General features: G+C 43.7%; 5 protein-coding genes, 1 long non-coding RNA gene and 4 other non-coding genes across 15 annotated transcripts; 7 read left to right on the forward strand and 3 right to left on the reverse strand.

The window, feature by feature from the left end:
• Positions 1 to 932: 932 nt before the first annotated feature.
• Positions 933 to 14,755, reverse strand: LOC115197480 (plexin domain-containing protein 1). The gene is made up of 13 exons (XM_029759054.1): positions 14,583 to 14,755; positions 4,206 to 4,357; positions 3,513 to 3,656; positions 3,353 to 3,422; positions 3,044 to 3,166; positions 2,834 to 2,952; positions 2,596 to 2,695; positions 2,395 to 2,487; positions 2,155 to 2,236; positions 2,013 to 2,073; positions 1,768 to 1,894; positions 1,209 to 1,366; positions 933 to 1,090 (listed from the first exon to the last, which is right to left on the reverse strand). Exons 1-13 carry the CDS (start codon positions 14,656 to 14,658, stop codon positions 971 to 973), a joined length of 1,425 nt encoding a protein of 474 aa, XP_029614914.1. The 5' UTR covers positions 14,659 to 14,755; the 3' UTR covers positions 933 to 970.
• A 1,950-nt stretch (positions 14,756 to 16,705) lies between these two features.
• Positions 16,706 to 16,777, forward strand: trnac-gca (transfer RNA cysteine (anticodon GCA)). Its single transcript has one exon. It is a non-coding gene; the product is annotated as a tRNA-Cys (tRNA).
• Positions 16,778 to 21,987: 5,210 nt separating this feature from the next.
• On the forward strand, positions 21,988 to 22,059 carry trnac-gca (transfer RNA cysteine (anticodon GCA)). The gene has a single exon. It is a non-coding gene; the product is annotated as a tRNA-Cys (tRNA).
• A 2,023-nt stretch (positions 22,060 to 24,082) lies between these two features.
• Positions 24,083 to 29,238, reverse strand: LOC115197486 (ADP-ribosylation factor-like protein 5B). The gene is made up of 6 exons (XM_029759068.1): positions 28,819 to 29,238; positions 27,852 to 27,912; positions 27,596 to 27,743; positions 27,036 to 27,119; positions 25,119 to 25,270; positions 24,083 to 24,959 (listed from the first exon to the last, which is right to left on the reverse strand). The coding sequence occupies exons 1-6, from the start codon at positions 28,862 to 28,864 to the stop codon at positions 24,911 to 24,913; spliced, it is 540 nt and encodes a 179-aa protein (XP_029614928.1). The 5' UTR covers positions 28,865 to 29,238; the 3' UTR covers positions 24,083 to 24,910.
• Positions 29,239 to 34,789: 5,551 nt separating this feature from the next.
• LOC115197491 (voltage-dependent L-type calcium channel subunit beta-1) lies at positions 34,790 to 65,275 on the reverse strand. 5 transcript variants are annotated; one of them, XM_029759102.1, is made up of 15 exons: positions 64,977 to 65,275; positions 61,490 to 61,576; positions 47,331 to 47,450; positions 46,845 to 46,967; positions 46,398 to 46,534; positions 45,813 to 45,880; positions 43,648 to 43,676; positions 40,948 to 41,028; positions 40,789 to 40,847; positions 40,533 to 40,642; positions 39,753 to 39,761; positions 38,184 to 38,335; positions 37,944 to 38,039; positions 37,550 to 37,735; positions 34,790 to 35,407 (listed from the first exon to the last, which is right to left on the reverse strand). In XM_029759102.1, the coding sequence occupies exons 1-15, from the start codon at positions 65,064 to 65,066 to the stop codon at positions 34,853 to 34,855; spliced, it is 1,902 nt and encodes a 633-aa protein (XP_029614962.1). In that variant the 5' UTR covers positions 65,067 to 65,275; the 3' UTR covers positions 34,790 to 34,852. The 5 variants fall into 5 exon arrangements, with proteins under 5 accessions (XP_029614962.1, XP_029614941.1, XP_029614979.1 ...); XM_029759081.1 differs by lacking the exon at positions 43,648 to 43,676 and adding an exon at positions 44,263 to 44,423; XM_029759119.1 differs by lacking the exon at positions 39,753 to 39,761.
• Positions 65,276 to 72,357: 7,082 nt separating this feature from the next.
• On the forward strand, positions 72,358 to 74,836 carry LOC115197512 (60S ribosomal protein L19). Its single transcript, XM_029759131.1, has 6 exons — positions 72,358 to 72,377; positions 73,235 to 73,341; positions 73,504 to 73,626; positions 73,803 to 73,923; positions 74,326 to 74,436; positions 74,632 to 74,836. The coding sequence occupies exons 1-6, from the start codon at positions 72,373 to 72,375 to the stop codon at positions 74,756 to 74,758; spliced, it is 594 nt and encodes a 197-aa protein (XP_029614991.1). The 5' UTR covers positions 72,358 to 72,372; the 3' UTR covers positions 74,759 to 74,836.
• On the forward strand, positions 73,053 to 73,132 carry LOC115147510 (small nucleolar RNA SNORD53/SNORD92). Its single transcript, XR_003866377.1, has one exon. It is a non-coding gene; the product is annotated as a small nucleolar RNA SNORD53/SNORD92 (small nucleolar RNA).
• On the forward strand, positions 74,095 to 74,176 carry LOC115147517 (small nucleolar RNA SNORD53/SNORD92). The gene has a single exon (XR_003866378.1). It is a non-coding gene; the product is annotated as a small nucleolar RNA SNORD53/SNORD92 (small nucleolar RNA).
• Positions 74,837 to 80,149: 5,313 nt separating the features above from the next.
• Positions 80,150 to 83,191, forward strand: LOC115203031 (uncharacterized). The gene is made up of 2 exons (XR_003880110.1): positions 80,150 to 80,273; positions 83,005 to 83,191. It is a non-coding gene; the product is annotated as an uncharacterized LOC115203031 (long non-coding RNA).
• Positions 83,192 to 106,471: 23,280 nt separating this feature from the next.
• On the forward strand, positions 106,472 to 114,307 carry LOC115197519 (alpha-2,8-sialyltransferase 8E). Of its 2 annotated transcripts, XM_029759143.1 has the most exons (8): positions 106,473 to 107,225; positions 108,934 to 109,017; positions 109,172 to 109,249; positions 109,942 to 110,086; positions 110,185 to 110,297; positions 110,399 to 110,491; positions 110,653 to 111,126; positions 113,142 to 114,307. In XM_029759143.1, the coding sequence occupies exons 1-8, from the start codon at positions 107,140 to 107,142 to the stop codon at positions 113,404 to 113,406; spliced, it is 1,338 nt and encodes a 445-aa protein (XP_029615003.1). In that variant the 5' UTR covers positions 106,473 to 107,139; the 3' UTR covers positions 113,407 to 114,307. The 2 variants fall into 2 exon arrangements, with proteins under 2 accessions (XP_029615013.1, XP_029615003.1); XM_029759153.1 differs by lacking the exons at positions 108,934 to 109,017; positions 109,172 to 109,249 and having other exon boundaries at positions 106,472 to 107,225.
• The last annotated feature ends 11,519 nt before the right edge of the window (positions 114,308 to 125,826 follow it).

Consider the following 125,826-nt stretch of genomic DNA (forward strand, 5'->3'; position numbering starts at 1 on the left):
CTGCATTTTATCTTCTTGAAATGTGATTTTAAATCTAAATCTAACCCCAACCTTAACCCTCAACTTAACCACACTGCCAAACTTATGTCTAACCCTAATATTAAATTAAGACCAAAAAGCAAATGTGTGTTTTTATGAGTTTCTTCGATAGAACCAATTTTTACTTTGTGGCTGTGCTATCTAGTGGAAACCACCATTACCGTGGAACAAGCGCACGACAAAATCGTGTACATGACATATAGAAAAGGTATCTAGAATACACGGCAACGCTTTTTATTCCATATGATGATCATGACATCTACTACAATCTGTATGTAGGCTACTGTGAAGGCTACTGTGAAGGCTACTGTGAAGTTACAAATAAATTTGGTTTGGGTGACATCTGCTGTCGTAAATCAGAATTGGTTTCACTGGTCAGGGTGCAGAAATTATAGGCCCACTATAATTTTCTACTTTTCTGGTTGACATTACAACTAAACAGTATTCATTCAAATGCCTTTATTCTTTGAAAGTACTGTATTTCAAAACATGATCCTCAATCTGGGTTTAATTTATAAGGTCAAAGTCTTCTTTGAAGAGCACTCTGCTGTTTTGAAGGCATTGAATTGCCTATGATCAATTTATGAAATACATTCTTGGCATATACAGTACCAGTCAAAAGTTTGGACACACCAACTCATTCAACAGTTTTTCTTTACATTTGCTATTTTCTACATTGTAGAATAATAGTGAAGACATCAAAACTATGAAATAACACATATGGAATCATGTGGTAACCAAAAAAGTGTTAAACAAATCAAAATATATTTTATATTTGAGATTCTTCAAAGTAGCCACCCTTTGCCTTGATGGCAGTTTTGCACACTCTTGGCATTCTCTCAACCAGCTGTGTGTGTAGCTCTAAGCTCACTCCTTCCTCTCCTACAAACTCATTTTTATCTGTTCATCATCCAGTTGCTCTTCAGTCCGGTCAGCACTGGCCAGCTTCCATGATTCCCTCCTTCTCATGACCTTCGACCTCCACCTCTGCATAGCCGGAGTGGAATTCCTGCTTCCTGAACTTCATGGATGGCCAGTAGCTGTTGCGTCGCTATTGAAATAAGATCATACAGTTCATTGTTTTTAAAAGGTTAAAGAGAATTGGAGGAGAAGTCTACATTTAACAGGACAGAGCTTGGTTGAATGTGAGCCCTGATTGTGTTACTAACCTGTAAGAAGTAGGGGGGTGAAGCAGCAGAAGGATGAGAGTTGATGTAAAGAGTCAGAAGTGTCAGAGCCAGCAGTAGCACCAATGCAGCTACTACACCTGCTATAACTCCTGTGTGAGCTGACCCGTCGAGGTGTCTCGGGGGGGCTGTCTTCACGTCTAACCAGCAAAGAGAGACAATGTACAATCAAAATCCTGTAACATGGCTCCATACACACAATTCAAAGTGAATCAAGATCCACCCACCTTCACCATTGTATAGAATCACACGTTTGGTGTCATCTGGAGGAAGCTCAAATGTAGGATCAGTTTGAATATTGAGCAATTAGGACTCAAACTGCTTCCATTGTTATTTTCCTGAACTTAATTTCTGTGCAATTTCTTTGCATGTTCTAAGAATACTCAGATTACTGTAGGCACTGGCTAAAGACAGACACTGAGCACTAGAGCATTACTATGCAGGTTCTTCTAGCTCTGTTTAACGCTGCTGCATGCACAGTTGAACTCTGATACTCCGATATAAACCCTCCCAGGCACACTCATTTACAGACTTGACTTACTCTCCGTGGCAGGGCCTTCTAGTAGGGGCTCCAGGGGAGTGGTGACCTCAGAGTCTGAGGGAACTGAAGGGTCAATGGAGCTGTCTGGTCTCCCCATGGAATAATCCTCACATGTGACATCTTTGGCCTGTCCATATAATGGATGGGAATTGTGGTTTTAACAGAGGAAGCTGAGACTGTGATTTACATTTGATGTACAGTGCATGTAAAGTATGTGAACGTTCATTGACATTGTCCAATTCTACCTCTTCTGAACAGGCGTAGTCCAGCCACTCCTGCCTGTGTCTGTCCATTCCGTCTGAGCACCTGAAACAGACACAGATGTCAAACACAAAGAAACAAGGACTCCTTTATTCAGATAGTGACCTACACTCCTCTCCTGCTCACCTCTGGAGGATGTTGCACCAGGTACAGCCAGAGGTTAGGTTGGACGAGAGGCAGAGTTCACAGCTGTCATGCTGCAGACAGGCTGGACAGAGGGAGGGAGAGACAGAGAGACCTGGGTTTTGATTCTGCAGCGACACGATTGGCGTCGGCATTAACATTATACTAAGCTGTGCCTGTGACTGGTTATTGAGGATGAAATGTCTGAGAGGCCTGTATGAGGGATAGAGATTAGCTGCTTACTAGGCAATGCAGTGAACTCAAAGGCAGAGTTGTTGGTGATCTTAGTTGTATCGATGTCCACCCGATGGTACTCGTAGAGCCGACGTTGGGCATCTATGTGAGAGATATCATTTCAGATCATTTTAGCAAAAGCCTTTGACATCAAAGATTTGCCAACCTGGATAACTGTGGGTTAGGGTTAGGGAACCCTTTGGTGCTAACCTGAGGATTGAGGGGATGGCAGGTTTACCATGAATGCATCTGACAACCCTGCCTTCACTTGGTGCTCAGCAGAACTTATCACCTCCACTGGCAAAGGTATCTGAAAGAGCAAGATTGACAGGTAGAGAAAAAATGGACAGAGAAACAGAAAAGTGTGACTGTTTTAAGATGGAATACATTAAAATCAAAGACGTGTTGAACAAGGTTCATTAGTGTGCATGTTGTAAGTCTCTCTCACATCTCTGTAGCTGAAGGTGATGGTCCCTGTGAGGTGCAGGGCAGCCTGGAAGGTGTATGCCCCCTCTGCTTCCCTCCCGTGGAGTCTCACCCGCTCCCACTGCACCACAAACACCTCACCTGTGGTCAGTACAGGACAGGTCACACAGAGGTCAACCAAGGGTCAAAAGTCAAATAACAAGCGTTGTCTGAATGTTACTCTATGGCTCACCATTGTCCAGGTACTGCACAATAGACTCCTTGGAGAAGCTGGGGTCAAAGTTGGCCATGAGGGGGGCGATGTACTGTGTTGCTGTCAGCATGCGGTGTGTGACCTCTCCCATGAAAATAAACCCTGGGGAAGGTCAGAGGTCAGGGTTCTATAGAGATGCATGGCAAGTGGCAACTGGTAGTTACAATAGTTCGTTCCTTCTAGGCTTAACGTAAGTAACAAGCAGGGAGTAGAAAGGAAGCATTATGATAAGTGGCTCCATCTGAGTTTGAACAACTTGCCATGTGTCGGAAGAATAATGAAATGTACCTCCTGTTGCTATGGTAATCTGCCTCAAATAATGTCCGTAGAAGGGGAAGTCAAATGAGAGGGCGACCTTCTGGAATACGAGGAAGAGAGGGAGGGAGGGAAATGAAATGTGCGTGCACGTGCGTGCGCGTGTGTGTGTGTGTCTGTGTGTATGACTCACCGCAGCTTGTCTGTGTGTGTTGGACAAAATGCCATGCATTCTGACTTGGCCATGCTCTAGGTCGTTTAGATCTACCCAGAGTTCATCTGTGCGCTGATCATCAGGGCCAAAACTACGCCATGAGTAATACCTACCAGCGTTCTCCTGTTATAAAAACAGTAGAGGTGAGTGCAAGAGGAGAAGTTGAGGGAGAGATAGAATAATGGTGTGAGAAAGGGTGGAGAGGAGATGTTATAATGAACAACAGGGTTAACAGGGAAAGCAACATTTGAATGCAGGCCCACATAAACAAAGAAACACACACTCTACATTGAGTGCCAGTCTCCAGTTTATTACATAGTAGTATAACAAGAGAGGGATACTAAATATAAAGAATGCAGGGTGCATACTAAATAAGTTAAGGGGATACGCTTTTAGAAACCTTAGGATATCCTTGAATGTCTTGGACTGTAAATTTCAGCCCCAAGGTTGAAATGATTCACTGCAATTTGATTTGATCTACATTGTTCAACTCTTTTCAATATACCCTCTGCAGTCTAATGCGGTTCAACATTGATTTGTTTTGTCTAAGGCCAGCAGGGAGCAGTATTCTACCACCACAACTGGAACAAGCGAATCTCGCGTTGACATACTGTATGTACATATCTTGCCCACACTAGTGTGTTGTTGGACCACTGCCCCAGCGCCACTCACCACTAAGTGTGTCATGTTGTCTGGTAGGGTGTCAATGGTCAGTCCTCCTCCCAGTACTTCCCTGGCCACCCTGGCGTAACCCAGCCACGGCTCTCTGGGGGTTCTGTGTGATGGCTTCTCATGCTGCTGTCCATTCACATGATACCGCATCTCTGTCCAAAACACAGTGAGCCAGTGACACAGATCAAGTCAGTGTCAGTCAGAAGATTCCACTCGGTCAAATTATAAACAAATCAAGCATTTGCTTTAGGCAGTGTTGGGGAAGTTTCTCTGAAAATATTTAACCAAGCAACCAATTACTTCTCACTGGTAGAAGTTAAGCTACACTCAAACTAGCCTTAAGAAAAATATACTTTGTGAAAAATCGCTCTGGAGTCAGAGGTCAACAGAATGTGTAATTTAGCCCATTAACACAAATCAGTTTAAAGTGAGAATTAGGCAGGTCTAATGCTGAAAAAAGAAAGGACATTCTTGCCTACATCACCCAGATTTTCTTTTTGCAAAAAAGTAGTGTGTATTTCAGTAGTTAGCTACACCCATGGCAGAAAAAAAGTAATTAACTTCTGAAAACACGACCAAGATTAGAATTAGGTTCAACTACCACAAAGCTACTGCAAAATGTAGTTAAATTACTAGTTGAACTACATGTAGTTCACTACTCCCCAACACTGGCTTTAGGTCACTGCATAGCCCTGAAGCAAGTGTGTATTTCTCAATGCAATGGTTTGGATATTGCTTCCCCCCCCCACTGGACATTTTGTTTAGTTGCATCTGGTTGGTTTTCTGCTAAAGTACTTTGAGCAGGGGGCGGGAAGCAGGGAGTGTTTTTGTTCGGTTTGGGACATTTCTCAGTGCAGTACAGATGCTGTCATTTTTGTTTTTGTTTGTTTATTCTGGCCCTGCATGGCAATTGCTTGTGAGTTATTGAGATGGTTAGTTGCCAGTTCATCTAGATAAGTCAGGAGGTGTTTGAGATGAGTGGTGCTGGAGATGTTGTTGTCTGTGCTAGCTACATTCCATTACTAATTCTGCTGGCCTTTCGCCATCCAGTGTCATAAGATGCTGGCTAGCAACGTTTGCAACATCCAAGCCTTCTCGTTTATGTCAGCAGTGTTGTGTTTTATGTGCACAGAACATTGTACGTGCATTCTATCTTTTATAATGCACTTCTGTATAGAATACAGTTGCGAGATAAAGTTGTATATCAAGCTTTATCTTGAAAACTTGACTGCTGACATGCACGTTTTTGGGGGATTGTATTCATTGCACTAATGATCAAAATACTAAAATATACGTTTTGAGTGAACTATACCTTTACAGCTAGAATCCTTAGTTGCTACATCAATTTTTGGACAAATTAATCATATATAGCCATTACATCCTGAAGAATATAACTTATAAATACCTCATGAGTATAGTTCAACTGTTGTACCCCTTCAGAACCTAACATACAAGCTTGTTTTACTCCAATGTTTGTACATAATGGAAATGTAAACCATCAACACTGTATAGCCTCAAAACATAGTTACAACTATACTTTTGATATAATGGATTGTCAGTCCTTGCATCCATAGCTCTGACTACGCATTTGAGAGTGGTTACATTTCTCTAGGCCCATTCCTCAGCCTTCAGAATATAAAACATGTGGTAAGGTCAACTTTAAATAAGCTCGGCAAAAAAAGAAACGCCCTCTCACTGTCAACAGAGTTTATTTTCAGCAAACTTAACATGTGTAAATATTTGTGTGAACATAACAAGATTCAACAACTGACACATAAACTGAAAAAGTTCCACAGACATGTGACTAACAGAAATGGAATAATGTGTCCCTGAACAAAGGGGGGGGGGTCAAAATCAAAATGAACAGTCAGTATCTGGTGTGGCCACCAGCTATATTAAGTAATGCAGTGCATCTCCTCCTCATGGACTGCACCAGATTTGCCAGTTCTTGCTGTGAGGTGTTACCCCACTCTTCCACCTGCACCTGCAAGATCCCAGACATTTCTGGGGGGAATGGACTTAGCCCTCACCCTCCGATCCAACAGGTCCCAGACGTGCTCAATGGGATTGAGATCCGGGCTCTTCGCTGGCCATGGCAGAACACTGACATTCCTGTCTTGCAGGAAATCACACACAGAATGAGCAGTATGGCTGGTGGCATTGTCATGCTGGAGGGTCATGTCAGGATGAGCCTGCAGGAAGGGTACCACATGATGGAGGAGGAAGTCTTCCCTGTAACGCACAGCGTTGAGATTGCCTGCAATGACAACAAGCTCAATCCGATGATGCTGTGACCCACCGCCCCAGACCATGACGGACCCTCCACCTCCAAATCGATCCCGCTCCAGAGTACAGGCCTCGGTGTAACGCTCATTCCTTCGACTATAAACGCAAATCCGACCATCACCCCTGGTGAGACAAAACTGCGACTCGTCAGTGAAGAGCACTTTTTGCCAGTCCTGTTTTGTCCAGCGACGGTGGGTTTATGCCCATGGGCGACGGTGATGTCTGGTGAGGACCTGCCTTACAACAGGCCTACCAGCCCTCAGTCCAGCCTCTCTCAGCCTATTGTGGACAGTCTGAGCACTGATGGAGGGATTGTCCGTTCCTGGTGTAACTCGGGCAGTTGTTGTTGCCATCCAGTACCTGTCCCGCGGGTGTGATGTTCGGATGTACCAATCCTGTGCAAGTGTTGTTACATGTGGTCTGCCTGTCTGTCCTTTCTCCCTGTAGTGCTGTTTTAGGCGTCTCACAGTACGGACATTGCAATGTATTGTCCTGGCCACATCTGCAGTCCCCATGCCTCTTTGCAGCATGCCTAATGCACTTTCACGCAGATGAGCAGGGACCCTGAGCATCTTTCTTTTGGTGTTTTTCAGAGTCAGTAGAAAGGCCTCTTTAGTGTCCTAAGTTATCATAACTGTTACCTTAATTGCCTACCGTCTGGATTTGTATTTTTACGAATTATCTTTGAAAGACAGGGTCTTGAAAAATGGACGTTTCTTTTTTTGCTGAGTTTACTAACAATTTTTTATTTTTTGTTATCTGCATTGGACTATTTTGTCTATTATCATACAGTACATCTCAGTTATTATCAGCGTCATCATTATATTAATCGTTTTTTTCTGGTGAACTTGCCTGCCTGATCCAGACAGCTTCAATGTTGCGCAACTTTTAGGAATATTTCGTCCTGCTCTGAAAGATGGGGTGTGTTCATGACGTCACATGTACTATATAAATCTCACCGCACGTGTTTTTTTTCTTCAAACGGAGTGTCTCTTCTAACCCTAAATTTGTGCCCCTTCCTGTACGATACGTTTACTGTTTTGTTTCTTGCTTTCAGTAGACGACAGGAAGTTTTCGAATATCGGTAGGCATATGGCAAACAAAAAAGCAAAGAAATTCACTCTGTGACGCTCACTCTTCCCGGTGGAATCACCATGAACATGCCGTGGTCAGCATGGCTGCCGCGAAGGGTTCGTCTCTGCTGCTCTGGTGATTTTTCTCTGGAAAGAACTTGTTGAGCAGATCAAACTGAGCTGGGTAACAGGCGGATATAAATGATGATTCTGGTCGAAAGCCCGTGCTCAAACATTTTCAATCGTTTACCGGTTATAAAATGTGCAGTCTGTTCACGTTTGAATTTGCTTGCTAGATTAGGGAGAGCGATGTTCGTTATTTTTCGGATACCGTGTGTGATAGAACTCCGACTCAGAACACGGCATTTTTTGTTACCAGATTTTGTTGCACTAACTGGGTGGAATCAATTCTGACTGGCACAGGCATGAATTGTATATTACCAGTGCCCTTACTGAATCAAATCACTTAATTCATGTTACCTCTTCAGAACGTTTAGGTATAGTTGAAGAAGGTTGTGTCATACATCCGGCCCAGGGTAGGCCGTCATTTGTAAATAAGAATTGTTTCTTTACTGACTTGCCTGATTAAGTAAAAATTATCTGGTGCTTGACACTAGGCCACAATTTGTGTACACGTGGCTTGTTTCTGACAAATCTGAAAAGAAGCCTATGTTTAGCATATAAACAGAAACCTAAAACCAAACACTGAAATAACCTGCAAGTGGAATGTGTAGAGGGAGCTAGGGGTTGTAGGGAGGAGCAGGGCTGTAGTTGGCCAGCTCTGATCAGTTAAGTGGTCTAGAGTAAAACCCTCAAGGCCATCGGTACTTAAATCACTGGCTAATCACCAAGACAACAAGAGGAGCCTGCCTGTCTACGGGACTGAGAGGGGGGCAGGAGGTGGAGGAAGCGATGTCACACATGCAAAAAACAGTCTGGATGGAAGCGTGACTCTTTACCACAACAGTCCATTACTATTAAGATGTCACTTCCTAATAGTAAAGGGCTGTTGTAAAGAGTCACACTTCCATCCAGACTGTGTTTTGCATGTGCTTTGTCACGCTAGTAGGATGATTGCTGGTAGAAGGGAGTGAAGAGGGTTTAAGTGCAGCTAAGGTTCATCCACCCCCCCCCCTCAAATAGACTCAGAAAACCAGGGCTTTATCACTCCATCATATTTGTAAATCATAAATGTCTTATTTTATCGCCATTATCATTTGACATTCTTACCTGGTACTCTGAATGGTTCTAGCAGATATTTATTTCAAAGGAAATGTTAAGTTATTTATTTATATGTATATATAATCACTAAAACATAATGACCACCATGTATGTACTACACTGTCCAACTGGATGTATATAACTGATATAGATCCTATAAATCACTGTTAAATTCCTATGCGTTCTATAGCCTGGTCCCAGATCTGTTTGTGCTTTTGCCCTGCTCCATTGTCAAGACAAACATGTTTGGTAGTCAGCTCGAGTATTTGAAACAGCAACCTTTTAGTTACTGTCCCAACACTCTTAACCGGTAGACAACCTACTGCCTGCTTGGCAAGTGAGCAGAAACAAACTGACTAGCACCAAGGCCAGTAATTATATGGCATAACCCTACAGACTATTATACCCAGAGCAGGGGGAGACCAATTAAATACATCAAGAGGCTTCAAGTCGAGATCAGGAGTATATAGAGAGCTGTGAAGGGGGAGATAGGAAATGGAGGGGACTAAAGGACAATTAAAATGCTAAAAGAGTGTGAGAGGCCAATGATAGTGGGTAGTGTCGCGAGGGAGATTTGGTCCTAGATTTGTTTTGTATCCTTGCTCTTCTTTTTGAGGAAAAGTACAGGGCACAGTCTGCAAAATAAAATATAAAAAGTCTAATTGGATCTTTGGTGTCACGTTTTCCCCATAGACATATGCGTTTGCCAGCACTGCAGCATGTTTCTGGGGAAATGAGGTATGGTATGATTGGTGATGTGAAACATATAGGACCGTTCTATTTCTATGGCTACAACATCCAATTCTCTTGTGAACCCAGTTTCAGCACAGTACTACAATCCAGGGTCATCTCCCCAGATGGGAGAGAGAGAACATACAGAACCAGTTTGAAGAATCAGGCACGTGTGACTATGGTGTTCGAGAAGGTCTGTTTTTAAAATCAGCAGGCGGGGGTGATATATCATGTATTGCAGTGACTCCCAAACTTTCACTCTGCCCCCCCCCTTCTATCATTGGCGAACGTCCTGTTTGTTCATGTGGAATCTGAGTGACTCAAGCATTACAACAAAATCAACGGGCAAAAAAATCAACCTAAACAACGTTAGCTAACATGGGCTAGTTGATCTGGACATTTCTGACAAGTTATAAAGATCTCTACGGTGACTGACACGGCAAGAGGAGAACTGCAAATGCACTACCCAATTTGGTGCGTTCTGCCATTTACAACTTTTAAAAGTAAGTTGAAAGCCCAACTGACTTCCCCCTGCCGACCCCCTCGGCCCCACAGTCTGGGAACCACTGATGTATTGGAATGCCTTATGACAGAGGACAAATAGGATATGACAAGTGAGAATAGCATTATAACATAAACACCTCTTCTGTTAGAATATAAGGCTCACACAGAGTGTCTGGCCTGCTTTATCACAGGCAACTGTCACTTAGTCACAGACCTCAGGCTTTCATTTGATATTAATTGTCTTAAACAATTGGAGTCCAGGTATGCTAAAATACTATTTTAAATGACCAAAGGGATAGTACTAGAGCCCAAACTAATTTAACGGGAGGGTCATCTGCCCCCACCCGCTCTCAGGCATAAACAACATGGTAAAGTTTAAACTACAGCTCATAGGCCGATAGTCAGTCAGTCTTCTGGCCTGAGCACTAAAGTAACCCTGATGCTGTGAAACCACTCGGCCCATATTTCCAGGCCTGTTTCTGTGGGTGGTCAGTCAGACCGGGAGGCAAGAGGGCACTCCCTTTCCTGCATGAGAGAGGCTGCTAGGGCTGGCTCAGGATCAGCCGGATGGCACATTACTTCCACAGCTCAACTCAATGTGGCTGATCATATGAATATGACTTACCTTCTTTTTTATTTTTGCGCTGTCTCTATGCACACTCACAGAACTCTACACACTCAGTCACACTGACATTCCAGCACACGCACTTCATTTGCTCACACACACATAACACGCACACATTCATGTTGACTACACACTCACATACGATGATCATATGCGCTGCTGCTACTCTGTTTATCATATATCCTGATGCCTGGTCATCTTACCCCTATACATATCTACCTCTATCACTTCAGTATCCCTTGTAAATATGATATAGGCACTGACCCTGTATATAGCATACTTACTTTCTCGTGTTCTTGTTTCTATTTCTTGTGTGTTTTTGTTCTACTTTATAGCACTACAATGATATTGATTACTGCATTAGGAAAGGCATTTCACTGTACTTGTGCACGTGACAATAAAAACGCGAAACTACAAGTCCACAGCAAATTATCATTGATACCTGAATTATGTGAACTTTTGACCTAATATGGGAAAAAATGTAGTTTTCTTTTTGAAACATTGCTAAATATTTTTTTCCAGACATTATTATGATGAATTATTGTAATGTATGGTAATTATTAGGCTTTGTACCCAGGTCATGGCATTGCCTTTCAACAAGCGGGTCCAGTCTTTACACCAGGGACGGGCAACCTTTATGGGGGTGGGGGCCACCAAAAAATGGAATTCATTATGAGGGTCCGCAGTGGCTCGTGGGTCTGCTCACCCACATCCATACCCCCCAACCTTGCGAGCAAAACATTTTAGCGGCCCCCCTCGTGACAGCAAAGAGGGTAAAAAAAGTTTTCCTGGAATTTTATAACTAATTTCATGCAATTCTACTTGCAATTCTATTTTTCCATGGGGCGGAGAGAGTTTTACACCATGTGTATTCTAGTATTCTAATTCTCAACAGTAAGTTGAGACCCCAACTGAGTTCCTAAAAAATATATATATTATTTTGTACTGGTCCACGGGCCGACAAAAAGGGGGCCTGGCCGCTAGCTGCCCATCCCTGCTTTACATTGACACATACTGCAGGCACACACACCCACTCACTACAGCTGCAGTGGTAATTGTAGGGTCAGACCCACAAGAGGAACGACCACCATACAGACTGCCCACAGAAAGCGACTGTGAAGAGTCTGAAAACCTTGCATGCAGCTAATCAAGCAAATTGTCCTCACATTATAACTTGGACACATTACTAATATCATTAAAATAAAATGTATGCCACCTGATGGGTGGCATAAAGCACGAAAACTTGCATGATAAAACGGATAAGGTAGCAGGTGTTATGCTGAAACAAGATTTTCTATTCTGAAAAAACACCAAGATCTCTTCTATGAAAACAAGAGAGCAGTGATGACCTCACACTTCCTCTGTTATGGTGAAACCCAATCTCTCAGTGGATGAGGGAAAGGAATTAATTCTGGTTTTCATTGTATGATAAGACAAAGCCCATAGCGAACTAAGTCAGGCATCTCAATGAAGATCAGGGCTGAACCATGTCTTATTCCCCAATGCAAACATCACGGCTCATCGTTAAAGGGCAATTCCACCACTTTTCAACCTCATTTTCATTATTTCCAGCACAATAGCGTTGTCTACATATGTGAAAACGGCGCATTTATACACTTTGTAGAAGAAAAATGTAAAGTTAAAAAGTCATCAAAAGTTGAAAGATTTTAAAAACTGTGATTTTCAAACACTATGAGGTTTCACTGTGACACGGCGAGCAAGAAAATACCCCCCCCCCCCCCCCCCCCGGCTAGAAACAAGGTTTTAAAAATCCCTGTTTTATTTTGTTTCTTTTAATCCTACAGAGAAGCACATTTTAGGGCCTTTTCTTCTTATCTCTTTAACCCCAGATCATAGAAACGTGACGGTAACACGTATGTACCCACTGGTATGGTGCTGGAGATAATGAATATGCGGTTGAAAAGTGGCATATTGAGTTGCCCTTTAGGATTGTAGGTTCTTTGTCTCCCTCCCTGTCTCTTTATCCTTACTTCACGGATCCTTCTGTTCTCTTGGAACTTGCCAGAAGTGTCTGTATAGATGTCACAATGACCCTTGCTGTTGCCGATCAAAATCTCCACGACAGCGAAATCACATCTATGGATGTCATCCACACAGATATTTAGTATATCCAGATTTATCCTTTCCATTTTTATTCTGTTCAGGCTTGGCCCCAGTATGGCTGCACCAGACACAAGTCGTTTGTTAAATGAAATTCTCAACAGGACAAAGAACAGAGAGCCCAGCTCTGAGGTCAGCAGCCTCACAATTCATTTTCATCCCTCAAGCTATAATCTGCCTTAGCTGCTGCAGATAGCTCTCTGCAGATAGCTCTCTTGATCCTATTTCAAACAGCTTTTTTACACTGCACGTAAAAAATAAAATCATCTAATTTTATTCTGTGTGAGATAAACACGAAAAGCAATTAATTCAGCTCAGTGAAGAGCTGTTGCTGTTTTGAAGGTGGTAGATAGTAACAGGGAAGGAGAATGGGATGCATCTTCCTTTCCCATTGGAATATTGGAGCAAACAAAGGTCACGAGGGGAATTCACTCAGCAAAGAGTACTGGGTGAAGGGAAATAAAATATGAATTCGGAGCAGAGATTTGGCTAATAAGGCGTACAGGATTTATTGAGAGGTGAGGAGGTCATAGAAAGAGGAGTGCGGTGGTGGGACAGTGTTAGTGACAAATCTAAGTACTCAATCTCTAATAAAAGGCTTTATATGGCTAGGAGGAGAAACACATCACGATGCATCCCCCTCCATCAGTCTACCAGCATTCCTGTCACACCCCAAGCACTCAGAAATGCATACACTTTCAACACACGTACATACAAACACACATGTAATATGTCATTGTTGTACTGTATGTGTGTCTACAGTTTTGGTCAATGTTGTGTTAGTTGTTTTGTGTGAAACTTTGTTCCTCCTGCTGCTGTTGGACCAGGTGTCTCTTGAAAAAAAACGATTTTTATCTCAATGAGAAAAACCTGGATAAAAAAAAACATGATTCATCAAGCTACCACCTTTTTGCCTACATTCCTCAACAGTTTTTCTCTCTGTCTTGTCCCCTCTTCTTTCCCACCCTGGACTGCCTTACTTTTAGGCTAGCAGAGTGGCAGGGAGAAACATGTCCAAATCTAATTTTAGGCAGAAGCAACGCTGTTTTGTGGGTTGTTGTTCTGAGTCATTCTGGAACATGGTGTTTTTTATGGTTACACTTTCATTGTAAACTAGGTCACTTACTTTTCTGCACAAACAAAAAGTATAAGGGTATGCCCATTTCCAAACACAATCATGAACCTGCACCATTTTCCATATATAAGTAAGTTAGTAAAAACAATGTCTTCAAAGATTTCTCTATGTAGGTCATTGAAGCCATGAGATATCAAAAAAATAATTCCATAACACACACACATCTTTTTTATGTTAAATAACAAAGTTATTATTCCATGTGATCATAAATTGCTGTGACAGGTGGACAGATGTAAATGGCATATATTATGTAAATAAAGGATGATTCTGGGATAAAAAAAGTAGAGAAGAGTCTGGATGAGGTTACTATTGTAAGGCAGAAAGTACAACACCTGATTGACCTGAAGACAGGCTGTGTGAAGCATTGGAAGCTGCCGAGGGGAGGACGGCTCATAATAACGGCTGGAACGGAGCAAATGGAATGGCATCAAACACATTGAAACCATGTGTTTGATGTATTTGATACCATTCCACTAACTCCACTCCAGCCATTACGACAAGCCCGTCCTCCCCAATTTAGGTGCCACCAACCTCCAGTGTAATGAAGAGAGTGATCCATGGGGGAAATGAGGAGGGAAGGAGGGAGGAGACAACAGGTGAAAAAAAGGTGATGAAGTACAGTGAGAAAAGAGAATCAGGATGGAAAACACAGGAGAGGTAGGGGAGAAAGAAAAGCTTACCTGTTTGTTGCTGAGCCCAAACTCTCCCCAACTCTGCCTGGGAGAGACAGATGAGTAGCAGGGCACTGAGACACATGTTGTTTAGCAACAACAAAACACAGCTCTTTCCCTCTCACTCTTCCTTCTTCTCCCTCTCTTCTCTTTCAACTACACAGTTTCGCCTGGTCCCAGTCACCCTGTAGCTCCCTCTCCCCCCCTCCCTCCCTCCCTCCCTCCCTCACATGCTCTCTCCCCTTACACACTCTCTCTCCCTCTACAACACCCTCTTAAAGCTGTTCTTCCGTTGCCATGGTGATTACAAAGACAGAGGGATGATAAGGCGTAGCAGCTGAGGAGATGAAAGTGTTCTCTCTCTCTCTCTCCCTGCATGTCCTGCCTCTCTCATGTTTTCTATCCATCCTCTTTGCTTTGATGTGCCCCACGCTCTGTCTCTCTCCCTCCATATTTTGACTGGGATGCTAGTGAAATCATCTGGAATCACAGTGGAGCCCTCTCTCTTATCTCTTAGGGAACTCAATAGTAGAGGAGTACATGCATGCCATGGCATCTCCTAGCCCTGGACAATGATATAGTCTCTCTCTGTGTTCAGACATGGCTGCTGCAGAGAATTAAATGAATGCAGTTAAAACAGTTAACAGCACTTCTAACCATACAGCCACCATACCAGGTAATTACCACGACGACATTTACAGGTACTGTCCATGAGCACTTTAGTTTTGGGATTCCATGCCCGCTGCTATGAATGTTTATTTGGTCAATAAAAACAACCATATTGTCTGAGTATTGAGCATACATTTTGTGGGTCATATGAAAAAGCGGCATGTTTTGTTTGGTTATGGTTTAATTTCCAGGCCCATGTGATAACAGTTGTGTCTGTTATACTGTTCAAATAAGCTTTGCTTTACAAGCACTGTGTGGTTATTTCCACCATCCCTCCGCTTCTCTCTCAGCTGTTTCATTACAATCAGTTCCACTTCGAAGAATCAGGCTAGAGAACGCTGGTGAGGAAATGACAGTTGAGCCTTTAATAGATTCACTGCTGGAAAATGTAGCCTACATACTAGGGCTAGGGACATGTTTAGTTGGGCGTGATACTCAGAATGTCATTGAACATTGAAATGTTATAATAGAACTGACTATTCTCTTGCACAATGAAAAGATACATCTCGGTTTTACTGTAAACAAATTTCTATAAGCATGTTCTGAATAAGCTCCCAAATTTAATTTGCTAACACTGGTCTCTACTGGTCATCTGGAGAATTACAACATTAACAGAGGGAAAGACTTGAATTGTCAATGACTCACATTATACTGCGGTCAGGCTTTTCCACGAGTCAGTCAGATTCAAAGAGGTCAATAACATGTGGATCTGGATGTAAAAATACACACTTCCGAAGAATGTTCTGCTGTTCCAGTGTCATTTCAACTCACACTATTTCTCATATTCAGCTCCTCTCCTGTATTACAAACACCCACTCAATTCTGTAATCTTTCCCTCTCATTTAACACAGCTCTCTCTCTCTCCATCTTCCTTATTTCCTTTTTTAATAGCCTTTTTTACCTCCCTCTCTTTTTCTCTTCCTCGGCTCTCCCTGGGACACGGTCTCTCTCTCTCTACATTTTTCTGTTTATATCTTTCATGCGTCTGTACATCTGATCCTCCTGTGCTGTGCAGCCAGCTGGGTAAATATTGGCTCTGTGTTCTGGATGCGGTGGGTGTGTTACTGAAAGTAATCAGATTATGTTACAAAATGTGGGTAATCCAAAAGTTACGTTACTGATGAACAATTTTGACAGGTAACTAGTAAATTACATTTAGAAAGTAACCTACCCAACCCTGCAACCCCCCCCCCCCCCCCCCCCCCCCCCCACACACACACACACACACACACACACACACACACAGAGCAGTCTAAGGCACTGTCCGGGTTAGGGTTAGGCCGTCATTGTAAATAAGGATTTGTTCTTAACTGACTTGCCTAGTTAAATAAAGGTTAAATAAAAATAAAATAAAACACACTTTATAATTACAAGAGGTGGAGCAATGTTCTAGTAGCACTAACCTATAAAACACTTACTCAGAACATTGACTAGAAGACCTCTGTTGCCAAGACTGTACATCAGGGGGTATAGCTCAGTGGTAGAGCATTTGACTGCAGATCAAGAGGTCCCTGGTTCAAATCCGGGTGCCCCCTCATTTTCTTTGAAACGTATTGATCACAGATCTAATAGTTGTTATCAATGGTGGGTTGGTGAATAGTGAATGGTGACTAACTGGGTAGGTAAGGCCGAGATAAACATGGGCCTGATTCCGACACAAGTTAAGCGCGCATAAATGGAGCTTAAATCACTTTCTATGCAGTTTTCTCTCTACGTGTATTCTGAGCTTGAGAATAGCATGCTATTCACCTGCTATTTGTTTTGGGTGGAGATCAAATAAATGGTGTAGTGGAAATGTGTCTACAGATATCCGGATTCTGACCTTGACTTAATTCCCTAATAATTCCACCATCTTTGCGCAGAAGGAAACCATGAATAAGGTCTGGAGAACCTAGCGGTTCCAAGTGGGAAAAGCATCTACTTTATTTTTTCTGATAGAAATACAGTAACACAAATACAGTAGCACTGCAATTTACAAATTGATAAGAGCTGTTGATAAGAGCTAGGTAAATGAGTAATGTGTTTGGATAAGGGAATTGTACATATAAATAGATAGATATATAGATATATATATGTTGATAGATATATTTTACCTTATTATCGCGAGAGACAAATGTTGAGCCAGTCATATGGCAGCAAACTGAAGCATATCAACATATCAACTTTCCCACAGTAAAGTATATTTAAATTCTACAGCATTTTATTGTAACTTGCAGGGATGGGTACTCTCGAATGTCTTAATTATAGGCTACCCCTGTTTCCTATTTATATCATGTTAAATATTAGCCACCATCAGTATTGACCGTCAGTAGGCCTAATAACAACAATTTACAGTTGGTTCTCTTCAGTTGGTATAGCCTACATTATCATTCTATTTAATTACATTGTTTCGTTTACCCTCATTTTCTTCCTCTGTAAGCGCCGTCACGGCCATGTGGTTGTTGCTGAGGATCATTAGTAACACTTGATCATATATATTTTTTAAATGACATGTAAGCTAATTCAATCGTTCTGGAGCTGAGCGCCGACCAAGCCATAACAGTTTGAACCCGACGCATGGCACAAGACTTGGCCGTGTCATCACACAATTCCACGGTTAGTGCAGGCAACAGACAAAGGTATAGCCTACTATTGTACACTATTCTCCCTATTATAATTCTACGTACAAAAATTTTCCAACATTACCATGGGTTTAAGAACTGAATGTGCCAATTGTCTGAAGGAATCAAACCACCGTGTTCTTTCCTTCGTGTGTAAAGGCTCTCCAAACCAGTTTCTTGTGATTCATAAATACTTTTCTAACCCCTAAATAAGATCAAATCTAGTCTAAGAAAATGTTAATTGTCACATGCTTCATAAACAACAGGTGTAGACTAATAGTGAAATGCTTACGCAACTCGGTACTTAAGTAAGCATTTCACTGTTAGTCTACACCTGTTGTTTATGAAGCATGTGACAATTAACATTTTCTTAGACTAGATTTGATGATGGTGTTGTAGTCATGCGCGGCCACGCAGTCGTGGGTGAACAGGGAGTACAGGAGGGTACCAAGCACGCACCCCTGAGGGGCCCCCGTGTTGAGGGTCAGCGTGGCGAATGTGTAGTTGCCTACCCTCCCCACCAGGGGGGTGGTCCGTCAGGAAGGTCAGGATCCAGTTGCAGAGGGAGGTGTTCAAACCCAGGGACCTAATATGCTGACCAGACCGCATGTTAATTTTATCCCCCCCACATCAGATGCGATCAGGACATGCAGGATGAAATATCAAAACAAATATGAACCAACTATATTAATTTAGGGACAGGTTGAAAAGCATTACACATTTATGGCAATTTAGCTAGCTAGCTTGCTGTTGATAGCTAATTTGTCCTATTTAGCTAGCTTGCTGTTGATAGCTAATTTGTCCTATTTAGCTAGCTTGCTGTTGATAGCTAATTTGTCCTATTTAGCTAGCTTGCTGTTGATAGCTAATTTGTCCTGGGATATTAACATTAGGTTGTTATTTTACCTGAAATGCATAAGGTCCTCTACTCCGACAATTAATCTACAGATAAAAGTGTAAATGTTTGTTTCCTAGTAATCTCTCCTCCTTCAGGCTTCTTCTACTTCTTTGGACTTTTTATGGCAGTTGGCAACCAACTTTAAGGTGCATTACCACAACCGACTGGACTGGAGTGTGGGCCTCGGTTCATCTTTCAATCACCCATGTGCTCTGTGCTCTTAAAAAGCAATGAGGAGATGGAACGTGGGTATATTCTCCTAAAAACCAATGAGGAGATGGGAGAGGGAGGACTTGCAGCGCGTCACAAATAGAACCAAGTTCTATTTTAGCGCCTGGCTACGCAGACGCTCATCAGTGTATGTAAACTTCTGACCCACTGGAATTGTGATACAGCGAATTATAAGTGAAATAATCTGTCTGTAAAGAAATGTTGGAAAAATTACTTGTGTCATGCACACAGTAGATGTCCTAACCGACTTGCCAAAACTATAGTTTGCTAACAAGAAATTTGTGGAGTGGTTGAAAAATGAGTTTTAATGACTCCAACCTAAGTGTATGTAAACTTCCGACTTCAACTGTATGTACAGGTGTAGCGTAGAGTACTGTTTGGAAGCCGGCTAGGGACAGTGTTTAAGGTTCAGGGCAGGGTACTGGGCGGAGGCCGGCTAGTGATAACTGTTTAACAGTCTGATGGCCTGGAGATAGAAGCTGTTTATCAGTCTCTCGGTCCCAGCTTCGATGCATCTGTACTGTCTTTGCCTTTGAGATGGTAGTGGGGTGAACAGGCCGTGGTTCGGGTGGCTGAGATCCTCGATAATCTTCTTGGCCTTCATGTGACACTGGGTGCGCGGGTATGAAGACCCGCAAGCAACTGCGGCCCCTCGTGATGAGTTCCCGATTTTTTGTTTCCCCCTCCCCCATCAAAGTTGCCCATCCCTGCCGTAGACAAACAGAATATGGGGATGTTGAAGCCTAGACATAGACAGATCTATAATCAGACATGCACAGATGGTCAGTTTTAGCCAGTTTACAGTTGAAATATATGCCTATCTCTTATTCCTTTGCCATTAGAATTATATATGGTAAGACTGATTGATTTATTGATTGATTTAATTTATTAGACAAGATGAAAATACGTACATAAGAGCGCTCCAGCTGGATATGCCTCCACAAACAATTCAAGAAGATCACCAAGGATAACATAGTAAATCTCAAAAGCTTATTTCCATTGTGGTCCTTTTGGGGGGAGGCTACAAACAATGACAGACAACATTTTTGTTTGTTTCATAAAATGAGCTAATAGTACCGTTCCATAATAAACAACCCTGGACAGGTTAATCGCCCTCGTCTCATTTACCCCTAATATATACAACAATAAGCGTTTGAGATTTGTTTTACAAATGTTGTTACGTTACAATAGCATTTTATTTGAAGCAATCCCTAATATATACAAGACAATCACAATATGATACACGATAGGCACCAAAAGTCAGTCCATATACTAACCCGGGGCATTTTCTTCTCCCCCACGTAGTACCTTTATTCAAGTATTTTACTCATCTTTGTTTCCTTATGACAATGTATAAGTAGTACCACAACCTGGTCAGTAGATAGGAGCATTTTATTCTTACCCACATACTGTAGACATGCTACTATTTAGCATTTTTTTGTGAGAAAAAATATGGACCATGGAGGTTATGAATTTCAAGTTTTTTGGAAGACTATTCCAAATAATGACAGAAACCCAACTATTCCAAAAAGGTTTCTTTCCCCATACCGCTCTTATATCTGAAAGGAACAATGTTGGCTTCACTCCATCTCAGTGGTGGAAAAAGTACCCAATTATCATTCTTGAGTAAAAGTAAAGAAACCTTAAAATAAAATGACTCAAGTAAAAGTGAAAGTCACCCAGTAAAATACTACTTGAGTAAAAGTCTAAAAGCATTTGGTTTTAAATATACTTAAGTATCAAAAGTAAATGTAATTGTTGTTAAAATATACTTAAGTATCAAAAGTAAAAGTATAATAATTTCAAATGTATTATATTAAGCAAACCAGATGGCGCCATTGTTTTTATTTTTATTTTTACAGATAGCCAGGGGTACACTTCAAAACATGTTACCTGATCATAACTGTTACAGTAAAATGGTTAGGTTTATTACTGTCAGATATTGTTGCGTCATACTATTAGGCCTATATTTATTATACATATAGGATTATCTTTCATTTAGAACAAACTAGCTGTTAAACGGATACCCGTTCTTTTACCTCCCTTGTTGAGGAAGTGTAGGAGACATACCTGATGGAAGGTCATTCATTGTATTGCAGGCCTATTGTATTCCTGAAGTCAGAGTCGTTCTCTAGTCATTCACACGTATTTATCACCACCAGATTTACTTTTGAAATTCTGAGGCACGCAATGTCCTTGTCGTGATGCAAATAAACCTCAATGTCATTTCAAGTGGCTGGGGTGTAAAATGGCCTGCAGAGCTGTTTTTTTGCATTGTCTTCCCAACGGGCCTTTTCGCACGTTTATTGGTTTCCGTGGTCACGATTTTAACAACATTCTGCACCCTTAATTGTCTCATCATCAAGGCGTGCCCTATACACACACCATAAACTGCTCATCGAAATGAACTTAAACTGTTCGAAATGTGTCATGTGAGTGGTTGTTGTTGTCGTTTTATGGCAAATGCACGAATGAAATGCACGACAGGACTAGAGTTTTACTATCTGAGGTTTACCATTGTGACCAAACCCATATTTTTATCTAATGTTTTTAGGGTGTACGCATGTTCATAAAAAAAATATATCACTGGGCATGCATGAGAACCGACTGATGTTGTTACTGACAAAAATATACAAAGACACTAACGTTCGTTTCCCCCTTGATAGCCTATATAAAATACTGTGTACTGTACAGTACTGAAAAGACACTAACATTAATTTCCGCCTTGATAGCCTATATAAAATACAGTGTACTGAACAGTACTGACAGCACGCAGGAGACACGTGTATTTGTCTCCTCCTATTGGACGAAACGAATGCACAGTATGCACTCTCCTAACAGACGAACACGTCTTGAAAAACGTCGATTAACCGTTAAATACATTATTTTTTACCAAAAAAAAACGGTACCTATATAACTATAAATGATAGTTATAAAAGTATATAACTATAATTTATTAACAGAATTGATAATATCCTTCGGATAATTCGTTTTTATTTTCCTAATGAAGTGCAACGGGGGTATAGCTCAGTGGTAGAGCATTTGACTGCAGATCAAGAGGTCCCCGGTTCAAATCCGGATGCCCCCTATTTTGAACCCGCGAGCCAGTAAAGTGAAGTGCAGCTGTTAGAAACAATTCGGTATATAATATAAACCTTGGATTGCTGACGCTTTGTTTTGGCAATTATAAACTGGGTAGTTTGAGCCCTGAATGCTGATTGGCTGAAAAAGGTGGTATATTTAAGCAATAAGGCATGATGGGGTCTGGTATATGGCCAATATACCACGGCTAAGGGCTGATCTGGACGCATAGCCATATACCACAAACCCCCGAGGTGCCTTATTGCTATTTTAAACTGGTTACCAGCGTAATTCAAGCAGTAAAAATAAATGTTTTGTCATACCCATGGTATACGGTCTGATATACCATGGCTGTCAGCCAATCAGCATTCAGGGCTCGAAACACCCAGTTTATAATTAAGCAATAAGGCATCAGGGGGAGTGGTATATGGCTAAGATACCACGGCTAAAGGCTGTTCTTACCCTTAGCTGTGGTATATTAGCCATATACCACAAAACCCTAAGGTGCCTTATTGCTATTATAAACTGCTTACCAACGTAATCCGAGCAGTAAAAATAAATGTTTTGTCATACCTGTAGTATACGGTCTGATATACCATGGCTGTCAGCCAATCAGCATTCAGGGCTCGAACCACCCAGTTTATAACAGACCATATACAACTGGTATGACAAAACATTTATTTTCACTGTTCTAATTACGAGGGTAAACAGTTTATAATAGCAATAAGGCACCTCGGCAACCCTACAAAATGTACATAGAAATGTGTGTTATAGATCTGTAATTTTTATTGAAAGCAAGTCTAAGAAGCCATACATCTGCACTATTTCTATGCTTCCTGTTCTTAAGTTTAGTTTTTGAGTCTTTTAAGTTCGGTTTTGTACAGAAGCTTCAAACAGCTGAAAATACAATATTTTTGGTTGCAAAAAATATATTTCACAATGGGTTGGATGGTACAGTGATTCTCTACAATGTTTAGCTCCATAATTATAAAGTATGCATTAAGGTGTCTGTAATAGCATAAACCTGGCAAAAACAAATGTAGACATTAATAAATGCATTTCTATAGCTTCCAAAATATTTTTTTTACAAAGGTGGGGGAGTGCGAAGATGGAGAGGTTGCTTCAAAACAGTGCCCCCGTCAGTCATCTAGTGCAGTGGTTCCCAACCAGGGGTACTAGGACCCTAGGATACTTGGCCTATCCACAGGGAGCACTTGAGAATATTATTTTCATGAGCTGTAATAAAATATCCCAGAAATTTGCCATATACACAAAAAGCTTATTCTTCAGACATTTGTTTACATCCCTGTTAGTAAGCATTCCTCCTTTGCCAAGATAATCCATCCACCTAGACAGGTGGCATATCAAGAAGCTGATTAAACAGGATGATCATTACACAGGTGCACCTTGTGCTGAGGACAATAAAAGGCCACTCTAAAATGTGCAGTTTTGTCACAGGACACAATGCCACAGATCTCTCAAGTTGAGGGAGTGTGCAATTGACATGCTGACTGCAGGAATGTCCAACAGACCTGTTGCCAGAGAATTGAATGTTCATTTCTCGACCATAAGCTGCCTCAAACATCGTTTTAGAGAATTAGGCAGTACATCCAACTGGCCTAACAACTGCAGAGCACGAGTAACCACGCCAGTCCAGGACCTCCACATCCAGCTTCTTCACCTGTGGGATCATCTGAGGGGGGGGGGGGGGGGGGGGGGGTACTGAGGAGTATTTATGTCTGTAAAAGCCCTTTGTGGGGAAAAACTCATTCTTATTGACTGGGCCTGGCTCTCAAGTGGGTGGGCTTATGCCCTCCCATGGCTGTGTCCGTGCCCAGTCATGTCAAATCCATAGATTAGGGCCTAATGAATGTATTTCAATTGACCGATTTCCTTCTATGAAGTGTAACTCAGTAAAACCTTTGAAATTGTTGCATGTTGCACTTATATTTCTGTTCAGTATATAAATCATTGGTTCAGACATTCCATGTGTAATTCCCCTACTACAGAGAAGGCAGCCCAGTCACCAGTTTATCAATAATAACATTTATTTGTACAAAAAATATGTTGTACACTTTAAAATACTGTATATGTATATAAAGAAAAATACATGATTAACCTGTTTTAAAATCAGACAATACTTGTTTGTCATCTTGCTTTTTAAACAGAAATCACGATACTATTTTTCACTGTCAAGCAACCACCTTTTTCTTCTTTGATATAAATACTTCCAAGTAATTTGTGCATTGATAGCTTAGAAGGCTGAGCACCAGTCTGATCCCCATTAAGTCTGGCCTCTTAACCTGTGTACTGTGGTTTTCCTCAAGTCAGAGGTACAAAACTGTATGTTAAAGAAATCCAATGCAACCTCCCATTCCATCTCTGTGGAGTTCATGAGGACAGGAGGCTTAAATACTGTGATATGTCCCTATTCAGCTTATGTGGGACATACTGTGTCACCCTCATGGAATCAGGTCTGACAGGTAAGATTCTTATGTAAACATAGTGGACATCTAGAACAGAGTCTCACACACTATAACACACACACCCATGCTAACTCAAATGCACAATGGCATACCCTGGCATGCCTTGTTGAGGTTCTGCCAGGTTCCTCCAGGCTTCCTCTATCGCGATGCAGACCTGGACCCTGGTCAGCCCTTGCAGACACAGTAAGGCATGAGGGTGACAGGGCAGGTCTGGGGCCAGCCCTGGGGCTCTCAGAGGGGCAGTGGCACAACAGATAGTGGAGGTCCTGATCTGGGCACTGTGGCTTCAGCTGCAATGTCTGAGAGGTTGTGTTTGTTGGGTCAAAGGATAGCTGTCCTGGTTCCAATTGGGATGAGCTCACGGAAGGAGTTCTAACTGGCCAGTACACGAGACCTCATCCAGTCCAGACTGGCAGGTAGTCTGGAGGTTAGAAGAAAGAGATGGAAATGGTTTTGAAAATTAAACTGTGTTTGAGTGACTTAAGGTTATTTATGATGGGAATGTTACACACACACACACACACACACACACACACACACACGAGGACCAGGTGTTTCTGTAGTTATGCAGTGTACTCACCCCTCCCCTGTGAGGGCACAGCAGGCCTGTACATGCCAGGAGTGGGCTGTGATGGAGCTGAGGGTGAGGCACTGGGAGATCTCTGCCACTGTCATAGAGTCCTTCATGTCCTGCTTGTTGGCCAGAACTAGAATCGCAGCATTCTGCAGGTCCTAAACACCAGTCAAAAGACAGGACAGATAGGCAGGGTTAGATTCTGTAGGTACAACACACACCAGTCAGAATGGACAGGAGAGAAGTGAGAGGCACAGTTCTCTCTCGTTTTTATATTCAACATATTTACACGTCTGAGCGTTTCCTGTGGTAATCTACAGAATCTCACCGCGGTGACGTCTCAGATAAAAGAAAAGAGCAGCAACAGCGGAACAGAAACTGAGCAGCTCAGCTGACAACGCACCGATACACACAGGGGAAATGTTGAAACAACCCATCATGGTTTTGCGATCAGTTTGTTTGCTCTGTAGTGGTGATATGAGTCATCTTGAAAGCATGAACACAGCTCACGCGTCAACATGTTAAAGCTACAGTGTCACTTTTTGGGCAACCTGATCAAATTCACATAGAAATGCGAGTTACAGATCTGTCATTCTCATTGAAAGCAAGTCTAAGAAGCGTGAAACAGCTGAAAATACAATATTTTTTGTTATCAAAAATATATTTCACAGCGGTTTGGATGGTAGAACAAATTTCTACACTATACATTGCTTGTTTAACCACTGAAAATAGCGGAGCGATTTATGCATATTGCACCTTTAAAAACGGTCTACAACAAAGCTTTCTTAGTGTCCAACAATTTTCTCTGCCGTTAACCTTGTTCTGAACACCTCCAAAACAAAGGTCATGTGGTTTGGTAAGAATGCCCCTCTCCCCAAAGGTGTGATTACGATCTCTGAGGGTTTAGAGCTTGAGGTAGTCACCTCATACAAGTATGGCTAGACGGTACACAGTCCTTCTCTCAGCACATATCAAAGCTGGAGGCTGAGGTTAAACCTAGACTTGGTTTCCTTTATCGTCATCGCTCCTCTGTCACCACAGCTGACAAACTAACCCTGATTCAGAGTACCATACTACTCATGCTAGATTATGGAGACATCATTTATAGAGCGGCTAGATGTTCTTTACCATTCGGCCATCAGATTTGCCACCAATGCTCTTTATAGGACACATCACTGCGCTCTATACTCCTCTGTATACCCGTCGCAAGACCCACTGGTTGATGCTTATTTATAAAACCCTCTTAGGCCTCACTCCCCCTATCTGAGATATCTACTGCAGCCGTCATCCTTCACATACAACACCCGTTCTGCCAGTCACATTCTGTTAAAGGTCCCCAAAGCACACATCCCTGTGTCTCTCCTCTTTTCAGTTGACTGCAGCTAGTGACTGGAACGAGCTGCAAAAAAACACTCAAACCGGTGTTTTATCTCAATCTCTTCATTCAAAGAATCAATCATGGACACTCTTACTGACAGATGTGGCTGCTTCGTGTGATTTCTTGTTGTCTCGACCTTCTTGCCCTTTGTGCTGTTGTCTATGCCCAATAACGTTTGTACCATGTTTTGTGCTGCAACCACGTGTTGCTACCATGTTTTTGTCATGTTATGTTGCTACCATGCTGTGTTTTCATGGGTTGCTGCCATGCTATGTTGTTGTCTTAGGTCTCTCTTTATGTAGTGATATCTCTCTCTTGTCGTGATGTGTGTTTTGTCCTATACACACACACACACACACACACACACACACACACACACACACATATATATATATATATTTTGAAATATATTTTAAAAAATCCCAGCCCCGTCCCTCTTGCATTTGAAACTGGTCTTCAGAAAAAAATATTGAAACAGTAAGGTTGAGCTGACCCTCCCTCCCCCCTTCCCATGATCCCCCCCCAAAAACCCAGGTGGTTGTTACCTCATGTTCAAGCATGCGGTGAAGTTCATCTTTGTTCAGAGTTAGGCGCTCACGGTCTGTGCTGTCCACAACCAGAATAACAATCTAAAGAGAGACAAAACATCTGAATACCCTGGCCAAAGTGGACCAACTTACTCACTTAACTGTGCCCCAGGCTCTGAGTGCTCTCATCTCATCAACGTTTAACATGACTTCAGTAAGAGTCTAGAGTGTTAGAGGAATACTCAGGACAGCAGACAGATATGGTTAGTTCTGTAACAGATGATGTAATAGTGTTCCCATGCCTTATCAATGACAACAACAATCAGCTGCGGGTTAAAGTGTACTAACTCAATGTTGGCCTAGTTGTTGGACAGCTGAAAAACATCTCGTCTCCAGCTGTAGCTATTCAGACAGTCTCGGAGGGAAAAAGGTGGAAGTTAAAAAGGGTTTAGGCATTAACACCTTCATCAGGGTTCTATTTCTACTCCAGCTGGAACTGGCCAGAAACCAACACACACGTTGCTTACATAAGACTTTCTGCGGCGAGCACACACACACACACACCAACAGATCCGTACCTCTGTGTTGCAGTAGTAGGAGTTCCAGCTGGCTCTCAGGCTTTCCTGGCCTCCGACGTCCCACACCAGGAAGCGGGTCTTGCGTACAGAGATCTCCTCTACGTTACTGCCAATGGTGGGGGAGGTGTGGACCGCCTCTTTGGTAAGGCTGAGGGGACAGAGTGATTGTTATGACTAAGTGGTTATACATATCACTTGCATACATGTTTGACTTTTGTGATCATGAATTACACAACTCTATTTTGATATCACTCACAATTGGTAGAGGATAGTGGTCTTCCCAGCATTGTCCAGGCCCACTATGATCACTTTGTGCTCTATGAGAGAAGGAATGAGGAAAGTAATTTACACACTTCTACATAACAAACACACAGATTGCCATTCACAGATCTGTGACCCCCAAAGCTAATCAATCCTCGCCATGATAACACAGACTGATGGACTCTCTTTGAAGAGTCTGTTCAGGGATACGAAAAACATGGGCAGACGTTCTTTATTATCCAAAGGGGTCAAAACCTCGCTGTGTTTGTTTGCTGTATTACGATTAGGTAAAACAAGTACCATTTGACACTTATGTATTTTTTTTTTTCAAGTGTCAAATGGTACTTATATATATATATATATATATATATATATATATATATATATTTCACCTTTATTTAACCAGGTAAGCTAGTTGAGAACAAGTTTTCATTTACAACTGCGACCTGGCCAAAATCCTGATAGTAAACCCCAGCGACCTCTTACCCTGCCATCATCTCATCAACGAGGTAAACAGTACTGATTGACAAAATGTTATTGGTTTCATAATATTACTGCAATTCACTACCGCTACATATAAAATAGATAATTACACGGGACACGTGTGCTTTACGTTGACACAGTGAACAGAAGATCCAGTCCGGACTAGCTCATGTCTCACAGAAATTAACCAGTTAATGGAAGGTGCCCGGTGTAGTTAGATAATTGAAGCGCATCGACGTAGGCTATGCCGAAATTGTCCATTTTTTGAAACTGGTCACTCTAACGTTATTGAAAATCACGTCTAACAGCTTTTCTTTTTCTCATAATTTACATACAGTCCATAACAACACCGTGCTACAAAGCAGCTAACGTTAGTAAACCAAGCAAGCAGAAATGATCAGGCACTGAGTGGAGATTACTTAGGAGCAACAATAACAGCAGTAAGTTAGCTAAATGTATCCAGGCAGACAAATGATTACCTCTATCTCCGAAGACAGTCATCAGCTTGGTAAAAAGTAGTCCCATATCCACCGGTGATGAGAATGAAGACAACTCAAAGTAAGAAAATATTTCCAACAGAGCAAATCAGACAGTTGTTAACGTTAGCTGGCTAGCTAACACAATAGGCACCCCACAACTCGAGCTAACGTTAGCTAGCTAAATTACTGTACTGATAACTAACCCTGTGCTGTGCTTCGATGCTTTTAAGCCCAGCTAACGTTACCTGGAAAACATTAGGTAGCACAGCCTAGAAAAGTATTTTTCTTAAGTTCATCGACACAAACAAAACTAGATATGTGCCCATGGGTTGTCTATCGATACCAAATTGATTCTGAGATGAAAATAGGCAGTGCATTCTTGTACTTAGCTAGCTAGATTTTTTGGGGGGGGGGGGTGACTGGAGCAAGTCACGGAAAAAGGCGGGTCAAAGGAATTCCTCGGCTAAAAGAGGGCGTGGCCACGCGTCCCTAGAAAAACATGACGCAAATATGACGTAAGAGGACGACGCAAAACGTATCAACCCACATATTTTTGTGATGTGATATTGTACCCCCTAGCTCAATTGTCCATTGTATATAATCTATATATACTTGTGTTCCCTCATGTACTCTCTGTATTGATTTGTTGTTAATAAAATAAAATCATTATTATATATATATTTTTTAAATAAACATATGGACGCGGAAGTACTTTATAGTTCCTCAAGCTTCATTCCAACAGGGGAATTCTACATGTTTATTAATAGTAACCAAAAGTGAAACAATGACGGTGACATTTACCTGGAATGTCCTTTCTATTCCTGTGATTGAGATTGTGTTTATCATAATCTTCAGGGCATGACTTTCCCAATTAACCTCACCCATGAGCACACACTGGGTTAATCAACGTTGTTTCCACGTCATTTCAATGTAATTACATTAAACCAACTTGGAATAGACGTTGAATTGATGTCTGTGCCCAGTGGGCAGGGTCACTAGCCGATCCCCTTCAATCACATGAATATCCATCAATTGTTTTAAAAACGGCACTCTGCACTAATATCTTACTTGCCCCGTAAAGTACTGTGTACTTTGATCAAGCCTCATTTCAGGGGATTCTACAGGTGATATTTATTGATAGCATCAAAAAGTGAAACAATGACTGTGGCATTCCCCTGGAATTCCCTTTCTATTCCTGTGAATGAGAATGTGTTTGAATAAACTTCAGGGCTTGACTTTCCCAAGTTAAAATGTCCTCTCAACACTGGTGGTAGAAGTGATAGTCCCACAACATGGGGCTTCTACTTAGAAGTCTGGATCTTTATGGCAGTGCAGGGGGTAATGTGTTTGCCATGTAACTTCAGGATCACTAGCTGTTCCACTTCAATCACATTCATATATTTTATCACACTCATATCTTAGTTGCCCCATGAAGCGTATGCCCCAGTGCTCCTACTGAATATCATAGCCGGATCCCACCTGAATATTTCCAACACTGACATCCACCCTAATCTGAACACTGATCAGGCCTCTATTTATTTACATGGGATTCACTCAAGAATCGTGTAATGGTAGGACTCAGGGGTCACTTATTTTTTTTCACCTTTATTTAACCAGGTAGGCCAGTTGAGAACAAGTTCTCATTTACAACTCCGACCTGGCCAAGATAAAGCAAAGCAGTGCAACAAAAAACAACAACACAGAGTTACACATGGGATAAACAAACATACAGTCAATAACACAATAGAAAAATCTATATACAGTGTGTGCAAATGGAGTAAGGAGGTAAGGCAATGAATAGGCCATAGTGGAGAAGTAATTACAATTTAGCAAATGAACACTGGAGTGATAGATGTGCAGGTGATGATGTGCAAGTAGAAATACTGGTGTGCAAAAGAGCAAAAAAGTAAATAAAAACAATATGTGGATGAGGTAGGTAGTTGGATGGGCTATTTACAGATGGGCTGTGTACAGCTGCAGCGATCGGTAAGCTGCTCGGATAGCTGATGCTTAAAGTTAGTGAGGGAGATATAAGTCTCCAACTTCAGCGATTTTTTTCAATTCGTTCCAGTCATTGGCAGCAGAGAACTGGAAGGAAAGGCTGCCAAAGGTGTTGGCTTTGGGGATGACCAGTGAGATTTACCTGCTGGAGCGCGTGCTACGGGTGGGTGTTGTTATGGTGACCAGTGAGCTGAGATAAGGCGGAGTTTACCTAGCAAAGACTTATAGATGACCTGGAGCCAGTGGGTCTGGCAATGAATATGTAGCGAGGGCCAGCCGACGAGAGCATACAGGTCGCAGTGGTGGGTGGTATATGGGGCTTTGGTGACAAAACGGATGGCACTGTGATAGACTGCATCCAGTTTGCTGAGTAGAGTGTTGGAGGCTATTTTGTAAATGACATCGCCAAAGCCGAGGATCAGTAGGATAGTCAGTTTTACGAGGGTATGTTTGGCAGTGTGAGTGAAGGAGGCTTTGTTGGGAAATAGGAAGCCGATTCTATATTTAATTTTGGATTGGAGATGCTTAATATGAGTCTGGAAGGAGAGTTCACAGTCTAGCCAGACACCTAGGTATTTGTAGTTGTCCACATATTCTAAGTCAGAACCGTCCAGAGTAGTGATGCTGGTCGGGCGGGTGGGTGTGGGCAGCGATTGGTTGAAGAGCATGCATTTAGTTTTACTAGCGTTTAAGAGCAATTGGAGGCCACGGAAGGAGTGTTGTATGGTATTGAAGCTCGTTTGGAGGTTTGTTAACACAGTGACTTTCGGTCATGATGTGGGCGTTAGGGAAGCCTTAAAAACGATGCAACATATGATCTTAGATTCAGGAAGAGGGACCACCACACCCAAACTTCTAGATATTTAGTTAACTACTTCCTCCTATAGAACATTATATGGTTCTAACTTCCTTTTAAAATGTCTGGAATTAAAAAAAAATACATATAGTTTCCTCCACAGTGTATGCATGACAGTCTAGGACATGCCACGCGCTGCGCTGAGTCCTGCGGCTGTTGGGTTTTCAACCAGAGATGAGTCAAAAACCACAAGTTCTTAAGAAGCTATCTTTTTTTTTTCCTTTGTAAGAGAAACAGAAACCATATTTTAAGCCACAGTTTATGTAACAAAGGGTGAACTACAGCAAGCTTCAGCTATCATACGTATTGTTACGTCATGGACCGGATGAGGTTTTCTGTTATTTGACAACGGCTTCAATCATCAATATACTTAAGTTACTATACGGTTTTGGGTTGCATTGCAAGAACTGAGTGATCGTTTAAATTAAAGTATAGCTAATTTAAATGGCAAACTAATGTATTCAGTCGTACAGCCCTCTAGGTGTGGAGGATGTGCAAGTGTGTGTCCCTGATAATCATCAGTGATATCATTTCACAAAACAAAGGAGATGATTGTGGACTTCAGGAAACAGCAGAGGGAGCACCGACGGGACAGTAGTGGAAGTGGGATGTTTTAAATTCCTTGGCATACACATCACAGACAAATTTAAATGGTCCACCCACACAGACAGTGTGGTGAAGAAGGTGCAACAGCGCCTCTTCAACGTCAGGAGGCTGAATAAATGTGGCTTGCCACCTAAAACCCTGACAAACTTTGACAGATGCACAATTGAGAGCATCCTGTCGGGCTGTATCACCGGATGGTATGGCAAGTGCACCGCCCTCAACCACAAGGCTCTCCAGAGGGTAGTGAGGTCTGCACAAAACATCACCGGGGGAAAACTACCTGCCCTCCAGGACACCTACAGCACCCGATGTCACAGGAAGGCCAAAAAGATCATCAAAGACAACAACCACCCGACCCACTGCCTGTTCACCCCGCTACCTGGGACCGAGAGACTGAAAAGGCCATCAGACTGTTAAACATCCATCACTAACACAGAGGCTGCTGCCTACATAGACTCAAATCATTGGCCACTTTAATAAATGGATCACTAGTCACTTTAAATAATGCCACTTTAATAATGTTTACATATCTTACATTACTCATCTCATATGTATATACTGTATCTTATACCATGTATTGCATCTTGCCTATTTAGCTCGGTCATCCATAAATTTATATGTACATATTCTTATTCCATCCCTTTAGATTTGTATGTATTAGGCAGTTGTTGTGGACTTGTTAGATTACTTGTTATATATATATATATATATATATATATATATATATATATATATATATTACTGCACTGTTGGAACTAGAAGCACAAGCATTTCGCTACACTCGCATTAACATCTGCTAACCATGTGTATGTGACCAATAAAATTTGATTTGATCAAAGGAGTGACACAATGAAATTCCCAAACATTTTTTGATAAAAATTTTAATTAAAATACGAATTTATCCACAGATTAAAAATGAAAGGCAGAAAAAGCAAAATGTAGCTACAATCAGGCACCAATGATAAATGTTCTTTCATCTTTTTAACAATTGCGATAACGCAACAATAAACATTATTTACGAATCATTAATATTTATTTATTTGACTGAAGAAAGGGGTGGGCAGAAGGATCCCACCAAAAACATTTGTGGATCCTCCATTTAGTTAACTGAGTTGAAGACCATGTTTTGTACCTATCCCCGCCCCCCTTTACACCCTTCTCACTAGCGCTAAATAACTGAAGACCTTATAAAATACAAATGTCCACAGGAAAAACGACACTAAAGTCAGTCAGAAATCAAGAAGAGAAGTGCATGGCATCTGACATTCAGACATGCTAGCTGTTTGGTTGAACATTTGGGGTGATTTACCACGCAAAACAACTCTTATATAACTGTTAGTGTGCCCTATAACAAGTAAACAACACAAAGCTGGTGCAGAGAAAACAAGATGGTGGTGGACATCGTGCTGGAGCAACAGGGTTGGCTACAGTGCAGGGTAGTAGCCAAGAAGACACATACAGTAGAGACACACAGATATGAAAACAGTGAGTGTGACAAGAGTTAAGACATCCCACCATGACAATGGTGGACGTGGCTTGGCGAAACATTCCGGCACTTGTGATTGGAGTTTTCTTGAAGTAAAGTCTGCGGGTGTGAGAGACTATTAGGCAGGATATTTCATTAACACGACTACTACTGTAGTGCTGCTTATGAACAGTACCACATTTGAAAAGACAATGTATACTACACGAGCAAAGCTATCACCCACAGACGGACAGTATCCCTAAAATAGCAGGAAACAGATGTGGAAAACCAGACACAGACAAATACAGTTCTATTTAAATGCTACGGCTGAAGCCGGTTAGGGAAAGAAGAAGTATCTTTGGGGTGTTTCCTTTTATTCTTAACATTAAGGTAAGTGTCAAACGAATAAACCAATTATCTCAATAAACTATTCTAAAGACATTATGGCAACTTTTCCACCAGATAGCTTTTAAGGTCTGGGTGATGAGGAATCAGAGGAGAGGGACTCAAAAAGCTTAGGATCCATCCTGAAAGTGTCTGAATCCTGAAGCTGAGCCTGAAGCTGTGGGGATAGACACCCTGATGCTCTGTACCGTACATGGGACATACAACCCTGTTTAAGACTACAGAGGACAGACATGACAGACTACAGCTCTATCAGCCTTCACATTCTACACGACAGAGATTGAGCCATACAGATCACACAATCATAAATTCACAATCATAATGATAACTGTCCTCGTGCTGTCAGTTCAGTAGGATTCCATGGTATTCATGCAGTAGTACTAACAAAATAAACTAAAAAGAGACCAACCAAACTGCTTTTTTTCTCAAAACATAAATAAATTGAATATAGCTAAAATAACTGGATGAGGTGTATGGCATCTGGCAGTTTTTTTCTCTACAGCGTACTCAACAACGAGAAAAGTACCTCTTTAATAAGGGTTGTAAACAGATCAATTGATGAGCTTCTGATTGGCATGGCCCCCAAACCCACCCTCCTCTCCCCGCTAATCCCCTAGCCCTAACCGTGAAACCCCCTTCCTCCCTCCCTCCCTTCCCCAGTCTGTCCATCAGCCTCCTAGCCCATGCGTTGTGATGTGTGTTTAGCGGATATACACGTCTCTCCCCCAGTCCTCCTGGTTCTTGTTGCGGCCCATGTTGGCGCCGGTATCCCCGGGTTCCTGGCAGTACCTTTCCCTTAGCTTGGCCCGGCTGTGTTGCCCAGGCTGGGTGTGGGAGGGCATGGGAGGGTGGTTGAGGTTCTCCTGGTCCGGCTCGGCCCCCTCGTCTTCCCAGGAGGCCTGGCGGCCGTGGTGCTGGGCAAGGTGGAGGCGGCTGTCCCCGCCCCCTACCCCGCGGTACATCTCAGACTCCTCGTAGGGGTCGGTCTCAATGTCCATGCAAGAGTCCCCTGCTTCAGTGTAGGCCGAGTCCCGACTGCCCTGCGTCTCCGAGTCAAAGGTGTCCTGCCGGGACAGGCCCCTCCCACCCCCTCCCCGTAGCTGGCCCCGTGAAGAGTGCAGGTAGGTCTGCTGCTTCTGCTGCTGCTGTTGCTGCTTCCCTCCCTGGTCACTCTGGTAGTCATGGAGACTGCCGCTGCCACCGCACTCCGAAAGAGGCCCTTCCCGCTTCTGTTCTCCGTGCGCCAGGTATGGCCCCTGCAGCGAGCCACGCCCATACCACACGACACGCCATGCAGAGACACAGTGAGACAGACAGAACAAGGCCCAGGCAGTGGGTTAGTCAACAGGGTTAGGACAGGTTAGGGTGCAGTTAGATAAAAAAAACAGGATATCAGTAATGTCAGTCAGTCAGTTCACAATGCAACACAAATAGAGGTTCACACTGTAACAATACATTTATTTATGCAGTACTTAAAGCACACCGCTATTGCATTGTTATTGCATTGAAATCATTTCTTGGTCAAAGTGACATTTTTTGTATTTAATACATGCACGCAGACTCTTTTCCATAGACTACAGAAATGTGTTCATTCATCATCTGTAAGAGAAACAACCATGCAGCCATTAGGCAAGCGAAACACCATGTTCAGCTCCTGGCTGCAAAGCCAACAGTGCCCTCTTCTGGCAGGTTTTTCACAGCAGCTAAAATGATGTTTCAACTAATTGTGATATCTCTTTTACATTCACAAGCATGTTCCTCATCCTAAGTAGTAAGTATTACATTCTGTTGAAACTCAGCACAATTAACAAAGACACTTTAGAGTTGGGTCAAGCCAACATTTGGCTGATCCTTGCTAATGACTTTGAATAGGCCGAGCTTAGTCACACCCATTGACAGTAAAATCATAACTGAACAAAATCTCCTCCGTCTGAACGAATTCTAATGAATCTATACAGCCGCCATTGTCTTACGTCATCTGACGTAAGACAATGTACAGCCGGCCGCACCATATCAAATACGACCGATTGTATCAGAGCAAGCACTGTTCATAATAGTGCATTTATGTCTAACTGAACACGATTAAATCAATTCTGTGGGTATAACTCATTGATATATGGAAGCAGCTTGGACACTTTTACAAGGTCTTGGACTATGACAGTCATGAGTCATGCTGTATGTATTTGGCTGAAGCCATTGGCTGATTGTAGATGAGACCCAGATGATCATTTTTCTGCTGGTTAGAGTTTCCTGTGTGAATTAATGAAATAGGACATTCCTATTAGTCATGGCCCACATCACTTCACACACACTTCGCGCACGCATATGCGCGCTCACACGCACACAGCCCATCCCCGCCCCGCCACACAAATCAGACAACTAGAAATGTATGCCACAACAACAAGGCACACATTGGCCGAGCGGCCGAGGTGACTCGCTCCTTTTCAGGGACGGTGCCATGGCAACACGGAGAAGGGAAGTAAACTGGACACCGTTTCCCAGATGATAAAGGAGTGCTGAAGAAAGGAGGCCAGGCAGGGAGCCCCGAGGTTGGGTAAGGGGCACACAATTTTCTCTACCAATTACAGTAAACAGGGAATAGGCAGCAGACCAGAGACAGAGGTACTTCACTGACTGATGGATGGATGATGGAGGATTTTCACTTCTTCCAATAACTGCCCCCGTCAATTCATTTCACAACTTCAATGTGATTGTGTGTGTGTGTTATTCTCACTGAAAACCCTTGCCAGTGCTGGTTTGGTCTGGATCCAGTGTCCTGCCCATATAAACTCTCCTTTGCTAATTTTGCTGTGTGTGTTGCTCTAAGATACTGTGTCATTTTCAGAGAAGTTTTCTTGAAGAGGACGAAGCTCTCTGCTTGTCCTCTCGGTGTTTGTACGTGGGTGTTTTCTAACACAGAAGGATTTTACAGTAATGTGTGGGGCCTATATTGTTCCGAGTACTCTGATGTGTTTGTAAGTGTGTGTGTGTGTGTGTGAATATGAATGTCTGTGTAAGTGTGTGTATGTGCTATTGAGTTGGATCCAGTGTGATGGACACAGTATACTCTCTGGTAAACAGCCTCCTCCCTCTCTCCAGGTATGTGGTGTTTCTCTAGACAGCATTATGAATGAGAACGTGGTCTAAACATAATGTGATTAGATTCTTTCCTTCTTTCAGGTCAAAGGGAGGGATGGGGAGAGGGAGGATGGGGGGAGGTATATCTGGAGAGCAGGCAGCCGGGTTTGGAAGGGGGTGTTTCTCCCCCTAAGCCCCCCCCCCCTCCCCACAGCTGGCCTTTAGAGGGCGTGCTCGGCCACCTTCCCGTGCTCGGCCCCGGGGCCATCCAGGCCGGGCCAGAACTCCAGGTTGCGGCGCAGGGAGGTGAGCACCTGTACCTGCAGGTTGGAGACGGGCTCTGGGGAGGCGGCCAGGGCGGCCGTGGCCATGGTGCGGTTGAGGAGGGGGTTGGGGGGGTTACTGCTGGGGGGGTGCGTGGCCTTCCAGTAGGCCTCCAGGTAGTCAGCCAGATGCTCACAGGCGTCCTCCAGCTGGTTCTCATCCAGGATGATGTCAAACAGCTCCTACATACAACACAGAGGGACATTATGTCAGTGTTTCACCTTTCAACTTCAGAGATTCAGCCGACTACCTAAAAAGGCATTCATTTCAATGTTAAGCCAATGCCATTGTTCAGACTGGTCATTGTGAATTAATTTGTTCAGGGCAAACAGCATGTAAGAACATTGGCCTTTCGGGCCACAGAATCCAGGGTCACAGACAGACACTCACAGGGGGGCACTGGGCCAGCTTGTCTGCTGCCACCATCTGCACGTTCAGGTGTTTGGCCTGGGACTTCCCCCGGGATTTAATGAGCCTCTGGAGGACCTGAAGGGAAACAGGCAACAATATACCGCTGGTCACTGACAGAGATGTCACGTCTACAGACATTTCAGTCACATACACGTCATTTCAGTAGGACGCGATAGAGGAAGTCAATCGACCACAAAGTCATTCCCGCTCAGAGGGTACCTTCGGTGAGGCTATTTTGATGTAGACGATGATAGGAGCCAGGGAGGTCTTAGCCAGCTGAGAGGGGTGGTTGATGGTGTCGGCGTCTAGGGCAACCAGCTGCAGGGTGCGGGCCAGCTCAAAGATACGCTCAATCTCACTTTGCACCTCCGCTATGTGGTAGAGAACAACATGGAAATGCAATAAGTAACAGGGTGTAGTAGGTCTCTGAACACACAGAGTATACAAATTGAACCGGTTGTCAAATCTCAAATCTGTCCACATTTAAATCCCTTCTGGAGTATACAGGAGACCAGTGTGACTATTGCCACTTTGCTAACTCCTATTTCACACACTTACCACTGAAAATAAACAGGACACACGCACATGCAAACGTGGCGCGTTAACACTGTATCATGCGTGTCAACATTTTGGCAAAGTGTTCGGCGCGTGTGAAACGGAACCCATCGTACTAGACGTTCCATTTTACACACCGCTAAATGGAATGTTGGGGCATTCTCATTCTGTTGCCACATTCCAACGAGCAGTGGCGGGTGTTTTGCACTGGTAAATATGATCCCTTAACACAAGTTTTTATATCGACTCAAAACCTCGGGAAGGAAGGAGGCTTGTGAGAATGAGATGCCTTTGGTAGCACTTGATACACCGTTCTGAACATGTCAATGAATCAAATAATCGGAAAGTGATGAAGTGTAACTGCATTCGCTGTTAGAGCTATCAGGCATCGCAAACGTATTAGTCTGTTTGGATGTTCTCCTTTTCGGGTACGTATGGGGAGCGGGGTTGTTCCAGCCACAATGACATAACAGGGGACGTGTAATCTGCAGAGGGCCTGCGGGCTGCAGACGGTCTCCCTCCGAAGGGCTGAGATAGAAAGGGAATTAAACCTGCAGGCGGAAGGCAGCGACCAAAGGCTCCACAGAGAGATAAGAGAAATGAAGGAAAACCTAACAAACTGTCCTAGCTTTTATTAACCTGCAAATGTCCTCTATTTACACTGCATCTCTGTGAAGAATGTGTTTCCCTGTATCAGAGATTGGTAGTAACCAATGATGTACGCTATGTAAACTCATGAATATATGAACGTCTAATTGTGTATGCATACAGGCTCCTTGTAAGTAAAGTGTTATTACATGTCGCTTTACAGCAGGGTCCCTGATTCTGGCTCACAGGGTGGGAGGCAATGGAGGATGGAGTATAATTTCCCCTGTACACTCATCCCTGACTACAGTTGCCCCCCCCCCATCACATTTCCCCTGAACCTCAGACAGACAGACAGGCAGACAGCAGGCAGACGCTCAGCTGAGCAGCCTAGAGCCACCAGAGCCAACCAGCCAACTCATTCGGCTGTGTAATTAGTCTACTCCTTCCAAGCCTTAGTTCAAGTTGTTTTATTACTGCAAGCAACAGGCTTTCACAAACATGTGTGAGGAACAGACAGGCAGACAGATGCATGAGGTATGAGTATGTGAGGGGATGAGGAGAGTAGTGAGAGACCAGACAGGGGAGGAGAACAGAGAAAAAAAAAGCTCTTGGTTGTTTTCCTCGCGGGGTTGAGAGCATACGTACCCAGTACGTCTGAGAGACGTAGAGCGAGTGGAGGGAAGGAGAGTGGTGGAAGAGAGGGACAGGTGGGTGGAGGGTAGGAAAAGACAGGATGGAGAAAGAGAAGAGGCCAGGTCAGAGAGGGACAATGAGTAATAAAGCTAGAAGGCCGACAGCCCTTTCAGGGTTGTCAGGCTACACTGCCCCTCTCTGCTCAGCTAGCCTCTCCTCTAGAGGGGCCTTCCTGTTCTGTGCTTAGCCCTACTCACTCATATTGAAGCCTATCTACGCCAAATGGAGTGGATTGATGACCTTCTAAGTGAAAACATTTGTGTAATTCCATTTCAATTCAATGGTTGAATGGGCGACTATGAGGCTCCCTACTGCATGTTATCAATAGACGCTAACACCCAATCAACCAATATTCCCTGACCTTTTGCTGACCAGGTAGCTATAACCAACAGAAACAATACTTTTAAATATCTCTCTCCCAATACTCAGAGACAGGTCAACACCAGTCATGGTCCAAGTACAAACTGGTATTCCATTTAGAGTCGGGCAGGTCATCAGCAGGATCAAACACTTACACAAGCTAATATGGATATATGAAAACACTGATAGTGAAAGGTAACAACACAATAGCCCAACGGATGATAAGAAACATGAACTAACAAAGCTTTTTGAAATGTATCACGTGGGTGTTGGAATGGCACAGAGCCAGTCCTGGCGCTTATTGTGACCAGTGGTTTTCTTTTAGGTACACGAAAGGTACAAAGACGTCTTGCCCTACAGGTCCTGTCTTACCCAGGCTGGAGCGGGTGCTGGAGCGCTCGATGATGGTGTGTTTACTGGGGTTGTTGAGGACCGAGCGCTTGGCAAGGGAGATGTCTGCTGTCACCCGGGTGATGGATATCCTGGAAGAAACATTATCAACCAATCAGGGCTGAGAACGGGAAACGTCTTAAAGCAGGTTAACTAAATACTAAGTTGAAGACATTTTCAACCTTCACTAAATATGGTCCATATTTCAGTCAGGTTCTCTGGCTGGCCTGAAACTCACCTGCCCTCAAACTTGTGCTTGAGAAAGTCAAAGAGAGCCTTTTGCATCATGTCAGTCACCTGGTGGGAGACGAGGAGAAGAACAACCGCGGCGTGGAATATGACCGGTATAATAAACCATGAAGAAAGTTGGGGAGATTGAGCTACACAGTAGCCTTACCTCGTAGCCCTTCAGTGACGGCCCCACTAGAATGATGGGTCTCATGGAGGGGACCACGTCGTAAGGGGGGACATGCTCCATCTGAGCCAGGCAGGAGAGCACCAAGAGTGGGGTGAGACACTATAACCTCTGTGTCTGAACACAGACATACACGCGAACAGACCTCACGCATCCTCTGAGACGCACAATCTACAGCCACTTTGTACGCACACGTCCGGAGCTACACAATCTACTGCCACAGAAACACACACACACACACACATAAATCAACATTGTCAACACCAACTCTTCCTCTCTCTGTACAGTGGACTACAGTCAGAAGGATATATAATGCATTTCAGCATTTCAGACAGAATTATTATCTTGGAGAGGATAAAAGACCAAGCTCAACATTTTTCACAGAAAGCACTCATTTCCATTTCTCAGTCTGCTCTCCCAGTCATAGCAAATGAAATAAACCATCATCAAATTGGATCAGAATGAGCTATGGAGAGTGGTAAGGGCCATTATTGATATATATATAAAAAAGAATCTCAGGAGCTTTCATGCAGCCAAATGCTTATGTGACTGCGGTTCCAGTCAAAGATAACTCTCTCTCTCCTACTCTCTCGTAGCATGTTATCTGTGTGTGGTAGACTCCTCTTGCTTTATAGAAAGAAGCCAGATAGACACCGAGCCAAATGGGTTTTTAGGTCCAGAGAAAATGGACAACAAGCACACACTAAACCTACAAAAAGATACCCCTCATTTTGAACCAGCATATAGAGAACGTATTTCAGACACTAACTTAAACACTCATATCACAATGAAAATGGAAACATACACAGATGACACGCACTCTTACGCAAAACACCCACACCCAGTCAATCAATATTCCGACAAGTAAAACAAATGCATACATTAACATTGCATCAATATGAATCATGAGAAGCATGATTCATCTGCCCAACAACGCATCTATAAGCATCTGTTCTGTTATAGAAAGCGTCCCGTTTTGGAGTGACAGGTGAGAACACTAAGTGGAGAACAGGTCCCATGGTCTATCCACTAACAGATAGGCAGGCATTAGGAGAATGTAGGATCTTCATTTGACCTATATTGTCACAGCAAAATAATCCTGCAGCAACGGGTTTTGAACGTTTAGTCCATAATGTTAGTTGATTCGTGGTTAGGCCATTAACTGGCCAAAAGTAGTACACATGAATAGTGCAATACTGTTAATACAACGGTGTGTTAGTGTGGGTTTTCAGTAAATGTATGTAAATAACAAAGCTCATTTGCGTTTCCTGCAGGAAAATTCTCAGCAGCAAAAAGTGATCACATTAAGATCCCACACCTGTAGGGTGCTAGCGTGTATTCGGTGTCAGCTCTCTGTATTCTCAGCACGCCTTCTCTGTATTCCACGCAGCACTTTAGTACACTGAGAGCAGTAGCATTGAGGCTTGAAGAGCTCTCCTTCACTAAGGTACATTACGTTACATAAAGCCACACCTCCACAACCAGGCAGTGGACTCAGTTCACCTCATTACGATTCACTACATCTAAAAATACACTTAATAACTTTTCCAAATGGTGCTCATGTCACGTCCTGCCCCTTGTAAGATGTCATTTTCTATAGTAGAGTAGGTCAGGGCGTGACAAGGGGTGTTTTTGGATGGTTTTCTATGTTTTCTATTTCTATGTTTAATTCTCGGTTTCTATTTCTATGTTGTTTTTTTGGGTTGAGCTCCAATCGGAGGCAGCTGGTCCTCGTTGCCTCTAATTGAAGATCATATTTAAGTAGGGGTTTTTCCACCTGTGTTTGTGGGCAGGTATTTTCTGTTTAGACTCTGTACCTGACAGAACTGTAGTCTGATCGTTTGCTGTTTGTTATTTTGTCTTTAGTGTTTTTGAGTTAATAAATATCATAATGAGCACTCAACACACTGCGTTTTGGTCCCCTCTATACGACAGCTGTTACAGCTCATCACTAGAGATGCAGTGCTGAGAGAAGTGTACTGTGTCTCACCATTAATCTCTCTCTTTCGGAATAACATGAATTTTCACATAATCTATAGAAAATGTTTTTGCTATTGGAGGACAAAGCGTTCCTCTGTCTCCACAGTCTCCTGTATCTATGGGATCAAAGCTGTGTTGACAGCTCTGAGATAGCGAGGCGGGCTGATGACAGGCTATTGGCTGTCACTCAAAGCAGCCATCCAGAATGGGAATGAAAACACATCAGGGAGCATTAACGTTCACCAGAACTGTGAGCGACAGGGGCCGTGACACGCCTGCACCTGCTTACTGACAGCCCATGTTTACCCAATCAGCTCTGACTGCATACTGACAGCCCGTGTTTACCCAATCAGCTCTGACGACAGAGACAATGGAAGCCCTGCTTGCATTTGGGGGTGGAACTAACATTTCCCTTCCTACAATTCCTCCCTATAATTTCTCATTTTCCATCATTTATTAATTGATCATTTTGGAACACGATATCCCTGGGGGACAACTGCAACACGGAAATCTTCTTGGGGAATAAGTGAAAACCTTTACAAAAATGAGGAAATGTTCAAATCCAGTCACCTCCCACTCTCTCTAGCATAAGCTGACATGAGAGCAGACTGAGGAACATGGAGAGACAACAGAGAGGAAGAAGAGGAGGAGGACGAGGCAGAACAGAAGGTAAAGGTGAATTAAAGGTCAGCACCGACTCACCGACTTCTGTTTCTGTTTAGCTGGACCACCTACAGTATCATTCCGCACACCCCCACGAAAAGACAGAGCAAAAGGGACAAAAAAAGAGACAAAAAAGCACAAAAGACAGAGGACGTGTTGTTATTGACAGGTGACGGTTAGTTGGGAATTGGGAGTGGAGCTGTTCAATAGTACAGCGGAGACCACACCCACTGTAGTCTGATCGAGAATGACATTTATTGTTTCGAGTTGCACCGTCGACGAATATTCATACATTGCTTTTGCATCGGCGAATGTATGAACGTGGTCAGGTTCGTCTTTAGCTCAGCTCAACCCCTCCCCCAGTTGACCAGCGCAGAAACACACAGGCAAACACAACTCAACGTTGCCATGGTGACCAGAGACTGAGGGGCCAATCGGGATTAGGGAGTCAGACAGGCGCTAGCTAGCGGCGGGAATGGTGGGTCAGTTTAGGGCAGTAAGTCAGAGACGATGGGGGGTAAGAGGGGCTAGTGGGGACAGAGAGGTTATTATAGCCTAGGACTGGGTCATAGCTTCGTGCAGAAGGGGGGTTTGGTTGAAGGGAGGTGGGGAGGGGAGGCAGCCGTGCTGCCTGGGTCCCCTGGAGGGCTTTACCTTCTTAAAGAAGGGCAGGCGGTGGATTTGGCCCTGGGGGGAGGTGACGCTGCCTGCGCTGCCCTTGGGGGAGCGAGGGTCACCCTGGGGCTCAGGGGGCTCCTCGGCATCCAGGTCCAGGGGGTCAAGGTCAAAAGCCATCGTGGACATGTCCACATGAGCTGAGGGGTGGGGCGGGGCGGGGTAGAGAGAGAGAGAGAGAGAGGGGGGACAGGGAATGACAAAGAAAGAGAAAGAATATCGAGCAATAGTGAAAGAAGAAGAAAAAGGGGAGATGTACACAGAGAAACGAGGAAAGAGAAAAAAGGGAGGACAAGAAAAGCATGATAAGAAAGGCAATCAAAAGCAGAGAGAAGGCCAGACTCAGATCTGAGATCTAGAAATGGCAGGAATAACAGTGCTGAAATAAAAAGTCAATAGGTGACTAAGTAAAGAATAAATGCTTTTGGCCACGACGAAGTCAGTGTACGAGCGGGTCAGGAAAACAGTGATCGAAACAGAACAGTGAGTAATAGAGAGATGCGGAGAGAAAGGAGGTGGAAGAGAGAGCTATTCACTGCTGAGGAAGAAGTGGCGGAGACGAGAAAAAGAGAGAGAGAGAGCGAGAGAGAGAGAGAGAGCAGGGAAGGTGCTAGGAGGTGGAGGCAGAAAAGGGTGTGTAAGGAGGGTTTACAGTGTGCTGGGACTGGTTAAGGTGCTGAAGGCTCTGTGTTTTGGGTGTGGGTAGGGGTGTTTTAAGCTGGCACAGCCAGGCAGGAAGAGGGGTTTGGTATATCAGTTCAGGTATAACAAATATGGTTGATAAAGAGAACCATACTATAACTGTCGTGTATTAACGTAACACATCCATCAATGGAGAAACAATGCCAGTTACAGTCAATCTACGTGTCTGATCTAGTCTGTCTGTCTTCAATTCAATTATTCAATTCAATGAACTCACTCCCAGTCAGTTCTTATCTAATAAAAACATGTATATATTTCTGTCAATCTTTCCTTCTGTCTCTACGTCAGTCTATTTATTTCTATTTATGTCTATCCAGCAGCATGACTGAACTGAACTATCCCGTTGCTGCCCGGTGCTAACACTTAAGGTACGGGCTGCGTCTCAAATCGTGCACCAAAGGGCATTACCTTTGACCAGGGCCCATAAGGCTTTGGTCAAAACTAGCGCACTATGCAGGGAATAGGGTGCCACTTGGGACGCAGCCCTGGCCTGGCCAAGCGTCGTGATCAGGTTTAATGAGAGGAGCACTATATCCTAAGCTGTATTTCGGGCTGGTCCTGTTGGCCATGCTAATGACAAACCTGCTATAGGACCTCTCTCTTTCTCTCCATCTGACTCACACTCCAGCAGCAGCAGCAGGACACCCACTGAGACGTTTCCCCTCCACACTGCAGACATCTCATTCATCATGGATCACTGACTATCCAATTCAAATCTACACGGAATATTAGCGACAGGCCGCGGCAGAGGGCTATATCTATAGCTGTCGTGTGTGTCTCTTCTAGCCAGCCGAGCGGTGAAGATGACCCGCTACCTCTGACATTACCTGTGCCAGGAGGGGTGGGCCTGCGTGTTCCCGTGGCAACGTCCAGGCTGGAGCTGCCACCAGATTTACTGTAAGAGGGAGGAGGAGAGAACAATGAGTGGATGGTTACTGGTAGGTGAAAATTGAAGTGGATTGAAAGAAATTGTCATTGAAAGTAAATGGAACTCTTCCCATTTTTAATTGTGAAGTAGTGACTCTTGTGAAGTGGTGATTGGGTGATCATTGTTCTGTATTATGTTGCATGCATTGTGGAATCTAATTGGATAACAGGGTTGGCTCAATTCGAATTGAAGGCAGTCAATTTAAAAAGTAAACTAAAATTACAATTCAATAAGGGCATTTATTTTCAATGACTTCTCAATAAACTGAAAAGTAGACGCTACTGATTTCAAAAGTAAAAAAAAAAAAACAGAATAATTTTAAATTCAAATGACTTTGAATTAACTGCCTTCAATTCGAATTGAGCCCAACCCTGTTGGATAACAGCTCTGACATGACGGTAGCCGATAGGTAACTGATCTATGTTGCTGTAAAGTGACTGGGTGATGGGTGCCAGCGGACGTGGGTGTGGGCAGCAGCCAGTACCTGGAGCTGAGGCGGTTCTGTCTCATCTTCTGCTCCTGCAGTAGCCTGGTGTTCTCCAGTTTGACTGGGCTGGGTATGAACCCCACCTCACAGCCCTCCTTCACCAGACGCCCAATCCACCAGTCATTATTGTACTTCTGCACAGAGCACACAGACAGACAGACACGTAAACGCTACCCAATAATACACACTTCAGTCTTCTCCTCCTTCGCTCGCAGAGCCCCGGCTGTTGTTGCCAAGGCAACTGCCGCCACCATCGTAGCTTGCTTATCGACACATCAATCAGATATGAATATAGAACCGGATGTTTACATGATAACAGAATGCCATTTCACCATATCCCACTGTCTTTGTAAAGCATCCAGGGGATGGGGACAAAATCATCTTCAGAAATGATCTAACAATAAGAAACAAGAAGGCCCAGTGCTGTTTACGCAGCTCCGGTACCTCTTTGATGTGTAGGAAGTCTTTGGCTTCAAAGGAGATGGCCATGCCCTGCACTGGGACGTCATCGTTGGGCCCAGAGTTGTAGCCCACATTCGTCCGCACAGCAAAGGCCACTGGTTTGGTCTGGAGAGGTTGAAGCAAAAGAGAAAGCAGAACAAAGAATGAGAACGGAGGATAAGAATGATGAATGACATGAGGGCGACAGAGCGGACAAGACGGGGGTGAGATATTAGTCAACTTGTCATGTCGCTCGATGTCTATAATGTCACAAAGACTGTTATTGGATGTTAATTGACTAGAAATACAGGTTATAATATGTGTTAACCGTGTACCTAAAACATTGTGGGGACACTGTTAGCGAGATTAGTCAGGTGTATGGTTAGGGTCAGGGCGAACGGTTAAAGACTGTGCTGTTCTGTATGGCTGTATGGGGTACTGTATTACAGAAGGACAGGGTCACAGGGAAGGGCCATGGTGACCTCTGACCTTAGCTTTCTCGAGGGTGGCCAGGGCCTGTAGGTCTGCCTCCTTCCTCAGTGCCTCTGGGTCCTCCTCCAGGGACACATCTGAGTCCGACGGCCGGCTAGTGTAGGAGTCGGCAGAGCCCTGCAACACACGCACACACACGCACACACACACACACACACAGGGACAGAGTAAGTGAGTGTGTGCATGTTTGTGAGTGTGTGTTTATGTGTGAGAGAGAGAGAAAGAAAGAGGGCAGAGAGAGAGGAGGTATAGAGAGAAGGAAAGAAGGAGAATGTGGGAGATGGTGGCATGGCCATTTTTTCTAGCGTGCTGTATGTTTGTTTCGAGCGTGTGTGTGTGTGTGTGTGTGTGTGTGTGTGTGTGTGTGTGTGTATATGTTTGTTTCGAGCGTGTGTGTGTACACAAGCGTATTCTATGGCATGACCACACGTCCTTGAATAAAAACCTCTGTGGCAATAAAGACAGCAATAGTACTACTGGAAACACACACACACACACACACACACACACCTCGCCATAACAACAGACAGACAGGGGGCCTCTCAGTCTCTTCTCTCAATATATTATTTTCCACTGCCTGTCTTTTCACATCTCCCTATGCTTTGCTCCATCTCTGTTTAGACCATAATATGTACTGTACTGTGTTCTGTCCATCTCTGTTTAGACCATAATATGTACTGTGTTCTGTCCATCTCTGTTTAGACCATAATATGTACTGTACTGTGTTCTGTACTACTGACTGGTCCCTACCTCATTCTGAATGGCTCGAGGGCAAATATCCCAATCACTTATAATTGTCATCAGGTCCCACGTCTCTGTGGTATTTCTTTTGTTTCACCCTTTATTTATAACCTGGAGGCACAAAGGGAACTTGCCTGCCTGGCTGCCTGCCTGGCTGCCTGCACTCAAGCCTACTCCTCAAATACACACACATTACTGTCTGGCACAGAACACTTGGCTGGTGTAATATGAGTGTGAAGTGGATGCATCAAAACACATATGCAAACTTGAATCCCATCTGATCAGGCGCTTTGACGTGTTTAACACCCAGTGCCTACAGATTCACTGAGTGCGGGCGTGTCAGAGAGAGAGGGAGAGCTAGAGATAGAAAAGACAGATAAAACGGCCAAAGGCCCGGATTTAATATTAGCACTGATATATTACTCATGAAGTGGCTATGGTTTTGTCCACTTCCACCACTAGTGATCAATGGTAACCCGAGCCTCTCTGGCTGACCCTAATCCACCCATCCACACAATAAAAACCCTGGCCTCCTCTCCTGTGGGGGCTCTGCTCAGAGCGGAGCGTTCCCTGCCTGGCATACTGTACACTACAGCCCAGCACTGGTAGTACAGCCCGGCTCACTTGTAAAGTGTTTGAGTGTTCTCTTTATGTAACTATCCCACTTGTTCGGTTTTTTCCAGGTGTCAGACTCTCTCTCGCTCGCTTGCCGCATACACCCGTGGGAGGTGCAGACAAGAATGCGGACAGCTGAATGTGTGAGGCAGAATGACTGAGTCATTAGGTGTGGGGTTTTAAAATAGAGGTGAGAATGTGGTGAGAATTGACATCCACCATATGTAATGACTTGAAATAATTCCCCAGTGAGAAAATGGGGAGTTCAAACACGTAGGTATTTGATAATTAGCACATAAGTATGTGCTTCAACAAAACTGCTTTTAAAAAATGGTGCGATCGCAAAATCAGAAAACTTCCCGACTCCCTATTGGTCTCTCGGTTTCTGCCTGTTATAACAGCAACTGCAGGTACTGTTGTTACGTATAGAGCCGTGTGAAAGAGAAGAAGAAATGAAAAGAAGGGTTGAGTCCCAGAATGCCCCAGAAGGTAGCACGGGTCAGGGGTGGGAGGTGAAGGTTCAGCGGCTTCAGCCCCCATCTCTACTCCAGAGCAAACAGAGACGAGACAGCACTCGAAGGACTAAATATACACTAGGGCAACCTGTCACAGACAGACAGAAATACTGTATGTGAGTGAGAGCTAGGTACTTTGATATTTATTGTGTCACTTTATATGGTTTGAATTCAAAACAAACAGAACGTTGATTCTTGCGCAGCCACCTTTCCCATCAAAATCAAATCGGTGGCTTAGCAATGCCACGCCCGGTAACCAAGGCAACGTGTAGTCACTTCCAGGGGAGCCACCCCTGACCATCCCTACTTCCTGTTCCATTAACACAAACACACCCACTCTTGCCCGTCTCCGGGACACAGACAGACATGCAGCGTTTAATAATGATGATAATAGCCGTTGCCACTTACCGGCTCTGAGTCATCCTCTAACCCATACAGGTGCATCCCAACATGGAGAGCTGATTATTACAGAAAGGTTAATTACGATAGATGAGAAACCAAGAGGACTGTGTCTGTCTAAGAGAGAGAATACAGAGGAGAGAATAGCTTGCTGCCTCGTCAGAATAACTCTCACAGAACAGCAACTCCCTGACTGCTGCAACAGGTCTGTGATGCAGTGAAGCGAGAGGGAGCAAGAGGGATGTGTGTGTGTGTGTGTGTGTGTGCGCGAGTGCGTTTACAGTATGTGTGACTCACTCACTCAACCTGGTCACACCACATAACAAACCCGCAGAATAGAAAAAGACAAGGACGGGAGTGAAATCGATGGAGAGAAAAAGAGAGGGAGACACAATTAGGGACTTAATCAATCCTTTACGAAACAAATACAGTCTGGAGGGGAGGGGAGTGTGAAGCAGGGAGCAGGGTGATGTACCGATCAACAGGCAGTATGGATACCTGTAATTACTCTTACCCTCCCCCTTACTCTTTCTATCTTACTGTCCTCTCTCTCTCCTCAACCTTTCTCTTTTTCTCTCTCTCTCCCATTGCCTCGCTACATGCTCCTTTACTGCATACGGTCCTTCCCTCTCTTCCACTCCCTCTGTCCATGGATTCTGTCACTAATTTAGTTGCTTCACAGCTCCTGTTCAAAATAGCTAAAGACCACCTGATCCCATAGCTGCTCTCCCATTGGCCAGGCCAGAGATCCCAGTAGTGTCAGCCCAGCTGCTTGGTAGAGAGAGAGAGGAAGAGAAAGGAAGAGAAAGAGAGAGGAAGAGAAAGAAAGAGAGGAAGAGAAAGAAAGAGAGGAAGAGAAAGAAAGAGAGAGAAAGAAAGAAAGAAAGAAAGAAAGAAAGAAAGAAAGAGAGAGAGAGAGAGAGAGAGAGAGAGAGAGAGAGAGAGAGAGAGAGAGAGAGAGAGAGAGAGAGAGAGAGAGAGAGAGAGAGAGAGAGAGAGAGAGAGAGAAGATAAACATGGGGAGGATGAGAGATACCATCAGAATAGCACCGCTCACTTTTGGAAGTGGTGAAGGCAGGAGAAATGGCTAGATTAACATGCTCTCAGAAACATACTCAACAGGTGACTAATGGCTACAGCTGAGCTTATTTGATAAACATCCTGCTTCAAGGCTTTGCCTGGAGAGCTGGGCCTATAGACAGACAGTTGAAGTCAGAAGTTTACATACACCTTAGCCAAATACATTTAAACTCAGTTTTTCACAATGTCTTAGGTCAGTTAGGATCACCACTTTATTTTAAGAATGTGAAATGTCAGAATAATAGTAGAGATAATGATTTATTTCAGCTTTTATTTCTTTCATCACATTCCCAGTGGGTCAGAAGTTTACATACACTCAATTAGTATTTGGTAGCATTGCCTTTACATTGCTTAACTTGGGTCAAACGTTTGGGGTAGCCTTCCACAAGCTTCCCACAATAAGTTGGGTGAATATTGGCCCATTCCTCCTGACAGAGCTGGTGTAACTGAGTCAGGTTTGTTGGCCTTCTTGCTCGCACACGCTTTTTCAGTTCTTCCTACAAATCTTCTATAGGATTGAGGTCAGGGCTTTGTGATGGCCACTCCAATACCTTGACTTTGTTGTCCATTTTGCCACAACTTTGGAAGTATGCTTTGGGTCATTGTCCACTTGGAAGACCCATTTGCAACCAAGCTTTAACTTCCTGACTGATGTCTTGAGATGTTGCTTCAATATATTCACATCATTTTCCATCCTCATGATGCCATCTATTTTGTGAAGTGCACCTGTCCCTCCTACAGCAAAGCACCCCCACAACATGATGCTGCCACCCTCATGCTTCACGGTTGGGATGGTGTTCTTCAGCTTGCGAGCATCCCCCTTTTCCTCCAAACATAATGATGGTCATTATGGCAAAACAGTTCTATTTTTGTTTCATCAGACCAGTGGACATTTCTCCAAAAAGTACGATCTTTGTCCCCATGTGCAGCGGCAAACCGTAGACTGGCTTTTTTATGGTGGTTTTGGAGCAGTGGCTTCTTCCTTGCTGAGCGGCCTTTCAGGTTGTTGATATAGGACTTGTTTTACTGTGGATATAGATACTTTTGTACCTGTTTCCTCCAGCATCTTCACAAAGTCCTTTGCTGTTGTTCTGGGATTGATTTGCACCTTTCGCACCAAAGTACATTCATCTCTAGGAGACAGAACGCGTCTCCTTCCTGAGCGGTATGACGGCTGCGTGGTCCCATGGTGTTTATACTTGCATAATATTGTTTGTACAGATGAACGTGGTACCTTCAGGCGTTTGGAAATTGTTCCCAAGGATGAACCACACTTGTGGAGGTCTACAATTTTTTTTCTAAGGTCTTGGCTGATTTCTTTTGATTTTCCCATGATGTCAAGCAAAGAGGCACTGAGTTTGAAGGTAGGCCTTGAAATACATCCACAGGTACACCTCCAATTGACTCAAATTATGTCAATTAGCCTCAGAAGCTTCTAAAACCATGGCATCATTTTCTGGAATTTCCCAAGCTGTTTAAAGATACCAAAAAGTGTACTTAGTGTATGTAAACTTAGTGATACTTAGTGTATGTAAACTTCTGACCCACTGGAATTGTGATACAGTGAATTATAAGTGAAATAATCTGTCTGTAAACAATTGTTGGAAAAATTACTTGTGTCATGCACGAAGTAGATGTCCTAACCGACTTGCCAAAACTATAGTTTGTTAACAAGAAATTTGTGGAGTGGTTGAAAAACGAGTTTTAATGACTCCAACCTAAGTGTATCTAAACTTCTGACTTCAACTGTATATAACAATGACTGGGTCCCACCCAAATTAATGAGACAGAATGTTTAATAATACGCACATCTCTGATAATGTCACTCCATACCCGTATGGAAAAGATCTAGAAGAATTTAACAAGATTCTTATACGTTCTTCCTGGAACTTATCAGTAATACACATGGCAGCAAATACACTGACAAAATTCATAGAAGATTTTAGTAGTGTCTGACTTGTATGGGTGAGTAACATTTAGACATAACAGAAATGTTGCATGTATTATCTAGAAAAGAGACATGTAAGCTAAGCCTTCTAAGGTTTCACATACATACAAATGTCAAAGCACGTGATTGTCTGATGTCATTGAGCGAGTTGTCATGGCAGACTTTGCATCTTATTGAAGAAAGAGATACCTAGTCAGTTGCACAACTGAATGTATTCAACCGATATGCGTCTTCCGCATTTAACCCAACCCCTCTGAATCAGAGAGGTGCGGGGGCTGCCTTAATCGATGTCCACATCATTGGCAGTTGTGGGGGTTTACTGCCTTGCTCAAGGGAAGAATGGCAGATTTTTCCACCTTGCTGGCTCGGGGATTCAAACAATTATCCCAACACTCTAACCGCTAGGCTACCTGCCACCCCGGAGGAGGGGAGGAGGAGCAAAGGAGGAGTCGAGGCGGAGGAGAGAAGGAGAAGGACGAGGAGGAGAAAAGGACAAGGAGGATATGGGTAATCACTTCAAAGCTGAGACATGCCAAAAGGTTTCACAAACTAGATTTCCTTGGCAAATATTCCCCTATATCTCTCCTTATCCATTAAATACATTTTACAGTAAGAAATGCTTTCAGTTGAAAACTCAGTAAGGTTACTCTACCCCAAAAGCCAAAGGTGCAGCAAACACATGAATTGATCAGATAACAATGGATCAATGATTAATGATCAAGTTGCACTGCTGTCAGATTGGAATTATGTAAGTGTATGTCCTCTGGAGTTTGGTCCAGTGGCGCTAGTAGGCAGAGCTAATAGGCAGAGCTAGTAGGCAGAGCTAGTAGGCAGAGCTAGTAGGCAGAGCTAGTAGGCAGAGCTAGTAGGCAGAGTTAGTAGGCAGAGTTAGTAGGCAGAGTTAGTAGGCAGAGCTAGTAGGCAGAGCTAATGGGCAGAGGTAGTGGGCAGAGGTAGTGGGCAGAGCTAATGGGCAGAGGTAGTGGGCAGAGCTAGTGGGCAGAGCTAATGGGCAGCGCTAATGGGCAGAGCTAGTGGGCAGAGCTAGTGGGCAGAGCTAGTGGGCAGAGCTAGTGGGCAGAGCTAGTAGGCAGGGCTGGGTATAGTTAGTAGGCAGGGCTGGGCAGAGTTAGTAGGCAGGGCTGGGCAGAGTTAGTGGGCAGGGCAGAGCTGGGCAGAGTTAGTAGGTAGGGCTGGGCAGAGCTAGTGGGCAGAGCTAGTGGGCAGAGCTAGTGGGCAGGGCTGGACAGAGTTAGTAGGCAGGGCTGGGCAGAGCTAGTAGGTAGGGCTGGGCAGAGCTAGTAGGCAGGGCTGGGCAGAGCTAGTGGGCAGAGCTAGTGGGCAGAGCTAGTGGGCAGAGCTAGTAGGTAGGGCTGGGCAGAGCTAGTAGGCAGGGCTGGGCAGAGCTAGTAGGCAGGGCTGGGCAGAGCTAGTAGGCAGGGCTGGGCAGAGCTGGGCAGAGCTAGTAGGCAGGGCTGGGCAGAGCTGGGCAGAGTTAGTAGGCAGGGCTGGGCAGAGTTAGTAGGCAGGGCTGGGCAGAGCTAGTAGGCAGGGCTGGGCAGAGCTAGTAGGCAGGGCTGGGCAGAGCTAGTAGGCAGGGCTGGGCAGAGCTAGTAGGCAGGGCTGGGCAGAGCAGTAGGCAGGGGCTGGGCAGAGCTAGTAGGCAGGGCTGGGCAGAGCTAGTAGGCAGGGCTGGGCAGAGCTAGTAGGCAGGGCTGGGCAGAGCTAGTAGGCAGGGCTGGGCAGAGCTAGTAGGCAGGGCTGGGCAGAGCTAGTAGGCAGGGCTGGGCAGAGCTAGTAGGCAGGGCTGGGCAGAGCTAGTAGGCAGGGCTGGGCAGAGCTAGTAGGCAGGTCTGGGCAGAGCTAGTAGGCAGGTCTGGGCAGAGCTAGTAGGCAGGTCTGGGCAGAGCTAGTAGGTAGGGCTGGGCAGAGCTAGTATGTAGAGCTGGGCAGAGCTAGTAGGCAGGGCTGGGCAGAGCTAGTAGGCAGGGCTGGGCAGAGCTAGTAGGTAGGGCTGGGCAGAATTAGTAGGCAGGGCTGGGCAGAGCTAGTAGGCAGGGCTGGGCAGAGCTAGTAGGCAGAGCTAGTCAGCTGAAAACACTGAGACATGGAGGTATGAGAGGTGAGAGGCTGTAATTTTCACCAAGCAGCCCTGACTGCCTTTCTTCTCCTGCTCTCTTCATCTGCAAAGTGGCTTCCACTGATATGAATTCACACCTGCTTAGCTCTAATATCAAACAAATTGGGGGAGAGAAGGTGGGGCGAGAGAGAACCAGAGTGAGGAAAGGGAGAGAGCGAGAAAGAGGGAGAAGAAAAAGGAACGAGTGGGAGTGTGAAAGACAAGAGCGTTGAACAATGAGGGGTGAAAAGCGTTGCCTTGAGGGGATAAATTATGTTAATGATGTTGCCTCTTCTGATGCAATGAAGGCCTTACTAACTGTTCCAGTACATGATGGCACGACGAAGGAGGGAGAATGGTACAATACTGTTATGGACTGGAGATGTGTACTTTGCGTCTACAGGCTGCAGTTTAATTTACAGATGCATGATATTTGCGAGTCTGTAACTTTCTCACTCCAAATTATTTACGATTAATTCAGGATTATCCGTAATCACGGTAGCATCCACATTAATGTAGAAGTGTTTCGAAACATATTCTATTCTTATTTACAATAAAAGTGACAATACTTTATTTAGCATTAATTTCTATCGGGCACAAAGTAATCTGAAACACAACCAAAACAAACAGGAAATGCATCTAACAAATGTGTAGAGTCACAAGCTTGATGTAATCATTTCATGCTAGGAATATGGGACCAAATACTAAACTTGACTACTTTAATACACATAAATTAATTTGTTCCAATACTTTTGGTCGCCTGAAATGGGGGGGACTATGTACAAAAAGTGCTGTAATATCTCAACGGTTCACCCGACGATATTGATGAAAATACAAGTCAAATTAAAGCTGACAGTCAACACTATAACCTCATTGTATCATATCAAATCCAAAGTGCTGGAGTACAGAGCCAAAACAACTGTCCCAATACTTTCGGAGCTCACTGTATCCAGTGTGTGTGGATGAATAGTATAAGCATCTATCTAGTGTCCTCCTTTGTGACTGTCGGAGGAAGTATAACACGTGCTGTGAAGTCATATGCCTTTTGCCTTGATGATGATATAAAGATCTACGGATAAAAAACAAACTAAGATTCAAAGTGAGAAGGCGGTGTGTGGGACAGAGTGAAATAAGATCGAAAAGATAGCAAGAAAACATACCGAAGTGAAATACAATAATGGACCAAACCACTAGTGTGATTATTTATGACATTCTAATCCTGACAAGATCCCACTCTCTCGCTACTCCCCTAGACTGTATTTCTGCCTCTCTCCTCCTGCCCTCCCTCCTGCCCTCCCTCCTGCCCTCTGTGTGATCGGAGCAAACAGTCTACCCAGCTGTAATCACAGTCAGAGACAGGGCAAACACACACTCAGACAGACAGCAGAGAGGGCGACGGACAGAATCCATGATCATGCCCAGGCTCAATCCCTATTCCACAGGGCTTTCACGTCCCACACCTGCAGCACTGGCATAAACAGTAGTCAGCGGTGGAACTGGAGATCCACAAGCAACACTCTTCCAGAGGATTAAAAAGCAACAGGTATTGAGAAGCAGGAAGCCAGGTTGGTAGCTAACAGTGTACTAAAGAGAGGAGCGATAGAAATGTCTCGCGATGGCCAGTGGCACGTCCCAATGTCTAAATGGCCATATGCCTTGACACACGACGTGTGCCGTTGGCATGACAATGGGCTGGACGACGGACCACCGTGTCTTCGTGGACTGCTATCTAGAAAAAAGGCTCTGCAGTGCTGAGAGAGACGACAACAGAAAACGTGAGTCATGTGCAGACCTCACCGAAAATACACAGATGTGTGATTCAGCTCAAAGTGGGCACTAATTAAGTAATATCAACAATAACTTTTGAAAACGAATAAGCTAATGGCAGATAGACTTGCCTACTACAGCTAATTATACTGTTGGGACATACAGCATTTAAAAAGGCACTTTGAAACCAAAACAACAACTAAAACAATGACAATACGCATAGGAAATGTAACATTAAAAAAGCACTAAAATATCAGAAAATACCCCCCTAGATGTCCACCTATCAAGAAATCAGCTACATAAATATAGCACTCTGTCTGAAATTTGTGGAGGTCAAAACCATGACATTCTCTTGTTAGGAAACACTGACGTTACGGACTATGTGATCTGCATCTCTGGGGGACCAGCCTGGATCCCCAAAGATGCAGATCACATGTTTCACAATAGAGTGGGCCTCATAAAATGGCTATAGAGGCTAGGGTCTGGGACAGTGAGGCTGGCGGGTCCCTCAGCAGGCAGGCAGTCTACCAGGGGGACTGGAAGTCTAATTAAAAACCCAGCGCCTTTCCTGCAGCTGTGGCCCAGCCCAAAATGGAATCACACAACGCAGGCGAAAGAAGAGGATCAAAGAAAGCACCAGAGAGAGAATGAGAGACACCAGGAAATGGCACATCAAAAACTTTTTTCTAAGTTAATGTGTCCTGTCCACCAACCTAAATGTCAATCCTCTCTGACACACTCCCCACATAGTCTCACAGACATACTCCAACACACACACTCCTACAGTACGGCAAGGCGCCCTTCCCGGGCCGGGTGCCAAAACAGACTCGCCAAAAGTGTAAAGCGTTTAGCTAGATCTGTCTTACCATGCCGGGCCTGCGATACCTGTCAGTCTGTTCCATACCGCGTTCGCCACACCACGGCAAACCAGAGGGGCAAAGCCACAGTCCACACCAACGACCGGCAGTGTGTGTGTGTGTGTGTGTGTGCGCGTGTGCGCGAGAGAGAGCGAGACCGTGCCGGCAAGTGTGTAAGTCCAAAAGTATGTTTGTGTGTGTGTGTCTGAAAGAGAGAGAGCCAGAGAGAGAGTACTGTATGTGTGAAAAATAGGAGAGTGCTCTCCTAACCCTCCTAACACACACCCCCACCTCCAAGAACCTGAACCTTGTGTATGAGAAAGGGAGAGGGGAGTGAGAGAGTTGGGACTGGTGGGTGGGTGGGGGGGTGGGTGGGGGGGGGGGGGGTCAGGTTGCAGGACTTGTGCTACATTTGCAAACTGGGGAATTATATTTAGCACTGGCAGGACAGAAACAGGACCGTGAACGCAACGCAACGAGCCCCAGAAGGAGGCTTGGTATGCAGCCGTCAGTCATTCAATGCCCCAACTGACGTGGGAGAGAGGCTGGGGCAGGAAAAAAAATAAAAAATAAACGTTCCTCTATCCTGCTCTCTGTCTCTCTCTATACCCGGAACAGGACATCAAACAAGGGGATGATATGGGGTTAGAGGGGAGGAAGTGACTAGATGGGGCGGACTTCCAGTGCACAATAATATGACCGCACACTTGGAACCAGTCCGCACCCAGGAGGCGACTATCCCCTAAAGACAAGGGAAATAAAACGGACATTTCAAGGCCACACAGGTTTATTCTAAAATCTCTTTGATTAAGTTCTAGCTGATGCTGCTCATTCCTGATTCATTTAGGATTTTAAACAAATCTAACGCTGTTGAACAAATCTCAAATCTTTTTGGAATCACAGTTGAGAAAAAGTATTCTTTAAAGTCACAAGAAATCATTTTTCTATTAATATCCATTATTGCCATTTGTATTTTATTTTTTAAACACTTTTTTGGAGTGTTTGAAATTGGGATCCTTTGCATTTACAGGCATAGAGCCGACATGGAAATGAATATTATTGAAGGTAGTTTGAAAATTCTAAACATATGTACATCTTAAGCTCAAATAACGCAACAAAATAATTTTAAACTATAAAGATTCCCTGCCGGACATGAGAGACATGTCCGGCAAGAATCCCTGAGCAAATGTCCTACTATTCTACACATTTTACCACGAGACTGAGATAAAATGTTTGATTTGTCAAGTGTAACAACAACAACAACAATCGTGTTTGTGTATATTGTGTGTTTTTTTGTGGGGTGGGCGGGGCTCGTGGGGGGTGGGGGTGTATGCTACGTCAGTGTACATCAGCTACGCGGGTGTTGGCTGTCGCTGGTTAACGCTTGATCTGATTGAATCTAGGTCTAAGCTAGGAGGGCAGGGGGTTCGGGGCGGGGTGGAGGGCAGGGGGTTCGGGGCGGGGTGGAGGGCAGGGGAAACGCACAGCTCTGGCGTCTCTCTATTCCACCAGCAGAGGGCAACCTCTGACGCTGTGACAGGTGCCTCACCACAGCAGACCGCAGGAGTGCTTGACGGACTGGTGATGAACAGGCAGCCAGCCAGGTCCACAGCATGAGGAACAGATTGCCAGAGACAGGCAGACAGGCAGGCTAGTATTCTCCGAGCCACTCCCAAGTGTCAGCCAGTCAGACTACTGTTTGGTTCCCTCTCCTCAGAGAAAAGCAGCCTTCTGCCAGGCTGCACTGACAGAAGGACTGATTACGGTTTATCTTCCAATGGAAAGGGAACATACACCATAGCAGGATTTCTCTCCCACACAGCTGAGAAAAATCACCAGGGTGAAAAACAATGAGGAAAAATGACTAACTGCCACTCAGATGGAGGAAATTGTAACGAACGGGTTTATCAAATTCTCCTCACTCAAATGAGAAGAGGTGATTCCAGGGTGTACTATTAAAGATAGGCTTCATCCTGTGAACATTGCGGTCGTAGGATTTCATTTATTTGTCCTGAGCTTGGAGCGGCCTTCTTTTACGTAACACAACCCCCTCTTTTGTGAAACAGCCAGTTGACCTGACCCTGGTGCCGTCCAAAAGAATATTCCGTGATTCATCGTGACCTAATAGCGTTGGACTGACACAGTATCGCTAAATGGAATGGCTAAATAAAGAAAGTGAACCCCAGCGAATGAGCCCCCAGGGATGCCAGAGTGATTATGGTCCTTCACTGACTGTGTTGTGTAGGGGGTCGGCTCATCTCATGTCTCTATGGTAGTATAGCTGGAGGCCATTGCCAGACAGTCCACTGTATTGATCACAAAAACCCATCTGAATGTGTGTGTGTGTGTGTGTGTGTGTGTGTGTGTGTGTGTGTGTGTGTGTGTGTGTGTGTGTGTGAGGGAGAGAGGAGAAAGAAGAGAAATAGATGGATAGAGAGAGAGAGAGAGAGAGAGTTGTAGAATTGAATCCTCAAATCATCTTCAGTCAGCCCAGACATTGTAACAGCGATGAACAATTCCAAAGAGGCAAGGAGGTGACAAGAGGTACATCTGATCTACATCTTGTGTCTTTCACACCCATACTGCCTCTTAATTCCCAGGTTACAATCCCGGCTAGTAATGGTGCTCATTACTACATGCATGCCTGTGTATCTAAAGTACTCTATTCTTGTGTACACACACACACACACTAATCCCATCTAACCATCCTCTCCTCCTCTCCATCCCACCGCGCCTGCACACAGAGGGGAGATTCAGTGTGCCGGTTGCTATGGAAACCAGGCGGTGTACGAGCTCCACCGCTGGCTGATTGTGTGACAGTGTGTGTGAGACTAAAGCTTAGAAAGAGGGGGGGAAACACACACAGCGCAGCTAGCTGCATACATAGACGTAACATAGCCGGCCGACATAGTGCATTAGGACGTCTAAATGCAGTATTTACCGCAAATTCAGGTCCATAGTGGAAACATCCACTACAACGGCCCCTCCTACCGTACATGTCCGGCTCAGAGCAGACTTACAGAGAGTTAATGAGGAGATGTGCCAGTGAGTAGGGGAGGGAGGGGGAGGGGTGCCACAGAGGATGAAGTTAGCTAACCTTTAGAATCCACAGGAGGGCTACACTCCCTGTGTTCACTGCCAAGAGAGGGGACTTTTTTTTCTTCGTTTTTTAGAGTGACACCCATAGCGAGCAGGTTAATGTCATCAGGCAGGGGCGAAACGTTTCCTTCCTCAACTGAAAGAGATCGAGGAGGAAAAGGGGACGCATTGGTGGCATGACACAGGGCCCCTTTAATAAAATGTCATGTCCGCATGATGAGCTGTGATGGAGGTGACACGTGTGTCACCTTAAACCCCTTCCCCTCTCTCCAGACCCCCGGAAAGGAAGTGTCTCTGTGTGGTATGTTGTGTTCATTTCCCCCATGGGAAAGCTGGAAAATAGCAGGCTTCCATGGGCTCACCCTGACAGTGTTGATCAATGCACCACGGGGAACAGGGGAAGGCGTGCTGGGGAGGGTCTGAGCCCTACACGAGGACCCGGAACCAGGACATGACAATCAGGACTGGGGAGATCTATCTCCTGGAGTCCCTACGATACACTCTCTCACCTCTCTGTCTTGTTCTTATCCAAGCTGCATCAATCTGACCAGTTTATTGTTGATTCATAGTGAAGAACATTGAGTCCTGAGTAGGTGAGGGCAACCACTGGGGAGGACTGCAGAGGCATCAATTGTGTTTATGAGGGCAACATAAATGTGGGGCGACAGAGATAGGACAAGCAAAAAAGAAACAAGACAGCTATCGCACAGATGAGAAGGAAAGTGAAGGAGGAGTAAGAGGATAACAATGTAAGTAAAACTGCAGTAACTGCAGTAACTTGTAATGTACAACTGCAGTAACTTGTAATGTAAGTAAAACTGCAGAGAGCTTTGACGGCTGTGTGCGAGTGACCATGTAAATGTGTTTGGGTTACTTACATGAGAAGGCGCTAACAGTGCTGCAGCATATCGGGCTATTCTCACCTATGAATCTCTTCAAACTGATCACTAGAGGAATCAGGCAGTACAATACAAGGTACAGTATAGGTACAGCGTAAGGCAAAAAGGGGGTCTTACCTGCCGGACAAAGCTGTTGGAGGTGGTGTCAGAGGAGGTGCTTCCATCAGAGCGCTTGAAGCGGCTCTTCCGCTTGGAATACTTTGCCTGGAAGGAAGGAAGATAAGGAGACAAGAAACCAAAAAGAGACATTAGGGCAAGCTTCACAAAGCAAGTCTTAATAAAAAAAAAAAGTACACTTGAACAAAGTTTTGTTCACAAAACATCTGTTCTGTTGAGAAAACATGACGAAACCTCCCAGCCTTGTTCTAGCGGTAAATTCATCTCAAGACCACAAAATTCAATTGTTTATGATACTGGAACTCTATGATCAGGAGAGCTTCAGGGACATAGAAGACAATGACCAGAACAGATGGAGCGCTGCCAGAGATGGGAGTTAAGAGGAGACATCACATCCTGATCTTCTCCCAGCACCAGTATACTCCACCCTCTTAGCTCAGCTTCATGTTCAACCTCCATTATGGGTCATTATTCATGTAGGTTGGGACCCTGTAATGTGATTGGCTGATCCCTGGCAAATTGCCTATCCGGCTTGGGCAGGGCCCTCCATTGCATTAGAGCCCACCCTGGTCACGTCACCATGGATACGCCGTGCCGGCTAATTGCATTTGTTGGCAATCAGGAAGACTGGTGGGCTCTTGTGTGTACAGATGCGTGTGTACAGATGCCTGAGCGGAGGCCACAAGAATAGTAAACAGGAACATACAATACAGACACACACACACACACACACACACACACACACACACACACACACACACACACACACACACACACACACACACACACACACACAATGCATGAATATGTGCAGTGTTCAAAAGTAGACACCCACATGGGGCATATTCCTGCATTCAAAAACATTATCAATCTCTCAGAGCCATGTTCTCTTTCATGTACAAAATCATGCTCACATTGAGCATAAACTGTCCAGTTTATCGCTGCACACCTGCTCCCTGCAACCCAACCACCTCCACACACACACTCACACGCAGGCAGGCATGCACACATGCACGCACACACCTGCGCCCACAGCTATGACCAACGTTAACAGACCAACACTTTACTACAGTTCTAATCGGAATACTCCTCGGTGTGAGGTACGGACCAGCTGTTAGAGAGTTTGAGTCAAGCTCTAGGTCCAGTCCAGCTGTAGTCCAGCTCCCCTCTCATCATCACTGAACCGGAGCACCGTAGTCCCCAGAGAGGTATGGCTCTGCCTGTGCTGACAACCTTTAAACAAAATGTGCCCTCAACAGCCGCTACAACCCTGGCCCGGACATGGGCAGCATCCTCTGTGGTCGACACACTACAGATCATACTCCGAGGGTGAAGAAAAGAGAAAACACAACGCGATCTCTGCATCCTTGACAGTTGAGTTGTAGGAAATGAGGGGGGGTGGGTTTACTGAGCTGGCCACGAGGAGAGGCTGGCTACAGTAAAGGGTTGGGAAATGCCATACCGGGAAAGTAGGGAGGGGAGGTTTCCTGTTGGTAAACAACCTTCAAGGCTAAGTGACTAATTAGAGGGGGGTGTGACGCGAGCGCCGCTCTGTTAGACAGGAACTGTAAACTGGGGAGGGATTCGAGGACAAGCCGACGGTGTGTCTCTGGCTTCCAGCTTTAACAGAGCACAGTCGAACATTCTCCAGGCAAACATACAGCAACAGCACTCCTCCGCTGGTGCTGCACGCAGAAGAACAAACACAATCTATAATCTGAGTTATCGTAGCCAGGCTTGATTTGGATCAGTTCAGGATTCTCCGGCGCCTGCTCATATATTTCCATCTCTGTTTGGGTTGGTTGTTGCCATTCAGTGTTGCTGGGGGGCCGGGGGGGGTCTTTCCTCCGGGATATTAGAAATGGCACCATTTTCTCTATATAGCGCACTGCTTTTGACCAGGACCCACGGGGCATTAGTCAACATAGGTACACTATCTAGGGAATACGGTGCCATTTGGGACGCATCCTACAAGCGTGGTCCCCTGGTCGTCACTCCACAGCTGAGTTATAAATATGCCGGCGGGCAGGTCTGCGTGAACTTTATATCTAATTGATCCGAGTGCCACACACAAACCCTTCCCCGCCACAGGACACAAGGAGGGGGGTCCATCTGTCTCTCAGCACAGCACCAACACGCAAGGGATAGAAATCTGACAGGTAAAACCAGTCAGAGAGAGAGAGAGAGAGAGAGAGTGATGGAGAGATAGAAAGAATGATGGGCAAGGGAGAGATGGAGAGAGAAAGAGTGGGAGAGTGAGGCGTGCAGGAAGCATACTTGGCGTGGCTTGAGGTGTCCGGTTGTATACAGCATGTGTTGTTTTTCTGTGATGTCGTGGTTTCCGTGGAGAGACAGTGATGGAGCTTAGCGTGGGCGGGTTTTGATCTGGTCATTCTCCTATTTTCTTCTCTTCATTCAATTGTATGTCCAATCATGCCCATGTAACCAGTGATATCATATACTGTAACTTCCTGGGTGCCATTTATAGCTACAGAAAAAGTTACATTCTGAACATTTAGAGTTCTAAAAGAACAACAGCCAATATGCTGTTTTTTGGAGGGCAGAATAGGAATGGCTATAAGGGAGGGCATTTTAACAAATGACATGATCGTTATGTGTGATCTTATTCCATTAAATGTGTCTGCCAAGGGAGTATGGCATTCATCCCCTCTCATTTCAGAAAGAGTTTGTTAGTGATCCTCATCATTAATCTGCCACACTTTGATGCCATGGCAGTTTCTGTCAGCAAAGAAATAACAATGCAATAGGCTACCTATGAGTATAAAGCCATTTAAACAGAATTCGGTGTCCATACTCCTGCATGAAGGCAAAACGGATGAGAGAGAAAATTGTGTCCACTGTCCACACAGTCCATGGCTTGCATCACTTGGGGACTTCATCAATCTAGTAACATGTGGCACATTGCGCTAATTGCAGAAAAGACATCAGAGTTCGTTACTCAAACATCATTTAGCGTTAGCCTACAATAATAGGCAGGCAGCTTTGTGGAAGGATTGCATTTTATTTACTACACAATGAAAGCGAACCATCAAATTGTCAAACCAAAAATAGACAATAATTCCTGTGGTTTTATTTGGAAGTGGAACAGCAGCAGCAGCTGGTAACGAGAAACGGAAGAAAATCCGTACAAAGGGACACACGGCAGCCACAGTTAATTACCATATTAGTGGCCCTCTGTGACCAGACCACTGCTTTTACTATAATAGATGAAGAATACGTGCATTACTTGGTTATTAGACCTACTCATTTTTACTCTGGGAATTATAGCCTACTCCACGAAATCTTATTCGCAGCTGGTTTCAAAATCGTTCACCTGCTTTCCTGCTTGTATAGTTCCTGTTATGACAAGTGAAACTGTGGACTGTCAAAATGTCTAAACAAAAGCTTCAAGTAACAGGCGGACTGGCTCATCAAACCTACGATGAGATTTCACGGGTAGAATTTAGTTGTAGCCTATACTGCTTACCTGTGTGTGGGGATGTTGATCAAACATGTCCATTTGGATCTCCTGGGTTGAGGTCGAAGGCGTCCTGGACATACTACTTTTCTGTACCATTGATTTACTTTTTCAATTCTATGTTCTAATTCATATATTTATGATGATGTCGCTATAGTCATTGTCAACGAAGAGAGGTATTTGCCGTTGTTTCCCCGAGGGTGGTACAATAGCAACAGCTGCGTCGTCTACAGCCGCCTAGCTCGCCACCCTCCGTTTATTCGCGCAGACAATTCGGACGGTGCGCTCCACTCCAGATTCCAGATGCGAACGGAAGAGGTCCACGCCCCATTGACCAGGCCCCACCCTCATCACTGATCAATCAATGAGAGACCAACACGGAAGGGATGTCTTGTGATTGGGTAATGGGTAAGGCAATTAGGCTAGGTTGCAACCTGGTCTGTCCACAGATGATATCCACATTTTTAGATGCTCACCTCTTTTCATGTAGGCACTTGTTGGCAGTGGTACATCAACGAAGATTTGTAACCTGTTGGCTTACTGTTTTTTCTTATCTAAATTTTATCTGTCACATCACTCATTTCATCTGCATACAGAGAAACATGAAAAGCATCAATATAGTCCTGATGATGATAATTATACTGTACATTTATTCCAATGTTATACAGATAAGGTAACATTATATTAAAATCATGAGACATTAGAATCAATGGTAGATTCCATTTTAGTTCCCCCACACGTTCCCTTTCAGCACTTTAGTCTCCTGAGCACTACATTGTTATAATGGTCATAAATACAGTACCAGTCAAAAGTTTGGACACACCTACTCATTCCAGGGTTTTTCTTTATTTTTACTATTTTCTACAATGTAGAATAATAGTGAAGACATAACAACTATGAAATAACACTTATGAAATCATGTAGTAACCAAAAAAGTGTTTTATATTGTTTTATATTTTATGTTTGAGATTCTTCAAAGTAGCCACCCTTTGCCTTGATGACAGCTTGGCACACTCTTGGCATTCTCTCAACCAGCTTCACCTGGAATGCTTTTCCAACAGTCTTGAAGGTACTGTGGCTAGCTAGGTTAATCTAGAACTTCTTACTATGTTCTTACTGAATCTGACCACCATCCTTTTTGTGTATTTATCAACTTCACTTCAGTATATATTACATTTTTACAAATCGATTTTCCCATCAATATGTCTTTAAAAGCCTAATGAAAATGTCCCTTTTTTTTATAAAAATAGTAGTAGCAAGAACGAATACAAAAATAAAATAGAGAGGGGGAAATCCTGTCTGAATAAGTAGTCTTCTTCAATATGTCTTCATTGGGGGAGCTTCATGAATCTTAAACACACACAGGTATGTATTGAGTGTAGATTGGTTTTCGTCCCCTTCTTCTGTCCAGTGTAAAGCATTTATGTGAGGTCCTCATGCAAGGAATGTCCCTTTATCACTGCAGTTCTGCGGTGTGTGTGTCCTGAGTGGCAGTGTGTACATGTAGGTTATGTGCTTTTATAAACTGGATGGTTCGAGCCTTGAATGCTGATTGGCTGAAAGCCGTGGTATATGAGACCATATAGCACAGGTATGACAAAACATTTATTTTTACATTTGTAACCAGTTTATAATAACAATAAGGCAACTTGGAGGTTTGTGGTATATGGCCAATATACCACTGCTATGGGGTGTATCGAGGTACTATGCATTGCGTTGTGTGTAAGAGCAGTCCTTAACCGTGGTATATTGGCCATATACCACACCCCCTTGTGCCTCATTGCTTAATTTACTAATTCAATTGGGCTGCAGAAGGGCTTAGCAGTCAGGTGAGATCCTTCTCTCCAGCTGTTTGTCCATTCAATTCCTGATTCAGATGACACTGCAGGTGTTAAAGTCATACAGTTATTTTTTGGTCAAGCAAATTACTCCAGTAACCCATTTGGCATGCCTTCTCATCAAGAAGAGAGATGTCAGTTGCATTCTATGCTGTTGGGTAGCCTGAATAGCTTGGAGGGCATTTATGTTTAAGGCCCTAAAAATTATCAAAGACTCCAGCCACGCTAATCATAGACTGTTCTCTCTGCTACCGCACGGCAAGCAGTACCAGAGCGCCAAGTCTAGGTCCAAGAGGCTTCTAAACAGCTTCTACCCCTAAACAATAAGACTCCTGAACATTGAACATTGCCCCCCCCCCCACACACACGCACTTTTACGCAGCTGCTACTCTCTGTTATTATCTATGCATAGTCACTTTAATAACTCTACATACATGTACATATTACCTCAATTACCTCGACTAACCGGTGCTCCCGCACATTGACTCTGTACCGGTACCCCCTGTATATAGTCTCGCTATTTTTCCTTTTATTTCTTATTCTTATTCGTATCTTTTAAACTACATTGTTGGTTAGGGGCTTGTAAGTAAGCATTTCACTGTAAGGTGTTGTAGTCAGCGCATGTGACTAATACAATTTGATTTGATTTTGATTTGATCAAATTGAACATGAACAAAGCAAGCAGGTTAGCTCCCTGGCTTCGCTCCTGAAGGCGAAAGCTTGTGGCAGAGGCTAGTTGCAGGTAGAAGTTTTATGGGAAAATGGCTTCAGTCCGGTCACCCCATCTCCTCCATGTCCTTCTGTGCTATAGAGCAGGAAAAACATTCACGTAGGGCGGTAATCCTGAACTTAGTCTTTTCCAGACAGAGTGCAGGTGGATGTTCTATTTCAAAACTCTCCAGCCATCTGGCATTGAAGTGCTTTGAAAGGCTGGTCATGGCTCACATCAACACCATCATGCCGGAAACCCTAGACCCACTCCAATTCGCATACCACCCCAACAGATCCACAGATGAAACAATCTCAATTGCACTCCACACTGCCATTTCCCACCTGGACAAAAGGAACACCTATGTGAGAATGCTGACTACAGCTGAGCGTTCAACACCATAGTCCCCTTGAAGCTCATCACTAAGCTAATCACCCTGGGACTAACACCTCCCTCTGCAACTGGATCCTGGACTTCTTGATGGGCTGCCACCAGGTGGTAAGGATAGGCAACAACACATCCGCCACATTGATCCTCAACATGGGGGCCCCTCAAGGGTGCGTGCTTAGTCCCCTCCTGTACTCCCTGTTCACCCGCGACCGCGTGGCCATGCACGACTCAAACACCGTCATTAAGTTTTCTGATGACACAAAGGTGGTAGGCCTGATCACCGACAACAATGAGACAGTCTATAGGGAGGAGGTCAGAGACCTGGCAATGTGGTGCCAGGACAACAACCTCTCCCTCAGCGTGAGCAAGACAAAGGAGATGACCGTGGACTACAGGAAAAGATGGGCCAAACACGCCCCCATTCATATCGACGGGGCTGTAGTGGAGCGGGTCGAGAGTTTCAAGTTCCTTGGTGTCCACATCACATCAAACTATCATGGTCGAAACACACCAAGAAAGTCGTGGGCACGACAACGTCTTTTCCCCCTCAAGAGACTGAAAATATTTGCCTGGGGTCTCCAGATCCTCAAAAAGTTATACAGCTGTACCATCGAGAGCATCCTGACCGGTTGCATCAGTTGGTATGGCAACTGCTCTGCATCTGACCGCAAGGCGCTACAAAGGTTAGTGCGTACAGCCAGTACATCACTGGGGCTAAGTTTCCTGCCATCCAGGACCTATATACTAGGCGGTGTCAGAGGAAGGCCCAAAAAATGGTCAAAGACTCCAGTAACCCAAGTCATAGACTGTTCTCTCTGCTACTGCACGGCAAGTGGTACCGGAGTGCCAAGTCTTTGTCCAAAAAGCTCCTCAATAGTTTCTACCCCCAAGCCATAAGACTGCTGAAGAATTGAACAATTAATCAAATGGCAACCCAGACCATTTGCATTGACCCCCCCCCTTTGTTTTTACCCTGCTGCTACTCGCTGTTTATTATCTATGCATAGTCACTTTACCCCTACCTACATGTACAAATTACCTTGACTACCCCGCACATTGACTCAGTACTGGTACCCCCTGTATATAGCCTCATTATTGCTATTTTTGTCACACCCTGATCTGTTTCACCTGTCCTTGTGATTGTCTCCACCCCCTCCAGGTGGCGCTTGTTTTCCCCAGTGTATTTATCCCTGTGTTTCCTATCTCTCTGTGCCAGTTCGTCTTGTATGTCCAAGTCAACCAGTGTGTTTTTCCCGTGCTCCTGCCTTTTCTATTCTCTTTTTGCTAGTCCTCCCAGTTTTGACCCTTGCCTGTTTCTGGACTCTGTACCTGCCTGCCTGACCATTCTGCCTGCCTTGACCTCGAGCCTGCCTGCCACTCTGTACCTCCTGGACTCTGAACTGGTTTTGACATTTTGCCTGTCCACGACCATTCTCTTGCCTACCCCTTTTTGGATCAATAAACGTCTAAGACTCCAACCATCTGCCTCCTGTGTCTGCATTTGGGTCTCGCCTCGTGCCCTGATAATTTTATTGTGTTACTTTTTAAATTTTTTACTTTAGTTTATTTAGTCAATATTTTCTTAACTCTATTTTCTTAAAACTGCATTGGTTAAGGGCTTGTAAGTAAGCATTCCACGGTAAGGTTTACTACACCTGTTGTATTTACATGAAATCACGTTATATGTGGCGATCCGTCATTCATGATATATCATTTTTGGGGGGGGGGGGGCTTGCCTGTTTTGCATGTTATTTTTGCATTAATACGTGTCATATATCATTTTGCAAAGAATGTAAAAAAATATATCATTGCGTTAAAAAAGCTGCATACAAACTGTCTCTTTTTTGTTTTCTTCAGTAAGGCAGCTCTAAAATGCAGGTGTTTCAGCCTAGCTCAGTGCTTTCTGTGGTGGTGGGGCAAGCCAGCAGAAAATACGGAGCGTTGCGCCGTGATTGGGTCAGTGTTCTGTCACTCATGGGGACACTACATCACCGCCAAGTCTAAGGGTAGAGCTAGAAAATTCTAGCCCCTTAGGAGCTGCCATAGAATTAGATTAGAAGTGCCCATCCAAGAAGGCTCAAGGTCATTGGCCACAGATAAAATTACGTCAAATCACGTTATATGTACAGCAGCTTTGACTGGACTGATCATGTCAACATCATACTTTAGAAATCTTAGCTAGCAGTCATCATGTTAGTAGCCCATTTGCCTCACCCTAATAATTTGGTCTATTTACCCTAATAATTTGGTCTATTTCACCTGGTTAGCAGATGTTAATGCGAGTGTAGCGAAATGCTTGAAATGCAGTAATATCTAACAAGTAATCAATTCCACAACAACTACTTTATACACACATGTGTAACAATGTAAGAAATAATACATAGTTTCCTAAGTACTCGAAGCGAGGCGACCATCTCTGTCAGCGCCATCAGCAGGTCTGGTGTTGTGTTTTGTAGTGGCTTTGCTGGCATGCATCCACTGTTTTTTTTTGCCCCACCAAGATTTACATGCTAAAATTGTCACTGCATGTGACAAATAACATTTGATTTGATTTAATGAATTAAGAATTGTTATTGAAGTGTTTTCTGTAGCTGGTATATTGCCTCTTATTGGTGATCGATATCCCCATCTAGTGGTTTCTTTAGCTCCATACTCTATTCAAATCCTGTGTTATTTATTCAGAGGAAATGTTCACATGGTACATGTAACAGCAACAATTGATATTTCTCAGTCCGCATTTGTACATTTTGTATATAATCTAGATCATGCATTCTGTTGTGCTTTATACTGATTTTCTGATGTACTGCCTTGCTTGATCATATGCAATTATCCTTGAAATAGTAGCCAGGTGTGCATGCTGCTGATGATTTACACTGAGGATGGCCTGAGGCTGAAACGTTTGTGTTTTGTTTTCACATTCCATTCATGATTTTTGTTCGGCACCGTGATGTTCTAATAAAAATAATTATTTTGCATTTAAGCCTCAATTGTGGATGTATTATTTTTCTCGACAGTGTGCGGGTCTCCATCTCTTTCAGTTCAGAGATAATTGCTATATTACGGAGAAATAATTTAGAGATCGGCAGGTAAGTGTGCTCTCGAGCGGCTAGATGTTCTTTACCATTCGGCCATCAGATTTGCCACCAATGCTCCTTATAGGACACATCACTGCGCTCTATACTCCTCTGTAAACTGGTCATCTCTGTATACCCGTCGCAAGACCCACTGGTTGATGCTTATTTATAAAACCCTCTTAGGCCTCACTCCCCCCTATCTGAGATATCTACTGCAGCCCTCCTCCTTCACATACAACACCCGTTCTGCCAGTCACATTCTGTTAAAGGTCTCCAAAGCACACATCCCTGTGTCTCTCCTCTTTTCAGTTCGCTGCAGTTAGCGACTGGAACGAGCTGCAACAAACACTCAAACCGGACAGTTATCTCAATCTCTTCATTCAAAGACTCAATAGTTGTGGGTGCTTTGCGTGATGTATTGTTGTCTCTACCTTCTTGTCCTTTGTGCTGTTGTCTGTGCACAATAATGTTTGTACCATGTTTTGTGCTGCTGCCATGCTGTGTTATGTGTTGCTGGCTTGCTGTTGTCTTAGGTCTCTCTTTATGTAGTGTTGTCTCATCGTGAAGCGTGTTTTGTCCTATATTTATAAAAAATAGGCCTTCAATTGTAAATAATTTTTTCTTAACTAACTTGACTAGTTAAATAAATAATGGAGGAAATCACACAATGCATGCATGTCACACAAACTTGGCTTCAACTTTAGGGTCTCCTTCAAAGTAGTGTAAAAAGTACTCCATTGTCATACTTGTGTAAACGTAAAGATGCCTTAATAGAAAACGACTCAAGTAAAAGTCAGCTAGTAAAATACTACTTGAGTAAAAGTCTAAAAGTATCTTGTTTAAATGTACTTAAGTACAGTGATGGGACAATTACTCAATTGCCATACTTTAGTAAAAGTAAATGCTTAACATCAGATATTTTCACATATCTTTTTCAGAGGTGATCTGATTGGTCAAAAGACCAACAATAGAATTATTGGTCTGCTTGTCTAAACGTAGCCTTACAGAAACTTTCCGTCTGTCAGTGTCAGCTGTCTGGCTTCAACATTGCTCTCCTGTGGCGGAGTAGTGAGTTGCATTCTGCTTGTTTCAACCCACAATGCCGTGCGAAATCGCTCCCCACCTTTGGAATATACTATTATTCCCAGATAAGGGGAGAACATATTTTCTATACACTTTATCTTATGATTTCAGACAATATCGCTCTTTCTAACTTAGTTTTTTAACACCAATTAGTATTTTTATACTAACTCTTCACATGAAAAAATATCATTTGTATTTCGTTTATTTCACAAAATAACTGGTGTATTATCTCATTTTGGATTCTCCTGTAGCTTTAATGGTAGGGCCCTGTCCGTCTCGTAACCCTTCCTTTTTCTATTGCAATAGCAGCCATGAGGTAAGCATACAGACTTTGTGTGAGTCTAAATTCTCATATATTTAATAAAATACAAATGAATTGCCCATTAAACGTTTACTAAGGTTCCCCTAAAGTTTACGCGACCGTACCGTCTAAGTCCCTTGACATATTTTATTTTGGAAAACCTACATTTCATGTGTAAATGTGCCGCACGATGTACCAAGCCAGGGATGCCATGTTGTCAACCAATAATTCTGAGACGAGAAATTCAGGCCTAACGTTAAACAAATGCGAGTTAAACCTCTGTAACATAGCTGAATAGATTATGATCGTTTAAAAAAAAACGGATTCCCTTATTGTTAGTATCAACGATATCCATGTTCCATATCTGAAAGTTGCCATTAGACAGGCTAACTAGCTACGCTGCTATCAAATTTGGTCTACCACATTGGCCATCTATAGTAGTAATGTTAGCTACATACACCTACCTGGACACTGGTCTCACGATTTTGACTAATGTTCCCTGTTTATATTAGCAAACTGGTTACTTGTGTCTTGTAAAATTCTGTGTCAAATATGTCACTTTCTAAGAACAGTAACATAGTAACGTCGCGTTACGTTAGCCCAGTTGCAACCAAGGTAACGTTAATCATCAGCATCGAACTAACTTAGCAATAATGGCTAACAATCAACCCGGAGTTATTGGATAAATGGTTAATATGATGATTCTGAGAATGGTTTCGCAAACTATGCTGAAATCTGTGATGTCACGTTTCTCTTGGCTATCTGATTCACCCATGGTCACACTACACACATTTAAGTTATATTGTTAGCAACATACAATTATGCGTTAAAAAAATTGTAATGCGTTAGCTAACTCTTCATCTCTAACCCAGCATGCTCAGGCTTCAAAAGAGGCTTGCCTCCAGCGTCCTGCGCTGTGGCAAGAAGAAGGTATGGCTGGACCCCAACGAGACCAATGAGATTGCTAACGCCAACTCCCGTAAGGATTCAGTCAATCTGTCTTTTAGCACGTTATTTTGGTATTGTTTGATGTAGTTAATGTAGCGTGTGCGTAATCTACACAGTAGGTGACTGAATATTGATTTGTTGCTGTAAATTCATCTGCCTTGTCGAACCCATATTTTCTGCCCCCCCCCCCCAGGCCAGCAGATCCGTAAACTGGTAAAGGATGGTCTTATCATCCGCAAGCCTGTCACGGTGCACTCTCGCGCCCGCTGCCGCAAGAACACGCTGGCACGTCGCAAGGGAAGGCACACAGGAATTGGTGAGTGAATGCTGTCCTACATCTCATAGCTATATCAACTAGTGATGGCGATAAGCCAATCAGGTAGTCATTTTATTTACTTAACTGTTTTGTATTGAAAACAGGATACTGAATTTTTGGGTATAGTATTACTATCTCAGGCCTAACACCATCCTCTCCTCTGCCCACCCTACCAGGTAAGAGAAAGGGTACAGCCAATGCCCGTATGCCAGAGAAGCTGTCCTGGATGCGTCGCATGAGAATCCTGCGTCGTCTTCTCCGTCGCTACAGGGAGTCCCATAAGATTGACAGGCACATGTAAGTTCTCCACATCCACCCTCGAGTATAAAGATTCACAAGGCATAGCAACTCCTATTGGGTCCATTTCAAGGATGTCTGTTACACATGGATTATGTTGAATTAGCTAACTCTACTAGCCTAGGCTGAACTAGCTAGCTATAATGGCTAACAACCCAGAGTTATAGTGGTAAAAAATGATGATTCCCTGAGAATGGTTTCGCAAACTTTGCTGAAATTTGTGATGTCATGTTTCTCTTGGCTATCTGATTAACCCTTCTTCAAATTCTTATTTGATTTAGGAAGGAAATTCAAATGTAGCTCATGAGTTGCTAAATTATTCATTTTGTATTTATTGAATTGTTTAAAGCATGTATTGTAGATTGATTTACTATTCTTGTTTTGCCCCTTTCCTTCCCGCAGGTACCACAGCCTCTACCTTAAGGTGAAGGGTAATGTGTTCAAGAACAAGCGTATCCTCATGGAGCACATCCACAAGCTGAAGGCAGACAAGGCCCGCAAGAAGCTTCTGTGGTACGTCTAAAACCATCTCCCATCTGCCTTAAGACTTTTCTATGCCGAAATGTTTTGTAGAGTGGAGAAGGAACTGAGCTGATGAGCACTTAAAAGCAGATATTTATATGGGAGTGTTTATAGCTGCTAAGATGTACATTTGTTTTCAACCAAAAAACAAGTTACAGCATTGTTTGACCACTTTTCTCTCTACAGTGACCAGGCTGAGGCCCGTCGTTCCAAGACAAAGGAGGCCCGTAAGCGCAGAGAGGAGCGCCTGGCAGCAAAGAAAGAGGAGATCATCAAGACCCTGTCAAAGGAGGAGGAGACCACCAAGAAGTAAACAGCTTCTTGTCCCTGATATGCACCTGCTGTACCTCCCTCTGTCAAGTGTTGACAATAAAGTGTACGAAAGACACAACCCTGTCTCCTGAGTCCGCTCTTACTCGATCACACCTGTAATGTACACTACCTGACATGGTTTCATGTGTTTAACTGCCTACACAATTGATAAGTGGCATTGGGTTACTTCTAGTTACAAAGATATAACCTGTCCTATATTATGACATTGTGTGATTGATCTTATTGTATTTTTCCTCAGTCCAGACGTTTTCAAAAAGCTTGTAGGAAGTTGACAGAAGATAGCCACTCGATGCAAAGTATTGTGCCCTCTTTTTTTTTTTTTTTTTTTTTTTTTTCGTTACCTTTCATTTGCCACATGACGAGCTAAGAATCTTGTTATTTTATTGATTAGTCTATGAAGACATTTTGTAAAACTTGTCAGATGTGCCACAAGGTGTTGGAGAATGTGATTAGAGTTGGCGGTTTGGATATGTGGGGTATTGCCATCTAGTGGTTATATGTGGTACCCTTTATTGTCCTGTGACTGTTTCCCTACCCTTTTTCAGCTGTACATCAGCTGACTTCCAAAGCCATTAGTGAAATTGTTTATTTGATTAAATTATCAAACATTTGCAAGTACAAAATGAAAAGCTTTACAATTTGTCCACTTTAAATCCTTTTAGTGGATTAAGTGAGCTAATTCTGGAGGCAGTAGGCCATCATTACATCAACCTTGGTATGCCTACCTGTTAGACAAAATGGCTCCTGTAGAATCATTGCTATACTCTGGCAAATCTGCTGATCTCGTGGTCACTGTAGCACTGATCAGCATAATATGTTTATCAGTCGGGCAACTTTTCTATGCTATTTGAGAATGGTGCCCATAACATTTTTATTTAAGGGAAGGGACTAAGGCAGTGGATCATGGAGGGTATATTCAAATGGACATTTTCATTTTGGATGAAAATCCAAACGGGCCAGAGACCTTTTATGCTGGTTTACATGGGCAATTATACACTGCTCAAAAAAATAAAGGGAACACTAAAATAACACATCCTAGATCTGAATGAATTAAATAATCTTATTAAATACACTGCTCAAAAAAATAAAGGGAACACTTAAACAACACAATGTAACTCCAAGTCAATCACACTTCTGTGAACTCAAACTGTCCATTTAGGAAGCAACAATGATTGACAATACATTTCACATGCTGTTGTGCAAATGGAATAGACAACAGGTGGAAATTATAGGCAATTAGCAAGACACCCCCAATAAAGGAGTGGTTCTGCAGGTGGGGACCACAGACCACTTCTCAGTTCCTATGCTTCCTGGCTGATGTTTTGGTCACTTTGAATGCTGGCGGTGCTTTCACTCTAGTGGTAGCATGAGACGGAGTCTACAACCCACACAAGTGGCTCAGGTAGTGCAGCTCATCCAGGATGGCACATCAATGCGAGCTGTGGCAAGAAGGTTTGCTGTGTCTGTCAGCGTAGTGTCCAGAGGATGGAGGCGCTACCAGGAGACAGGCCAGTACATCAGGAGACGTGGAGGAGGCCGTAGGAGGGCAACAACCCAGCAGCAGGACCGCTACCTCAGCCTTTGTGCAAGGAGGAGCAGGAGAAGCACTGCCAGAGCCCTGCAAAATGACCTCCAGCAGGCCACAAATGTGCATGTGTCTGCTCAAACGGTCAGAAGCAGACTCCATGAGGGTGGTATGAGGGCCCGACGTCCACAGGTGGGGGTTGTGCTTACAGCCCAACACCGTGCAGGACGTTTGGCATTTGCCAGAGAACACCAAGATTGGCAAATTCGCCACTGGCGCCCTGTGCTCTTCACAGATGAAAGCAGGTTCACACTGAGCACGTGACAGACTTTACAGAGTCTGGAGACGCTGTGGAGAACGTTCTGCTGCCTGCAACATCCTCCAGCATGACCGGTTTGGCGGTGAGTCAGTCATGGTGTGGGATGGCGTTTCTTTCGGAGCTCGCACAGCCCTCCATGTGCTCGCCAGAGGTAGCCTGACTGCCATTAGGTACCGAGATGAGATCCTCAGACCCCTTGTGAGACCATATGCTGGTGCGGTTGGCCCTGGGTTCCTCCTAATGCAAGACAATGCTTGACCTCCCTCATGTGGCTGGAGTGTGTCAGCAGTTCCTGCAAGAGGAAGGCATTGATGCTATGGACTGGCCCGCCCGTTCCCCAGACCTGAATCCAATTGAGCACATCTGGGACATCATGTCTCGCTCCATCCACCAACGCCACGTTGCACCACAGACTGTCCAGGAGTTGGCGGATGCTTTAGTCCAGGTCTGGGAGGAGATCCCTCAGGAGACTATCCGCCACCTCATCAGGAGCATGCCCAGGCGTTGTAGGGAGGTCATACAGGCACGTGGAGGCCACACACACTACTGAGCCTCATTTTGACTTGTTTTAAGGACAATACATCAAAGTTGGATCAGCCTGTAGTGTGGTTTTCCACTTTAATTTTGAGTGTGACTCCAAATCCAGACCTCCATGGGTTGATAAATTGGATTTCCATTGATTATTTTTGTGTGATTTTGTTGTCAGCACTTTCAACTATGTAAAGAAAAAAGTATACTGCTCAAAAAAATAAAGGGAACACTTAAACAACACATCCTAGATCTGAATGAAAGAAATAATCTTATTAAATACTTTTTTCTTTACATAGTTGAATGTGCTGACAACAAAATCACACAAAAATAATCAATGGAAATCCAATTTATCAACCCATGGAGGTCTGGATTTGGAGTCACACTCAAAATTAAAGTGGAAAACAACACTACAGGCTGATCCAACTTTGATGTAATGTCCTTAAAACAAGTAAAAATGAGGCTCAATAGTGTGTGTGGCCTCCACGTGCCTGTATGACCTCCCTACAACGCCTGGGCATGCTCCTGATGAGGTGGCGGATGGTCTCCTGAGGGATCTCCTCCCAGACCTGGACTAAAGCATCCGCCAACTCCTGGACAGTCTGTGGTGCAACGTGGCGTTGGTGGATGGAGCGAGACATGATGTCCCAGATGTGCTCAATTGGATTCAGGTCTGGGGAACGGGCGGGCCAGTCCATAGCATCAATGCCTTCCTCTTGCAGGAACTGCTGACACACTCCAGCCACATGAGGTCTAGCATTGTCTTGCATTAGGAGGAACCCAGGGCCAACCGCACCAGCATATGGTCTCACAAGGGGTCTGAGGATCTCATCTCGGTACCTAATGGCAGTCAGGCTACCTCTGGCGAGCACATGGAGGGCTGTGCGGCCCCCAAAGAAATGCCACCCCACACCATGACTGACCCACCGCCAAACCGGTCATGCTGGAGGATGTTGCAGGCAGCAGAACGTTCTCCACGGCGTTTCCAGACTCTGTCACGTCTGTCACATGTGCTCAGTGTGAACCTGCTTTCATCTGTGAAGAGCACAGGGCGCCAGTGGCGAATTTGCCAATCTTGGTGTTCTCTGGCAAATGCCAAACGTCCTGCACGGGGTTGGCCTGTAAGCACAACCCCCACCTGTGGACGTCGGGCCCTCATACCACCCTCATGGAGTCTGTTTCTGACCGTTTGAGCAGACACATGCACATTTGTGGCCTGCTGGAGGTCATTTTGCAGGGCTCTGGCAGTGCTCTTCCTGCTCCTCCTTGCACAAAGGCGGAGGTAGCGGTCCTGCTGCTGTGTTGTTGCCCTCCTACGGCCTCCTCCACGTCTCCTGATGTACTGGCCTGTCTCCTGGTAGCGCCTCCATGCTCTGGACACTACGCTGACAGACACAGCAAACCTTCTTGCCACAGCTCGCATTGATGTGCCATCCTGGATGAGCTGCACTACCTGAGCCACTTGTGTGGGTTGTAGACTCCGTCTCATGCTACCACTAGAGTGAAAGCACCGCCAGCATTCAAAAGTGACCAAAACATCAGCCAGGAAGCATAGGAACTGAGAATTGGTCTGTGGTCACCACCTGCAGAACCACTCCTTTATTGGGGGTGTCTTGCTAATTGCCTATAATTTCCACCTGTTGTCTATTCCATTTGCACAGCATGTGAAATTTATTGTCAATCAGTGTTGCTTCCTAAGTGGACAGTTTGATTTCACAGAAGTGTGATTGACTTGGAGTTACATTGTGTTGTTTAAGTGTTCCCTTTATTTTTTTGAGCAGTATATTTTAAAGGTCAGTCTGACACTAAGAATTTTTACATTTGAGTCCTTTAGTACATGCTCATTTGCAGAGGGACTTAGTCCATATGTCACGTGTGCCTATGGTTCTATTTAGTCCTTTTCCCTCGTGCTTTATTTTGAATTGATTTACTTAAGTGCTTTAATATTATTGTGTGTTGGGTTTTGGTTTACTTATGTGACTGGTTTTGAATTGGTTAACCCCCTTTTGTTTTGTGTGAATGAGTGTTAGGGACCTGAGCCGCACCCCGGTAACCTCTACAAGATCGATGTCGTCCCCCCCGCGGGACGGGTGCGCTAATGTGATTATCATGAGATTGCCAGGAAATAGACATATCTGATATGGGAAGAAAGCTTAAATTCTTGATAATCTAACTGCACTATCTAATTTACAGTAGCTATTACAGTGAAAGAATACCATGCTATTTGAGAGTGCACAGTTAATAAACCATTTGGGCAGACTTGATACATGTTGAACAGAAATACAATGGTTCATTGGATCAGTCTAAAACGTTGCACATACACTGCTGCTGTCTAGTGGCCAAAATCTAAATTGTGCCTAAACTGGAATAACACATTATGGCCTTTCTCTTGCATTTCAAAGATGATGGAACAAAAAAAATGGTTTTTTTCATTGTATTATCTTTTACCAGATCTAATGTGTTATATTGTACATTAATTTCAAACTTCAAAGGGTTTCTTTCAAATGGTATCAACAATATGCATATCCTTGATTCAGGTCCTGAGCTACAGGCAGTTAGATTTGGTTATGTCATTTTAGGCGAAAATTGGAGGAAAACAAGTGTCCAAGCCTTAAGATTAATGAGGTGCCACTGCGCAAAGGCAGCCCTCAAAATTCAGTTCAGTGTTATGACTAGTTGCCGAAGTTTTAACGAACATGAAAGTGGTTTGTAGCGTGAAATCCTGTGGAGGTGGTTGGGCAACACTGGGCTGTGACTGGCGCAGAGATGGCTGGAAACGTAGGGGGGTTAGGAGTTGAGGAAGACGGGATGGAGTGTAGTGGTGGAGTCGTGAGAGTAAATGTTAAGAAGAGGACGTCTGAGGAGCCGTTGAGGTTCTTGTCGGAGGAGAGTAGTGATGAGGGATGTTCGGTTCGCAGTGTTGTACCGAGATAAGTGGAGTTCATGGTGTTGGTGAAATGTAAGGACAAGGGTGGGGTCACTGCGGTGAGTCCGATCACGATGATTAGGGATTTGGAGAGAAAAGTAGGAGAGGTTGAGTCTGCTAAAGTTCTTTGTGATGGAAGTTTGGTGTTGGGTCGTATCAATACTAAACAGTGTGAGAAGGCGCTGAAACTCAAGCAGGTATGTAAACGTGTGGTTTATAGTGGCATAAAGGTGTTAAATATCCCCCCTGCCAGAATTACCCCCCCCCCTTTCGCGTGAACGCGCACACACTTAATTCTTCGTTGCAGCGACTTGCTTGCTAGTTGAGATTTCTGCTCTTCACTCCGTTGTCAGTTTAGCCTACATTTCACTGATTTTAGTAGCTGAAAGCATTTGTTATTTGTGTCCTTCAAGGCAGCTGTCAATGATCATGTTAGGCTGCGTTTCATTTTTTTTTTTATGGCGGTTTGATCACGGGGAGGTGCTAGTAATGTCTGCAGTTTTCGGTTTGACAATTTGTTTCAAGTGTATGAGTCTATAAATACATCGCGTTGCCAAAATTCGTCATATTCGACTAGTATTTGTTCTGAAATATTTATTGCTTGCCAACATTTTACTCCCTCCTCTATGTTTAATATAACACACATACATGAATGATTAATTTCGGTTGCCTATCCTGATGTGAAGTTTGTTCTATAGAAAGTATTTGACTCTGATGTGTGCCACAGAAAGTATTTGACTAGCCACAAAATTAAGGAAATTAGAAATTACTCTCAGGTTGATCTCATTTCAGATATAGAAACAGTGAATGATGTAGTAAAAGGAGCAATAGAAGGGACTGCAAGGCTGGTGATTCCTATGGGTACGGGGGAGAAAGAGTAATGCAGTTCCCTGGTGGAAAGTGTACAGATGCTGTGAAGAGTAGGAACAGGGCTTTCAGAATGTTGACAAGGTCCCATAACTACCAGCATCTGATTCAGTATCAACACGCACAAGCAGTAGTAAGGATGATCATTAGGACAGCTAAGAGGGAGTGTTGGTGCTGGTTCTGTGGAAACATAGGCAGGACCACTCCTGTGGGAGAGGTATGGTGGATGATTAAGAGGATGAGTGGGGTCAGACGAGATTGGGATCTCCCTGTGCTGAAAAGTGGGGAGATCGTTGCAGTGAGACATGAAGGCAGAGATGTTAGCGCAGGCATTTTTGAAGGTGCACAGCTCAAATAATCTGACAAAAGAGGGGCAGCGTGGAAGAGAGAGGGTCAGAGGAGAACATCTGGGGCTCCTGGATCAGAGAGAGATGGCGGGGGATGCATTGAATGCACCTTTTACATTGGCTGAGATTAAGAGAGCATTAGCTAAAGCTGGGGTAGTATCTCAATGGGGAAAGTATCGGACCTTTACAATAAGGTGTGGCAGGAAGAGAAACTGCCTGGAAGTTGGAAGCAGGCTGTAGTGGTGCCGATACGGAAACCAAGCTATAGGCCGATAGCGTTGACATCATACGTATGTAAACTTATGGAAAGGATGATAACAGAATGGCTGACTTACTTTCTGGAGAGTGGAGGACTAATTTCACCAGATTAAAATGGGTTCAGAAAAGGCAGGGGAACAATGGATCCTGTACTGTGCCTTGAGTCAATCATATGGAAGGCACAGGCAAATAATATGGAGGTGGTGGTAGCTGTTTTCTTCAATGTAGAGAAGGCCTATGATATGATGTGAAAGGAAGGCCTACATATCAAGCTGGATATCATGGGGGTTGGAGGAAGGGTTTTTAACTGGATAAAGGATTTTCTTTTTGGGCGACCAATACAAGTGATGGTGGGGATCTCTATGTCAGAAAGCTATGAGGTAGATAATGGTACTCCCCAGGGAAGTGTCTTTAGTCCTTTGTTGTTTTCCATTATGATTGATGATATATATTCACCCAGGTGAGACCTGATATTGAGAGGTCATTGTTTGCAGATGCCGGGGAACTGTGGAAGAGAGTGAGAAATATTACCCATACAGTCAGGAGAGTTCAAGAAGCAATAGTTAAGTTTAGCAGTGGTCCCTCAGGTAGGGCTTCAAGTTTTCAGTTGAGAAAACATACTTTTTTTTCTAGAAGGAAGGTTGGGGAGGAAATATGCTTGAAGTTGCATGGAAGGAATCAGGAGAGGGTGGTAGTGTTTAGGTTCCTGGGGGTCTCGTTTGACACTTGAATGACATGGGCAGTGCATATTAACAGAGTAGTTGTCAAAGGAAAGAAAATATTGAACATCAGGAATGGAGTGGGGGGCAGATAGAATAGCGTTGAAAATGCTATATATAGTGCTGTTAAGTTCATCAATGGAAATATAGCATATCGATCAGCAGTTCAGACATCTTTAAAAAAGCTTGGGCCTCCCGAGTGGTGCAGTGGTAGTCTAAGGCACGGCATCACAGTTTCTAGCTGTGCCACTAGAGATCCTGGTTCAAGTCCAGGCTCTGTCGCAGTCGGCCGCGAGACCTATGGGGCTGGTCACATTTGGCCCAGCGTCGTCTAGGTTAGGGGAGGGTTTGGCCGACAGGGATGTCCTTGTCCCATTGCGCTCTAGCGACTCCTGTGGCGGGCCAGGCGCATGCACGGTGACACCGTCGCCAGGTGTACAGTGTTTCCTCTGGCACATTGGTGTGGCTGGCTTCCGGGTTAAGCTGGCATTGTGTCAAGAAGCAGTGCGGCTTGGTTGGGTCGTGTTTCGGAGGACTCATGGCTCTTGACCTTCGCCTTTCGTACTGGAGATGCAGCGATGACACAAGACTGTAACTACCAATTGGATACCATGAAAGGGAGTAAAAAAAAAACTAAGAATATGTAGGGGGCCCCCCTAAGCGAGATTGAGGGGGGGGCACAAAGCTCAAGCCGGTCCTGATGATGTTACTGATTAAGCTTTCTCCACCCTCTCCAGAAGTGGCCTGCTATGACAAGGCATCGGAACACCACGATGCTGACGCGACGAATGCTCCATACCAAACAACTATGGACTCTAGTGTGCATGTGGTGTGAGTGTTCCCGAGCATGTCCTTATGTTTTGTGTTGCTTTTATCCTGTAACCTTTAAATACTAAGAAAGATATTAAAGAACCGTAAACTGTCTGCCTCCTGCCTGTCTGTGATATTGGGATTTAGAGAACTTTGGTTTTGACACATACAGTTAGGCGAGACAACCACATCAGTCACAGTAAGTACATTTGTATTTTTAGTCAAATATTTTTAGAAAGGGATCGTGAAAGGCCTATTATCATTGTCAGATTCCCGTTGATCATGCTGATGGACGATCAGGTAAAGTAGGCAGTGATCAGTTTGGGGTGAACACTGACATACTGGACGGCCGATGTCAGTTTGTATTTCGACAGTCCGAAGCCTGGATCCTCAACGACAAGTGGAGGAACATGCCAGGATCTGAAGTCTACAAGGAAAGACCATTCGGAATTGTAGTGGATGAGGTCCACGTAGCCTATAAATAAATGGTAAGTATGGCTGTGAAGGATAGCTAATGAAATGTCTAGGCTATCGTTATATCAATGAAGATAGTGTTCGAAACCTTACATATACACATCTCATTGCTACGGAACTGAAATAGTTATCATTACTGAGGAAACATTGCATTTAACGTCAGTCAAAGACACTCATCAAGATTCTTTATCTGGTTTTTATTAGGCCTAATCAGGGGAGAGGGTTCAAAAGGAAATCCAGCATTCAGAGAGAGCTTCGAAAGGCTTGGTGAGCTCCGGTCTCTCACCAAAAAGGCTGAGTGAACTTGTCACTACTCAAATTGCATAAAAAAGGTCATCCTTTTGAAACAAAGAAAAAATACACAACTTTTATTTGAGTTATTATTAACTTCCTGTCATCTCTCCCTTTTTGGTCATTAAAGTTTATTTGAAAAGCTTAATATCTATTGAAATATTAACAAATGTCATTGCTGTGACTGAGCTTCCTGCTAAACTTTCTTAAACCACACAGCTCCGTTTTGATACCAAATCAAAAAAACAACTGTTATTTTAAGGAGATCCATGATGTGCTGAACACAATGTTCTAAAAACTCTCTAACAAAATAAATGCTGCTTTTTTACTGTTGGTGGTTATCTTGAGTCCAGACGCCTGTTGACCAAGATCCTGAATATGATGAGGGCAACTTGAGTAGCTGTCAGTGGGCTTGGACTGCGGCTTGGACTGCGTCAGGTTCCTGCCAATGACCTGAACTGCCTTGATTGGGTGGTAAAGGAGGTTGAAGAGAAAGGACAGTTCATGTCTCCCATCCTTATTTACTGTAATTCACTCAAGGTACTTGGGCAAAGCGCTTGGGTTGACAAAGATCCTGAACATAAATCTGAAAACCTACAGTAGAAGTCGGAAGTTTACATACACCTTAGCCAAATACATTTAAACTCAGTATTTCACAATTCCTGACATTTAATCCTAGTAAAAATCCCCTGTCTTAGGACAGTTAGGATCACCACTTTATTTTAAGAATGTGAAATCTCAGAATAATAGAAGAGAGAATGATTTATTTCAGCTTTTATTTCTTTCATCACATTCCCAGTGTGTCAGAAGTTTACATATACTCAATTAGTATTTGGTAGCATTGCCTTTAAATTGTTTAACTTGGGTCAAACGTTTCGGGTAGCCTTCCACAAGCTTCTCACAATAAGTTGGGCAAATTTTGTCCCATTTCTCGTGACAGAGTTGGTGTAACTGAGTCAGGTTTGTAGGCCTTGCTCGCACACACCTTTTCAGTTCTTCCCACAAATATTCTATATGAGGTCAGGGCTTTGTGATGGCCACTCCAATACCTTGACTTTGTTGTCCTTAAGGCATTTTGCCACAACTTTGGAAGTATGCTTGGGGTCATTTACCATTTGGAAGACCCATTCGCGACCAAGCTTTAACTTCCTGACTGATGTCTTGAGATGTTGCTTCAATATATCCACATAATTTTCCTTCCTCGTGATGTTATCTATTTTGTGAAGGGCACCAGTCCCTCCTGCAGCATAGCACCCCCACAATATGATGCTGCCACTCCCGTACTTCACGGTTGGGATGGTGTTCTTCGGCTTGCAAGCCTCCTCCTTTTTCCTCCAAACATAACGATGGTCATTATAGCCAAACAGTTCTATTTTTGTTTCATCAGACCAGAGGACATTTCTCCAAAAAGTACAATATTTTTCACCATGTGCAGTTACAAACCGTAGTCTGGCTTTTTTATGGCAGTTTTGGAGCTTCTTCCTTGCTTCTTCCTTGCTGAACAGCCTTTCAGGTTATGTCGCTATAGGACTCGTTTAACTTCACAAGGTCCTTTGCTGTTGTTCTGGGATTGATTTGCACTTTCGCACCAAAGTACGTTCATCTCCAGGAGACAGAACGCGTCTCCTTCCTGAGCGGTATGACGGCTGCGTTGTCCCATGGTGTTTATACTTGCATACTATTGTTTGTACAGATGAACGTGGCACCTTCAGGCGTTTGGAAATTGCTCCCAAGGATGAACCAGACTTGTGGAGGTCTACAATTTTTTTTCTGAGGTCTTAGCTGATTTCTTTTGATTTTCCTATGATGTCAAGCAAAGAGGCACTGAGTTTGAAGGTAGGCCTTGAAATACATCCACAGGTACACCTCCAGTTGACTCAAATAATGTCAATTAGCCTATCAGAAGCTTCTAAAGCCATGACATAATTTTCTGGAATTTTCCAAGCTGTTTAAAGGCACAGTCAACTTAGTGTATGTAAACTTGACCCACTGGAATTGTGATACAGTGAATTATAAGTGAAATAATCTGTCTGTAAACAATTGTTGGAAAAATGACTAGTCTCATGCACAAAGTAGATGTCCTAACCGACTTACCAAAACTATAGTTTGTTAAATAGTTTTTTCCTCATCATTCTACACACAATACCCCATAATGACAAAGAAAAAACAGGTTTGTAGAAATATTTGCAAATGTCTAAAAAAACAACTGAAATATCACATTTATATAAGTATTCAGACCCTTTACACAGTACTTTGTTGAAGCACCTTTGGCAGCGATTACAGCCTCGAGTCTTCTTGCGTATGACGCTACAAGCTTGGCACTCCTGTATTTGGGGTGTTTCTCCCATTCTTCTCTGCAGATCCTCTCAAGCTCTGTCAGGTTGGATGGGGAGTGTTGCTGCACAGCTAATTTCAGGTCTCTCCAGAGATGTTTGATCTGGTTCAAGTCTGGGCTCGGCCACTCACTCAAGGGTATTCAGAGATTTGCCCCGAAGCCACTCCTGCGTTGTCTTAGCTGTGTGCATAGGGTCGTTGTCCTGTTGGAAGGTGAACCTTTGCCCCCAGTCTGAGGTCCTGGAAGCTCTGGAGCAGGTTGTCATCAAGGATCTCTCTGTACTTTGCTCCATTCATCTTTCCCTCGATCCTAACTAGTCTCCCAGTCCCTGCCGCTGAAAAACATCCCTACAGCATGATGGGGTGCCAGGTTTCCTCCAGACGTCAGGCTGGCATTCAGACCAAAAAGTTTAATCTTGGTTTCATCAGAATCATGTTTCAGATGGTCTGAGTTTTTTAAGTGCGTTTTAGCAAACTCAAAATGGGCTGACATGTGCCTTTTACTGAGGAGTGGCTTCCGTCTGGCCACCCTACCATAAAGGCCTGATTGGTGGAGTGCTGCAGAGATGGTTGTCCTTCTGGAAGGTTCTCCCATCTCCACAGAGGAACTCTGGAGCTCTGACAGAGTGACCATCGGGTTCTTCGTCACCTCTCTGACCAAGGCCCTTCTCCCCCGATTGCTCCATTTGGACGCGCGGCCTAATCCAGGAAGAGTCTTTGTGGTTCCAAACTTCTTCCATTTAAGAATGATGGAGGCCACTGTGTTCTTGGTGACCTTCAATGCTGCAGACGTTTTTTTGGTAACCTCTACAGATCCTGTCTCGGAGCTCTACGGACAATTCCTTCAACCTCATGGCTTGGTTTTAGCTCAACTGTGGGACCTTATATAGACAGGTGTGTGCCTTTCCAAATCATGTCCAATCAATAGAATTTATCACAGGTGGACCCCAATCAAGCTGTAGAAACATCTTAAGGATGATCAATGGAAACAGGATGCACCTGAGCTCAATTTTGAGTCTCATAGCAAAGGGTCTGAATACTTAGGTAAATATTTCTGTTTTTTATTTTAAAGAAATTGTCAAAAATGTCTAAAAACCTGTTTTCGCTTTGTCATTATGGGGTATTGTGTGTAGATTGAGGAATATTTTTATTTAATACATTTTAGAATAAGGCTGTAACATAACAAAATGTGAAAAAAGTCAAGGTGTCTGAATACTTTCTGAATGCACTGTACAGTGCCTTGCAATGAAGCCCCTAAATAAGATCTGGTGCAACCAATTACCTTCAGAAGTCACATAATTAGTTAAATAAAGTCCACCTGTGTGCAATCTAAGTGTCACATGATCTGTCATATGATCTCAGTATGCATACACCTGTTCTGAAAGGCCCCAGAGTCTTCAACACCACTAAGCAAGGGATACCACCAAGCAAGTGGCACCACGAGACCAAGGAGCTCTCCAAACAGGTCAAGGTTCAAAGTTGTGGAGAAGTACAGATCAGGGTTGGGTTATAAAAAAAATATCTGAAACTTTGAACATCCAACGGAGCACCATTAAATCCATTATTAAAAAATCGAAAGAATTTGGCACCACAACAAACCTGCCAAGAGAGGGCCGCCCACCAAAACTCACGGACCAGGCAAGAAGGGCATTAATCAGAGAGGTGACAAAGAGACCGACGATAACCCTGAAGGAGTTGCAAAGCTCCACAGCGGAGATTGGAGTATCTGTCCATACGACCACTTTAAGCCGTACACTCCACAGAGCTGGGCTTTATGGAAGAGTGGCCAGAAAAAAGCCATTGCTTAAAGAAAAAAATAAGCAAACACATTTGGTGTTCGCCAAAATGTATGTGAGAGACTCCCCAAACATATGGAAGAAGGTACTCTGGTTAGATGAGACTAAAATTGAGCTTTTGGCCATCAAGGAAAACGCTATGTCTGGCGCAAACCCAACACCTCTCATCACCCCGAGAACATCATTCCCACAGTGAAGCACGGTGGTGGCAGCATCATGCTGTGGGGATTTTTTTCATCGGCAGGGACTGGGAAACTGGTCAGAATTGAAGGATGATGGCGCTAAATACAGGAAAATTCTTGAGGGAAACATGTTACAGTCTTCCAGAGATTTGAGACTGGAATGGAGGTTCACCTTCCAGCAGGACAATGACCCTAAGCATACTGCTAAAGCAACACGTGAGTGGTTTAAGGGGAAACATTTAAATGTTTTGGAATGGCCTAGTCAAAGCCCAGACCTCAATCCAATTGAGAATCTGTGGTATGACTTAAAGATTGCTATACACCAGCGGAACCCATCCAACTTGAAGGAGCTGGAGCAGTTTCATTGAAGAATGAGCAAAACTCTTAGTGGCTAGATGTGCCAACCTTATAGAGACATACCCCAAGAGACTTGCAGCTGTAATTGCTGCAAAAGGTGGCTCTACAAAGTATTGACTTTGGGGGTGGGTGAACAGTTATGCACGCTCATGTTTTCAGTTTTTTTGTCTTATTCCTTGTTTGTTTCACATTAAAAATTATTTTTCATCTTCAATGTTGTAGGTATGTTGTGTAAATAAAATGATACAAACCCCCCAAAATGTATTTTAATTCCAGGTTGTAAGGCAACAAAATAGGAAAAATGCCAAGAGGGGTGAATACTTTCGCAAGCCACTGTAGTTCACCAAGTTAGCAGGGCTGGTCGAAGTGAGACAAAAGCAAGTGCAATACTGTATTTTCCAAATCATTCCATGCGTGTTGACTAAACAGTTGATGAGATCATGCAGTCAGGCACCAAGTCATGCTTAGAAAAGCACTGTATGGCCACTTTGAATATCAACCCATTAATGTAGAGCCAGGGCATTTGTGCTGCACATACTCTCATTCAACATGTTTGTGGGAAGCCAATTACTAACCATGAAGCATTAAAGGAAGTGGTTTCCACTTGTACAAAGTGTAGAGAAGTAGGACCAAATGACAACATTTTGATTAGACATTTTAAGTTACTATAGGGCCCAATTGGTTAAGGACACACCACATCTTTTTACTGACATAGATGTGTGTACTGGATTTACCACCAAACTTAGATGCAGTGGTATAAAAGAGTGAATATATTTTTGATCTTGTTTATATTCAACTACAACACGCGAAAGCGATATTAAACATCATAGTGAGGTGTTTGATGATATTGAAAGAGTTGAAACTAGCTTCATGGGGAAAAGCTTCTCATAGCCAGATCTTTATTACATGGGCCATTTTGATAAAGACTGATGGCCTTGACATGGCCACCAACTACTCCAACTGAGTAAAATGTGAACTAGTACGGAAACAGCGAATTGAAAGATGAACCTGTGAAAACATCTTGCAGCAGTAAGACTCTGATCTTGCAAGCACTGCAAAGATTGTAGATTGCTGCCTTCATTTCCCTGCCACACATTTGACACATTCGATCGTATTCATGCTCAACCTCATGTAACCCTAAACAAACCAGTTCTCATAAAGGATGTACTCCATGTTGCTTTCACCCAGCAGTATTCATTTCTCTGAACTGCACCAATGTTCTGTGAGGAGTTCGTAGCTTTAAGGACGTTCACATGGTTTTGTTGTATTTGAAGAGCGTGACAGAGCTGTACTAACTATGCCTTCTTATAGCATAAGCTGGTACAATCCTTATTTAAATGTGGATATTTTTGTTCTGATTACTGTGGATACATGAACATTTAATAAATATTTTGTAATGTAATCAAATAAGCTATGTTTATCCATTCAACATTTTATTATTGAAAAGGTATTTGATAAGCAATGTATTACATTTGACATTTTAGTCATTTAGCAGACGCTCTTATCCAGAGCGACTTACAGTAGTGAATGCATACATTTCGGGTTATCACATACGACCCAACCTGGACCTCGCGTGTCTCTCTCTTTCTGTCTCTCACTCGCTTTCTTTTTTTCTTTCTTTCTTTCTTTCTCCGTCTCTCACTCCTCTCTCTCGCTTTCTTTTTCTCTTTCTTTCTCCGTCTCTCGCTCCTCAATCTCTCTCGCTTTCTTTCTCTGTCTCTCGCTATTCTGTCTCTCCCCCGCTGCTGCTGCTGAGATAATACGGGTCACCCTGTAAAAGGTCATTAAAACACAAGGTTCTGACTTTTTCAGCACAACTCTTAACTGAAAAATCTGTGTTTTTCCAACCAGCCTATCTTCCACAGCTTGATGTGGAGCAGGACACTTTTTGTTGTTGTAATGTAACGGTTTGTTCTCTTTAGTGTTACATATACTGTATAAGGTTACACAAACATTGAGGCCCTGTCACACACATGGGCAAATAATGATGAATCAAAACATGTTGAATGTTGCCTAGATGTAGTGATATGGGCTAACGGTTTACCAATCAAATGTGTTATTTTCTAGTAATATTTTCTGGAAATATGCTACATTCAGTTTCAGACTGAAGAATTGTTCTCATCTCGCTCTGAACATACTGTTGAGTGGTAGTCATAGGAAAGGTTAGAGGGTATGTCTAACATGCGTTTCAATTTCTGGTGTAGATACATTTACTCAAGTTGTACATTTACTCAAAGAAATCACATTTGGATATGTAACCTTTTTATTGTGTGAATGTTCCGCTGTCCCATTGTATGACATTCTGACAGTCCGGTTGTTGTTAGTATTGATGAATGACCGAGAGAGATTCTGTCTTGTCAGATTGTTGGTAGTGGGTTGTAGGGTGAAGGAGGGCGGACAACATCCTGTCTGGGACTGTTATCAGATAAGACTCAGTGTTGAGGAGCAACATTAAGGTGTGTGTTGTCTCAGTAATGGCAAAATGGAAACCCTCTGGTGCCGTTGTAACAAAAGCTGCTTTTACATAGTCTGGCCCTGGCCGTGTTCTTTCTGTCGCTCAACTCTCTGGGTCTCTCCCTCTGTGCACTTCCCTGCTAACGCCGTGCCATCTGTTGAAGGGGGTTCTGAGGGGGATTTTTGTACACACACAAACAAGAATATGTCTGACATGTTTCTGCGGATTGACACAATGGGTATAGCGTAGTGGTTCAGGCTGAGTGGTGGATCAGGTTACTGTTTGTATATTGGGAGAAACTGAAGAGGAACAGTAGCAGTCTATTAGCAAGTCCCTGTACCACCTTGAGTTGCGGGTATTTGGCCCATTGGATTTGGTTTAACAGATGCCCCTCGTCTAGAGAGCTACAACCATTCTGCCATTACTGTGGGTCTGTTAGTTGGGCCTCTGTATCAGCTTAACCATGAGTTACTTACTGTTTTTCATGGCGTTTCAATATGAGGCTTTTTATTTCAGCTTTTTTTTACGTTCGTTTTAAAAAGCTTTTCCATTTGTGTGTATCCTCTGCACTTTACTTCTGCGTGAGCGAGTCGCAGTGAAGGGAGGGACTGACAACGCATTGTGTGAGTGAAGTGATGTGTTGGGTCATGGAGGAGGGAGGTGGTTGGTTTGGTGAGTGGCTGTTTGAGTAAGGAAAAGGAGGAGAATCAATCTGGAGGTGGATAGCGTGGAAGGGACCATGGCATAAGGAAATGTTTTGTTTAGTTCATATATTTGTTGATTTTTTTCCCTGTAAGTCAATAGACTGGCTCTAATATGGACTCCCAAAGAGTGATCGAGTAGCGTTGTTCCTCCTGCTTTGGCGATGTTTACACTAGCCCCTCCCTGCTTCATCTGATCTGAAATACATTGAGGTGTTTGTCTGCCTCATATCCAGACCTTCCTCTTTGTTGCATAACATTTTCTCTTCCGATTTACTGTATGATTCTCCTCCTTTCATATTTGTTATATAGAATGCACTTTTGACAAAAATCCTGGCTAGTTAAGAAAAATAACAATGTAGTAATGTTGGGCCTTTTTTAATAATGTACATTTAACAGACTCTGCTAACTTTCAGAAGTAAAAAACGAGTAGCCATAATTATCACATATTTGTGTGCTGTCGTGTGTTCTTCTCTGTCAGATCCTATGTGGTATTGGTAGCTTCATGTGCATTTGACTACCTGTCTTTGCATTAATGGTATCCTCTTCTCACAGCTAATGGAATAAAATTTCAGTCTCAGCTAGGGCTGCACAATTATTCGAGTTATTATCGAAATTGCAATATTGACATGTGCAATAGGCATATCGCAAGAGGTTGCAATTTATTCTTAAATGCCATGAATGTAACGTTCAAATGTAATGAGGGTCCCCTGGGAAACTGACCAACACTGGTTCCTACCCTGTCACAACAACTTCTACATTTTACATTTACATTACATTTTAGTCATTTAGCAGACGCTCTTATCCAGAGCGACTGAATGCATAATTATTATTTTTTTTGTACTGGCCCCCGTGGGAATCGAACCCACAACCCTGGCATTGCAAACACCATGCTAGCATTGCTAACACCATGCTCTACCAACTGAGCCACAGGGAAGCCTGTTACAGTACACGCAAGTGTGTTTTGAACAGAACAATTGTTTGGATAGTGCTGATTATTACAGTGATACACACATTTTACCCAAGCTCCCCTGGTTTATGGAGTAAGGTATAACGTATGTAACCTCATACTGAGGAGCACCACAGAGCAAATACTTAGGACACTGCAACCTGGCCTTGAGATTTTCCATAGGTGTCACAAGAATTTTCATCCCAATGTTATTAACTCAAAACCCACTATATGCTTTGACCAATTCCCTGGTGGTTGTGAGACACCAGTTAATAGAAGAATTCGACAAAGTCCCAGAAGTCTGCAAAAGGTTAGTTCTTTATTCATACAAACACATAGCCTTTTATACCTTACATTTGGTCATACCATATGTCATACCCCTTACAAATGCCCCTCCTCTTCTTTAATACTGTCAATGCTTATTTACAAGTCTTCTCCAACACATACATTGCTTATCATATCCTGCCCCATGTTACATAATCTACTGCAAGCCTAAAGGTTTATCCCCTCCCTGGGTGGGGAAACCTACTTCCTGTTATCAGTTTCACAGTGGTCACAAGTTGTCTACCACAAGCTGTCTGTTAACAGTTTCCCTTTTCCTTAAATGTCTGTCTCCCTTATATTGCTAAATAGCAAAGTCTTAACTTGTTAACTTGTCTTATGCACACACATTAGTGAATTAATCTTATAATCACCCAGTTCTACATTTTCAGGGTGGAATCATTTAGTCAAAACCTTAAACCTATAAATTCCATTATCAATAAGCCACCCATTTTTTATTTATTTTTATTATCACGTAAATAGGTTTTCGACTTCTGTCCAAGTCTAAAAGTTAAGTGCTCTGTTGGGGTGCAACAAGAACATTTTTTGAGAGCAAATACCAACACTTACAGAGAGAGGATGTGACCCTATAGTCTGGGCTATATGGTCATTCCAAAAATAATATTCCGGGGAGGGTGCTCAACCGACAGTCAACTCCCCTAACAAATCACAAGTTGATTTAGGCTGGGCTCAAAATGGAAGAGGCAGTGAGGGAGCAGTACCCTTCTCAAATAGTACAGCAATCTGCATTGCCAGATCATATTGTCAACAAGGCAGCATGGTGCATCGTTCAGAAATGCACGCCTTTTCCATTTACAATGGAATATATATATTTCATTTTCCTCTCATCCAGCCTCACATCTCATTGTGTCACTCCTGCCCTCCAACCCTTCCACTGAAACGTAAGTGCTAAGTGTTTAATAGTTTTAGCAGTTAGAAAAGTGAGGTCAACAGATGAGGCAAGTGACATTCAGTAAAATAATAGTGTGGAGTCAGTGTTGCTTTTAGGATTACTGGATAATCAATACAGCAGATCCAATTTAAGTTCCCCCATAGTTTTCACTTAGCATTTGAACTTGTACTTGTCTTGGATATGTTTGATCTCAACATTGCCTTTACACTATTGTTTTTACTGAAAGCCACTTTCCTCATCTGTTTACCTCACTAAAACTATTGAACACTTAGCACTTATCCTCACTTTCTACCACTCACTTCTGATTGGATGCCAGTGCTCAAACTTGAGGACAAGGCTCTCCGGTCTATCCTCCCTTGGCTCTCCTTCAGCAAAGGCATATTGCGACTGTTCCTTTCTGTCAGTCGGTCGCCTCCAACTAACATGCTTGTCACTCCATCAGGCCCTCGCACAACATACAGTACCTGCGCCAAGATAAATGTTAACTACTGTAACCCTAAACTCACACTCACATTTACAACAAAGTACAGTATTACAGTCCACCAAGTCTCCAGGTTTAGTATTGTCTTTGAATAAAGTCCAAGGGGATACTATGGAGAGAGTGAGAGAGAGATAATGTATGTAGCGGAATTAAATTCAGTCTGAGTCATCAGGCAACAAATACATCCGGAGGGGAGTTTATCTCAAATTTCTACCTGTGTTAATCGGTGTGTGTTTTTCTCACTACTGTGTCTAACCCCTGTACTCACGAGGACAGACATGGCATTCAGACTGCTACAGTAAGTCTGCTCCATCCCAGAAAGGCATGTCTCAGCCATTTCACAGTTACAGAGTGACAATTATGAGCTGGCTCACACCCCCAAAAAGTTAGCAGTGGTGCTGACTAACGGAGAGTAAATTGTAGCCTATAAAAATAAACCCCCGAAGTTTTGTCATGAACCTGAAGAAGGCACATTGATATCGAAACGTTGGTGGTTTACCCAATAAATTACTGGGAGCAAAACATTAGATCATCTTCCTAATATTGATTTGCACCCCCCTCTTTTGCCCTCAGAACAGGCTCAATTCGTTGGGGCATGGAGTCTACAAGGTGTCGAAAGCGTTCCAAAGGAATGCTGGCCCATGTCGACTACAATGTTTCCCACAGTTGTGTCAAATTGGCTGGATGTCTTTTGGGTGGTGCGCAATTCTTGATACACACAGGGAAACTGAAAAACCCAGCAGCGTCGCAGTTCTCGACACAAACCGGTGCGTCTGGCACATACTACCATACCCCATTCAAAGGCACGTAAATCTTTTGTCTTGCCCATTCACCCTCTGAATGGCACACGTACACAATCCATGTCTCAATTGAAATAAGGAAATGAAAAACCCCATTGGAAAGAAACTGCTGCCAAAAAGGCAATCTGATAGATTATTTTGGACTGGAAGAAGGCTGTAGAAATACTGCTGTTTGAGGCGGGGAAAACACCTATTGCCATATGAGAGGAGAGGAGCTGCTCTGCTTAGTTATTCCTCCTCTTAACAGTCTCCTGCTATTCAACGTGTGACTCATTACTGATAGTGCCTATTTAGATTAGTGTGATGGGGACTGTGAGTTCTTTCTTAGTCTGTGCAGTGTGTTTGGGGAAATTGAGTTGTGTGTCAAGTCAAAATATATTGGTCACATACACATGGTTAGCAGATGTTATTGCGAGTGTAGCGAAATGCGTGTGCTTCTAGTTCCGACAGTGCAGCAATATCTAACAAGTAATCTAACAATTCCACAACAACTACCTAATACACACAAATCTAAGTAAAGGAATGGAATAAGAATATATACATCTAAATATATGAATGAGCAATGACTGAGCGGCATAGGCAAGATGCAATAGATGTTATAAAATACAGTATATACATATGAGATGAGTAATGCAAGATATGTAAACATTATTAAAGTGACTAGTGATCCATTTATTAAAGTGGCCAATGATTTCAAGTCTGTATGTTGGCAGCAGCCTCTCTGTGTTAGTGATGGCTGTTTAACAGTCTGATGGCCTTGAGATGGAAGCTGTTTTTCAGTCTCTCGGTCCCAGCTTTGATGCACCTGTACTGACCTCGCCTTCTGGATGGTAGCGGGGGGTGAACAGGCAGTGGCTCGGGTGGTTGTTGTCCTTGATGATCTTTTTGGCCTTCCTGTGACATCGGGTGCTGTTGGTGTCCTGGAGGGCAGGTAGTTTTCCCCCAGTGATGCGTTGTGCAGACCTCACTACCCTCTGGAGAGCCCTGCGGTTGTGGTGTGTGTGTGTGTGTGCGTGCATGCATGCGTGTGTGCGCTAGAGACTATAGAATGTGGTAAACAATCACAGAAGGATAGGAGGTCACATGTTTGCATGAAGATGCTTTTCCTCTTTCAGGTTGGGTTCCTTGAAGTGTTCTTCCTGTAACCGCAACGGTTTGCTTTTTACAGTTTATCTATGAACAGGAAACACTTCAGAAATGACTTCAGAGAATTACTAGTATGTGTGTGTACACGGGCGCAAATGCATATAGTTATTCTACGAAACGATCAACAATACAGTAGAATAGTACTGCTCACAGAGAGAGAGAGAGAGAGAGAGAGAGAGAGAGAGAGAGAGAGAGAGAGAGAGAGAGAGAGAGAGAGAGAGAGAGAGAGAGAGAGAGAGAGAGAGAGAGAGATATTGCTCATGGATGTCACACAAAATAAACTTTCAACACTATCATGTGAGAGACATTGTGGTCATAGTAGAGTGCATCAATTACGCAATGTGACAAAGTGAAGTGCACCTGTGTCTCATGGACATTACAGTCAGTCTATGTGCACTTGTGTGCCTGTGTGAGTAGTATATTTATTCTCTGATTGTGTGAGTTGCTGAGAGCAGCATTGTGTGACACAGAGAGCAGTAACAGCTCAGACAGGCACCAGGGCGCCAGGCCCCACATTAACCACCCATGGAATGCGCCGGGGTCAGCTGTTGCTGTTCCACCTGACCCCAGTGCTGCCCCCCTCAGGTCACTGTGGTCCACTGCACCTGCCTGAGAGCTTACCCACACTCCACACTCAATGACCTGCACTCCAGGGTGACGTTTCCCGTAGGTACAGATCTATGATCAGCTCCCCCCCCCCCCAAACCCTAACCTTAACTATTATTTAGGGAAATACAAAGCTGAACTAAGATCCGCGTGTAGGCGCAACTTCATTCTACTCCGTGAGGCACAGGATGAATCTACTATCTGAGAGCCAAGGCTTCACTTCATCAAGGGGCAGGTGGGAACCGCAAAGCAGAAATATCCTCTACTGAACACATCATTAGTGAAATGCTCTGTGCATGATTAGTTATTAACTTCATTATGCCCTCTATTAATAGCTGCTGTTCAATGAACTCTCAGGTTCAACATCTCTGACTACTCTGCATTCATAAATCATATTAATGATCTTCAGTTCCGCCAGTCAAAGACATATAATGTGTTTTTCCTTTATCCCGCCTGGTTTTGCTATTCACTTTTTCCAAATGTATTATGGGCGTCACTGATTAACACACATACACAAGCACACTGATCTTCATCCGGTGTTCTGTATACAGCTTCTGGCCTTTCAACGTGGTCTCAGGGCAATTTGTATTATTCTGTATGTAAATCTGTGACACTCCATTTAGTATGATATGTTACGTTACGTTAGGCTACATTATGAATTGAATAGCGGTCATACAATATCATACGAATTAGTGGACGTATGGTATCATACGTCTTATTCGGTCGTACAATAGCATAGCATAGGAATTGGCACACAAAACGTATCATACATCTTGGACGATGTATAGTATTGCATGTCTTCAACTGAGAACAGGTTGCTTGACCCAGGGGAACTAACAACAAAGGTTAGGAGAACTAAAACGACAAAGGTTAGGTGAATTTATGTAGCAAGTTAGGTGAATTGGGTTAAGTTTAGAATTAGAGTTAGGGGAAGGGCTAGCTAAAATGCTACCGTTGTCCTTTAGATTGCAAGACTGAACGGATTAAGCCCACCCATCCTCTCCGACCAACCTCCCTACCTTCGTTTCTGTCTCAGGTAACTAAACATTTAGTGGGTATCATACATCTTGGAGGTGCGCAGAAATACGTAAAGTATGTTTCGTATGGCTTTGAGGCCAGGCTGGTTCTCTGGCAGTGACCTTGCCATCCAGGCCAGTCTCATAAAGCAGACACAGGCAGGGAGAAAGATAAGATGGAGCAGCTCTGGTCTGGTTTGTGTCACTCCAGGCTACTCTACTAGGGCCAGTTCAGATCAGTTCAGCTCAGACCAGGGTCTAATGTGACAGGTGTACTCTCTGCCAGCTCTCACAGCACACCCACAGCCACTTACACTTATCAGATGCTATGGAGAGAAGGTGGGTGGCACTGCCTGTGTGCGTTTGTGCGTGCATGTCTGTGTGTGTTTGTGAATGCATCGGAGGAGGCATATAGGATTATCAGCATTGTGTATGGATGTTAATGAGTATGGATTGCATGGTTATGAGTGTGATTGGCAGGTGGTTGTATTGTATTATTTCTTACATTGTTAGCCCAGAAAATCGTAAGTTTAATTACATACAGCCGGGAAGAACTATTGCATATAAGAGCGATATCAACTTTCCAACATTACGACCAGGAATACGACTTTCCCGAAGCGGATCCTTTGTTCGGACCACCACCCAGGACATTGGATCTAATCCCAGAGGCTGACCCAAAACAACGTCGCCATAGAAGGGGTAGACGGAGCGGCCTCCTGATCAGACTTTGAAGGAGTGCACACCACCCACCGATGCCGAGTATATTACTCGCCAATGTCCAGTCTCTAGACAACAAGGTAGACAAAATTAGAGCAAGGGTTGCCTTCCAGAGAGATATCAGAGATTGTAACATTCTCTGTTTCACGGAAACATGACCCTCTCGGGATATATTGTCGGAGTCAGTACAGCCACGCGCCGACAGAAATAAACATCTCGGGCGGGGGTGTATGCTTCATGATTAACAACTCATGGTGTAATCATAACAACTTACAGGAACTCAAGTCCTTTTGTTCACCTGACCTAGAATTCCTTACAATCAAATGGCGACCATATTGTCTCCGAAAATAATTCTCGTCTGTTATTGTCACCGCCGAATTTCTCAACATTTTGTAACATTACAGTCTTATTCTAAAATGTATTAAATAGCTTTCTTTCTCATCAATCTACACACAGTACCCTATAATGACAAAGCAAAAACAGGTTTTTAGACATTTTTGTAAATGTATAAACAAAAAATATATGTAAATATCACATTTACATAAGTATTCAGAACCTTTATTCAGTACTTAGTTGAAGCACCTTTTGCAGCGATTACAGCTTTGAGTCTTCTTGGGTATGACGCTACAGGCTTGGCACACCTGTATTTGGGGAGTTTCTCCCATTCTTCTCTGCAGATCCTCTCAAGCTCCGTCAATTTGGATGGGTAGCGTGGCTGCACAGCTATTTTCAGTTTCCATCTCGAGAGATGTTCTATCGGGTTCAAGTCCAGGCTCTGGCTGGGCCACTCAAGGACATTCAGAGACTTGTCCCGAAGCCACTCCTGCGTTGTCTTGGCTGTGTGCTTAGGGTCGTTGTCCTGTTGGAAGGTGAACCTTCGCCCCAGTCTGAGGCTCTGAGCGCTCTGGAGCAGGTTTTCATCAAGGATCTCTTTGTACTTTGCGCCATTCATCTTTCTCTCGACCCTGACTAGTCTCCCAGTCCCTGCCGCTGAAAACCATCCCCACACCATGATGCTGCCAACACCATGCTTCACTGTAGGGATTGGGCCAGGTTTCCTCTTTGGCTTGGCATTCAAGCCAAAGAGTTCAATCTTTGTTACATCAGATCAGAGAATCTTGTTTCTCATGGTCTGAGAGTCTTTAGGTGCCTTTTGGCAAACTCCAAGCAGGCTGTCTTGTGCCTTTTACTGAGGAGTGGCTTCCGTCTGGCCAGTCTACAATAAAGGCCTGATTGGTGGAGTGCTGCAGACATGGTTGTCCTTCTGGAAGATTCTCCCATCTGTCAGAGTGACCATCGGGTTCTTGGTCACATCCCTGACCAAGGCCCTTCTCCCCTGATTGCTCAGTTTGGCTGGGCGGCCAGCTCTAGGAAGAGTCTTGGTGGTTCCAAACCTCTTCCATTTAAGAATGGGGGAGGTCACTGTGTTCTTGGGGACCTTAAAATGCTGCAGGCATTTTTTGGTACCCTTCCCCAGATCTGTGCCCTGACACAATCCTGTCTCTGACCTCTACAGACAATTCCTTCGACCTCATGGCTTGGTTTTTGCTCTCACATGCACCGTCAACTGTGGGACCTTATATAGACAGGTGTGTTCCTTTACAAATCATGTCCAATCAATTTAATTTCCACATGTGGACTCCAATCAAGTTGTAGAAACATCTCAAGGATGAACAATGGAAACAGGATGCACCTGAGCTCAATTTCGAGTCTCATAGCAAAGGGTCTGAATACTTACGTAAATAATGTATGTATTATGTATTTCTGTTTTTAAAAACCTGTTTTCACTTTGTCATTATGGGGTATTGTGTGTAGATTGATGAGGAAAACAATTTATTTAATAACTTTTAGAATAAGGCTGCAACGTAATAAAATGTGGAAAAAGTCTAAATACGTTCCGATTGCACTGTATTCTAATCAAGGCCTATCCTATTTAACTATTGCTGTACATATACTATTCTATCCTACGTGTTCTACAGATATACTACATGTTCTATCCATATACTGTCCATAACGTCTATACATCCCATCAAATACATAAATATTTATACTCTGGACTCTGATATTGCTCATCCTAATATTTCTATATTTCTTAATTCCATTATTTAACTTTTTAGATTTGTGTGTATTGTTAGATATTACAGTGCTGTTGGAGCTCAGAACATAAGCATTTCGTTGTACCTACAATAACATCTGCTAATATGTGTATGCTGCCAATAAAATTTGATTTCATTTGATTTGCCGGGGGACAATGGGTCCTTTTGTTGCCGTCTGTCTGTCCTGTATCTGGAAGCTGCCCAGCCATGCCGTGTGATGTCACATGGGGCCAGGCAGGAAGTAACTGCCCCTCCCCTCCATCCCTCCATCCCACCACCACAGGCTAAGCTCCTTCTCAGGCTCCCTGTGTGGAACAGCTGGGCTATGTCAGCCTGGAAACATACACTGCAACACTTAACCAACACCTAGATAAACAAGACCAGCAGCACTTATGTACGCCTACACAAATACACAGGCACAAAACACACTCACCTAAATACACAGAAAACCATTCCCGATGAACTTAGAACTCTCAAACAGACCTTTATCCATACACAAATCTACTGTAGTAGCTCAACAGTAAACACACATGCACACACACATGCACGCATGCACGCACGCACGCGCACGCACACACACACACACACACAATCACAAATCTTGATCATTTATCAAGAGTGTTCTGGACTGATTCCTCCTCTGTCTGTTGAATAATAGATCCATCACATTAAAGTATACTCAATTGAATTAGTTTGATAATTCCCGAATTGTTCAGTCAGGCGGGGGAGGCGGGGAAGGCGGGGGAGAGCGGGGGAGAGCAGGTTGTTGCCAGAGAGAGAGACTTTAATAAGGTTAGAAATGTGCCCTTAGAAAAAAAGCCATATTTGCTTGTAACAAGAAGGAATTAATGTGGTTTGGAGTGCTGTGTGTGGGACAGCATGTAACAAGGAAAATGAGATGAGACTTAGATACTTTGATCAACAGAGAGAGCGACAGAGAGAGAGAGAGAGAACACTGCCTCCCTCTACTATCAGTATTATATACTCAATGTTGCTGCCTGCTGCTATTGTTGTTTTTAGGGTTCCAAGCTGGCGCGGTCTTCACAGTCCTGCTCCTATCTCATCATTTTTGTGGGCATGCATGCTGCCGTGTACACTCTTGACCCAAATTGCTACAGACCTATATCCATCCTACCCTGCCTTTCTAAGGTCTTCGAAAGCCAAGTCAACAAACAGATAACCGACTATTTCGAATCCCACCGCACCCTCTCCGCTCTGCTATCTGGTTTCAGAGCTGGTCATGGGTGCACCTCAGCCACGCTCAAGGTCCTAAACGACATCGTAACCGCCATCGATAAGAAACAATACTGTGCTGCCGTATTCATTGACCTGGCCAAAGCTTTTGACTCTGTTAATCACCACATCCTCATCGGCAGACTTAGTAGCCTTGGTTTCTCAAACGATTGCGTCGCCTGGTTCACCAACTACTTCTCTGACAGAGTTCAGTGTGTCAAATCGGAGGGCCTACTGTCTGGACCTCTGGCAGTCTCTATGGGGGTACCACAGGGTTCAATTCTTGGGCCAACTTTTTTCTCTGTATACATAAATGATGTCGCTCTTGCTGCTGGTGAATCTCTGATCCACCTCTACGCAGACGACACCATTCTGTATACTTCTGGCCCTTCTTTGGACACTGTGTTAACAACCCTCCAGACGAGCTTCAATGCCATTCAACTCTCCTTCCGTGGTCTCCAACTGCTCCTAAACACAAGTAAAACTAAATGCATGCTCTTCAACCGATCGCTGCCTGCACCTGCCCGCCCATCCAGCATAACTTCTCTGGACGGTTCAAACTTAGAATTTGTGGACAACTACAAATACCTAGGTGTCTGGTTAGACTGTAAACTCTCCTTCCAGACTCACATCAATCATCTACAATCCAAAGTGAAATCACCTGTACATAGCCCATCTATAATTTAGCCCAAACTACTACCTCTTCCCTTACTGTATTTATTTATTTTATTTATTTTGCTCCTTTGCACCATATTATTTAGATTTGAACTTTAATCTTTCTTCAAACTACAAATCTACCATTCCAGTGTTTTTCTTGCTATACTTTATTTACTTTGCCACCATGGCATTTTTTTGCCTTTACCTCCCTTATCTCACATCATTTGCTCACATTGTATATAGTCTTATTTTTTTTCTACTGTATTATTGACTGTATGTTGTTTACTCCATGTGTAACTCTGTGTTGTTGTTTGTTGTCGAACTGCTTTGCTTTATCTTGGCCAGGTCGCAGTTGTAAATGAGAACTTGTTCTCAACTTGCCTACCTGGTTAAATAAAGGTGAAATAAATAAAATAAATAAATAAACTTCTCCCCATGATCTAGGACTGAGTCATTTATCTGGAGTCTATACAAGGTTCATAGTTCATACATTCTGAAGAAGACAGAGCTTTTCCAGAACTCCCTCTTCTATCATGAAAGGATACATATCATTATCTGAGGGGAAATACTGTTATCTGTGTATAGGAGATAGAAGAGTCGACGTGTCCGTGTATGTCCGTCTGTCTGCAAACAGGAAACGACACAACGGAGCTAGAAGGACACAACATCCACCCCTCCTCCTGACCACAGGCAGTTGCCTATAGGTGTCACTTGTAGGGGGTATGTAAAGTCCAGATGGTACAGCAGGCTTAGGCCAATGGAACACACAGCACACACATAGCACACATTCCCCATGGGAGGCCCAGCTGCTTACATAAATCACTGACTCCATGAGCCTAGCCTAGTATAGAGACACCAGTCATCGTTCACAAAACCATTAGACAACTCACCCATTCACCTCCCTGCCTGCAAATAGCTAATAACACTGTCAGACTGTTTGTATGCTCCCTCATTGCCTCAATGAGCTCCAACATTAGCTATACTATTAGTCCTAGTGTGTGTGTTATTAACAGACCGATCATCATTATCTTTTATTAGCCTTACTGCACATAATCACAATGTAGAACATTTAGTACTGAACAGGATCTTTACATGGGCAGGGGCATACAGGGGCATACTGTGAGATGTGCCAGGAGAACCTCTCTTAGAGCTCTATTGTTTTGGGAGGCTAAAGACCGCACAGTCCAGCCTACTGGGCAACTTCCCAGATTAACGGTAGTTTATAAGACACAGAGCCCTACTCATAATCAATGGGGCTTTTCCCTAGAAGTTGTTGATAAAATCTCATCGCATACACTACATGACCAAAAGTATGTGGACACATCTCACTCCAGAATCATGGGCATTAATATGGAGTTAGTCCCTCCTTTGCTGCTATAACAGCCTCCAGTCTTCTGGGAAGGCTTTCCACTTGATGTTGGAACATTGCTGCAGGGACTTGCTTCCATTCAGCCACAAGAGCATTAGTGACGTCGGGCATTGATGTTGGGCGATTAAGCCTGGCTCGCAGTCGGCGTTCCAATTCATCCCAAAGGTGTTCGATGGGGTTGAGGCCAGGGCTCTGTGCAGGCCAGTCAAGTTCTTCCACACCAATCTTGACAAACCATTTCTGTATGGACCTCGCTTTGTGCACGGGGGCATTGTCATGCTGAAACAGGAAAGGGCCTTCCCCAAACTGTTGCAACAAAGTTGGAAGCACAGAATCATCTAGAATGTCATTGTATGCTGTAGCGTTAAGATTTGCCTTCACTGGAACTAAGGGGCCTAGCCCGAACAATGAAAAACAGCCCCAGACCATTAATCCTCCTCCACCAAACTTTACAGTGGGCACTAACTATGCATTTGGGAAGGTAGCGTTCTCCTGCCATCCGCCAAACCAAGATTTGTCTGTCGTACTACCAGATGGTGAAGCGGGATTTATCACTCCAGAGAACGCATTTCCACTGCTCCAGAGTCCAATGGCGGTGTGCTTTACATCAATCCAGCCAATGCTTGGCATTGTGCATGGTGTTCTTAGTCTTGTGTGCGGCTGCTCGGCCATGGAAACCCATTTCATAAAGAGCTCCCAACAAACAGTTCTTATGCTGACGTTGCTTCCAGAGGCAGTTTGGAACTCGGAAGTGAGTGTTGCAACCGAGGACAGAATACTTTTTACGCGCTACGTGCTTCAGCACTCGGTGGTCTCATTCTGTGAGCTTGTGTGGCCTACCACTTCGCGACTGAGCCATTTGACAAACTGACTTGTTGGAAAGGTGGCATCCTATGACAGTGCCACGTTGAAGTCACTGAGCTCTTCAGTAAGGCCATTATAGTGCCAATGTTTGTCCATAGAGATAGCATGGCTGTGTGTTAGATTTTATACACCTGTCAGAAACGAGTGTGGCTAAAATAGCCAAATCCACTAATTTGAAGGGGTGTCCACATACTTTTGTATATATGTTGTATAATACAAATGATTTAGGTGTGGCCTCAATAAGCTCTGTGTTCATTGTTCATTGCGCCTATGGTTTTCCTAAAGCCAAACCCTGAACATTTTCCTCCACCCCTTTCCTCAAAAAGGTTTCAAAAAGATAAAGGCATTTCAAGTGTTATATTATCAGTGTTTTAGCAATGTGCAAATAGTTGTAATATAAATAGTGGGGGAAGATAAATAAACAGATAAATGTTGGTGGTATTTACAATGTGCCCCTCTGGTTGCCCTTTCCTTATGGCATCAGGCCACAAATCTTGTCGTGTGATGGCACATTGTGGTATTTCACCTAACAGATATGGGAGTTGATCAATGTTTGATTTATTTTCAAATTCTTTGTGGGTCTGTGTGGTCTATTGGAAATATGTGTCTCTAATGTGGTCATACATTTGGCAGGTTAGGAAGTACATCTCAGTTTCCACATTTTGTGTGCAGTGTACACATATCCTGTCTTCTCTTGGGAGCCAGGTCTGCCTATGGCGACCTCTCTCAATAGCAAGGCTATGCTTACTAAGTCAAGGATTTTCTTAATTTTGGGTCAGTCACGGTGGTCAGTTATTCTGCCACTGTGTACTCTCTCTGTTTAGGAAAAGATAGCATTCCAATTTGCTCTGTTTTTTGGTTGATGCTTTCCAGTGTGTCAAATAGTTATCTTTTTGCTTTCTCATAATTTGGTTGGGTCTACTTGTGTTGCTGGCCTGAACCAGCTGGCTGAGGGGACTCTTCTCTAGGTTCATCTCTTTGTAGGTGAGGGCTTTGTGGTGGCGCTTGTGTGCATCACTTCCTTTTAGGTGTTTGTAGAATTACATGTTGATAACTACCAGGTATAGGCCTAATTCTGCTCTGCATGCATTGTTTCGAGTTTTGCGTTGTACACAAAGTATATATTTCTCTCTCTCTTTCTCTCATCGTCTCACAGGGTGAGAAAAGTTGTATTAATTAATAGCTTCTTAGAACTGATGCCTGATGCTGTAAACAAAGTTGAGCTTGAGCCTGCAAACCACCCGGAAAGTAAACTTGTAGAGCCAGCCAGATATGGAACGGGACAGTCAAAGACGGGCACGAGATAGAGAACAGGGAAACCGTAAATCTGATTGGCCGATAGCCCTTTCCCCTAGCCTACTCTGACCATCATTGGCTAATGGAAAAATAAATCCCTGCCACACAGACGCTCACACAACACACACACACATACACTACACACACTCATACGCACTCACACACATAAGTCAAGAGGCAGACCCTGGGCTAATTCAGTACCATGGAATTATATTACTGGCTGCTCTTCATGCAGAGGAGGGGAGAAAAGAGGGCAGAGGGAAATTACAGGAAGAGAGGGAGGGAGGGAGGGAGGGAGGGAGGGAGGGAGGGAGGGAGGGAGGGAGGGGGAAAGCATAGAGAAGGCTAGGGCTCAGGGGTGGGGTTGGAGAATGCAGACAGAGCAACAGCTTGAGCTCTGGGACTACAGTGAAAGTAAGAACATGGTGTGCTCTCAATGAAGGAGTGAGAAAGAGAAAGCCAGAAAGAGAGATGAAAGGAAACAAGACACATCAATCTACGTAAAGGAGGGCGTGCAGACAAAAGACTGACATTGTAGTTCTACAGGAGCCTAGCGGAGGGGGAGAAAAGAGGGGGGGAAAGGAGAGAGGAAAGGAGAGAGGCGCATGAGAGAGACACATGAGAGATTTTTATAGGGTACAGACAGAGATATGATAGCCTGCTTATAGAAGAGTGTGCCTGGAAACGCTCTGAGAAAGAGACAGAGGGGGAGAGACAGACAGAGAGAGAGAGGGAGGGAGAGAGAGAGAAAGAGAGGGCGGAAAATGAGGGGGGAGTGAGTGAGACAGAAAGATTAACCACAGTCAGAAAGAGCGAGAGTGAGCAGTGAAGGACAATCTGGGACAAATAACAAGGGAGGGAGGGGGAGGTAAAAATAAGAAAAGGAAATAGGGGAAAGGTCTGAAACAAACTCATGTGGAAGTGCTGAGTGAAGGACAATAGGAGAGAGGGAGAGAGAGAGAAGAAGAGGAGGGGGCCAGCCAGAGGAAGTAGCAGGGCGAGAGAGGCATGAGGGGACTGTTCTCCTTTATGCTCACCCTGTCCATCCTGGGGACTGTCATGACTGCACTCGTCTGGTACTTCTTCAGCAACCGGTGAGTCCCACTCCTTTCACACCCCTTCTCCCTAACTTCCTCCATCTTGACTGGGCAGGTGTTGGAGCCTTTAGCCCCGGGCTAGGGTGGGGGGGATTAGGTCTGGCTGGTGGTAGCTAGCTGCATATCCTCCAGACAGATGCCGAGAGGAAGGGAGGAAGGGAGTGAGTCTTCACACTTCTGATTTTAATAGTGTGATTGTTTCACATCGGTTGGTGTGAGTAGCTGCTCTAGTGGAACAAGGTAAGAGTTGTGCAGGGGGTGAAATATTATATGTTTGGTGTTGGTGGTTATGCCTGTTCACTGGTCCCCCCTCCACCACCTCCCCTTCTCTCTCTCTCTCTCTCTCTCTCTCTCTCTCTCTTTCTCTCTCTCTCTCTCTCCCTCTCTCTCTCTCTCTCTTTCCTCAGAGCAGTGGTTGGCTTTCTCAATGCTTGTTACTGTGGGTATCTTAACTAAACCACTGAAACACCATGATTATGTGGTGGAAAAGAGAGGGAGAGAGAGAAACGTCTGTTTGTGCCCCAACAGAGCTGATGGATTTCATACGAGACCACTATTAATGAACTCCGAACAACCCGTACCAATTTTACATCTTGTGTTGAAGCGAACTCAACTGTTTATTTGACAATGTAGGTAGAATAAGTGGAAGGTGTTGCAAAAGCACCTGGATGGTTAAACGTTGGTGAATTTTGAAATATCATACTCAAACAAAAACATTATAGCAGATATTTTCTTCCCTTGACCAGTTGTTTCTAAAAACATACAAACCTAGCATGTGCTTGTAGGTGTGCTCAGTTAGATATTGATTTTAAATAGTGATCTATTTTCTGTGGGAAATTAATAAGTTGCCTGTAGACAGAGGAAGATAAGTAAGTGAAAGGGGAACAGAACATTTGTACAAGAGATCGAGATTGAAAAGTCACTGTAAAATGCCTTCTCACGCTGTTACCGAAACACGCCCGATGAACACGCTGTTTTCGCTTAGTCTCTGCCCTTCTGTGACAGTCAAACTTGAGAGCCTTTTTATCTTTTTCTTCCAGCCATGTCTCGATACAACTAACTGTCTAATTGGTATCTGTCTGAATGTGACTCTAGACTCTCAGATGAATCATAGAACTAAGTGTTGTTTGACATTCACCATCTGCAGGATATGACAATTATCCCGCCATAAATAACTGTCCACAAGAGTGTCGCGTTCTGGAGTGGGGAAACCCATACTTCAAGGGGGATTATCTGTATACAGTAAATCCAGGCTTGCCCTTGGATTTCTTATCAGATCTAAATATGAACAGTCCCCTGTCTTTCCGTTCATTTGCGGTTGTTTAATGCTGCTGTGAAACCACTTCAAGCATTCAGGGTTTCCTGTTAGATAATCAGTAAAACACGCTAGACTCAGAGGGATAAGGTAAAATGGCTGCCCAGTGTGTTCTGTTTTGGCTTGGATAACCCTTTCGCTCACCAGGTTATTGTTACAGTACGCACAACATTCAGCTATTGGTTTAACGTAAACACACGGTAAATGATCACATCAACACAATTCATTCAGCGAAGGTAACGGGATAAACTCAAACAATACACTGTAATACAACAGCAAACAATGCAGCTATACAAGTGTTGACAAGACAAGTGGTGTACTGGGTTCAAACAGAGGTCTACTCATCCTCCTGTTCTCTCTGTCTTCCTCTCTCCCTGTGGGTGTACATAGTAATGTCCAACCTGGCAGACTCCCCCACAAAAGTCATATTATGAACTCTGGGCCAGTCCCCTCCAGAACATGCAAGGGCTGCAGGTGAGACTAGACACACGCCCTGGCAACCCACAATCCTCTCTGCTCAACAACCACCTCATCTGTCTCTCTACTGTTATTAACTTCATTATATGGTTCATAACTGCATGTTCTATGTTTGTGTGTGCGTGTGTGTGTCTGTGTGTGTGTGTCAAAGGGATACAGTCACTGAAAAAGTGGTGGAGCGCTACTCTCACAGCTGGAGGAAGCAGGAGGACAAGTTCAGAAATTTCAGGTGAAATATAAACACACAATAAACCCAGACTCTGAACCCCACTAAAAGCCAGCCAAGATGAGCCAAAGACCACTTTGTGAGGGTCACAAACTATAACAAAAGGGATGTTTCCTTTCTACCTTAGCAGAACGAGAAACAAAAGCAGGTGGAAGTGTGCTTAAAAGCAGGAGAAGCGACCTGTGAAATGTTACCGTTTACTTCTTCATGCTGTTAGTAGCAGCAGTAGCAGAGGTCAGAGTCGTGTGATTGTTGCATCCGTCAGTCAGTCAGTGGGTATTTCTCTTCTCAGCTGTCCTGTCTCCGCAGGCTAACACTGGCTTAGTAAAGCTCTCTCTGAGTATACAGAGACTTCAGCAGCACCAAACAACACCAAAGAGAACGGCAAGGAGCTTTGTAAATGAATAAACACTTGAAAGGAAGGACTCAGAGCAGATATTCTAAAAGACAATATTTTTCTATAAACATCCCTTTCCAATTTTTATATTTATATCAAGACAAGACAATGAGGCCTTGTTTATGTATTCCTGTATCTGATATTTTCTTAAATTTATCACCAGTAGCTTTTTATACCTAACCTATCAACCAGTCTGTTTCAAAACAAGAGAAATGTGTGTATGAAGTACGATTCATTTACAGTACGCTTTTAATACTGTCTTTATCTTATAATCAAAAGGTTATTGTTGTGTTCTCAGGTCTCTTCTGAGTAACAGATGTCATGGACTCACCAAGGCTATGGTGACACAGACTAACACTCCTCTGGGGTCAAAGGTTGTGTACGATGGAGAGAAGAGGAAGCCTCTTCAGGTGACCCCTGAACTGTTCAGCACCTTCGCTAAGGTTTGTTGCTCTGGTCCAGAGTGTCACCTCAATGAATAGTGTGTGTGAGTGTGTGTTTAAGAAAGCGAGTGACATGACACATGTTGTGTTGCCTACAGGAGAATCCTTTTGTGAATACGACATGGGATACGTGTTCTGTCGTTGGGAATGGGGGAATCCTAGCTAATAGCAGCTGTGGAGAGAAAATCGACTCTGCCCAGTTTGTTATCAGGTGTGAGACAGAAAACTTACTCCACAATAATGACCTTTTCCTCTCAAACATTGTTAGACACAAATTCACTGACTACTTCCCTCTATGTCTCCCTCTCTCAGGTGTAACCTCCCTCCTCTGGAGAACGGCTATGAGAGAGACGTGGGCAACAAGACAGACCTGGTGACAGCTAATCCCAGCATCCTCATGGAGAAGTGAGTTTGGGGGTACATTGGGCTTCTCATACTGCTTATCATCTGGTGTTTTATGGTGGATTGAGAAATGATCTGATCATATATTCTAGTGCTGTTCAAATTGATCTCCTCCAGCTGTTCTTCACCTCTCTCTTTTTTCTCTCCATCCCGTCCTCTCTCAGATATGGGGGCCTGCAGGAGCGTCGTCGGCCCTTCGTGGAGAGCCTGCGTAGCTATGGCGACTCCCTGATGCTCCTGCCAGCCTTCTCGTACGGCCACAACACGCCCGTGTCTCTGCGGGCCCTCTACACCATCCAGGACTTTGACAGCCCCTCGCGGCCCGTCTTCCTCAACCCAGAGTACCTACAGAGTCTGGCGCGCTTCTGGCAGGGCCAGGGCCTGCGGACGGTACGCCTCAGCACAGGACTCATCGTGGCTAGCCTGGCGCTGGAGCTGTGTGCCAACGTGCATCTCTACGGGTTCTGGCCCTTTAATAAACACCCCCACCGACACCAGAACCTCACCAACCACTACTACGACGACAGGCAGAGTAAGAAGACGGTGCACGCCATGCCTGCTGAGTTCGACCACCTGCTAAGACTCCACACCCAGGGCGTGCTCAGGATACACCTGGGAGAGTGTACACCCACCGCCAGGTAGGCCCCACCCCTTTACCGGAAATGTACCTACAGCTAGGACAGACACAACAGGGACATAGGGCCCTCCTGTAGACTCTCTCAGGAGTCTTACCCAGTCTTTGCTACCTGCCAGATCGGATGGCCCCGACTGGCCCTGAACACTCTGGTATTCAGCACAGGGGCATGTTTTATGTGTCAGCTGTCTGGTCACAGTGGAGGAGCAAGGTGAAGGCTGGGACGTTTAATCTCCCCAGCAGCCGTTAGTAGATTGTCATTGTGAGAGTCTGCAGAACAGGTTGATCTGCAATCAAATGATTTGTACTGTACCCAAAATGGGTATAAATACATGAAATATGCATATATACTGTATAGATTTACAATTATGTATTTATCGTCACAAGTGTTCCAGCTAGAATCTAGAGAATGTTTTTGTTTTGTTGGACTTTAACTGAGAAGCCATTTTGGTGGTTAAATACAAAGTATTTTAGAACATGAAAGATTTAGATGAGGCCTTCCCAACTACAGTGTAGTGCCTAATATGACTCACCTTCCTGACTATAGCCAAAATGATCACATGCAAACCTTTAAGAGTTAACTGAATGTATGGTCATGTGAATCTAATACCTCCTGGATTCGACAATCTTCAGCTGGACTGTTACAGTCATAAACATATTTAATATCAATGATGATTAAATGTGTTATATCTCATTATGACATCATGTATAATACATTCAATGTGGTACAGGGTCGTTCCATGAAATGAGTCCCTTTTTTGTCTCATTGATATTTTAAGTAGAAATTGTCCACCAATATTGAATTTTAAAAGACTGTTATATTAAATGAAGTGCCCATTAATATAGACCACATGGAAAATTCAATATATCAGATTTTTAATATGAATAAAGACTTGCTAAAGTACCAGAATTTTTATATCTCCCTCTGTGCACCCTCTGTGACGTCAAGAAAGATTCTAACGCACTTAACACCAACATATTTTTTACCGTCATTGTAAAGCCCTAGCTTTTTTGTTGCTTTCACCAAGTCATTTCTGAAGATTATTATTTATTTCATATGATTTAAAAAAAAGCCTGTCCGTCATTTTAAGGTCAACCCTGTGAACTGAACTCTCGTTTTAATATGGTGAAACTATTCCTTTAAAAAAATTAAAAAAAAAAAACGAAACATTGAATATCTAATAGTCAAATCATAGTGTAAAAGCAGAGCTGCTTCTACTCTTTTTGGCAATTTTCTGGTGATTTGTGATGGAAAACTGAGTGGGTCGAGCATAACATGGGAACAGGCTAGAATTTCTTTTACAATTTTTTTTTTGTGATATTTGCGTTCAAGTGCCCTTCTCTGTTTCACCCAACAAGCTTCCATTGCTCCTGTCACAAGGAGGAATGGCTAATTTAAGATTAAATGGTATACCCTGTTGCAGTCAACCCTGATACTTTATTTGGCACTGACTAGTCATTTTTTATTCAAACTCTTAAAATGGGAAAACACATTTTTTATTAAGTTGAACATGTGCTATTCATGACAGAATGTTAAAATTAGGTGAAATAAAACATTTTTTTCTTCACCAAGTTAGACTACCCAAAACCCAGCTAACAACAAACGTTCCCACAACTTTAGAGAACGTTTCCTTAAGAGTCTCATTAGGTCACCAGAAGGGACTCATTTCCTGGAACGACCCTACTACTATATAAACACTTTTTGTTTCATAATTTCAAAATACATTTTGGGAAAGAAAAACAGTGTTTCAATGATCCTGTAAACATAAAATAACAAAAAAGGGTTCTTACACAGCATGTCCAACTAACTAAGTAATGATGCTGGAGCATGCAACTGTCTTTGCGCCTAATTGAAAACAAATGTGAAAATGATCTAGTGAGTGTCATTAGTCCAGTGTTAGTCCAGTGCTTGAAAGTGACCTGACACGGTATGTTTTATTAATAACATTAACACACTGATGTTACATAACCCTTCAAAGAGAGATCTTTTCCAATCTGGTTCTTTGTACCATTTGACAGTCCTGGATGTAGCTCAAAGATGGCCTGGGCCTCAGCCTCAGTCTCAGGCTTCAGTCTCCCGGTTGGCTCTCTGGGTAGTGCCATGCCCACACTGGTACAACACAACACAACCTCCCAGACCCAGAAGCCTTGGGCTGGGCCCAACATCAACGTTTCTGGACCATCAGGACTGGGGCAGGGTGCTTCTGAAGACCCCACACAGGGTTCAGACTCAGAGCAAAGGACAAACCACAGGAGGGGGAACAGAAGGAGACCAGGGAAGTGATGACACCCATAAACATTTCTGGGGAGTCCCCTTTCATAAAGAGTTTTCATGGTTACCAGCTCACACAGGTCAAAGCATTATAACAACAAATACTCTCCCCCCTGTGGCCATGGTGACAGTAAATCATCTGTAACTAAATAACATTAGCAAGGGAGTGAGGGAGTGGTGAGGAGATGCAGGATTGACAGTTCACTTTTTAGCACTGTAGCTGCTGTAAGTAATAGATTGAAATCAGATGCATGGGTAAGAATGGCATTCTAGAGCTTGTATTATTTTCCCTATAATGCAAGGTATATTTGGAAGGTAGAATTCATTGCCTATTCACTCTTACATGTTCTATGTTTGAATTGCTTTTGAAAGCAAAAGTCGAATTGAAAACATTGTCATATTTTTTGATTCAATTTTCATAATGGTAAGCTCGGACTAATGGTTTTATTAGCTAAACTAGCAAGTCTGTTTGTTTGGTTACCACGGCAAACTGTAGCTATCTAGTAAACTTGCTAGCTACTTTAGTGGATGTTGAACACATTTCTAGCGTCAAATGTCTTAAATTATAGCCATGGTTGTCACGCCCAGATCTGTTTCACCTGTCCTTGTGCTTGTCTCCACCCTGCTCCACGTGTCACCCATCTTCCCCACTTATCCCCTGGGTATTTATACCTGTGTTTTCTATCTGTCTGTGCCAGTTTGTCTTGTTTGTTCAAGTCAACCAGCGTTTTGTCTCAGCTCCTGCTTTTTCCCCAGTCTCTCTTTTTCTCGTCCTCTTGGTTTTGACCCTTGCCTGACCTGACCCTGGGCCTGCCTGTACCTTGGCCCCACTACTCTGGATTATAGACCACTGCCTGTCTTGACCTGTCGTTTGCCTGCCCCTGTTGTTGCAATAAACATTGTTACTTCAACACAGTCTGCACTTGAGTCTTACCTGAAACCTTATAATGGTATAAAGGGGATAATCAACTCGGGGATCTATGAGTTCCCGGGAAAATAATGCAACTCTGTGGAAGGTCAGTTCCACTCACCTAGCGTGTCGTGGAACACACCTTCCACCTCGTTCATTATTTTCCATAGAACGCATAGCCCCTAGTTGATTATCCCTTACCTACATTTCGTCGACCTCACTCCAATATGCTTTCCACACCATTTCAATGTATTTTGCTAGACTTCAAAGACAGACATTAACGGACTCTTATTGTAACGCTCATCAAAAGGAGTAGACCAAGGTGCAGCGTGGTGAGTGCTCATGATAATTTATAATACTCAGAACACTAGCCAAAACAATAACCAAAGGAAAAACAAACATCACGTTCTGCAGGCTTCACTGAGCAATACAAAAACAAGATCCCACACAGATGGAGGGAAAAGGGCTGCCTAAGTATGATTCCTAATCAGAGACAACGATAGACAGCTGCCTCTGATTAGGAACCATACTCGGCTCAACACAAAGAAATAGAAAACATAGAATGCCCACCCCACATCAAACCCTGACCTAACCCAAAAAAAGGGAAAATAAACGGCAATCTAAGGTCAGGGCGTGACACTAGGAATAGCATTAACTATGTACGGAAGGCTGTGTGAAAATGTCTTACCATTGAGGCTGGTTTTTGCAAGTATTCAGACCGTTTGCTATGAGAGTCGAAATTGAGCTCAGGTGCATCCTGTTTCCATTGATCATACTTGAGATGTTACTACAACTTGATTGGTGTCCACCTGCAGTAAATTCAATTGATTGGATATAATTTGGAAAGGCACACACCTGTCTATATGACGTCCCACAGTTGACAGTGCATGTCAGAGCAAAAACCAAGCCATGAGGTCGAAGGAACTGTTTCTAGGCACAGATCTGGGGAAGGGTACCAAAAAAGGTCTGATTGAACCAAGATTGAACTCCCCAAGATCACAATGGCCTCCATCATTCTTAAATGGAAGACGTTTGGAACCATCAAGACTCTTCCTAGAGCTGGAACTGAGCAATCAGGGGAGAAGGGCCTTGGTCAGGGAGATGACCAAGAACCCAATGGTCACTCTAACCGAGTTCCAGAGTTCCTCTGTGGAGATGGGAGAACCATCCAGAAAGATAACAATCTCTGCAGCACTCCACCAATCAGGCCTTTATTGTAGAGTGGCCAAACGGAAGCCACTCCTCAGTAAAAGGCACATGACTGCCTGCTTGGAGTTTGCCAAAAGGCACCCAAAGGACTCTGACCATGAGAAACAAGATTCACTGGTCTGATGAAATCAAGATTGAACTCTTTGGCCTGAATGCCAAGTGTCACGTCTGTAGGAAACCTGGCACCATCCCTACGGTAAAGCATGGGGGTGGCAGCATCATGCTGTGGGGATGTTTTTCAGTGGTAATACTGGGAGACTAATCTGGATCGAGGGAAATATTAAAGGAGCAAAGTACAGAGAGATCCTTGATGAAAACCTGCTCCAGAGCGTTCAGGACCTCAGACTGGGGCGAAGGTTCACCTTCCAATAGGACAATGAACCTAAGCACACAGCCAAGACAATGCAGGATCGAACATCTCTGGAGAGACCTGAAAATAGCTGTGCAGCAACGCTCCCCAATCCAACCTGACAGAGTTTGAGAGGATCGGCAGAGAAGAATGGGAGAAACTCCCCAAATACAGGTGTGCCAAGCTTGTAGCGTCATACCCAAGAAGACTTGAGGCTGTAATCGCTGCCAAGGGTGCTTCAACAAAGTACTGAGAAAAAAGTCTGAATACTTCTGTAAATGTGATATTTCAGTTTTTTTATTTTTAATAAACTTGTTTCTGCTTTGTCATTATGGGGTGTTGTGTGTAGATTGAGAGGGAAAAACAATTTAATCAATTTTAGAATAAGGCTGTTATGTAACAAAAATGTGGAAACAGTCAAGGTGTCTGAACACAATAATGCACCACCAGTAACCTTTAGCACATATTATTCCTCCTGTATTGTACTATCATTACTGTACCCTGCCAGTCCAGAGCAGATATTTTCACTGTGTCTCCAGCCACTGGGGATCCCTCAATTACCGGCTGGATACTCTTGTTTTTTTATCGTCCTGGGGCAGAGAACCAACCGGAATTAATCCCCTGGAAAGCACTGGTGTTACTCCTTTCCTCTTCCCTTGCTTTCCCCAAATACATAATGTTAACATAGCTTCTTTAATGCCAATTCAGTCAGCTAGGACACATAATAGGGAAAATACTTTTGTTACTGTTTGAAAGCAGCGGTCCCCACATGTTGTGGTTCAAGAACATCTGGTGTTCAACCTTCCCAAGTTCTCTCACGTCACCCCGCTCCTCCGCTCTCTCCACTGGCTTCCAGTTGAAGCTCGCATCCGCTACAAGACCATGGTGCTTGCCTACGGAGCTGTGAGGGCAACGGCACCTCCGTACCTTCAGGCTCTGATCAGGCCCTACACCCAAACAAGGACACTGCGTTCATCCACCTCTGGCCTGCTCGCCTCCCTACCTCTGAGGAAGCACAGTTCCCGCTCAGCCCAGTCAAAACTGTTCGCTGCTCTGGCACCCCAATGGTGGAACAAGCTCCCTCACGACGCCAGGACAGCGGAGTCAATCACCACCTTCCGGAGACACCTGAAACCCCACCTCTTTAAGGAATACCTAGGATAGGATAAAGTAATCCTTCTAACCCCCCCCCCTTAAAATATTTAGATGCACTATTGTAAAGTGGTTGTTCCACTGGATATCACAAGGTGAATGCACCAATTTGTAAGTCGCTCTGGATAAGAGCGTCTGCTAAATGACTTAAATGTAAATGTAAACATGGGTTCATGAGATTCCATTCATGTGGACTGTGACCTCAGTGTAGAACCAGCTGCTGCTCTCAGCTCCGCTCTGCTCTGTGTCCCACTGGCTCTTATCTCTGGGGAGCACTTATTTCAGGAAATCGAACAAACAAGTACACTAAACTGAATCTTTCCATTTTTACACTGTAATATTCCCTTGCCACCTCAGCTGTTTACTCACTAATGAACTGACTGACAAATGGAAGGATTAGAGAGAGTTTAAGTTCTTAGAATTGTGGTGAAATTATGAGTTTTCTGAGATTCTACTTATATCAGATCATAGATGGAATCAAAAGTGCATTTCTGTATGATTGCAAATAGGAAATCCCCTCTATTGGCTTTATACCAGTGGGGCCTCTCTGACAGTCAATCAAGGCTTCCCTGAAGGATCGAAATGTTCTCATACCAACCTGAAACTCAACTGTCACCAAATTAACAACTTCCAAACAAATATGACACAGCTGACATGAGAAGAAGTGACATATCTGACCCGTCTGCTGCATGGGTCCCTGGAATAGTGACACAGCATCAGCCTTTATGACTGTAATCCTTCTGATAGGACCGTACAGCCCCCTGCTCTCAACCAATCAAAATCAAACGGGAACCCGACTGTGAGAGTAAGAGGACAATAGAACAACATCCCAAGAGTCCATGTCAGTCTTGTCTTGTTCTGGTGATATGGTGCTTCTATACTGAAGAGACAGGCATCAGGGAGACATGCAGTACATTGATGGGGATACCAGACTGGAACTCTCAGAAACATCCTTCACAAAAGTCTAGAAAAACACAAATGGGTTATTTATGAAACAGTGCTTTTCTACTATTGGTTTATGATGAAATCCCCGAAAGGTGACTTTGACAAGGATAGAGGACCTCTAACAGACTACCCATCATCAGACAAATAGATCCCTGCGTGTACATGAAGTGTTTCACTAAATAGACATCAACAGACACATGCTGAAGGAAGAGAATGTGGCCTCCTGATGAGTAGACACAGTTGACAAAATTTCATTTTGATTCAGTCTGACTGGAGATCTTTTATTTTTTTCAGTTTATATTCCGGGCCTGACATCAACATAATGTGACGTCTGAGAAAAGTATCTGTCTAATGTAGAACCGCCAGCTCCCACACAGTTAGACAAACAGCCTACAAGGCCAATCACAAGCCATTATGTCTCCTGCTGGACTGAAAAGTGCTGGGAAAGCGATGTGTCACATCTGCACTTTTGCTGAATACCCTCGCCTCCTAGTTCCAACCCCACTCACCAAGCACCATGGGACCATGTTGGGACAATGTTGACACAGAGTCTGGAAGAGTGCCCAAATCCACTTGCAGGCACACACACACAAGCACGCAGGGGCGGTCTAGGACCAGAAATCGGCCCTGGCATTTACAGTGCCGTCAGAAAGTATTCACACCCCTTGACTTTTTACAAATGTTATTCTGTTACAGCCTGAATTTAAACTGGATAAAATTTTGACTTTGTGGCACTGGCCTACACACAATGCACCATAACGTGAAAGTGCAATTATATTTTTAGACATTGTTACAAATTTAATACAAATGAAAAGCTGAAATCTCTTGAGTCAATAAGTATGCAACCCCTTTGTTATGAAAAGACAAAGTAAATTCATGTGCATAACAAGTCACATAATATGTTGCATGGACTCACTCTGTGTGCAATAATAGTGTTTAACATGATTTTTGAATGACTACCACATCTCTGTACCCCACACATACAATGATCTGAATTTCAAACACAGATTCAACCACAAAGACCAGGGAGGTTTTCCAATGCACCGCAAATGGGCAGAAAAAAAGGAAGGAAACCGCTCAGGGATTTCAACATGAGGCCAATGGTGACTTTAAAACAGTTACAGAGTTTAATGGTTGTGATAGGAGAAAACCGAGGATAGATCAACAACATTGTAGTTACTCCACAATACTAACCTAAATGACAGAGCCTGTACAGAATAAAAATATTCCTAAATATGCATCCTATTTTTTATTTTTTTTATTTTATTTCACCTTTATTTAACCAGGTAGGCAAGTTGAGAACAAGTTCTCATTTACAACTGCGACCTGGCCAAGATAAAGCAAAGCAGTTTGACACATACAACAACACAGAGTTACACATGGAGTAAACAAACATACAGTCAATAATACAGTAGAAAAACAAGTCTATATACAATGTGTGCAAATGAGGTGGGATAATAAATAGGCAATAAATAGGCCATGGTGGCAAAGTAAATACAATATAGCAATTAAACACTGGAATGGTAGATGTGCAGTAGATGAATGTGCAAAGTAGAAATACTGGGGTACAAAGGAGCAAGTTAAATAAATAAATACAGTAGGGGATGAGGTAGTTGTTTGGGCTATTTACAGATGGGCTATGTACAGGTGCAGTGATCTGTGAGCTGCTCTGACAGCTGGTGCTTAAAACTAGTGAGGGAGATAAGTGTCTCCAGTTTCAGTGATTTTTGTAATTCGTTCCAGTCATTGGCAGCAGAGAACTGGAAGGAGAGGCGGCCAAAGGAGGAATTGGCTTTGGGGTGACCAGTGAGATATACCTGCTGGAGCACGTGCTACGGGTGGGTGCTGCTATGGTGACCAGCGAGCTGAGATAAGACGGGGCTTTATCTAGCAGGGTCTTGTAGATGACCTGAAGCCAGTGGGTTTGGCGACGAGTATGAAGCGAGGGCCAGCCAACGAGAGCGTACAGGTCGCAGTGGTGGGTAGTATATGGGGCTTTGGTGACAAAACGGATGGCACTGTGATAGACTGCATCCAATTTGTTGAGTAGATTGTTGGAGGCTATTTTGTAAATGACATCGCCGAAGTTGAGGATCGGTAGGATGGTCAGTTTTACGAGGGTATGTTGGCAGCATGAGTGAAGGATGCTTTTTTGCAAAATAGGAAGCCAATTCTAGATGTAATTTTGGATTGGAGATGTTTGATGTGAGTCTGGAAGGAGAGTTTACAGTCTAACCAGACACCTAGGTATTTGTAGTTGTCCACATATTCTAAGTCAGAACCGTCCAGAGTAGTGATGCTGGATGGGCGGACAGGTGCGGGCAGCGATCGGTTGAAGAGTATGCATTTAGTTTTACTTGTATTTAAGAGCAGTTGGAGGCCACGGAAGGAGAGTTGTATGGCATTGAAGCTTGTCTGGAGGGTAGTTAACACAGTGTCCAAAGAAGGGCCAGAGGTATACAGAATGGTGTGGTCTGCGTAGAGGTGGATCAGAGACTAACCAGCAGCTAGAGCGACATCATTGATGTATACAGAGAAGAGAGTCGGCCCAAGAATTGAACCCTGTGGCACCCCCATAGAGACTGCCAGAGGCCCGGACAACAGGCCCTCCGATTTGACACACTGAACTCTATCGGAGAAGTAGTTGGTGAACCAGGTGAGGTTGAGTCTGCCGATAAGGATGTGGTGATTGACAGAGTTGAAAGCCTTAGCCAGGTCGATGAAAACGGCGGCACAGTATTGTTTCTTATCAATGGCGGTTATGATATTGTTTAGGACCTTGAGCGTGGCTGAGGTGCACCCATGACCAACTCTGAAACCAGATTGCATAGCGGAGAAGGTACGGTGGGATTCGAAATGGTCGGTAATCTGTTTGTTCACTTGGCTTTCGAAGACCTTAGAAAGGCAGGGTAGGATAGATATGGGTCTGTAGCAGTTTGTGTCAAGAGTGCCCCCCCCTTTGAAGAGGGGGATGACCGCAGCTGCTTTCCAATCTTTGGGAATCTCAGATGACACGAAAGAGAGGTTGAACAGGCTAGTAATAGGGGTTGCAACAATTTCGGCGGATCATTTTAGAAATAAAGGGTCCAGATTGTCTAGCCCGGCTGATTTGTAAGGGTCCAGATTTTGCAGCTCTTTCAGAACATCAGCTATTTGGATTTGGGAGAAGGAGACATGGGGAGGCTTGGGCGAGTTGCATTGGGGGGTGCAGGGCTGTTGACCGGGGTAGGGGTAGCCAGGTGGAAAGCATGGCCAGCCGTAGAAAAATGCTTATTGAAATTCTCAATTATAGTGGATTTATCGGTGGTGACAGAGTTTCCTATCTTCAGTGCAGTGGGCAGCTGGGAGGAGGTGCTCTTATTCTCCATGGACTTTACAGTGTCCCAGAACTTTTTTGAGTTTATGTTGCAGGAAGCACATTTCTGCTTGAAAAAGCTAGCCTTGGCTTTCCTAACTGCCGGTGTATATTGGTTCCTAACTTCCCTGAAAAGTTGCATATCACGGGGGCTGTTCGATGCTAATGCAGAACGCCACAGGATGTTTTTGTGCTGGTCAAGGGCAGTCAGGTCTGGAGAGAACCAAGGGCTATGTCTGTTCCTGGTTCTAAATTTCTTGAATGGAGCATGCTTATTTAAGATGGTGATGAAGGCATTTTTAAAGAATAACCAGGCATCCTCTACTGACGGGATGAGGTCAATATCCTTTTTGCAATAAGACATTAAAGTAAAAATGCAAAAAATGTGGCAAAGAAATGAACTGAATGTCCTGAATACAAAATGTTATGTTTGGGGCAAATCCAACACAACACATCACTGAGTACCACTCTTCATATTTTTAAGCATGGTGGTGGCTGCATCATGTTCTTGGTATGCTTGACATCAGCAAGGACTGGGGAGTAAACGGAATATCGCTAAGCACAGGCAAAATCCTAGAGGAAAACCTGGTTCAGTCTGCTTTCCAACAGACACTGGGAGACAAATTCACCTTTCAGCAGGACAATAATCTAAAACACAAGAGTTGCTTACCAAGACAATATTGAATGTTCCTGAGTGGCCTAGTTACAGTTTTGAGTTAAATCGGCTTGAAAATGTAAAGCAAGACTTGAAAATGGGTGTCTAGCAATGATCAACAACCAACTTGACATAGCTCGAAGAATTTCTTAAAGAATAATAATGCAAATATTGCACAATCCAGGTGTGCAAAGCTCTTAGAGACTAACCCAGAAAGACTCACAGCTATAATCGCTGCCAAAGGTGATTCTAACATGTATTCACTCAGGGGTGTGAATACTTTCTAAAAACAAATAAATATTTAACCCATTTTCAATTCAGGCTGTAACAAAACAAAATGTGTAATAAGTCAAAGGGTATGAATACTTTCCGAAAGCACTGTATAACACACCGGACAGTTTTTTTCCTTTAGGTCCCCTCACTGGCCCATTTTCTGTCTCGAGACCCCCACATCGGCCCATTTTTTTCCTTGAGGCCCCCATTATTAGCCAGTTAAGGATCATTTTGCGCAAAAGTTAGATAGGCCCACTGGGCTAAAAATGGACCAGCCCATCTGGCATTTGCCTGAAATGCTAGATGGCCAGTCTGCCCTTGCGTGAACGTACACATTCACACAAATCCATATTGAAGCCATAAGGCACCCCAGACTGTACTGACTGATGCTCAGATGTGGAACAGATGGGGGCCTCAGCCTTCCTTCTCTCTGAGATGGCCCCTATACTGTACTTCCTGGGACCGGGTCACACTGAGGGTCTGCTGGCTGGGGCCACATAGAAACAGCTGCCCCCTACTGGACACAGCTTATACAGGCTACATCCCAAATGGCACCCTAAAAGTAGTGCACTATATTGGGTATAGGGTGCCATTTGGGACGCACACATATACTCTAGGCCCCTATAGAGCCACCGTAGAGCCTCTACAGACCCTGTACGGGCCCCTAACACACCCAGGTGCTCTGGGCCTTTCATTTTCTCTGTGGCATTTAGACTATATACTCTACCCAGTTTGATTTCAAAGAGGGGCCCAGCTCTCCCCTGCCTCTTTAAGGGTCATTCTTGAATTGCGGTGGTAAATGCTGCCCCTTGATTTTGGCGCCATGTTAAAACACATGGGACGCACATTATACTAGTATAATTGTTTTTATTTGAATTGCCTTCTTTGTTTTTATTGATCTATACAACATATTCAATACTTTTGTTCACTGTCTAGCATTCAAAATAATAGATAGATATCTCTAAATACCTAAAGCATCACCTCTATACATCCCCAGTGGGAAAAGCCAATTTGCTAGCCCCTAGTAGTTTCTACAATGCATACAAATAAATGTGTTGCAGCAAGGACTTACATATGTTTTGATGTTAAATAACAGTTAAATAAAACTGAAAATGTATAATTTGTCATGTTTTGTCGTGTTTTTGTTTCAACATGGTGCCAAAATCAAGGGGCAGCATTTACCACCGTAATTCAAGAATGACCCTAAAAGAGGCAGGGGAGAGCTGGGCCCCTCTTTGAAATCAAACTGGGTAGAGTATATAGTCTAAATGCCACAGAGAAAATGAAAAGCCCAGAGCACCTGGGTGTGTCTGTACAGGGTCTGTACAGGGTCATAAGTCAATTTAAATGAAGGGAAATAACATTGTACAATTATTATTCATATCACTTTAGTAAATTGTTTTTAAATGATTGATTACCTTAGATTTGAGCACTTGTGGCCTCCATTTCAGAAAATCCTTATATGTCACCATCATTGGTTACTACTCCTACTGGTGTCACAATGTTATCATAATGAAACATAATGGGGAGAAAGGAAAGGGGTCTGAAAACTTTCCGAATGCATTGTGGATAGTCATGGAACACTGGTCACTTGAATCATGTTTACATACTGTTTTACCCACTTCATATGTATATACTGTGTTCTAGTCAAAGCGTATCCTATATACAGTTGAAGTCGGAAGTTTACATACAGTTAGGTTGGCGTCATTAAAACTCGTTTTTCAACCACTCCACAAATGTCTTGTTAACAAACTATAGTTTTGGCAAGTCGGTTAGGACATTACTTTACATTTTTTACATTTTTTTTTACATTTTTCCAACAATTGTTTACAGACAGGTTATTTCACTTACAATTCACTGTATCACAATTCCAGTGGGTCAGAAATGTACATACACTAAGTTGACTATACCTTTAAACAGCTTAGAAAATTCCAGAAAATGAAGTCATGGCTTTAGAAGCTTCTGATAGGCTAATTGCCATAATTTGAGTCAATTGGAGGTGTACCTGTGGATGTATTTCAAGGCCTACCTTCAAACTCAGTGCCTCTTTGCTTGACATCATGGGAAAATCAAAAGAAATCAGCCAAGACCTCAGAAATAAAATTGTAGACCTCCACAAGTCTGGTTCATCCTTAGGAGCAATTTACAAACCCCTAAAGGTACCACATTCATCTGTACAAACAATAGTATGCAAGTATAAACACCATGGGACCATGCAGCCATCATACCGCTCAGTAAAGAGATGCGTTCTGTCTCCTAGAGATGAACGTACTTTGGTGCAAAAAGTGCAAATCAATCCCAGAACAACAGCAAAGGACCTTGTGAAGATGCTATAGTAAACAGGTACAAAAGTATCTATATCCATAGTAAAGCGGCTCCTATATCGACATAACTTGAAAGGCCGCTCAGCAAGGAAGAAGCCACTGCTCCAAAACCGCCATAAAAAGCCAGACTACGGTTCACAACTGCACATGGGGACAAAGATCGTACTTTTTGGAGAAATGTCCTCTGGTCTGATGAAACAAAAATAGAACTGTTTGGCCATAATGACCATCGTTATGTTTGGAGGAAAAGGGAGGAGGCTTGCAAGCCGAAGAATACCATCCCAACCGTGAAGCACGGGGGTGGCAACATCATGTTGTGGGGGTGCTTTGCTGCAGGAGGGACTGGTGCACTTAACAAAATAGATGGCATCATGAGGACGGAAAATTATTATGTGGATATATTGAAGCAACATCTGAAGACATCAGTCAGGAAGTTAAAGCTTGGTCGCAAATGGGTCTTCCAAATGGACAATGACCCCAAGCATACTTCCAAAGTTGTGGGAAAATGGCTTAAGGACAACAAAGTCAAGGTATTGGAGTGGCCATCACAAAGCCCTGACCTAAATCCCATACAAAATTTGTGGGCAGAACTGAAAAAGCGTGTGCGAGCAAAGAGGCCTACAAACCTGACTCAGTTACACCAGCTCTGTCAGGAGGAATGGGACAAAATTCACCCAACTTATTGTGGGAAGCTTGTGGGAGGCTACCCAAAACATTTGACCCAAGTTAAACAATTTAAAGTCAATGCTACCAAATACTAATTGAGTGTATGTAAACTTCTGACCCAATGGGAATGTGATGAAAGAAATAAAAGCTGAAATAAATAATTCTCCATACTATTATTCTGACATTTCACATTCTTAAAATAAAGTGGTGATCCTAACTGAGCTAAAACAGGGAATTTTTACTAGGATTAAATGTCAGGAATTGTGAAAAACTGAGTTTAAATGTATTTGGCTAAGGTGTATGTAAACTTCCGACTTTAACTACCGCTGTACACACTGATTCTATTCATATACTGTCCATAATGTCTATACACATATATATTTATATTCCTGAGTGTCACATTGATTGTTCTGATATTTCTTAATTCCTTAACTTTTTGAAGGATTTGTGTGCATTGTTTTGTATTGTCAGGTATTACTAGACAGTTGGAGCTAGAAACATAAGCATTTTGCTGCACCTGCGTTAACATCTGCAAAATATGTGCATGCGACCAATAAAATGTGATTTGATTTCATTGGGCGGTTGATATAACTC

The sequence above is a fragment of the Salmo trutta genome, chromosome 1 (assembly GCF_901001165.1).
Source record: "Salmo trutta chromosome 1, fSalTru1.1, whole genome shotgun sequence".
Taxonomy (NCBI): Eukaryota; Metazoa; Chordata; class Actinopteri; order Salmoniformes; family Salmonidae; genus Salmo; species Salmo trutta.

What these genes read in the sequence shown, in the direction of transcription:
- LOC115197519 (XM_029759143.1), top strand. Translation starts at nt 107,140, where the DNA reads ATGAGGGGACTGTTCTCCTTTATGCTCACCCTGTCCATCCTGGGGACT. An exon ending in TGGTACTTCTTCAGCAACCG is followed by an intron (nt 107,226 to 108,933) that starts GTGAGTCCCACT and finishes GGGTGTACATAG; the next exon opens with TAATGTCCAACCTGGCAGAC. An exon ending in GACAAGTTCAGAAATTTCAG is followed by an intron (nt 109,250 to 109,941) that starts GTGAAATATAAA and finishes TTGTGTTCTCAG; the next exon opens with GTCTCTTCTGAGTAACAGAT.
- LOC115197491 (XM_029759081.1), bottom strand. Translation starts at nt 65,066, where the DNA reads ATGGTACAGAAAAGTAGTATGTCCAGGACGCCTTCGACCTCAACCCAG. An exon ending in GCCCACCCCTCCTGGCACAG is followed by an intron (nt 44,424 to 45,812) that starts GTAATGTCAGAG and finishes CCCACCCCTCAG; the next exon opens with CTCATGTGGACATGTCCACG. An exon ending in AAGCACAAGTTTGAGGGCAG is followed by an intron (nt 40,643 to 40,788) that starts GTGAGTTTCAGG and finishes TGTTTCTTCCAG; the next exon opens with GATATCCATCACCCGGGTGA.
- LOC115197480 (XM_029759054.1), bottom strand. Translation starts at nt 14,658, where the DNA reads ATGTGTCTCAGTGCCCTGCTACTCATCTGTCTCTCCCAGGCAGAGTTG. An exon ending in GATTACCATAGCAACAGGAG is followed by an intron (nt 3,167 to 3,352) that starts GTACATTTCATT and finishes GACCTTCCCCAG; the next exon opens with GGTTTATTTTCATGGGAGAG. An exon ending in TGAGTTCACTGCATTGCCTA is followed by an intron (nt 2,237 to 2,394) that starts GTAAGCAGCTAA and finishes CCCTCTGTCCAG; the next exon opens with CCTGTCTGCAGCATGACAGC.
- LOC115197512 (XM_029759131.1), top strand. An exon ending in GGGAAGGCACACAGGAATTG is followed by an intron (nt 73,627 to 73,802) that starts GTGAGTGAATGC and finishes CCACCCTACCAG; the next exon opens with GTAAGAGAAAGGGTACAGCC. An exon ending in CATAAGATTGACAGGCACAT is followed by an intron (nt 73,924 to 74,325) that starts GTAAGTTCTCCA and finishes TCCTTCCCGCAG; the next exon opens with GTACCACAGCCTCTACCTTA.
- LOC115197486 (XM_029759068.1), bottom strand. Translation starts at nt 28,864, where the DNA reads ATGGGACTACTTTTTACCAAGCTGATGACTGTCTTCGGAGATAGAG. An exon ending in ACCACTATCCTCTACCAATT is followed by an intron (nt 27,744 to 27,851) that starts GTGAGTGATATC and finishes CTGTCCCCTCAG; the next exon opens with CCTTACCAAAGAGGCGGTCC. An exon ending in TGTGCCCTCACAGGGGAGGG is followed by an intron (nt 24,960 to 25,118) that starts GTGAGTACACTG and finishes TCTAACCTCCAG; the next exon opens with ACTACCTGCCAGTCTGGACT.